The 123166-nt window shown below is 38.9% G+C and overlaps 1 protein-coding gene across 2 annotated transcripts; it reads right to left on the bottom strand.

Moving 5' to 3' along the window:
* Positions 1-6680: 6680 nt before the first annotated feature.
* Positions 6681-110338, bottom strand: MLIP (muscular LMNA interacting protein). 2 transcript variants are annotated; one of them, XM_058801920.1, is made up of 14 exons: positions 110261-110338; positions 67491-67649; positions 65152-65520; positions 57608-59236; positions 52134-52205; positions 43633-43698; positions 43472-43555; positions 43317-43376; positions 41601-41645; positions 39104-39148; positions 33196-33321; positions 16853-16906; positions 9096-9130; positions 6681-6986 (listed from the first exon to the last, which is right to left on the bottom strand). In XM_058801920.1, the coding sequence occupies exons 1-13, from the start codon at positions 110321-110323 to the stop codon at positions 9104-9106; spliced, it is 2799 nt and encodes a 932-aa protein (XP_058657903.1). In that variant the 5' UTR covers positions 110324-110338; the 3' UTR covers positions 6681-6986; positions 9096-9103. The 2 variants fall into 2 exon arrangements, with proteins under 2 accessions (XP_058657903.1, XP_058657904.1); XM_058801921.1 differs by lacking the exons at positions 52134-52205; positions 57608-59236.
* Between the last annotated feature and the right edge of the window lie 12828 nt (positions 110339-123166).

Here is a 123166-nt window from a genome sequence, read left to right as displayed (position 1 = left end):
GAGGAATGAGTACATGGTGTCAAAGGAAGCTCTCTTTCTTTTTATGTTCCCATAACCAGCATGTGCTCCACATGATTAGAAAACCTTTAACATCTCACCTAAATTTTCCTATCTGATAGGTAGGGTGACATCACTGCAGTAAACTTATCCTGCATCCCCCATTTCAATTTTATTTCCAGTGATCTATCTTAGCCTTATATGCTTCACTTTTTTCACTCGTTTTACTATGGGCAAACTCAGAAAAAAAAATCAGGTGATATTCAGTATAAAACATTACTCAAAGTTATTCTTTTAAGGTTTGCATTTCTGTAGTCAAAATTAACTTGGCAGTCATTCTAATTAATATAATACCCACTAATAAGTGCTCATTACTATTTAAGAAGTAAATGTCTGTATTTATGTATTCACCAAAAAAAAGGCAAAAAACCAAAAAGCAGATATCAAGGATAAGTCTAACAGCCTTTGCTACATGATCTGTAATCTCCAGGTTTTTGAACAGAGGGCTTAAAGAAATATATGTGGTACTCTTTCCAAGAAAAGATTCAGAAAAAAGTACTGAAGAACTTTGAAGTTTCTACCGGAGATAGCACATAAGGTTTAACTGACATAAAAAACCCCACACACAATTTCAGATCTGAACAAGACATTTTAATTCCCAAAGCTGAACAAGCATAGGTAAAAACCAGTCATCCTTCTGTCTCCATTTCTTAGTAAATGAGAGGAACATGGAGAAGTTGGTGGTGGGCTGTGTTCTAGGGAATTAAGGGGGTTTTCCCATTTGTGACTTCAGCTGGGGAGCTTGGGAAGGCACAGCATTGAAGGGCAGCTACTTTTGAAAGCACAGCCAGTGTGGATGCATTGCCATGAATGACAGAGGCATTAAGAGGCAGAATGTGTGTACGTTTATTGAAGACTGAAATCTTCAATACAATTTCTTGCCAGCAGTGCTTTTATTGGACCTGCCTCCTACACTGTCCTTGTCACAACTAAGGAGCTGCAGATGAGCAAAATTACCTCTGACCACACGATTTTATTTTTCTCTCTTGCAGGCAATCTTCTGTATGAAGGATATCAGAAAGGCCAAGGTCAGCAACAGGCTATCACTGTCCATCACATTAATGGTACATAAGTCTTAACCTTCAAATTTGCTCTGCTTTTTTTTCTTGTTTGTTTGGTTGGTTGGTTTTGTTTTGTTCATAGTAGCAAAATTTGCACAACCTTAATTCTGTCACTGACTGCAATGATGCAACAAATATAAGGGAGATGAGAAAGGATATATTCATGGAAACAGTGAAGTGCTCTCTGGAAATTACAATTAATTTATTTTCCTTACATCTGTGCAGTTCTGTCAGCTCCAAGAAAATGACCTCTGATTTGCACTGACATTAGAAAAATTCAAATCTCCTTTGTATTACAAATCTTCAGAAACACTTTTATCTAGTTATCTCCTTGCTCTGGAAGCATAAGAAAGAATATGTGGTAAATGTCTGTCAGTCAGATTAAATGAACAAGCATATCTCATTTTAACTTTAAAGACCTGCTGATGATAAACCAGAGGCAAGGAATTTGATGGAAATCATTTCAGCTCATTTACACAGGTGTTAGATTTCTAAGCCCCTTTGTTTTCCAGCAAAGTCGATATAACCCATTTTTCTCAGTTGATGGTTTCTGATCAAATCTTAAAAAACCCACAAAACTATTCCATTCTGCTTCAGCAAATAGATTTTTTTAGCATTTTCCTCTCTAAGCAAGCAGCTCTGTCTTCGCTTGCACTGACTTATCTGTAATAATTTAGAAACAGCTGGACGTGATCCTTTTTCTCTGTTGAAGATTAGCCTGTTCCAAGCATAACAGCTGTCCTAAGGTTTTTGAGTTAGGGTCCTAGTATTGGTTCTAGTTGGCACAGTTAAGTGCAAAAAATGTTTGTCTAGTTCCTCCTTCAGCAGTTCTTGATGTTTATTCTTGAGCTTCAGGAAACACCACATGTTTGGCAGAAATTCAAATATAAATAGCACTGAATGATTGATTGAGTAACAAATAAAAAAAAAAAAGACATTAAAATGTCCAATCTCTTTAAAGCTGCACCAGGGTTATTTCACAGCCTTTCTTTCAAAAGCTGTCCTAATTTTTCTGACTGAGCCTACTGGGCATCATAAAAATCTCATCAGCTTCAGAGAAGTGTAGGATAGCAGTGGCTGGCAAGACTCTTGGTGCTGAAGATGACTCCCAGGATGGATAGCTGAGCTCACCCCATCAGACAGCCATAATACCTCCACTTCTCCTGGATGCCACAAGCAGACTGGAGCCAGTCCTTGTGCAGTGGAAATTGCAGTACTACGACCTTCTGCCAGGAAAATGAAGGGCCAGTTAAGGAAGAAATCACAATGCCAGAGCCCAGGTCAGTCATTTGCCAGGAGGCACAACTCAATGCATCAGAGAATCCATGTAATTGCTTGTCTCCAGTTTAAACTCTGCAAAGATACCATCCATCCATTTTGTTGAATTCAAATGGAAATTTAATTGGTGACTCCTGGTACAGAATGCACCACGGATTTCTACTGGTCACAGCACTTTATGCTTACTCCTCTTTTTTATTAATGGTTCAATGCAGTGAAAGTTTTCAGGCAAAATTACTTCAACAAAAGTATTATCCCACAATGTGCTGTCTCTACCTTGTACTAATGGTAGAATAGGATCCATCCTCCCAAACTGTGAATGCCTAGCTCCTAGATGTGTTTACGCAGAGACAAGCTGTGTGTTAAAGTGATTTTCTCACTGTCAATTTACTCTCTGTATCTTTACAGCAGGCATAGGAATGGGGGTGCCTGGTTGGCAAGAGCCTGCAGGTCGCTGCTGTGTGTTGTTGGTGTGGTAGCAAGCAGTGATAATTTTAATCCAAAATTTCAGGGCTGCCTATCTCAAGTCTTATGACGTTAATCCAAGCTACATGTAACTCAGAAAATTGGTCACTTATGTGACAGATTTCATCGCCCTGTCACAGTGTGACTTGTTTTTCACAGTCTCTGACACCAGTTCTTCCAATTCATCAGATGTTTGAATCAACAGATTTAGGGCTGGAGGCAGAGGAAGAGCAACTGACCCAAATCATGCGTGCCAAAGGAATACCATTCCTCACACACTGAGATGCACACACATGAATGCCCAAGAGCTTAGAGACAACAATCGCAGGCAAAAGGCATGGCCTCACAGCCTTTTTGCCCTACCCACCACAGCAATTGACCATGCATATTTCCTGTGCCAGCTGCATCACTTGGTCAGCCTTGAGGAGGCAGGTGCCATCTCATTCTTCTTGCCAGCCTTGCTCTTGTGCTGTGTAAGGCCAGCCCACTCTGGGCTCAGCCCAGTGAAGCCTGTCAAGAGTGGGGGACCCTGTGCATGAACCAGCACAGTGTCCATGTAGTCCTACAATTGCAGGAGCTCTCCATAATGGTGTTTCACTAGGACTTACAGAACAGGTAGCAGCAGTCACTGTGGCTCAAACCTGAATAGGAACCTCTCAAGAAACACAGTCAGGTGCAGAAATTTTGGCATCTCAATGGACCACATGCCACCTTCCTTATGCCCTCAGTGCAGACTATTGTGAACGTATTAACCTGTGCATGGCTGCATTTAGCTTCAGAGAGGTGATGTTTACTGTGCATTTGCCAATCCCAAGTCTCGTCAACCAGTCAAAGATGGAGACAAGCATTGTACTGTATTTCACTGACAGTATGAGCTCTCAGAAAGTATTGTGCTGGTGTTGCAAGCAAGTTATTCACATGTTGGTGTTCATCTCAATTGTGTGCTCCTATCTGATCCCTCCAGTGAAACTTAGAATCATAGGATCATTCATTTTGGAAAAGATATTTAAGATCACAGAGTCTATGACATGTCCCCAAGTGCTACATCCAAACACCTATTGAACAGTACCTGGCACGGTGAATCCACCACTAACCTCAGCAGCCTATTTCAATGCTTGACCACCCTTTGAGTGAAGAAATGTTTTCCTAACACTCAGTCTAAAAACCTTCTCTGATACAAGCTGAGGCCATTCTTATCCTATCACTTGCTACTTGGAAGAAGAGACTGACCACCCACCTGGCCACAAATTCCTTTCAGGTATTCATAGAGAGTGATAAGGTCTCTCCTGAGCCTCCTTTTCTCCAGGCTAAACACCCCCACCTCAGCTGCTTCTAGAAAGACTGTATCTTAATCCCTTTAACAGACTGATTCTCAGTGTTGCCTTGTTGCCACTTTCTGATTCTCTGCTTTCAATGATTTTTTTCTCTGCTTTCAATGATTTTTTTAAACTTTAAGGTATAGATTTTTTTTCTTTTTCTATCCCTGAGTTGCTAATCTTTCCAACCTAGCAAAATCTTTCTCTCTGTGCTGTTTCTTTTTCATTTTGCATAGCTTTAGCTTGTGAACTCCCCAAGATTTAAGCAATTTTCTCATTAAAACTGAGTCCAGAGCACAGATCTGTGCCATACCAAACCAGGCTTTGGATGCCAGCCATTGAACCCTGGGACCAAAGGCTGTCCTTATTCTGATGCCGCATCCAGATTTTCTCAAGTATGTAATTGTCCAAATGCACCTCTTGTGCTGGACAAATTTCCCTTCTGACCACTTGGGCCAACTTAAATAAGTCATTTTCTTGATAGCTTGAGTTGTAGCACAGAGCAACAAAAGAAACACCTCAAGCAGGCACAGAGGGGGGTGAACATGGCATGTCAGACTGCAAGAGAAGTTGAGGCAAAAAGGGGATCATAAGCCCTCAGTAAAGATATGCAGCCAATGTGATCCTGTTGGGAATGTGTATTTTACCAGAACATCATCACTAAAATCAGGGTAAGGCATCAGAACCTGGACTAAATATATTACACTATTGAATGAGCAGCATCCATTAGTCTTTCAGTACTACAGAAAAGGCAATCACTTTTCATGTTGTTTTGCTCTTTATAATCTCTCCTTAAAGATTTTTTTTCTTAATACTTTTTCCATTGGTTTCCCAGGAAACAATTTCTAGAAACTGATTGCCAATATAATCTCATTTTTCATTCATAGATGGAAGCTTTTGAACAAAGAGGGAAACTCTTTCTTAAAGTACACACAGATGAACAAAATCACAAACCCAGAGGTAAGCAAAAGGATTTCTCCTTTGTTCTTCCTCTGATCCCAGTAGTTCCTTCTCTTGCTTGTGTTCCTTTCACCTTTCAGTCTATCTCATGGGTTAATTTAAACTTAAATGTAAGCCATGTGAACAATTGTCTCAGCTAGACATGCTAGACTGGATTTGGGCTCTATAAAACTGAAATTCAAGAGGAAAAGAAATCTGGGGTTGGAACAAATTCAGAATAAAACAAATGTCTTGGGAAAAAATGAGCAGGAAAACAGACTAAGGCTTTTGAGAATCACACAGATCACATGGCTTTAAGTATTAATTTTTCCCACTTCAGTGCTTTATTGAAACCAAGAAATACGATTAGGTCCTTAGTGGGTAGATCTATTATAGCTCCTACAGTATTTTTAACACATTTATAGTGATAGATGGTTTTATAAGTATGAATTTTTATCTATTTTTAAAATTTTTCTATACTTTTTTGTTCTATTTGTACATGTGGATTTCTGTCCCCACAAACTCTTGAACTCACTGAGATGAGTTTTTTCCACCACCTGGTTAATAGGTATGTCATTCACAAGATCTATACAGTTAAGTACTGTTATTTTTCCATTGAGAAAGAAACTAATACAAAAAACACCACCCTTAAATGTGTAGCAATCTTTCCACAATATTCTTAAAAATTTATATATTATCTATAGAGAGAAATACTCACTAATTGCTGCCCTTTTCTTCAGTTTTCATAGCTACAGAGTCCAACAGCTTAAAAGCAGGCTGGATTGAAGTTACATCAGTTCCAATAGGGCAAAAGGCTGAGTAGCCTATGGACTATTCCACTTAAGCTGGTTTTAATTTTAATAGTTTTCCTTATGGTAGTATTTCATAAAATATTTCATCACATTAATTTTAATGAAAACAGGCGGATTCTCATGAAATTATCAGACTTTATCACAATTCATCATGAGATAAAATCTCCTGCACTCTGGGACAGGGCTGTGATGCAAAGGTCCTGAGCGTGTTGTCAGAGTCGCCTGAGGGGTGACTTGGGGTTCAAAGGACCAAGACACTGGGGAGAACTCAGGTAGCTCATGCAAGCATAGGCAACCAGCTTCCTTACCCTTTCATAATTCATTTTGAAAGCAAAATCTTTAAGATCCAGGCCTGTACAACATCATGTGGAAGCAGCACAAGATCAAAAAGCCAACAGCATAAAGTGGAAAGCAGCATTTCTTCCTGCTGTTCCAGGAGTGCAGAGGGTAATTCTGCCTGCACTCTGCACCTGGCAGGGTCACAGGAGCTATGAATTATTGCATGGCAGGGGAAAATCACTGTGCATGTTCACTACTGACTGCTGTGGATGCTGATGCCAACATGAATAATCCCACTTGGACTACTTCACAAAGCGCAAGTGTCTGTGTGGTGGCAAAACGTGACCAAGGTAAAGCACACAGGAGCATTCCTTTCCCAGCAATGGTGGCATTTCTTCTCAGCCATTGAAACCCATGGAGCCAGATTTACAGGAGTAAAAACAAGAATCACAAAGATCATTTTGCATCAAAAATACAGCTTTATTTAATTTCAACATTTATATTATTTCTAAAGAAAATATGCTGTGTTATATTGGGCATCTCTTAAATCAGCAAGCACTTCAAGAAATGGCATATTCATGTGCGTATCTCTGGGGTTAATTATGCTAGTACATAAGATTATTTCTTGAAAGAATATTTCATTGTTATTACTGCCTTCCAACTAGCATACCATAAGCAATTTTTTTAATGGTGCTTTAAATAAGACCGGTGCTGTGGATTTCTTCTTAATATAGAAAGAGGCTTCAAATTCAGTTTTTGCTCTTGATCCTAATTTGGGGCTGCAAAAGAAGGATTTTCGTATGAACACAATTTGTCAAAAATACAGATTAGTAAGATGCATAACACACACTGAGGTCACTTAGTTTTCTTAATTTATACAACCTGATGATCTGGCTAACAAATAGAATTCATAGTTTCACAGAAAAAAAAAAAAAAAAAAAAACAACCTAAAAGATATATTCAGACATCTGCTTTGTCCTATAGTTGCGGGAGAAGAGAGAGCTGGCAGATCAGATTTATCTTGTGAGAAGCTTGCCTGTCTTTGCAGCAGCCTCAGGCAAACTGCTTTTGCGACTTAAATTTTCACAGAGCTGTAACTGTTCAAATTCAAAGTAAATCTCTCTCCCTGAAATTTAGACCCATCTCTTTTTCTCCTACTCATAGGAAAGATGAAAAAGTGACTAATATCCCTTTATAATAGTCCATTATGAAGAGAGAAACTGCTGTGCCTCTACTCTATCCTTATTTCTTATGTCCTTATCTTCTGTGTGAAAATGCTGAAGCCTTTACATCTTTTCTAAATCTCCCATTTGTTTCCCACATCTTATGCCACTGATTTTGCACTAATAGTGACAAAAAGAGTAATTATCTTCAGCATATTATAAGCATTCCTTTCAACATCTCCCTGAAAGCATCACCTCTTCTACTCAGACTCAGTTTTTCCTCCCCTATAATCCTCAGGTTCTAACCTGCAGTATTATTGTCATTCTTTTTCTGTCTGTACACATCACATTTCTTAGTATTTTTCTTCAGTCAATTGTATCATATTTATTTCAAGCCATTCCTTTAATATAAGTGAATTTTTCTGAATTAAAATCCTGGCTTCCATGTTGCTTGCAAATCCTCCCAATTGGGCATTATCTGTAAATTGGGTAAGCCTACTGTCCATGTCATTGAGTTAATAGCAAAGCTTTACAGTGCTAGAGCTAGAAGACAGCATTCTGGAAGTCACTGAGATGTTCTCCCTCTCAGGCAGCAAATAACCCTTCCCAGAGTCCTGCTTTCAATCAAGTACCTATCTACCTTATGTGAATTTAATTTACTTTGCTTGCTTAGGGATGTCATGTGAGACTACACTGAGGATACACTGTATAAAACACATCCTTGTATCTGCCTTGCTGTCACAGAAGGAAATGAGATCAACTTGATAGGATTTGTTTCTGACGTGTTCCTGTGCAAATAATCTTATCTTCTTACTATTCTCTTGATGCCCACAAATGTGTTGTTTAATACTGTGTTCCAGTGTATTGGAAATGCCATTAGGACTGAATTTTCTGTGATTCCTCAGATTTTCCTTTCCTCTTTTGCTTAGATAGAACATTGTGTTTACCTTTCTCCAGTTTTCTGGAAACTTACTCATCCTGCTAATCACTAGTGTTTGAGAAATTACGTAGGTTAAGTATTTTAAGGGTAAATTTCATTAGGCTGTTCCATCATGAATACTCCAATTTACCTCGGTATTCCTTCAGGTGTCATTTTCCATTTCTCTTCATGATCCTACTCACAAATTCTTAATAATAATAGAAATAAAATTTTATTCATAATTAATTTCTTTTTCTTTTCCTTTTTCTTTTTTTTTTTTTTTTTTTTTTTTTTTTTGTGAAGACTGAAACAAGGAAAGAGGGAATAAAAGGCACTGAACTTTTCAGAATCACCTATTTTCTGGCCTCTCTTGCTAAGTCAGCTCTCAAGCATAGTACACTATTTGCAATGTATTTAACTCTAGCAAACCATTCATTTAATGGCAGTATGTGGTTATGTGCTCAAATATAAAAAAATTTATCTTATTTCCCTGACGTCCTTTCACAATCTAGTTCCAGGGTATACCTCGATTTCTTACAACCATTTGATTGAATCCCACTTAAAATTAATTCTATTGTGACTTTATTCCATCATGCTAAGAATTGGAATTATTCTGCATTGGTAATAATTCATAGAAAATCATTCACCAAATATAGCCATCTTATTGTCCAAACACTGAATCATGTACCTAAAGCATCCTATCATCTTTTCAAATAAAAGTATAAAAATTTGATAAAGAGACACCAAAGTAGCTATGTATTCTAATTTTGATTGTAATCATATTTTTAAAAAATAGTAATACTCACCATCATATCTAAACAGAACCTCTTTCATTTGAAACCTATAGAAAAATGAAAATAAAAAGTGAAAACAAAGGGAAGACAAAAATAAAAACTGCAAATGCAGGAACGGTTGTAAATGTTATACAGCACTTCTCTGGTTTTGGTTTTTTTAATCACTGGTTTACTGCACTCTTAATTTACAGCTCTGCTTACTGAACCAGAAATGATTTTTCATACATTGACATTCTTGAGGAATTCTTCTGCCCACAGAAATTTCAACAGACAAGCATCATTTTGACTAATCACACACCAAATTCACATTGGTTTCCCACCTTCCACTTCTTTTTTGAACTTCCTGCTCGGAGGACGGAGCATGTGGCCACCCTTGCCTTCACATGACACAGGTGCTGCTTGCCTCCCCCTTAGCATGGATTTTGCCAGTCTTCAATAACAGCCTGGCACCCAAACCAAGGAGTGGGACAGACTACAGGGTGAACCAGTGCAGCCTGTCCCTATCTGGGACACTGGTCCACAAAGATACCATTCAACAGTTCAAAATGTCTGCTCCAGGGAGTATTTCAGAGGATGTTAGGGTGACATCCCCATCAAAGATCTGAAGAGCCTACATGTCCTGGAAGTCTGCGGATGTTCCTAATTTGGAGGATGTGAGAAACTGATATTCCAAGGGTATGACTCCCATTCTGGAGTCTGGGGGACTGCCAAACTGGAGCAACGGGGGCTAGCAGAAGATCTGTGAACAAAGGCAAATACAAAATCCTGCATGGGGCAGGAGACAAGGAAGGATGGAGGAAGTGAATGACTCATGCAATGGTACAGGACAGTGACTGACTGTCTGACCGACTGAGAGACTGACTGACTGACAGACAGACTAGGAAGCGGCTCTGCCAAGAGGGATATGAGGTCTGACACCACACAGAATGTGCATCAGTCTAGCCTTGCTGTGATGAAGGATAACCTCATATACAGTTGCATTAATTAGAGCACAGCCAGCAGGTTGAGGGAAGCTTTTCCCCTCTGCTGGGCACTAGCAAGGCTACATATGGAATGTAATTCCATTATTGAGCCCTCACAAAAAAAAAAAATTATTTTGCTTTGTCAAGCAAGCAGAGGAAACCAATGGACAACTATTAGGATAGTTACAAGTGTTTGTTGATTTATGGGAAAGATATGTGACAGATGAGGGGCGGCTACAGCTAGCACTTATTTAACCTAAAGAGTAGACCATGGGGTATTTTTTTTTGCCTTTCCAGCCATTCAAGAAAGGTTTAATGACAGCCAGATTTTCATGGTGAAAGAAAACAAGGCAGCAATGGGGGAAATTTTATTTAGCCATAAAGAAACATATTTTATATCATAGGAGTGGTCAAACACTATAGCTAATTTAAATCTGATTCTATGATTCTAATTACTTATGCCTTACCTAAGTATGGAATAATTTAAAAAAAAAAACTTCTTCAGCCTACAATAATGTTCTGTCTAGCTATTCAAGGCAAGTGCTTTTCCTCTAAAACTGTTTCTCAGAACTCCTGCCATTCCTTGAAGGGGACCAGCAACAACAGCTGTTTCTTAATGCCAGGTGGAATTAGATTCCAATTGCAGTTTGAATCACATACTGATATTTCAAACTTTCTCTATCATTCTTATATTACTACCCTTTCAGACTTTTAAATGTAAATTTATAAAGCTAATATACTAACAGTAAATATTTTTATGCAATCCTCATACAAATAAAATTCTATAAATGCATGAAATGTTTTCTCCTTGTTACAGCATGGTGATCTAATATGCCCTTTGAAGTCAGTAGGCTATAACTGAAATTTTTTACTTAAAACAAGAAGATATAGTTGAAACTGACTAAAGTATTGCCCAAACACCTGTTGCAATATGAATTTCCTGTTGAACATACAAAATTTTCAAGAAAAAAAATTAGAGCACTGTTCAAGTATAAAGTAACTAGAAAGGTTTTCTGCTGATATTTAAAGTTTTTATTTGATATTTTAGAAGTGTGCATTGTTTGGACCTGCCTTTCTATTTATAAATATCAGAAGGCAACAGTTTACTGTTTCAATGGCCCATCCAATTTAGAGGTTAAAGGATTTGTCACCACTAACACCTGAAAATCCCATTCCTTCAGTAAAAACAGTAGTTATTCATACATTTAATATTCATTTTCAGGGTCATTAAATTTTTAGCTAAATGAACTGCTATAAGTCTATGGAGACAGCTTAGTGTTGCACTCCTTAGCTCGGTCAAAATAAATCAAGGGCAGTGAGACCCCTACCTCAGAGAGGAAGGGGCAGCAATGTTCTGCCATACCAGTCTACACCAGCTCCACTGCCTGAGGAACACAGCTGCAAACGTGTGCAAGATGGAAAGCAAAAAGTGAATAGTACATCTGTGATGTGACACATGAAGAGCCCATGGTTCTGTCTCCTAGGAAGGCACAAGCAGCAACTCTTCTTTTTCTCCAACATGTCTGGAAAGATCTATCTCATCTGCCAAATGGAAAAAGTAGGTGCTTGCATAAAGTTGACCTATGAGTGGGAGTGTTTCCAGTGGAGCTCCCTCTGCTTCTGTTAGGTACTTGCTTTGACAAGCTGGAATCTTCTTTACAAGTTGAAAAGTTATTGAGTAATAAGCAAGAGCTGAATCATTACAGAATAATTCAGGGTCCACTGAGGAGGGTGTTTAACTGAAAGAATATAATTTTGCCATGATAATGTCATTTAGGTTGGAGCTTTTGTTTACAGTAGAACCCTTTACATAAATTCTGTAGTACAAGGACACTTTCATAAAATGGCTACATTTTCCTCTTATAGGTAGACTCTATCAATGATTAATACTATTGTTTACTTCAGAGCAGAAACACTCCTTCAGTAAATAATGACCAAGAGCAATGTAAAACAAAACTTTGGACCATATTGACATTTTCATAGAATTTCAAATTTCAAGAACTTTTGTTACTTTGCACAGAATACAGATGGTAAAATCCTGTCGCCACTGAAGTCAATAGAATCAACTTTCTCTCGTGGGGTCTTTTTATAAATGTTTGTCCCTAGGACAATGTTGACTTTAGAAATGCTATTGATTTCTCAAGTAACTATTGCAGATCTTTAATGAACAAAACAAACAGATAAAACTGAGTAATTATTCAACTTCAGCAAAAGATTACATGGACTTGAAGTAATTGTATTGGTAACTATAATTAGTCATTTATTAGTAATTGTAATTGTAGACTTGGGATTTTGTAAATCAGAGATGAATAAGGGTAATGAGGACATACTTTTACTTTATACAGGTACATATGCCCAACATTCACTCTAAAGGTTCTGACTCAGTAAAATTCTGAGACTGATTATAACACCATTCACACATCATAGCATGGGCAAGCACTAGCTTTACTTGAAAGGAAGACAGTAGGTATCAGAAATTATTGGCATATTACTTGGTTATGTTTCAAAGACTATCCTTCACACCTCCTCCATTTAAAATGCACTGGTAGTAGAGAAGGATTTCACAAGGAGGAGAATATCACCTATTTATTTTCTTACTTTCACAGGGAAGTCACAGGTCTTACTTGGTGCATGCCATAACAGAATGATGCTAAAATTACACAAATGCTATTCTTCTGAATAGAAAGGTACCTCCATTTTGTTTGTTTGTTTATTATTATTTCCAGTGAATACTTTGCTTTGAGGAAAACAATACAAATTACTAAGGAGAAACTAGCAGCACATTTCCCTCATTTCCTCTCTCACTCCTTCCTAGAGGTGTTTACATTTCACAGAGCATCTGTCCATCCATTTGGGTTCTTTTGGAACTGCACAAATCACACTTACTTTCTCATTCTGAGGGAGGAACATTGCAGGAAAAGTTACGTATGAGCCTATATAAATTTTAGATAAAAAGAGTAGATAATAATTTAGATAATATAGGAGAATGATCTAAGGGTCTTATGATAGCAGTAAGAGTAATATTGGATTTATGACTTGGCAGATTTTTTTTTCTAATCAGTTCATCATCCAAACAGAATTCACTGATAAAAAAAAGAAGACATATTAAATTAGGATGAGGATTTGTGGGTTATGAAACTCATAAGGTAGGAATTCAGTATAAACTGTTCTTAGAGTCAAGATAGGTTCCCAAATAAAAAGGAACAACACAGGTGCCTGAAAGATGTTGGGATTTTAAAAATCATCAACCAAGACCTCCCTTGCATTTTTTAATGCACTAGAAAGGGAAAGCATTATAACATACAATTCTGAAAACCCAACCACATAAAACAGAAAGTGGTGAAAATATGTTCATTTTCCAGACATAGCCTGACAACAACTTATCTCCAAGAAGCCACTACTCTCGGCTCAGCTAAAAGGGCTGTCCCAAATAACTTGAGCTGCAACTAATTCTGTGTTGCTGTCCTGTCTGTCTCCAAGACAGCATAAATGTTGATCTCCTTCTGGGTATCAATGCTGAATTCCTCCATTTCCAGCAATAGATCTCAAGGGAAACAGATGCCTTTGCTCAGTTCTTCTTGACTGAGAATGAAAAATGGGGGTCATCTCTAGATGCATTTATGTCTTCTCTGACACCCATTAAAGAGACAAAGAGATTGCTCAGCCTTCACATGGCCAGCCTGATGTGCCCTGGTCACCTCCTCCTTCTAAAAATGAGATTAAAAATTTGGGAAAATACTGATCATTTGCTTTTTACTAGTTGAACAGTTCTATGAAAAATGCCTTCTTTGATTTGTAAGAGAGAAAACAGTAAATATGTCATCTCTTGATGTTACTTCCCGAGCAGCTTGTGGTGAGCCTGACACAATTCTTCCTGCTATTTCTGCATGGACTGGAGTCCACTTGCATAGTCACAGTGGCAAAATACTCATTAGTGACAGGCCCAAGGGAACCAGCAGTCAGCTTACTCAGCTGTACAAAATGATATCTGACACTTTTTTTTCAACTATAAAGCTAATTATTTGCCTCTAGCTAACATTATTATAAGTCATCCAATAAGATGTTAATCAAAGGACATACTAAGTGTACTGATAACAGCACTTATAAATCTTCTTTCCCATGAATTGTCTTTGGTCCTTATAAATGCAACCACAGTTTCATCAGATATAGTTGTTCTACAGATCATGGTACAAATTGTCCCATTGTTTTACTACATTTAAGCTTTTGTTGAAAATGTAAATAGAAATTCTGTTCAAAGTGCTTGTTTAAAATATAAGGGAACTTTTAGAAGACAGTTTTAATATATTTTACCTACCTTGGAACAGACCAAGCTGGCCTCTAACCAAACAAATTTTGCACTTTTTTTGTGTCTGACTTTACTATGTAAGTACAAGATCCTTCACTTTCTGAATGGATCTTAATAATGATCTTAATAATCTTAATAGTTAATTATGTGTCTTGTCTCTTAAAGAATTCTCTTTGAAAGTATCAGTCTTTCCATTAGATTTGCAAAATTCTTCCTCAGTGTGCAAATCGTAAAGTAGAAGGATGGAACACAAGGATCTAGCTTTTGATTCCCGCTGTTTTCAAATACAGAAAAATCATCTACATCATCACAGGCTGCAAATATACACACACACACATACATTTATACATTGTTGGGAATTTAGCTGCTAGAGACTGGAAAAATACAAAACCGTGGCTAATTCCAAGTTCGGCACCTGCTAGATAGCATGTCCTTGGGCCTAGCTGTAGTATAATAACAAATAGTGAAAGAGACATGAGAAAAGAGAGCTGTAACCCCTAAGGAATGAGGAAGAGTTCATGGTATAGTTTAACCAATAGTTTGCCTGGCTTACAGAATATTCATAGGCTTATTATTTGCTGTTTAAGTGTTTGATGCTTTCTTCAATAAACTGGACCTGTGATGAACCACCTGGTGTCCGGGTCTCCTTCCTATGACAATACATGTATGTGTATATATACCCTTTTTAGAGTTCCTGGTGTACTGCAAATCTGCTTAATCTCAAAACCAAATTTATCCTCAGAACTATTTAGTCCTTCTTACTGCCTTCTAATTATACAACATTACTTCAATAATATTTCCAAAACTTTACAGCTGAGATGGAAAAAAAAAACAACCTAACTGAGAAGATCTGAAAGGTTTTCTTGGTCTAACTTCACCTTGTGAGGGCATTTTGGGTTTTTCTTTGAATAGAAGACACTCTAACACCTGCTTTTGAGAGAATCAAGAAGTGGCTCCTGGGAGGCAGAGGAAAGGAGATTGATGGTGTAAAAACAAGCAGAAATGTCAAAGGCAAGGAACAAAGGAGGAGATTTGGAGGGCTGTGATGGAGATTCAAACAAAAAGAGATATGAAACAGCTCCTAGTCCCTGACACCCTGTGCAGAGAGGCCAGGGACGCACAAGAGAATAGAGGCTGCGGTCATGCCTAGGTACTCCTGGTGCAGAACTGCAGTCTGTTGATCCACCCAAGCACTGAGATATCAACCTCTTTTCATTTTTATCTTTTTTTCCAGTGGAAACTGAGATAAACTGTGAGGATATATTGATATGTTGTCAACAAACTCAGAATTCAGGCAAATCCTCCACTTCCAAAATGCGAAGAGCTTGACCCCAAAACTCCCACAGTATTTTTCAAAAATAAAAGGACTCATTTGGTAGAAATGACTGGCAAACATCCATTTCATATATGTAAATTATCATGTGGCTGCTTTCAGACAAACTAGAACTAATTTTAAAATAATAAAATTTAAAAAAACGTGTTTCTAAATATGCAAGTACCATTCCTATCTGTATTTTTACATTCATTAAAAAACTAGTGAGATAATTGTGAGAATGCACCTGGTAAAAGAGGTCTTGGCAGTAAAAAAATCATTCTTGTGTCATAAACATTCTCATACTGCTATTATTGGTACTAAATTATGCTTTCATGGGTGAATTTCCAAGATAGTATTGAAAATGTCCCGTAATGAGTGGAGTCCTATTACATTCCAAAGCCAGAGTAAAGAGTGTGATAGTTAATTGAATTACATATGTCTATTCCAACATTGAGGCTATAATTCATCTTCATGCTCATGATCTTGTTGGAAAAAAGGACTTGCCAGTGCCAGCTGGACCTTTTTTATTTTCTATATGCTCTGTATCAAGAGAAAATTGATAATGAATAATAGATTGCATCTTCTCTCACTGAATGAGTTGTCTACAGTGGTAACCACTATGGTCCTACAGTTTAGACACATAAATGTAGTAGGAAATTGGCAACAGAATTTAGACTTCAAGAAAATTTTTTTATCCTTCTTCAAAGTAAAAAAAAAAAACTAGCTGGCACTGAATTTTGATACTTGAATTACATTTTATGTTTTCTTGACTGTCTTTTATGAAATTCTTAATAACTATCCTAAGTGCTTCTGATAGCTGTAGTACCTGGTATTTAAAACAGAAGCTATATTAGTGACTGAAAATCGTGGAATGTGTTATTTAAATATGGCTGCATAATTTAACCATTCCCACTTGCTAACATCCCAACAGCACATATCAGGAACCTGAAGTATAAATGTTACTGTTATTTCAAATTCACATGAGCACCAGTTGGCAAAACAATTCTGGGTTTTTTCCTTCATTGATCATTAAGAACAATTAATGTTTATGTAGTCTGCACTGGAAAAAAAAAGAGCAGGTTTGGAAGCTCAGCACATTTTTATTGATCAACCTTATATGGGCTATGCAAATAGAAGATAAAGCTAGCATGCAAATGCTTAAACCCATTAAATGTCAACTGATTACCTCCTTGGAGATGAGCATCTCGTTTTCTGGAATAGGCACCATGGAAAGACTGGGCTGCCGAGCCAAGATGTCACAGGTTGGAGAGAGCATGAGGTTAAACACAGGAAAAAGAAATCCATTATCAGTTCAATTTCTATATAAAATATCACTAAAATTTAAAATTAAAGCCAATACCCTCAGACATACTAAGGATAGCAAGGCATTGAGATCTGTGCTCAGCAGACTCTCACTACTCCTTGTCTGTATTAAAATCTATTTCAAGGTATGGCCTGTTTTCTGTTATATTATATTCCCACAATTTAAAGGGTGGGGAAGGGAAAATTCCTTTTGAATTTCAAAGAGGCATCTCAAGTAAAAATCACAGCAAAAGCACCTACTTTATGATACATTTAGTATGAGATAATTCACTTAAAGTTATTTCAAACTAGAACCATACCAATATCAATGAGAATTTAATTAGAATGCAGGTAAACCAGCTTGAGTTTATAAAGGCAGAGTTAAGATCATAAGCTTCTGACATTTTCTTATAGTGTGACACAGAGACATCATGTTTAAAGAAAAGGTTGCTGAAAGTTTTGATATGTGAATGCTTGAGTATTCTCTAAAAGATTGGAAGAAGCCTGCTATTTCCAGTGTATCAAAGGCATTAATTTATTTTGGCATTTAGATCAAATAGTAAACCAGAGAATTATATGTTGCTTAAAAATATTGCTCTTCTAAGAAAATTGATTTTTACACTGTGCTTTTTGAGAAGCAAAACTGATCTGCTAAACTGGCTGTGTACACAAAGAAATATACTGAAGTGGAATATACTCTAATTTTCTGCAATTACTTTATGAATGTGTTATATATTTCTCTCTTCCTTTGCAAATTTGCCCTGATTTCTTCCCAGAGAAGAAGGCATCTACTTTATCGACAACAGAAGCTTTGAACAATTTAACTTCCTTTTTTTGTGATTACTATTCCCAAAAATGAAAAGGGAAGGGAACAACTTTAGGCAACAAGTTTATTTATTCAATAGATTTTTATAAAGGAGTAAATTTAGGCAAAAGAAGGGTAAGGAAGGGGTAAGGTACCTGGGTCCTCTAAATGGCAATATCCCTCCCTCTGACACTCCTGTGGCTCCCAATGTCAATCTGGCCAAGGCTTCCCCCAGACCTTACACCACCTCCTGCTGCTGCACACACAGGAGGTGTTTGATGGTCTGCGTGGAACATCATATTATATTCTGCTTCCAAACCCCGCATCCCACGATTACCAAGCCTAGGCAATCATTGATGACACACAGGTACAAAGTTCTAGCAACACCTGTGGCATCTTGGCAAGTGTATCCCATTGGGAAGAAACCCTAGAGTTGAGATATTCATTGCCTCATCAGAATATGGCACATCTGTATCCCAGACAAAGTAAGAAGGGTCAACCACAAAGAGAAGAAGGAAAGTATTTTTCATATTCTGTTCACTTACTGATGTACAACTAAGCCCTCTGAGAAGAATTCTCCACTGCTCACAAGAAAGAAAAGCTCCCTAGTCAGGCAGTGACCTGAGAAAGGAGCACCTCAAATTGCACAGAGAGGAAATCAATGAAAAATGCACTTCTATTGTGTTGTCTCATCCTAGCCTTTCTTGCTGGTGCTCACTGCCTGCTCTCTTAACCTGAAATGCCCCTCTCAGTCATGATTCTTCCTTACCTTTTTTCTTGAATATGAGGTCTCAAGTCCATCCTTAGACCTGACAAGAGTAATTACCTGTTTTTGTCCAAGAAATAGATTTCTTCCCTTATTTTGATAGCATCCTCTTTTCAAACTCAAGAGCCAAACTGTGTGACAGTCTCCATAGGGAGGACAATTATTTCTATTTTATGGAGAGGTACTCCTAATATTAATAGGTTTGGAGATATTTAATTAAAAGAAAGCAAGGAATTCACCAAATAATAATTAAGAAAAAATTGTAAACAATTTTGAGTAAACAATATTGAGTCCTTTCTGTTTCCACAAGGCATCTCTGACCAAAACCCCTTGAAGTTATCATAGAAGAGTCTATGCATTCTACTAGCCAGGTGGGTCTAGTCTTGAGGAAGCAACTTATAACTCATTAATAAAGAACTTTAAGTAGTACTTTAGTGAATATATAACACATAAGCCAAGGGCTGCACCCTTTTTTATGCTGAAATAACACTTAGTCTTGCAGGTCCCTGAAAGGAAGGTTCAGATCTTGCCTGAAATCATTCAGTTCTGCCTCTGCAAGCTGCAAAGGAAACAAATGCCTTGGCCTGGCTGACATCAGCCCAAAGACCCAGAGGCTGATTACATGTGTTATTTCAATCAAGTGTCAGTGTAAACCAAAATGTGTCTGCCTTGTTTAGAAAATGTCCCATACCTGTCCTGAGTTTAACCAAAAGGCTACAGAATCTTGTTCTTACTGATTTTTCCTTAAAAATATTATTTTTTATTGTGTTCTTGACTGCACATGACACAGTCAACTTCAAAGTACTACTTCAGAATATGAAGTAAGCAGAATGAGGCTGGATTAGCCCTTTCTTACTAGACATTGTGTCACTGTCACCCCTCAGAGTCATGCAGGAATGTGCTTGCATCCACCAGATCTGAGATGTGAATGCAAGTAGGACTTTGTACTTTTTATGGGTGTATAGTATCAGTGAGACCTCATCAAACTCTGTCATTGGCATTCTTCCATCTTCAGGTCAAAGCAGCTGGCAAGAAGCCCTATCTCCCATGCAAATGTGAAAATATTGTGTCTGCTGATGGTGGGAGATGAATATTGCTTTTATAATTACCACTCTTTTTTCCTGTGACAGTTAAAAAATTCTGCATTACTCTTACAAGGTTAATCAACAATTTTTAACTTTTCCAGATGTTGCTCAGATTTCTCTTGTTGCGGCATTTTTTCTTTATTATTTCTAAGAACAGTGAAAGAGCAAACCAGACAAATCTGCATTTGTGGCTGCAAAATTGTACTGAGGAGAGCAGAGTATCTTTACAATGTATAAGTACTTGCAGCATGTAATTTCAAAGACAAATTTTATACCTGCCCAAAATAACCTCTTACAGACTAAGAAAAGGCTTAGAAGGAGGTGGTTATATAATATCTTCATTAGACCTTTGCTCATTTAGTTCTGTAATCAGCAAGACATATTTGCCTAGAAAAGGTCAGTTGATCTTTATTGTGCTATGAATCACAGCTGCCTCTGAACTAATATAAAGCTTTCTGAATTGTTCTCAGTGTAAGATGTTTTTCATAAATCCAAGTCACTCTCTGGAGGGTCTGCAACCTTTGCTAATTGAGGCACTAGCTTAAAACTGGAACCACTGAGAGATAACATATATAGGAAGTAAGAATATTTCAACTATAGTAACCAGAGAACATTTACATTTATACTACTCTGTCAAGTTACTCTTTGAAAATAAATTGGGCACTCTAGACCTTTATTAAACATAGATACATTCCTTCACAATAGGAAGGAAGACTAAAAACACTAAATTAAACATGTACAACAAGCAAATATTTTCATAAAACAGTTTTATGTCTCTCTGCTTTATCTGAGTGTCAATGAACATGAAATACTCAGTACAATAAATGGGAAACCACCTACAGAAGCACAGAAAAGAATACTTTCAACTAAGGGGAAAGAAAATAATATAATGTAAAGGGTTACTTTATGTTTTTAATGTCTCTAGTCTCTTTGAAAGGACACAGTATAAAATATATTTAAAAGATTCAGTCCTTAAGCACCAAATTCTTTTGCATCTTGTACCTCTATGAAAAGGAAAATAGAAATAGCAATCACAATACAGATTTACAATGTGCCTTCAGACTTATGCAGTAAACCATCCTGACAGACTTGAAAATCCTTATTATACACTATTGTAGCCATGTGCTTTTATTTTGAAGATTTCAAAACTCTTTCCAGGTACTGAAAGTACTTGCAAAAAAAGAAACAACTCTCACACAGGCACCGTTTCCTGACAGGTTGTTACCAGACACAGGCCCAGAGGTCACCAGAGTGCAGTGAGACTGAGAGATTCGAATCTAAATAGAATGAATCATAAAAGCATAGAAAGGTTTGGTTTGGAAGGGACCTTAAAAATCACCTAGTTCCAATGCCTTTGCCTTGGGCAGAAGCACCTTCTTCTAGAGTAGCTTGTTCAAATCCCCATCCAACCTGGCCTTGAACACTTCCAGGGACAGAGCATCCACAGATTCTCTGGGCAGCCTAATACCAGAGAATACCAGAGGCTGGAAGAGTTACAGGGCTTTGCAGTAAGGATTCCTTATCTATAAGTGGAGTGGGAGGGAGATGCATGCAAGCCCTGCAGTGCACTAATTTTCCTTGGGCTGCTTTTTCCCACATTGAGTTTAACTTCCCATGCAGGGCCAGTCCATGATGGATTTGCCTGAGGATTTTCTGCCAAAATTAATTTTCAATGAAAAATCCTAGCAACAACAAAAAATTAAGCTTTCTGCAAAATATTTTGATTTCTCTTGCAAATTCTTGCTAGTAATTTAGAAAATTAAAATGAAGCATTCAATTGCAAGAAAACCTATCTGCAACTACAACCTTGTGTTTTCCATGTTGGATGTTTCATTTTGGATCACTTCCATAATATACTAAGATGCATTTCACTATCCACTTTGTGGCAATCATGTTAAGAGCCTCTATTTTCTGCTGTGGGTTAATGAAGCACAGCAATTCCTTGCAGGGCTGATTTCACTATTGGTGATTGTGGGAGCTGGTGGCAGCAAGGATTCCAGACCCATGATGAAGACTGAAGGCATGAGAATCACAACCAACACATTCATAGGGCAAGGCAGCAGAGAAAACCTCTTCTAATGACATGGATTAGAGTTATCTGCTTTGAGCTAGTTCATGTAACCCAAAGGATGCATATTGGTTACTGGAGTATTCAAATCTTTTCAAAATTTAATCTGTAGTGGAAAGACAATGTCAGAATTTCCAACAACAACACAAGTGTTTGAAATTTCCCTCAGCATATTGAATGTGAACTATTTATGGACTCATCGAAATAGTTATTGCTTAGATGCTTCCTGCCCAAGGAATGGGCTCATTTCTAGTTGAATGAAAACATCCAAGCAACTCTAACCACTTTCTAGGTGACTCTGTGAAATGAATTGGATTTAATTTTCAGAGCTGAATTTCCCCCACATATTTTATTAGCAGATTAGCTGCTGAAAAATCCCTGTTTTCTGAGCAAGTTTCTGATGCAAGAGATCTTTTACCTTAGCTACTTTAAGTTCAAACCAGAAACTTTTAATGAATCTGCAAGAGTGCACATCTGTAATTGTCACCTATTATATAAAAATTTGCATTAAGATCATATTCATCCTATAGTATAACTAATTATATCTAGTTTTAACTGAGAAAAAGAAAAAGCTAGTTCACAATACCTCTGTAAATCAGTAAATACTGACTTCTTGAATTCAAGATCTGAGTACATCCTTGGAATTTTACCAGAACTAGTTATATTTTATGCTTTTATCTAACATAACTGAAATTGGAGTGAATTAAGATTGTATTTCAAAGTATACATTATAGAAATACTGGCAATTAAAATGTCTATATAGCTCTGGGTGCTTTGGATATAACTTTGACTGCTTTTCCATTAATTATGATTTTCCTTTAGGTCTTGCTTGCTCACTGTCTTCGATTGAAAGTGCACAAATACAAAATTGTTTCTCATACAGGTTTCATACATACCAAATCTGATTTGGTATTCTTCACTCAATTACATATTTCTGCTACCGTTGTTAATAAGAGCCTTTATCTCTGGATTGCTTCTATTCTCAGAAGTGAGTTGTTAGCTAGGGCCAGAATTTCTATTATATTTGGGAATGTTTATTGTATAAAAAAATGTCTGTCTGAAATCCACTATGCAGAAGACCAGATGCCATCACCCTAGAAACCAGATATAAGGATGAACTCACTCAAATTTTTATTATGTAGAGACTTCTAAGAATGAAGACAAAACATCTTAAAGCTCTATTTGGTGCTTAAGACTGGTTTAATCTGTCCTAGCAGAGACAGCCGGTATAGAGGAAAAGGCAGAAAGAAATAGAAGTGGCTGTAATTATGTTTCAAGAGGAAACTTGAACACTCCTGGGTGTGTTCACTGGGAAGCATGTTTTGGTTTCTAAGCATAGGAAGTGCCTGCTGGGGCTTGATCTCATTGCATTGTGTGCATGTTTTCTAAATGAACAGCAGCACACCAAAGAAATGCCAGGGTGCTACCCTCAGCAGCTTCTCCTCCTGGAAATAGGACAGAAAGGCTCTCAAACTTGTCAAACTGCCCAGGCCAAAAGTGGTGACAGTGTAATCAATTCCTTTTTCGTTGGAAGAGCTGTCTCCAGAGAAATGGGTAGCTGCGGTCATTCCAGGTGGTGCCAGACTTAGGACACCTCCATTTAAGGGCCTGTTCCTGGGTCTTCTGTTGAGCCTAAGATAACTTAAAGTTCTGTTGCTAATTCAATGGCTTTTGAAAGAAAGCAATTGATTATGTTTAGAAAGTTATGATCTTTCTAAAAAGTGTTTCAAGAGAAACACCTTTCTTTAAAGATAAGCAGAGCAGGGACTGTGGATACATTTTCTGAAGGCATAATCAAACCAAGTCAAAAGTGATAGAAATACCATCTAAATATGATATCATTAAAATAAATCATTAAGCACAAGAATGCTATAAAATAATATACAAAGAAAACACAGCAATATTAATCATTACTATTTTCCCAACAAGGAGGTGCAATTTGTAGCTCAGCACTAATGAACTGACTTGTTTACCTCTGATATCTTTTTTTACACCAAAGCAATTTTTCTGGGTCACAGACAGTAGATTGATCAACCACAATACACTTACACAAGTGCAACATTTAAATAACAAAGTTCAAAAGAGAGAAAGAAACTGTCTTCTAGAAAATAAAAGCTGTTGGGATGATGTCTGGGAGAAAAGTGCTTTTCCATGGCAACCTTGAAAGGCTGCTGTATTCACAGAATGTCACTTCCCACTATGCTACTATTAATCAAACTCCAATGAGTAGGAGATTGGATGGTGAAGTAAACACCACAGATTTCATTTAAAAAATAATAAAGACTCCCTTTAAATATTCTGCTTTCCTATGAGCCTGGAAATCTGCAAGTGATTATGAAAAGTTGACACTTTTGGCATGACTGCATTTAGTGGTTTCAAGAAAATTCCATTTAGACCATTAAGGAAAAAAATTAAATTGGCTTGAGCACAAATTTGGACATTAGAGAGAACTTGTCCTCTGCTACTGTTATAAGTAATGCCTGACCAGACAGAAATGGTAATTTTTTAACATTTCTCACACTGCTTGCAAAAAGGCAGTTCCCTCCAATCCATTTTCAAAGGTTGTGCTGCTAAATATTTAACAAACAGGGAGATTTTCACAGGAGTGTTCATAAATTGTGTATTCAGCCCTTGTTGCCAGAAAGAAAAGTTTGAAAGGCACTGGAGACTTAGAGACTGAGGAAGCTACATTCATCCATTTCTTGCCTCTTTGCTTGAGCAGGTCATTCCTTTCTCCTTCAAAAAATAGCTAATTTTCTAAAAGCTAGTGGTCTCTGCCCTGAGAGGTATTTACATCTATTCCTGTGCCTCCTATAAAGCACAGAATCTTAGAAGAGCACCAATTGGAAGGGCCCTGCCTTTTGAGGGAAACAGAGCCTAGGTGAGGTTACCTAGCACTCTGTCCAAACACGTCTTGAAAACCACCTCTGGTGGGGATTATGAACATCCCTAAAGAGGTTGTTCCAGTGATTGGTCCCTCTCACAAAAAAAAAAAATCTTTTGTATAACAAGATTAATTCTCTCCTACTGCTAGTGGAACCTATTGTACCTTGTCTTCTCCATGAGGCTCCATAGGAAGAGTAAGCCTCTGTCCTCTCTTTGACTGTTTTTTGAGCATTAGAATCTTGTGAAGACGTCCTCCCTGAGCCTTTCCTTCTCCAGGAAGAAAAGACCTAACTCCTTCAGTCTTTCCTCTTAGGGCAGGTTCTCCTTCTCAGTCCTTTGATCACATCTGTGGCTCTTCTTTTGACTCTTACCATCCTGTCTGCATCTTTTCTGCATTGCAGAGACCAGAATTGGACACAGTATCCCAGGTGCAGAGTTGTGTTCTTCCACATTTCTCCCTTAAAGACTGGAGGGATTCCCATCAGAACTATGCTTTGGAGCAAACCACAGAGTTCCACATTTCCTCTGACTCTCCATCACTGCAACACTTGTATGTCACTCCTTTTTCTTCAGTTGTTATGTTGCAATCAAAAGGAAAAGGAGCTTTTTAAATAATAAAACTTTTAAATAATGTAATTATTAAAGTCTGGGGAGTTTAAATAAGAGCAGAAACACCTGGTGGCTGGGCAACAGAGTGGGGGAGGAGAGGACAAGAGAGATAACAAGGCAAGTAAGAACAGAATCAGCTCAATGAAGTGGACAACATTTTTATTTCAGAAGTGGCCTGTGCACAGATATGAGGAGAGAGACACAACACCTTGGTTCCCACTGCCTCCTTCTATCAAATCTTAAAACCACATTGTGAAATGATTTGGGACACAGGTTATGTATTTCATCACTTCAAACAGTTATAATCAACAAAAACTGCCTGGTCTATCTTTCAGCTTGATCTCTGTAATTTCATCACCTATGGAGATTCAGGTACTTCAAAAAAACCAATCTGGCACTAAGTCAAGCCTGCCTGAACAACACCACAATAAGCATTTCAGATCAATAGAGCTGATATTATCTTATCCCCTGAGCCAACAAATGACATGATCCTGGCATTAGGTCCTCACCATATCCAGTCTCCCTAATATAAGACATAGGTAATCGTTTTGGTTGTTTCTATTTCCCATTTCTGAGGGAACACTGGTTTAAGGTAATTTTTTAACAATAGTGGAGGCGGAGAATAACTTAATTCAATGTGACCTCCTGCCCCTTTTCAATACTGCATTTTTAACATATTTAGAATGGTTATAAGAATTTATACCAGCTGGTTTTGCCCTCTAGTGGAAGGTGAAGCAAAACACAACACGTAATTAGAAACCTTATCGCTCATAGATTGACCCTGGGGACACTGACCAAGTGTTTACTGGGTGGCTGGAGAGACAGCCGGTGAGTCACTGCATGTTATTCCTTATCCTAAAGGATGGCAAGTGGAAAGGGGAAAATCCAGGAAACTAACAGAGAAAGTAGTCCAGGTTTAGTAGAGAACAGAAAGAAATTCCCATGCTGTCAGGATGTTGTTTACAGAATGGGTCTAACTGTTTGAAATGTCAGCACTTGAACCTGTGTCTGCTGTGCTATGTTTTCTGCTGCTGCAAGTATTTATGACAATAAATTTAATAATCTCTTTTAAAAAATATTACCTTAAGACTTTAGTTGGGTGGTACAGGAAATAATAGGCAAATATCATTAGGAATTTTATCAGCATATACTGACTCAAATGTTAAATATTGATTATGAAAACAAAATCAAAATTAATATTCCTTTGTTTATGAGTGTTAATATTATAGACCAAAACAGAAGCATAAAAAAAAAATCTAACTGATGAATATTTGCTTTTGAGGTGAAAAAAACTCTGTTTGTATTAAAATAGCCCAGTATTGACATCTGATTATTCTGTTTGCCAAAGAACAGCTGACATGATATACCAAAAAATTACACTCTCTTAGTTACCTTCAGACACCTTTTTCCTGACTTATTCACTTTTCTATTCAAATTTCTGAGTTTTTAGCATTGTTTTCATTAGCAACAGTAAACACCCATTTTCCTTATAAAGCAATGGTTTTATTGGTCATATGAACTATTTGTTTGTTCATGTGAATGCCTACAATGAACCAGGAAACTTCTCTAAAATATTTCATTGTAAAATCTTTTCTGCCTAAGCAAATATGTCTGCCCAGTTCAGTAAAAATTTAAACAGAACTTTTGTTCTGTTTAAACCAGTCTCTCATATGGGAAAAGGTGCTTTTGTTCAGGTTGTCTCAAAGACAGAGTGGAAGGTTGATTTTAGTTCTAGTTTTATTCCTGGTTCATCCTTATAAGTGGGTAAAATGGTAAATTCTGTAAATCCCACGGGATGGAGGGGCCAATATCAAACACTACTGACATTACCTATTAACCTAAACCATGCTTCTAGAATGGGGAAAGGCATTTCCAGGTTTTTCTTTAGAGCCTGACAGCTGATCAACATGTATCCTCTGCAGAGATTACACATTTTTCCAAAGCAGTCTTGACTCCCTGTCAAACATGCCTGAAACTAGTGACACATATTTCACCCTGGTACTTCCCCTGAAGAGGAAACCAGGACACAGCGTTAAATAAACAGCACCCAATGCCAACATTTTAACCTCTTGCATCCCAGACAAAGTACACTGTACAGCTCAGAGTGGGACAGTCTCTCCTGGAAACAAGGTTTGATCATTTCCAGACAGATTCTGCGTTAGAAAAAGAGGAAGTAGAAGAGATACATCTGAGAGGTTTCAAACAGCATATTTTATGAACTTCCACAACTGATGCTTTTCTAGGGCAAGGAGTCTCTTGAGGTACTGTAAATATCTTGTGTCAGCTGCTAATCAAAATACTTCAATTTAGGCACAAATTTAGGCACAAATACTTCAATTTTCACCTTACAAAGCTCATTAGCCAGCCCTATTACCCACACGCCTTGGACTACAGAGATTTTTGTCCAACTTCTCCAATGCTGTTGCAAAGAAGATAAAAATGTCAGCAAGAACATAATTCACTTTGCACTGGCAAGAGAAAACTGCTTGTCAGGATGACAGAGAGAGCCACTGGAAAAGTCTGTATTTCTCTCAGATTTGTCTCCCTTTGCTCAATCACCAAGGAAAAAATAAATACCCCATTACTTTAGTGAGGGGAAATGTTAAAACTAATCTTAGCATGAGGGATGAAATAGATTACTACTGCTTAAGAGAAGAAATAGTTTGAATGAAAAGTGGTGGGAGCCTGTCCTAGCTGGTCTAGAGAAAGCCAGACCCAACACAAGCCATGTCAAGGAAAGGAAAAGCTGTAATATCTCCAGGGGAGCTGGACACACAGGCTCATGTGAGATACATCTCCCATAGCTCTTGCCAGCACTGAATCCGAATGACACAACTGAATTCTGTCTAGAATTAAAAGGATAACAGCCTACACAGATCCTGAATCACACTATACTTGATGCTCACCTTATTGTACAAAAAGTTGTGTCTGTAAGGGCTATAAGGATTCTCATGAACATCACACACAACAGAAGTGGCTGAAAGTCCAGAGTTTGGACAGTCAGTGAGGGAGATGGAGGGAGGACACAAAGGGGACTTAGCTGGAGGGATCAGTTTAGTTGGATACAAAGGGTGTAGGAGACAATTATCTATGAAAAAGAAAAGTAAACAGAAACAAATTAATGGGTGCAGGGAAAAAAAAAGAAGTCTGGGCAGAAAGCAAAGTGCTTTTCTTGCACCATTTTATGTCTCCTAGATCTTGATGGATCCAGCAAAGGTACTCAACTTTCATGCCAATACAATTGATCTACAGTAAACATTTTGATTGGCATGAAAGTGCACACACAAAAACCTGCAGTAGATATCCCATTAAACCACTTATACTTCGATTGACTGGGGTCTAGTGCAACTCCCTTCTGCAGCTCAACTGGTGCTCAAGCAACAGAAAAGAAAATCCCTAAAGGATCCTGTGCTAGGAGAAAATCATCATGTTTGGGGAATTTAATAAAGCAGGAACAAAACCAATGTAAAATGTCTGAAAGGTACAAAAGACAGCTGTATCTGTATATGAGCAGGAGCACTCCAGGGTTTTTAGCAAGACTCCAACAAGACTTTTGAGACATTTAGGTGTTAAACCAGTGAAGGTGCATACACAATAATTTTTGCTGCTCTAAGTTGTCAGTAGTTAATAGTGTTTCTGGTTAAGAAAACCCAATATGTATGCTCTTTTTGCACCTAAGGATAAAACCCTTTTTAAATAGAGACTTTCAAAAGAATTGGGATAGAGTCAAGGAGGCATACCCAGGTTTTGGCACACATCTGGCACTTAGATTTTGTCAAGGTTGACATAATACATCCTGGATTCTCACTTAGTTGGCTGGCGGTCTAGACCAGCAACTCACTGTGCTGTGCCTTTGAGCCAAAGAACCAGAAAATTTGTGACAAGAGCTGTGATTAGTTCCAGCAGAAGCTAATGCATTGCCCACCAAAAGAGTGAGCGTGAGCAAGCAGAGGATCAGAGCTGGGCAGCAGCCCAGCCACTTCACACCAGCCTTGCCTCCTGCCGTGCCTCTTCAAAGGCACCAGGCCTGCCCCTATTAATGCTAAACCTCTGCAAACTGGTCACACAGGTTCACACCAAATGGAGCTAATAATCATCCTTATCATTCTTCTTCCATTGCCCAAAGTAATTTATTTTTTAAATGACAAAGGGGTCTGTAAACATTCTTGCTAATAAATATTTACAAGCACATGAATTGTCTAACATTCCTTATGAATCATTTCATATAATTATGTAGCAAAATGCTTAACTTTCCTGCAAAAAAAATTGTTTCCCCAATTTCAAATCAAAATCTTCATAAAGCTGTCATATCAACACTGTTACAGATTTAGTTCCAGTTCCAGTGTATTTCATGGTTCTTTTTTGAACAAAGTGGGACATACTTAGAAAAATCCTGGAACGCTACTGACACGTACTAAGACGAAAAAAATTCTTTCTCATGATGGGAAAAATACAATCTCCAGTAAAGGCATCTAAAAATGTGGGAAGCTTAATAGTGTTGGATTGGAACATCAAAAAAATTACACTCTCTCTGTAAAAAGTGTTTGAGGGGTGGATATCCACTAGGTAACAGTAATACCAGTTCTACAGGCCCTCAGGGTGGGGAAAAAAACAAAAAGAAAAGGTGGCAGTGTATGCTAACATGAAAAACAAAAAGCCAAAATAAATTGGGGCTTTTCCTTGGTTTATAAATTTTATTGGCACATGAGTCTAAATCTATACACACTGTGCTCAGAACACAGATGATGAAAGATATCTGTGAGCTGAACTACGTCCTTTCCAGATGATCTTTGCTAATTTAGATATTTTTTTCTCTGTTAATTACTTTGGATTATCTGCGTGAGATCATCTACCTGTTAAACAAAAAACTATTCCATTCTAAAGGAAATTGACTTTTCCACGTAATGACATTTCTCAATGAAATAAAAAGCAAACAAGCTACTCTCTGGTGTGCAGAACACCCAGTGTGTTCAACAGAGGGATGTGAAGCTGAAGGTCAGCAGTTACAGCTGGCTGCATCATTATGTCTCAAACTGAATGTCACCCACACAGTCACCAGTGCTCAGTGTCACACTGAGAGGTTCAGCAGGGCAGGGAGGTACTGCAGAGGTCTAAGAAAAATCAAAAGAGGTAAATTAATAAATCTGATGCCATCTGGAATCACAACTACTCTCTACCCTCCTCAAAGATGCAGCCTGAAAGGGTCTGTCCTTTCAAGATGGGCTATGTGAAGGAGAGGCAGCAACGTTACCTAGAGAGGTTGTTGTTGGCAACAGTATTAGAAAGAAAGGAAAAGAAAACTCAGGGAGAATAGAAATGTAAGAGCTGAACCTCCCATGCATGACTGGGAAAATCTGCAAAGAAAAACAGAGAAAATCTGTAACAGCATGAGCACTTTGGCCCACAGCCACAATAAATGCCTCCTAAGTTCTTATCTGAGGACAGATTAGCACCAGCTCCTCCACAGAGAACAGAATGCCTAACTTCCAGTCTCCCAGTTTTATTTCCCAGCTCTTATATCCCATGCAAGCAGTTAATTTAATTTCCCCCAATTTGGGGGAAATATTGGTAGAAAGAACTCCCCCTCTTTAGAAGTCAGCCAGCATGCAGCCAAAAATGCTTTTACTGAGAGCAGGTGAAGGGGGAGAATGAGTCATTAGTCTTTACAGGCTAAAAACCCCACAGTTAGAGACAACCAGAGCAATTTTCAAGCTGTTGTCTTGGCACCAAGCCCAGTTCCACAGTCAGTGCTGCAGCCTTCCTACAGGCACTAAAATCCCTCAGGCAAGTTTCACAGGTGCTGAAAGACTGTGAACACCCTCACTTGGGCATCCAAGTCCCCTCCACCCACAAGGGCTATCAGTACCACGAACCTGCTCTGGGAGGCAGGAGCTGAAATTAAGAGCATATGCTGTCTTGTTTGGCACTTCAGTGTTTCCCTAGATCAGCATAACATTATACTATTAATTGTTCTGTGAGACCACAACGAGAATCATATAGCCATTTCTCACACAAACAAAACCAGTTTCTGTTAAGTGAATCCATTTGAATACAAGTCATTCAGAACAAAGATGTCTTTATAAAGATCTTCTAAAATAGCATGTATTTTACAGCAACTTGTAATATTACTTAGCTTAGGACAAAGATATCAATTTGTTAGTACTATAAAGCGTACAACATAATTTATTTACATAAAGGAAGCAAAACTGAACCTATTAATTGTGAAATCAACTTTTACGTCTATTAAAGACAATGCAATATTTTTTTGTTCATTTTAATGTGCAGCTTTCACATAAATAACTTTGCCTTCTATTGTAACAACAACATTAGACTTATTATACTGTCAGTATTTCAGTAATATGTGCCACAAGTAGTTTATAAAGTATAAGTTGATTGGTTTCCACAGCTTCAAATGTCATAATGCTTCAAGCCTTGGTAATAACTCCAGGTTTATAGTTGTCTGAAAAGAGGAAGTTTGGTATACTTTCATCAGTAAAGCTATAGCCAGTATAATCAGTGTCCAGCCCTGATGAAAGGGAGGTCGGAACTGCCCGTCTTTACAGGAAGGCTCTGCTGAGGTGGCCTAGGGCAAAAGCTCTATAGTAAAATATCCAGATAACTCTCCTGCTCTTTCATCCCAGGAAAAGGGCAGCACAGCACCCTGGAATCTGAAGGCTTTCATAAGTTAAAGCATGAATAACTCACTATCAACTCACCTGTAGTCACTGAACTCAAATATTCACTATCAACCTCAAAAGTTCAAAGTCAAACTGAAAATCACTATTTTTTATTCATTTTTTTCCTATATTTTATATAAACTCTACATTCTATGGAAACCTTCTGATGCCACCCATATGTGTTGCTGGAACTCACTCATACCACAATTATTTTCCTCTGTACTGCTGCAGTACTCTTGAGGAGTTCTTGGATTTTTCTACATCAAATCAGAGCTATGGAGGAATGGAAAGAGCTAAAATTAAATTCTTAATTAAATTCTGTTTTAAAAGGAAGAAGAGAGAACTGCCATTGCAAAAATGTCTAATATGAGTAGAGAGGCGTAAGGAGACACAGGAGTAAGAGAAATTCAGTTAGTAAGGTATTTTATTCACATTGTGTCTGACAAGAGGACTATTGGCTTCATTTTACTTCCCTCCAGATGGAAGATTTGGAACATACTGGATAGGTTAATAACAAAATCTTTGAGGGACATTCAGATTGTGGATCATATTTAAGGGTTTTTTCCCAATAATGGGCACAAACACAAATGCATGAGGAAAGGCTGTCACAGCCACTTATCTGGAGATTCTCTGAGATAATGCCTCATACAGGTCAGCACAGCCCAAGATGTGTTTTTGCAAAGTGATCCTATGGCTTCACGCAGAGGCTGTGGGAGAAGACAGCCTCTTTGCTGCCCCAGCATCACATGTGGTACAACTGTACCCTCAGTCTGTGGAGGGACATGGACATGGACCTGGGGGAGAAATGGACTGGGCTATATATGGACTGGGGGAGATATGGACTGGAGGAGATATGGACTGGAAGTGAAACAGAAACACACTGGGGCTCCTCTGCAGTCTGCCTTGGAGAGGAAGTTGTGAACCTTGCCCAGTCCTCACTATCATTTTCTTCAGAGAGGATTCAGGTCTGGGCCCCAGATGAAGGAAGCACTTTCTAGTAGATATGACCTAGATATCTGTTTGACAGGGAAAGGAAGGATTTCAACCCTCTTTGTTACAATGTTTCTTACAGACATCATGAAAAGCTCCTCTCCTCAACATACAGGTGTTTACATCACCAAAAAAATGCCCTGTAGAAAGCCCAGCTGCCCATCTCAGCTTGAAGACTTTCCTTTAGGAGCCAGGTGCCCCTTGGGGAATCATCTCACTTTGTAAAAAAAAGAAAAAAAAAAAAAGAAGAGACAGGAGCAAAACAAGGATCTATGTTTATTCCTTCATCTTTAGGGAAATTAGCTGAGGCTACAAAATCCTTCAGAGTGAGAGCTACTCACCTGCTCAATATTTTGATCACTGATTTCTTCAAGGTACTTTTTAAAAGGATTGGGTTGATAGGGCTCCTCCTTTTGCTCTGCACTCTTTGCTTTCACCAGCACGGGACGAATAACACCAGGTTTTGTCTTGACCCATAGCACACCCAGGAGAAAACAGATGGAAGAAGAATTACATAAAACACCTTATAATTTACAGAATATTTGTAAGACAAGTCAATTCTGGTGGGGCTGTACTAACTATATTTTTTTAAAAATTTTTAATTATGTGTTTCACCACCAAAATTATTCAGGTGTCATGCTGCCTGGACTACTTCTAATACAGATAGTGGGAAAAAGTGCCAAGAGCTGCTTTTAGCCACAGAACTTCATCACTGGCATGTGTTTATGACTGACAAAAAATAGCTACAGAGCTGTCAGACCATGGTTTGTGGGTTTTGCTGGCTGTTTTTTTTTTCTGGATGTTCAGCTGCAGCTTGATTAGTTCAAGTCACACTTTATGCACAGCCACACATCTGCTTTTACACTGGGCTCCTCAAAACAGTAATTATGAAGGAAGCAAGGACAATTTGTGATGCTGTTAACTTACACCCAGGCAGAAGCATGTTAGGAAAAGTCTTATTGGGCAATAATACCAGTGATTTTGTACTGGATTTTAGAGTCATAGAGTCACTGAATCACAGGATGGAAAAGACCCTTACAATTGTTGAGTCCACTCATAAACCTACTACTGCCAAGTTCACAACTAAACCATGTACCTGAGCACTCCATCTACACATCTTTTAAATACCTGCAGAATATTATGTCCAATGAGTGGAAATTTTAAAACAGAGTACCGAAAGTGGAGACACAATATTGATTTCAGGTACTGTAAATGATACACACATAGAATATAATTTTTTTTATTGGAAAAGGCCTCTAAGATAATAGACTCCCACCAATGACCTACCACTGCCAAGTCCACCAGTAAACTATACCACTAAGAGCCACATCTACACATCTTTTAAATTCTTCCAGGGATGATGATTCAACGAATTCCCTGTGCAGCCTTGAAGAAACTTTCCCTAATGTTCAGTATAAACCTTCCCTGCCAGGACTCGAGGCCATTTCCTCTTGTCTTATCACTACCTTGCTACAGTCTCCTTTCAGGCACTTGTAGACAGTGATAAAGTCTCCCCTGACCTTCCTTTTTTCCAGGCTAAACACCCCCAGCTCCCTCAGCTGCTCCTCACAGCCCTCGTGCTCCAGACCCTGCCCCAGCTCCACTGCCCTTCCCTGGACTCCCTCCAGCCCCTCAGTGTCTCTCTCTCTCACAGTGAGGGGCCCAGAGCTGGACCCAGCACTGGAGGTGAGGCCCCAGCAGTGCTGAGTGCAGGGGGACAATCCCTGCCCTGCTCCTGCTGGCCACACTATTGCTGACACAGGCCAGGATGTCACTGCCCTTCCTGGCCACTGGGCACACACTGGCTCATGTTCAGCTGCTGCTGACCAGCACTCCCAGGCCCTTTCCCACTGGGCCCCATTCCAGCCCCTCTGGCCCAGCCTGTAGCTCTGCACGGGGCTGTTGTGCCCCAAGGGCAGGACCCAGCACTTGGCCTTGTTGAACCTCATACAATTGGCCTCAGCCCATCTACCCAGCCTGTCCAGATCCCTCTGCACAGAACCCTCCTACCCAGAAGATCAACACCCAACTTGCAAACTGGCAGAGGGTGCATTAAATCCTCTCACACAGATCATCAGTAAAGATACTAAGCAGAACAGGCTGCAATACTGAGCCTTGGGGAACACCCCTTGTGGCTGGCCACCAGCCAGATTTAACCCCCTTCCCCACCACTCTCTGAGCCTGGCCATCCAGCAGTTCTTCTCTCCAGCTCCCTCTGAGGTTCCCCTGGCTCAGGAAGCCCCTCTTGCACCCCACTGCAGCGCTCCACTGCCAATCATGCCAGCACTGGAGCCACTCACCTCGGTGACAGTGACAGTATCTTTAAGAGTTCAGTCAGAAAAGTACACTTTTAGAGGATCTGATCAGCATGGATGTGTGATACCTATCATTTCAGACAAATTGGATTATTTCACCAAGAAAAAATTCCTTGGTTGTCAACCAGTGAACCAAAAAACTTGACTATTACCTTCTCAATTTAGTATATCTGTGATTTTTTTTTTTAATTCTTACTGTAAAATCTGACAAGATGGATTGTGGCATAAACTCTAAACAGAGGCTAAGGGATAATTTTAAAATAGACAGGTTCAGTGAGCCAAAAAAGGAAGAAAAAGTACACTTTCTCACTGGAATTTTAAAAGCAGTCAAGTCTTCCAAGATCCATGACTGAATTTAAACTTTTAAATGAGTCAGTTGTATTCTCTTCTGTTATGACTAACCCATAGAAAATAAGTGGTCTCTGTCACAACTGATGAAGGTAGTAACAACAGGACTGCTGCTGAGCTCCTTCTGTGGTTGCAGCACAGAGAGGCAGCTTGCCCAGCTGGGACTGAGAAATAAGTATTGTCACAGCTCCCCATCCTCAGTATCCAACTGGGTATAAAAATGCAGAGAAGAAACTTGATTCACTATTAGATTTATTTATAAAATAAATATGTATACTCAATAACACCCTGCTGTCTATTTATAATAGCAATACACTTCATCAGTCAGTCCGGAAAAAGAGAAGTTTACTATGAAAGTAAGCTTAAAATGATTCAGCTGAGATTGCTGGATGTAGTGTGTAAACTGAGTCATGGATCCCCTTAAGACAGGATCTGCAGGCATCCAGCAATGTCCATTGAGGGGAAGGTGCAGAAGGTGTTTTGTGCTCTGCTTCTGCCCTGGGAAAGGACAGAGCTCAGCCCAGGGTCTGAGGTGAAGGCAGCAGATGCAGGCATGAGCACAACACTCCTGGGCAGAGCAAGGCCCAGGGAGCAAAATATCTTCTCTTAGATTTGTGTTTTCTACTCTCCCTCCTCTCCACAGATTGGGGCCCTTTCATTTGTCTCATCAAGTAAGAAAAATATTCAACTGAAAGCAAAAAATCAGCCATGCAGTGATATTAATTTTTTTTAAAGAGTAGTAACTGTCAAGCTGGATCAAAAACATTTTCATTACAAAGATCAACTTTTTCAAAGATGCAGTGCTTATTTAATGAATTTCTAGTCCATATTTCATGACTATATCTTTGTAGGATTCACCAAAAGATGCTTATTTTTCTATCAATATTTCTGAAAAGCATCTGTAAAATGTCTGGATTTCAAAATAAAGTAAATTTAATAGGAAAGGTGCAGTTGCTATCAAGTCATTATTATGCAGACAAAGGACATGTGGTCTTCTGGCACTCCTCCACACCATGTAACCATGCAATCAAAAGCCCATTGTGGTACCTGAAATCATCAAGGATAAGCTACTCTCCTTTTGTAAGAAACCTCTTCCAAATGCATGCTGTAGAAATGCTTTTAAGGAAGCATTTTCTAAACAACATCATGTACTCAAATGCTGACTGAGTCATATGTTTATGTCTGACTCTGCTAACACTGACAGATATCAGCCAGCAGCCAGAATTCTAAACACTTTATTAGCACTCTGACAAACTACATAAAATCTTTGATCCAAAACTAAGAACTTGAACTCTTTCTTTGATGACAAATGTCACAGCTGACATACTGAGAAACAATTTAAAACTAAGTTTGCCAAGGGAATCGTTGGTCTTCCTACAACAACATGAAAAAATGGCAAAGGCTGTCATGGTAGCACTGGGCTGCCATTGTATGTGCACAGAACTTTCAGCAAATTACACAGGGCCAAAGCACAAGTTCCAGAACTGACCCATAATCATTGATATTGACCCAGTGCCAGGGCATTCTCTGGCATGGGTTTGGCCCAGGTCAGCAAATGCACAAATAGAAATAATCTATAGGCTGGGCTGGGGTGCCTCTCTATGGGCAGCATGGACAGGGCCACCCTCCCTCAGGTACTGAAGGTATTTTGCATGAAAATGAGCCTTGCATAGTATCTGTCAAAAAAATGAGAAGACTGAATGTCGGCAGAGGTATAGGTACGTTCACCTCTAATTTTCTCCCCTGTTATTATGACCCTGGCTGCCCTGAGATCTTGCTGAAACTGGTGGGTCAGGTCCCAGTTGCAACCCCATTCCATCAGTGACAGAACAAGGGAGATTTGCTTGAAACAGAGAGAGGGCAGGTTTAGATTACGTATTAGGAAGAAATTATTTACTGTGAGAGTGGTGAGGCACTGGAACAGATTGCCCAGAGAAGTTGTGGACGCCCCAGCCCTCATCAGGTTGGATGGAGCTCTGAGCAATGTGGTGTAGTCAAAGGTGTCCCTGTCCCCAGCACCAGCGTTGGAACAAGTCACAGAGTTACTGAGAAATCTGCTTGGGAATCTGGGCTTTGAATTATGGATCAGACAGAAAGATTGTCTGGTAAGGTGACAAAGTTTGCTGGTAATACTAATTAGAGGACTAAAAATATTGGTGCAAAAACTTACAGAGAGATCCTAAAATACTGAGTAAATGAATAATAAAAGGCAGGTGAAACATAACTGAATTCAGCATTGACACATTTCACATCAAAAAGCTAAACTACATCCCAAATTTCCTCATGCTCATGCACCAATAAGCTAATTAGCTGAGAAACCAGCTCTCACTACTCAGGAAATATATCTTGACTTTATTGTGTACAGTTCTGTGCAAACATTGGCTTGCTGCTCAATACAAGTAGGAAGAACTAAATAAAGAACTATAAATAATTAAGAAAGGAATAGAAATAGCAGTAAAGGACCTTATCACATCCTCATGTAAACAGAAAGTTCTGTATTCAGAGCTATACAAGAGAAATTTACGGTTTTAGTCTCCCAACCTCAAAAATAAATATCTGAAAAAGATATAGAGAAGGGCAAGAAGGATCATCAGTGATTTGGGATAGTATCCATACTTTTCAAAGAGTGAAAAAGCAATTTTTAATTTTCTACACGAAACAGACATGACTGGTAGTGCTACGTCTAGATATTATTGAAATATCTAGAAAAACTTATATTATTTAGAAAGCAAAGTAAGAAAAATTATTTGCTATTTCAGTACAAGAACTGAGGTCAAGTCATAGGCTTAAAACAAAGGACTAAAGTACTATTTTGCACCATGGATAATTTAAAAGTAAAGTCTACTGCTAGAGAATGTTATAAAGATCAAAATATAACAAAATTCAAAAAGTAACTGGAAAAATAATGAAAGCAGATTTAGTCAAAGATTGCTAGGTGAAGAAATTGATTCAGGAAGTCCCTAAGATTCCATTATTTAAAATACAAGGGAAAAATTTCTCATCCACATCTCCTTTTTTCCCTAAGCATCTATTAATGATCACTGTCACTTGGGCAGGCTCTGTGATTTCTCTTCTGACTCTTCTTCAGAAATTTTGTCTCCAACAAGATGAAATTGTGATCAGAGCTTAAATGAACATCTGATGCATAATTTCCCTTTATTGCTTGTTCTTACCCTTGCTTTTCACTCATTAAAGCAGCTTTGATGTAAAATAGAGTGTAAGAAGAAAATAGATGCTAGAATCATTTCACATTTAAACAAAACTGCACAAGTGGAATATTAAAAGAGTCCAAGAAGCAGCAGCTGATTCTATTGCTGTCATGCACCTCAAGATCCAGCATGACTCTGTAGTTTGGCATTTGGCCCATGGGTTTACAAGTAGTGTCAGGATTTACAGATACTTGAAATGGGTGTGTAATTCAGCACAGAAATAAAAAAAACAACAATACAGTTCTGTAGAAGCCATGCAGCTTTGTAAAAAGATATTGACTGGAGTTTTTTTCAAAGGACTAAGAAAGCAAATAATTAATAAAATTTTGTCTTGTGCAAGTTTTGAAAACAGTGTATCACAGCTGTGCTCTACATACCAGCTGACTCTCAGTTACTATAGGCACTGATTTGTAAAGGTTGGCCTGCAAAAAAAGATTAAAATATACAGTATTACATGCAATATATTTGTGATTACAATGATGACAGAAAAAAAATTCAGGAACAGCACTAGGCTTAACTTAGCTAGAGAAGGTTTTCCCAATGACACAGTGGTATGAAAGAATATAAAACAATCTCATTTCCAGTTTATTTCTAGATATAGTCAAATGCCTGTTAAGATTTTAGGAATTCTTTTTTCCAAGTGCAACAAAATTTCTGGTTTTCATCTTGATCTAATCTTGAAATTTAAATCTTATTTTTCTGAGCCTGCCATTGTCTGTTAATTTGCAGCATCAATGTTTTAAACATTAGTACTGGGTTGAGTAACTTCTCAACCTTTTCTCACTTTATAGTAGGAGAACCAGAACAATCCTACTTAAGCATACATGTCAGTAATATGGACATTGATTTTTCCAGTTAATCATGATAAATTCCTATCTAGAGAATAATTGTATTATTCTTAAAAATCAGCAGTATCATCCCTAAAGCCAACAGAGATGCATTATTATTAAATGGTGAATAGAATCATATCAAACACCATACAGTTTTAAATGTCATTAAATTACAACTGTGGTACTTAGTTGCTAGCTGGTATAAACTGAATTTAGTTTCCATACTTTTTATACACTCGCTGTTTGTACAATTTACACCCTTAAAAGGTAAGGGTGTAAATTATATTCTCATGTAAGTTCATGAGAATATAAAAGGTAGCTGAGGCCAAGGCAAACCTATGACATTTTAATTGTTAAATGGTAGGATATTTCAACATACTTTGATACTTTTTATAACCAATTGAAGTAATTAGCAATATTACCATGTATGCATACATATACCTTTACATGTGGTGGTTGTAAATAACACTTAATCATTACTCATAAACAAATTTAAGCTCCTCTTTTAACCAAAAATGGCTTCAAAGCAAAATTTTGACAAGCATCTCAGTATTAGATATCATAAATACAAAAAGATAACTCTGGGGAAAACCATTTCTCTGTGTCCTTTCTCTAATGGCCAGAGGACAAACCACCTCCTGGATTGTTAACTGGGGCAGAAATAGCCTTTTTACACCCTACTAAGGAAGCAGAGTGAGAGAGGAGGAAAGAGCTGTGATGCACCTATGCTATTAAAGACACCTGATATATCCCTCAGGATATATCCCTCAGGATATATCAGGCACCTCAAGTTCAGGCACCACAGCCCAGCCTGGGGACCCCAGTCTGCCTCCTGACACACAAAAAATTCAACACACCTGTACAATTTATAGGAAAGATTGGCCTTCCAATAAACCTCTGTGTTATTCCCAAACACATTTATAACTATTGATTTGTTGCATTCATCTAGAAAGTTCTGGTGGAAACAGAAAAAAAGTGTTTGTAAGGGTGATTTTCCATGCCATCCCTAGGCTTCCCTAAGCTGGATGCCTGAAATTATGGTATATGTCCATATTTCAGTTTTGGGAGCTGGAGATTTGCACTGGAGTGTTATTAAATACACTCTGTTCTCAAAGACTACCTCTGAAGTACACTCTTTTATTTCATTAAAAAGCTCTCCTCTGATATTTGTCCTAATTAGTATGAGCCAGCACAATGTGTCAAGCAAAAATCACAGTATGCAATAAAATATGCATACTGCCACATTCAGGAAACAAAATTGAATTGATCAGTCAAGCATTGTGCTGGCATAAAACTGGGAGAGCTCTGTTGCTTTGCCAGTACTGCTTTGATTTGAGATTCAATGGAAATGCTGAATGATGAATAGGAAGCTGAGATTTCTCACCACATGACTAAATGAGTTGCAAGTAAAATATGGAACCTGCAGTAAGTGTGTACACTAGAGAGAATTAATATGTTAATTTGGTTTAATGTTTCAATAATTGAACAAATGACTCAATATAGATATTTTCAACATATGTCGGTATGTGACAAAACAGCTTCAATCCATCTAAACCGTGGGTTTTCAGCTAGCTCTGTATCTTGGAAAGAAAAGTTTGGATCAATCCCAGATTCTGAAGGATAAGCGAGAACTACAGGACTCCTACCAAAGCAAGTCCCCTACAGTGCAGGCTGAGTCCAGAGAAATGCACCCTTCAGCACCCATAACAAACAGTCTGTTTACCAAACAGCTGAACTCTTGCCCCAGGCTTGAAGGAAACAACAACTAAATGTGTGAGGAGGTTAATTTTAACCTCATATTTACACAGGTAAAATTATCAACAGACACAGCAGTGAAGAGAAACTCCAGCTGGGATGGATTTCCTACAGTGAGAAGACACTTCAAGTCTCAAATGCCAGCACTGTAATATATTTGCTTGTCTATTCTAGTCAACGTCTGATAGCAGAAGCAGGTGCTTGTTCAGACTCACCCAGGATTGTTTAGGAGCAGATCAAGTAAGCATTTTTGCATGCAAAATAGAGAGCAATGGTAAAAAGTACTTACATATCTGGTTTCACGCCCAGCTGCTCTCTGCAGTGTTGTTGACATCTTGTAAAAAAACAAACAGATATATAATCAATATATTGAGTTACTCTGAACAGTAACTCCAAGAGATTTTCAACATTCTGAGACTTTATTAATTGCTCAAATTCAGGAAAACTTACTTTTTCCAGAAATATTCACACCATATATGAGACTAAGGCATATTTAAGCTTTGCTTGTATGTTTATTATAGAAAATACTACTTAATTTTACTGCTCAAAAACATTGATCCTGCTCTATTGAGGTTGGCATTTAATATGAGAACTCTCATAACAAAATGCTTATTATTAGATAGCCATAAGTATCATTGCCTTATGAAATTGAAGTTACATTTGCTCACAGAATACAAAATATTACATCTGCATGCTTTCATTTGCAAGAATTTGCTTTAATTTGACTAATCCATAACAACTCTAAGGCAAATCAGCTCTTTTTTTTCTTCCATGTCTATGACCTTCTTTTACCCTCCGTTAAGCACTTTTTGACCTCATTCTGAGATCCTCAACACTTTTAGCTTGGTCCCTATGCTGCATTTATTTGATTTCATGACTGCTAAAAGATGCCTGCCATTCTCAATTGCCCAAGGAAGTGGTTTTTGGATACTCTAACTCAGCTTGGTAGCAGCATTTTAACCACTCTAGATTCTTCAGGCACTGGAAAACACACTCAATTACACTGTCTGCCCATCCTTCTCCTGCTATCACATTTCTGTCTTTCAGCCTCTTGGAGTCCAATTCACCACTGCAGGCTGATTGACAGAAGTACTTTCAAAAACAGAAATTAAATTTGAATTGTATATTCAATATAGCCACTGAGAAATGCTGGACCTGTGCCCTATTCTTGCATGGTGGACTGGACATTCAGCAGGATATTTTGAATGGATTAACTTTTTTATGTGTTCATCTGCCAGAAATTCCTTTCCGGCCATTTTTAGTTGCATTTCTGCCATTTTCACTTTCCTATTGCTGCGACAGGTAACCTTAATTTATCGGCAGCAAACTGAATACAAGACCTTCTTCCCTTGGTTAGCCATCCCTCTGAATCCAGAAGGCACATCAGTATAACTTAATGAAATCAGTTTAGAAGTAGAAAATTAACCCTCCCTCTCACTACCTATTTCTTAGTCATCCAGGAGAAAGAGATATTGCAGACATCCTGCTTCTAGGAGTGGTGAGACTTAAAATGAAATCAGAACTTCAGAACTAGTCCAACTATTAATTCAATACTCCCATTATTTGAAGATAAAAAATGAACTTGAAAAAACCCTATGTTCTGAAAGATGCTGCCAGCCACCAAAGTTAGAAAGATCGGTTGCTTTGTAGTAACAACACATGGATGGGATGAAGTCTGGCAGAGGGCCAGAGATCCTGCCCTATGGCAGGAAAGAATGAGAGATTTTAGCCTCTGAAGCCTTATAACACTCTTTCTCTTTCATAATATATCTCTTTCTGACTCCAGGAAAGCATCCTGCAGAAGACTGCACAGGCTCCAGGGCTAAAGTTCTGTCTTTCCATGTTGTTTTAGCTGCCAAACACTTTTGATTTTGCATTTCTCAGCTGCAGCTCTGAGTTGCCATTGGTTTTACTGTCACAGCCGTCCCTACTGCCTACTGAATTTGCCTGCCTTTATAATTACTTGAAAAGAGCCCTTGCTGTGGACATGGACTTATCCACCTACCTTGCCAACATCTGACTCTGTGCTCATCTGCAGAAAACTTGGAGAAGACTCACACCGGCGCTGGAAGATTATTTTCAACAGAGAATAGACATGTTAATGACAGAAGACAAAAGGGAAAGGAGATAATAAGTCCATTCCACATACTGATGGGATACCATAGTCAAGGGGTCCTGCAGGACTTGATCAATGACAGCACACAATTCTTCTGTTTGTTGTCTGAGCTGGGCAGGGGAGCACATCTGAAAAGGGAGTTAAACTTTGTTAAACTTTGCTTTTTCATTTCAAATGTAGATCTGAAAGATAAATAACACACTACCTCTGAATGAGTGTCCAAAGCAGTGCCTTCAGTCGCACTAGCAGGCTTGGTCGGCTCTTCTAATGCCTGCAATTCAAGAGATATTGGTGTGATACTGAGTTGAAAATTTTGAAAACCAAACAAACATACACTTTTTCCAATACTCTGTTTCCAAAGGTGGCACTTTCACCATTGAAAGATGGAAAAGAAAGAAATTACAGGCCTGGTGATGTTCTTTAGGTTCCCAAAACCTGATTCAGAGTGGTATGGTTATGGGTTTACAGAGAAGAGAGTATTCAAGCAGAATGAATCATCTCCACTTTTGGAAAATCAAAAACTACCAGTTCCAATTGTCTTCTCCTTCAATAATGCCACCTCCTTCACAGTAAATGTGTCACAGTGAGTGTGCACTGTATGCCACAGAGTGTTGGGGGATGCCTGCTGTGTGTCAACAGAGAGCCACCACCTGTGAGCAGATGGACAAGTCAGGGACCCAAACACACAGGAGGCCCTTTTCTTTCTTTCAGTAGATATTTTCTGTGAAAAGTGTCTCCTGTTTAAAGAGGATGGTGGTGTCACCTTGGAACAGAAATAGTGTTTGCCATTCTTGGATTTTAGCCTGAAATCAGAAATATATGCAGTAAAATATGTTCCATACTGTATTTGTGATCTCACAATAAGCACAAATGCAATCTCTTCAAACAAAACACAAGCTTCTGTGTTTGGCTATACCGCTCACTTCCCTATACCGGTACTTGGAGCAGGTCTGAGAACAGTGGAAATCAGTTTGCCAATCCCTTCACTTTATAAGGGTCACAAAACACCCTCAAAAGCCAAAATCCACTGCTCAGTTCCCTTTTCATCTTCATCCAGCATCTGTGAAGCACATTCTTCCTGCCATCACCCGTTTTTGCTTTGAAGTGATTTTCAAATAGACACCGTGCTGAGACCAAAAATTACTCAGGAAGCCTGCTGATGTGTCTGCTGAAGCTGGACTACAGGGAAGGGAACCGCAGGGTTTGCGGAGTTTTTTTGTTTAACACATTATGTTTTTGTAGGGTTTCATTTTGTTAATTTTTTTTTAAGTATAAGAGTAAAAAGAGCATTCCAGTTAAGCCCTTTTTCATGCATGTGGGATTCTGCGTGCATGGGCTGGTGCCACTGAGGTGGGTGTGAGGGCTGCCAAATACAGGAGATGTATGTGGACCTGTGATGGAAATGTCAGAATATTTAAAAAATAAAAAAGAAAAGAAGCACACTTATTTCTGAGTTTTACTTTGCTGACTACATTTTATTTCTTTCCTTGTCCAGCTACTGGCAGCACACATGTGTATACACCTAAGCGAAAAGTTAGTGACAATTTACTTTTCATATTATTATAATACCACCCACAAATGATCTCGCACAAAAGCACATTCATGGAACACCATGTCTTCTACTAAAATTAAAAGTGATTGCTTTCCAAACATTTCTTCCTTTCTCTCTATCTCTTGACAAATGACAAATGTGTTGGCCTTAGAGTAGTTTCAGTTCAAAAGGTGAAATGTAAAAGTGATTCACTTTGATATACAGAAATTAATGTAATCTTATCCCAAGACAGACCAAGAAAAGATAAATAGCCTTTCTCATCTCTGAAGTCTCATCATTGTCATCCAGTTAGAGTTTCAAAAAGAAAGACAGTCCTGTTGAAGAGGAGGACTCAGCCAAAGAGAGCTCAGCACTGCACTCAAATACAGTGCCCCTGGTTCAATAAGCAACAAAATTAAGTAGAAGAGTCATTTCAGTACCTATTAGGGTCAGGTTTGACAAAACAGCCTGATATAGAGGGATGATGAGTTTGAATGTGAGTTAGGAAAAAGAAAAACTTTTAATCAATCATGGATTTGGAATGGGGAATTATCTAAGCTTCTCAAAACCCCCAACAAACCAGTAAGATAATAAACATAATAAAGGGATTGTTAAGAAAAAAAATACAGTTGATGTTTCATATTCACTTCACCAGAATAGTGGGTGAACAAAATCAAGGGTAAGAAACAACTACCCTGAAGATTTGGGAGAATCTTTCCAGAGAAATTACAGCTACATCCAGAAGTCTCTGCTCAGAGCCAAGATGCCTAATTTAAGAAACTATTCATTTCAGAAGCTGAGTTCCCAAATATCTTTCTATTTTGGAGCCTTCAGTGACTAAGGAATGCAGGTGAGCACAGCACCAAGGTCTGTGCTCTCCACAGTCCCCCTGAGACACAGCCATCATGCAGGAGCCACACTAGAAAAAGCTGCAGTGTTCTCCCTTACTGTACTTTGGGAAAAGAAAATTTTAATCTTCAAACCAATTAATCTAATTTCATTCACTATTTCAACTCTTTAATTCTTTCTTTCTTTCTTTCTTTCTTTCTTTCTTTCTTTCTTTCTTTCTTTCTATTTCTCTCTCTCTCTCTCTTTCTCTCTTACTCTCTTTCTCTCTTTTTCCTATTTTTCATTTTTTCTTATTTGAACAGCTGATTTTTCCAAAGAAAGAGTAGAAACAGGAAATTATACTCTCTATAACTATCCCTACCACCTCTACTAAGAGAAATGGTTCTGTTTGATCTGTTGTTAGCTTTTCAAAACACATCTCATTTTTTCCCAGCATGCCTTCTTTCACATTTCCACATAGGAAAAATAAAGAGATAAAAATGTACAACTACATTTTCAAAATTACTGGTGTCATCATGCAAAAATGTTATGATTAATTTCTATCTACATGCTGCTGATTAGCACTATCAACAGTACTCAAGATTCACTTCCTATGCTGATGGCCTAACAATATTAAAAGTGGAACATTCTTGTTTAGACATTCAAATTTTTGATTATATATGAAACAACAGTGGTACCAAAATTTAAAAGAACATCATAATTTAGATAATGAAAATGTAAAGCAATTTAAATGAAATAACCAGTTGCTGAACCACTGGTTTTTTTCCTTGAAAAGGGCAATTTTGGGGGCGTGATGCATTTGTGCCATTGACATCAATGATGACTACAATCCTTTCTTCCTCTTTCTTCCTTTTTGATTGCTAAAACTGTATCAGAGCTGAAAGGATACTGGTAAATGACCCAAACACAATACCTAATATTTCATTAGAAGACTGAAAAGTCCAGGCAACATATAGGATATATAGAAAATAATGTCATCCAGCAATGGACCACATTAATAAAAAGAAATTAATTTTGTGACCTAGATCTGACATAGCTTTCCTCTTACTGTATTCTGAAAACCCTGGACTGAGCATATTTTCCCCACCTCTATCTTTTCCCAAGCCCTCAGCATGTGTGAAAAAATCCCACCATACAATGGAACTTCACATACCATTATTTCCTTTAACTTCTCTCTTGAAGATGCTGGGGGATTACACTGAAAATTTTACTGAAATTATACCTACTATTTTCTGTCCCATAAAATAATTAATATTGAAAACTGCAAGGCCCATGAAAAATGAGTGAGCTCAAAGGCTGCTCCTACATTGGCATATTTGATTATTATTACAGATAAACTAGGTCTTTTATTTAGTCCTACAACTGCACAAATTATTGCCTTTCTTTCTTACCATGAGGTATTTGTCTCTAGCCTTGAGAAACACTTTGATGTGAACACATAATCTGGATGCAAGAAATTCACCTAGTAAGTGCACACCAGAAATATTTGGGGAAAACTTATTTTTATTAGAATATTCTCAGCAAAGTCTTGTCAGAAATGCTTTCAAGGTCCAGAAAGTTCTGACATGCCTCATAATAGCCAATTGTCCAGCAGTTAGGTCAATCACCTGAGTGAGAAAAATTGTTCTCCAGGCTCCTGCTGTATGATTTCAAGGAGAAACCTGTATGATTTCAAGGAGAAACCACAGCATTTGCTATGATCAGTTCCTATAGCAATGGATTTTTAATAATACAATAACTAAGAGCTTCCTAAAGGCAAGAACTTAAAGCTGTGTCTTCAATGCAGCTGAATGCTGCGATGCTTCCTCAGTTGCATTTCTTCCTTTTCACTTTAAAAAAAAAATCCAAAAATAAAAAAAACCAACCAACATACCATCTTTTTTTTTTTTTCTTTCTGCATGCAGAGGAAAATACCTTTTTCTATTTTTTCTTCCACAAAGAGAATATGCTGCACTGCCTTTAGTCTGTTTCTGCAGGTGATGCAATTACCAGATCTTTGAAGTTTTCCAAGAAGTGTAACAAAATATGGAAAGACTATTTTACTTTTTCTACATTTACTTAGAACTGAAATTATTGCTGTCTGCTTGTCATCAGTTGATAAACAGAATCCAAATGAGACAACACTTGCACCCCTTCCATCCACAGCCAGTCCTACCTAGTGTTTTTCAGAAGACGTGAGGATTAGAAGTAGTGTGGGATAAGCCCCTGATGTTTCCTTTCCACCAAAAAGATGCTCAGACAAGAGAAATTCACACCAATCAGTATGTAGAGGGGATGTGTAGCTGGACAAATACAAAAAACCCATATTCACCCGCATAGAGCTTGCTGTAGACCAAAGAAGACTGAACTGTTAAGAGAATAATTTTTCTGGTTTGTAAATCCAAAGCCTACAACAGTTTTTGGGTTACATATAAAATTCTACATAATCCTAAAGATGAAGTTGCAGTTGTTTTAAGACACTATTTTCAAGGCCCTTGAAAGAAAGAAAGAAGGAGTGCAGAGGCTGTTCCTATATTAGCACATTTGGTTATTACTACAGACCTTTATCACTCTACAACTGCACAAATTATTGCCTTTCTTTCTTAACACAAGGTATTTAAAGTTATGAATTTTGCTGTAGCACCTGGAAATAAATTCTTCATCTATCCATTTTGGCTGAAAGACATTGTAGTTGATACTTGATAAATACAATCTCAAATTAACAGACACATTACTTTTTAAATAATACCCAATTCAGAAGGGAATTTTGAATTAGACTATGTCCACATCCATATAATTGTAGAACTTACACAAGAGTGAGTGTCTGCAGAAGTGTGACTCACTGTTTCAGTGTTAATAAGGCCAGAAGGAATGTCAATGCTCACCTAGTATGACGTCTTTAAACCACAGGACTATCTGGAATATGAGAAACCAGAAAATTGTCCTGTCTTGATTTTTCAATTTTTGTGATAAAATGCCTATTTCAGTCTCCAGGTTTTTTCTAATGGCTGATTAATTCTTTCTGTCAAATTTTTGCCTTGTGCCTATTTTAAACTTGTTCGGCTTCCTCTTCTGGCCAGTGGATCCTATGATCTGCTGGGCTGAAGAGCTCAGTATCACAGTCTGTGGTCTGACTCAAAGCTCTGGATTTGTGTGGCTGTGATGGCACTGCTGAGTGACCCTGGGCATCACCAGCTCATTATCAGAGTTTCTGCCATCCCTGCTCAGGCACTGTGGAGTTGTGCCCGTCCTGGTGAGGACATTGTCCTGACGTCCTTGCTGCCAGCTCAGTTCCCTGAGGAGCAGCCCCCTCTTGCTGCTCCCTGACAGAGCCTGACCATGCTGAGGGTGAGTCCCCTAAAAACAAGTCTTGTTTTTCTGGCTGTGAAGGAAGTTACAGCCCAGTCTTCCAAGAGATATCCTGGGTAGTGCTTTTTCTAAGCAGACAACAAAAATTATGTGAGAAACATCAGGTTCATACAAACTCAAACAGGTGGGAAACTTGCCAATAAGGAGACGTGATGAGGTTAAGCCACTTCTGGGTTTCTCAAAGTATACACATATAGAGCCAATCAGCCTTTTCTTCTCAACTAATGGGCACGTACTCGAACAACTCTCTTTGAGTAAGAGTATTGGAGGATAAGAGCATGTTCTAAAAAAAACATTAAGGTGATGACAGCCTAATGGTTTAATTAGCAGAGGTTGAAAAATGCTAGTTTAAATTAAAGTTGAAAAATGCCAGTTTAAATTAAAACATCTACACAAACAGAAAAGAAACTTGAGAAAGAAAGATATCAACAGAAAATTCAGAGGCAGTCAAATCATTGCACCTTACATGGCCCATGAGGAGCAGTTTTCTGTCATGGGACCCAATTAATACTGCAGATGAATTGTTACTAAGATCACCCACAACACAATTCTTACTAATTTTATTTCTCATGACCACTTAAATTAAATAACATAATTACTCACACAGTGGGAAAAAGCCTACTTCTGATAACATGCATTTCTAATTTAATCACATAGCAAAACACTACTTTAGCACCTTAGGCTAAAAAATATATCTAAAATTATGTTGGTTTTCCAATCATGTAATAATAATTAGATGCTAATAAAATATCACTTATGTAGTTAAAATCTTACTGTCCTAAATCTCACTCTTTTAAATGCTGCGTGTAAAATGCTTTGCATAAAATGGGAACATAACTACTCTCGTTGAGCTAGAATGTATCATGAGTTCCCTACCCAACATTTTGAGAAGAATATTTGGATATGAAGACTTGGTACAATGGGGCCTGAGTGTGCCTTGTGATTTCTTCATGCTTTCTCATAGGAGTCATACTCTAAACTCTCATCAGCTGACACAACAGGACCAGCTTAGGAGCACTACAATTAGCTGCTGCTGCAGATCAATAGGAGACTGTTACCCATAACTCCCCAGATGGGAGAAAGCATGTTCGCAGGCAATGCTGAAATATAAATATACACTTACAAAGTTACTTAGTCAGAAGTCTCTCCTGAAGGGAAATCCTATAACAGAGAATTGATTTCTTATTAGTACTACATGACTGCTCTCACTACTGAAGGATACACCAAGGCTACGATTTTCAGTAAATCCATGGATAACTAGAAGTCTATCTAAACACAGATATCTTTTGAATTGTTACTTTTTCCACAGGTGCTGGCATTAGATTGCACAAATCCGTTTCATGTATTGGGAATAAGTAGCATGCAGTTTGTGAGTCAATGCCCAAGACAGTGCCAGCAAGACTGTCAAAAGGAAATCCATTTTCTTATGAAAAAGTGCAATCAGATAGCTGACATAAACGAACCAGTTCACATCAGGAGTGTGATCTTAGAGTGGGTGTCCTGCTCAGGGTCACCTACTTGGCTTGGGTTGCAGGGTGGTGCAGTCTCAGAGTGCACTAACAGCGCCTTTCAGGTGAAGTCAACCATGAAGTGGTACTTCAGGAGTCACCAAATTCTTCCACCCACTAACAGGCTTTCTGCTCAAACAAAACCCTCCCAAAATACATTCTGTAGGGTTGTAGAATCTCCTGCATCAGCTATTTTCCTTTACAGAGCCATTTCTATTGCACCACATTGCAAGCTAAAGCAAACATAACCTTCATTAGTGCATTCAAGATTTAAGTAAGGGAAGGATCAGGTTTTATGCAAAAGATTAAGAAAATCCTTCAAGATTAAAAGAATATAGGAAAATAATATATCTTTTTTTCTGAAAAATAATCTGATTTATAGCACTTAACTGATCATTACTAGATCATAATCAGTAACATTTCAAGGAAAAAATTATCATCTTCAAATATTGTACAGTTAAGTTCACCAATAACTTCAGGCTTTGTAAACTACTAGTGAAATCAACTGAGCTGTATATGTGTATAAATATTTAAATCTGTACTCAGGAATGCTTAAACAAATTAATCAGAGGGGAAATTCCTCAACTAGGTCCTGAACAGAAAGCTTTTTCTGAAAAGTTACAAACTGAATGTCACCATGATTAAGCATGTCTTTAAACATGCAAGACACTTAGCTCATTGATCATCGGAGAAAGCTTTTCTTAAACTTAGCTATTCTTTTGAGTTAATTAATTTGGGAAAAAATATTTTAAAAATAAATGTCTGTGGGTATTTTGAACCCTTAATGCAAAGCTTAAATTTTCAATTGACTTTTCAAGTTGAATTGTCTGAATAAGACTATACAGCCCTGCCCTTGTTGACTGTGACTTTGGAGGTAAACCAATGCACTGAAGTCTGGGGTTTGAATCTATCTGCCTGTCCTACAGAAAATGATTGCTAGCATAAACTACAAACTGAGAATGGCCCACTAGCTCTCACAGTGTTCAGGAAAAATGGAAGTTAACAGAGGCCAGAACAATGGCCAGGATGGTTCTCCATTTAACAAAACAGCAGGTCAAAATATCATATTTTTGGTTGTTAAATTTATGGGTATAAGCACAGCTGTCCAATAATCATTACCTGACCAAGATCTACTGATTTTCAGGTCCCAGAACAGCAGTGCTTCAGACACTTTCCAAAAACTAAACAGATTTTGAGATGTTGCGATAAAAGTTGCAATTCCTTTAGGACAGTGGAAGTTTTTTTTCCTTTTTTATAGTAAATAGATTTTCAGAAATTCAGATTGCTGGAACTTTGATCTTCAGTGAAAGTGGATGACCCTATAAAGTGGCTGGAATTACAATCCTGAGTAGTAAGTTCCCAGAATTCACATTCTGCTGTATTCCCCAACAGACATGTCCGAATTTGTACATCAAGTTGAATGGTCTCAAATGTACAATGCAGTGCCCAAGTCTTTGAGCAAACACTAACCTTCTGTTCCATAAGCAATGTGTTTGTAGGGATTGCTGCAAATGCCTTGTAGCTTGTCTTGATCTTGTACTGCTAAAAGGGTAAACCAGAGAGCAGGAAGAGAAGTAAAACAGGGTAGAAGAGAGAGAGGGGAGAGAGGGGAAAGGTACAACAGAATGAAAGACAATTACAATCATCTTGCAGACATGTTGCAACAAAACAATGCTTATGTATTTCCTAGAAAAACTATTTCTTTTTAAAAATCCAGTGTTTCTGTCAAGGCTTTAAAGTCTGGTAATGTACACATTTTGTTCTTAGTAATGAAGTAGGACAAAACAAGTTCCCTCTATCTTATAGCTTCCAAAGTAAGTTTAACCACTTTCTGCTGACTGCCACCCTTAAATGAGTATCAGGGGAGGCTGTAAGTTTTTTTCCCAAGTTTTCTTGCGAATTGATATGAAAATGTACAGCTACTTCTGTCGGTACATTCACCTCAACAACTGCTGCTGAGTGGTGTGGTCCTGAACCATGAAATCAGAGAGATTTCTGTGATTGGCTCTCATGAGACTGATTATGATCCTTAAATGCTGAACTGCTTGTTTGAGTAGATAGACCATTTAAATCTTCATGCAGCTTTTCATCTCCTGAATAAATGACTCTACCTCCCAAACAAAATAAGCATAGGAACTTTCACACTCTAACAAAACTAACAGAACTGGCAATCTAAACATACAAAATGTACGAGTTTGGGTTTGAAAATTCGAACATAAACCTTAAAATTTATTATTTTCAAATAATTTATATTGTAGACTCTATCTGTTTGCCCAATTAATTTTAAATCTTTACAAATACTATTTTTTACATTTCCTTTATCAATATAGAGGCTGAATTCAGTAATTTTTAGAAGACTGATGAGTCTCTTCTATATTTAGAGGAGTTCAAGAGGTAGGAGTCTTAATCACATGACTACTAGAACTTTCACTATTATTATTATTATTATTATTATTATTAATTAGATATTTGCTACATTGTTCCCTTTTTGGCAACAATCTGACAAAAAAGTCATAAGTTCACACAAAAATAGACTTCTAAGTTAGTGATTGATTATTTCTGTGACAGTCAGCCAGAAATAAGGTTATTTGTTAATCAGGTCAGGTTTTTTTAATGTACCATTATCTGCAACAGTAAATACTGGTGATTATGAGATAACAGTCTGAAACAGCATGTTGCACTTTGGGTTATTCTTTTGTTTACTTTTTATTTTCTTTATATCTACTAAAGGTCTCAATGACAGCAGAGTGGGCAAAATTTTAACTCAGATAAGAAATTTATCCACACAACTGCCTTGAAATAGTGTAGGGAACAACCTTTTAATTCTTTCTATATAATATTGTTTGCTTTTGGCTTCACTCAGTTGGAAACTGGAGAATGAGTCATTCAAGAAGTCAGTAATCACAGCAATCATATTGAATGGAGAGCTTGACAAAGCAGATGAATGCAAATTCTGAAACGGAACTTTTTTCTGTTTTTTGGTGGGAGGGGCTTTAGAGCATGGGATAGTAATTCATCTGAGATTCATCGATTCTAACTTAGATGTCTATCATTCAGTTTCTTCAGTCAACACTGATGCTTTTTATAATCATAGCCATTTCTACAGAATTAATCTAATCCCAAAGTAGGCAAATGGAAAGGTAAAATAAAATCATCTTCTAAATACACCACATTCTCTCCACTAGATGTAATAGAATCACCTAAATTGTGCTTGGATATGTAACTTTCAAATGTCAAAAGTCATGTGAGGTGAATCCTGCCCTTTGAACATTTAGACAGCAACACTGCAGAGCTCCATAGATGAATTTATGCATATACAAAAACTATATGCAAAAATAACTAAACTTATGTTTAGCTATTTTAAACTAAAATAAAATACTGATCACTGAGATGGAAGACTGAATTCCAAATATTAAAATAGGCATATTCACAAAATGTATTCTTGTTTGATTATAATTGAAATCCAACTAAAATTGTGTCATTGAACATGAGAAATACAATATCTTCACTAGCTCCTAGGCTATAACAAAATGTGCATCATATATGAAAAGAGAACTATGATCACTTTGAGGTTAGTTGTACTATTATATTAGCTAAACAAAGACATAACAGACTCTTAAAATATAAAAGTTTCTGTACTGCTTTCATGTGCTTCATGACTTCTATATATTGTAGAACCTGTGAGCAATGTGCTATTTTTACAGGTCTTGATGAGTGGAAAGTCTTTAATTCGGTTTCTCACCTATATGAATATGTTTCTTTATACATTATTTCATGGTTTTTAAAATTACTTTTTCAATATCTAAATACATTAAATAATTTGCTTCATAGGAATCTAGCAGTAATTTTAAACATCTGTGGACAGTTAGGTCTGCTGGCCTGCACCACAGTACGGCCAAAAGCAAACCAATTCCAACATAAGAGCTTGGGCAAGTGTCAGATGGGGAGTTTGGGGGAAACTTTTGGTTTTGTTGTTCGAATGAACACCTAGGGCATCCATGGGGCCCTGCAAAATCTGCTAGATGTGCTATAAAGGCTTAAAATCAGTGCTACCAACCTTGGTAGCTTAGAGCTCCTCATGAGCAATCTTTCCTGCTTTATGGTAGGTTTTGCAGCTGTGCTGAACTCCATGTTGCTAAAATCAGCTTGTTCCCCAACTGTTTTGTGTAGACCTATATGCATTCTTGAGCTACATTCAAATAGGAAAAATCAAAGGCTTTAGAAGAATGATACCCCATGAAACCACAACAAAGTTTTTTCAAAACAGAAAGCTAGAAGTTGGGATTCTAACAACTGTTCCTTCACAATTTATCTGTCCCTACTGTGTTTCACTGTCCATTTGGCTATATTAGGTCCATGAGGACTTTATCAAAGTATCTACAAAGTCTAGGGAGGTGGCTTTTATTTCCTGTGGTCACCCAAAGCTGACACTTCACACTGATCTGTGGATTCATGTTTATATTCACTTTGCAAAACATTCCCATTTTTAAATCATTAACACATACAAACCAAGGGAAAGCACATGCTTATATAGACAAATACAAACAGTTAAACAAATGAATAGGTTATCTTTTGATTTGTGTTATTTGGTGCATGTCTGAATTCTGGTTTAGTAGATGTTGGTTTAAGGTGTACCTTAATGTTGCTGTAATGACTGTTGAAGCAACATTAAGGCTGAAAAAATACACATGTCAAATTATACACACCAAAGGCAAGCACTTCTAGATGCTGTATTTTTTCCCTTGATGTTCACTTAGCACTTTTGTACATGAAAAGATTTTGTCATGCATCAACCATTGTCAGATAAAGCAATCTGCTTTTTGTCTAGTTATAAAGCTGAGCTGATTACTACTACAGAGACCTAAATGCTGCTTAAGATATTAAAGTTGTCTTTCCTCAAAACTTTTCTTTTTTCCTCTGGAAATATATTGAGATTTGAGGCTGGAGTATCACTGGACAGCCTGCTACCATTAATACATCCACAAAGATAATTGAGCTAAACCGTAATCTAGGGGTGGAAAAAGGTGAGCAGAATGGGGGTTGAATGGGCAGTATTAGCAGTAGATGAAGTCTTTGACTCACATTTTAAAGCCATGAGAGACCTTTCTTGCACTGAACACCCAGCTGCATTAGATTTGGATATTTTAGCTCTTCCACATCTCCAGCTGAGTCAGCTTTGTTTACAAGATTAAAAATTAGACTGGACTAATGGTCCAAGTCTGTTATACTGGTGGACACTCTCCCAGTCTCCATGGGATGGTGGGCCAGTTTAAAAATTGCCACCATATTGCATCATAAAGCAGAGTTAGTAGGAAAAGGGACAGTAGGAAAGACAGAAGTATAACAATCTCTGCAAATATAAAACCAGGCAATAGCTCTGTGTCACAAGCAGAGAATTTCCTTACTGCCAGAAACCTCACAGTGCTTGATGCACCAGCCAGCAGAACAGCAACTGTTTTGCAATCTGCAGGCTTGGTCATGGGTTACAGTTTGGTCTCAGTGTCTTTTTTCTTGGAATTTCTACAATTTCATATCTCTTTTTGTTTCATTAACTAATACTGACAGGGTGTAACAACACTGTACAGCTTTGCTTGGCACAATGGCTCCTCTTGGCTCATTTGGATTTTAAAAGAACCATTCATGACAATTGCTACTTTGTGCTGATTTTAACCTCTCATTTCCAATTAACATTTTTTAAGTCACCCCTGCCACAGCCAAACTGTTAGGAGTACATCTGACACAACTTGATCTAGCAGACCAGGCTGTAATTTTGTTCTGTGAGGAAATAAATCAATAAACTATGATAGATTTTGTGCGATGGACAGAGCTCAGATGTGAGTGGAGGAAGGGAACACAGCACAAGGAAAGCACAGAGTGCAAAGATAAGATAAAAGATGTTGAGAAGCTTCCTGCAGCTCTGGTGCTTTCTGCAACGAACTCCTCCTTTTTGCATAGCAGCTCTTCTTGTTTTCACCTACCTGCTGCATGGTTTTGGATACCCTTCCCTTCTCTTTCCTGAGATACACCTTTAAATCCACAGTGTGACTGGTTCCCAAGCCCTCCTGCAGAAATTGCCTCCGTGGCTCATTCTCACCCTGCAATGGCTCTCCCGCCTTTGGGTGGATGACAAACAGCAGGAGCTTGGCTGATCTGCCAGGTGTGAGACTTTGGTATTTGCAGTAGTTTGGGCTGTAGGAAGCTTGGCTTTTCTTTCCCCCTCATCCTCTGTCTAGCACAACAAAATCAGAGGAGTACAAAAGGAAGGGAAGAGGCAGGAGACTGTCCTCATCTTCCATTGCTGGCCCTTGGCCACAAAGCCTTTGCTCAGGCTAAGCTCACTATTGCCCCAGGCTAGTCCCAGGGTGGCTGGGGTGAGGAAAGCCTCCAGGGAAGTGAGGAGGACAGGCAGGATTGGGTGCTTGGGAATCACTTATCAGTGGAACAGCTAGTTCACATCAACTAGATTAAACTGCTTCTTGCTCAGCCCTGCACCTCAGATCACCACACTTCTATTTCTTTCCCTGGGAGCACATAAGGATTTGTTTTAGAATGGGGTGAATAGAACATGCTTCATGGTTGATTTTTGATACACCAGGATTTTAGGCGAGCTTCACAAATATGTGTACCAAATGTACATCAGAGCTACTGCACACAAATCCATCTTTAGTAGTAAATCATCATACTCAAGAATAAAGTATCTTCTTTTTTATGCTAAAGGATTCCTACAACATCTTCTCCATAATACAGAACACAGTTCTGTATTATGGAGAAGATGTTGTAGGGTAGGATTTAATTTTCACTATCTTCACTATTAATACAAAACCTGTTCCTTTTCCACATTTTTTCCACATTCCATTTATTTTACTAGTATTCTGCAACATGGGTGTGATTTTTTTCCTATAGGGACAAAGAAATATTATAAAATAAGCATGCACCAAGAGTACCTTGGGTTTGAAGTTTTCATGGCCAGGAGGCAGGGAAAAAGACTGTGGTGAAGTCAGCTCTCTGGGTCTTGATGGCAGTGTGCCTGGTGCCTTGTCTGAGATGGGAGATCTGCACTTTAACACCGATGAGGTGGCAGAATGCTCAGGTCTCGGAGAGGAGGAGTTAGACCTAAAATTTTCTTGCACCAATGAAGAATTCAATTGTAGTGGATGGGAATTAATGCTACCAGTTTGTGGAACCAGTGGGGTAGAGTGAGGCCGTGGGAGAGGCCACTGCTTTGAGATGCCAGAAGGGATAGGAGAGCAGGCACTGATCTCATGAACAGATGTTTGGGATGAATCTGATCTAGATCTAGAAGGTGAGTGCAAAAAACTTGGGGAAGGAGATGAGCATCTTTCTGAGGGAGGAGACAATGCACCACTAGGACAGGTAGAAGCAAGCAAAGGATATGACTGGCAAGTGAAGATGGGTGAGTAAGTGTGCACTCTCTGAGACTTCTGAGGTGCCCGGGACCGGGAGGCAGAACAGCCCAGCCCTTCTGGAGAAGGAGAGGTGGGGTATGCAATGGAAGAGGGAGCTGGGGCACTAGGAGGACGAAGTGAAGACTGCAAATCTGGAGAGGCAATTGATCTTCTATAGGAGGAGAGAGGGGATGACAAAGAATTTCGGCAGTCTGGAGAAAGCGACTGAACGGGAGGGGGCTTTTTAGGAGAAAGGGACCTCGCTTGAGGGGTGGGATGAGGCTTGGAAGGTAAAGGCAGATGCTGAGCCCATCCTGAAAGCCAATAATCCTCTTTGCTGGGGGAATCTGGCCTTATAGGAGGGCTTGAAAGAGATTTCTTGGGGGTTGGGGGAGTTGTTTTGAACTTTTGATCTATTGCAAGTGTTGAGGAACTAAGGGAGCTAGGGGAAAATGTGGGACAAGAAGCAGGAGAAAGCGGCCTCCGCTGAGAGGAGCCTGATCTCAGAATAGCAGTTAAGAGAGTCAGTCTGGTTGGCAGAGGGGATTTGACTCCTGACTTGGCTGAATTTCCTCTGGATAACGTTTGTGCGCAAGGCTCATTTATACTACATATGGTCGAAGAGGACCCATAAAGAGAGGGTGGAGACAAAGGTTTAGGGCTAGGAGATAATGAATGTGTTATTATATGTACAGGAAGAGGAGACAGAGCTCTCAATTTTTTGGAAGAACTCAGGGATATAGACTGAGCTAAAGATCCTTGCACTTCAGCTGAACATGGAGGATTGGAGGAAATATTTGGACTCTTTGTCTGAACAGAGGATGTGGTGAAGCCTCCCATTTTGCAAACACAGTCAGGGTTATAGAGACTTGGTGTTTGTAGGTTATCATACAATTGAGGAGTGGAGTACCAACTCTTTGATGCAGAAGAGGATATTTTAGACATTGCGGGAGGTGAGCTATGGGAAGCAGACTGAAAGTAGAGAGATGATTCTTGCTTAGAAAACCTGGTTGCTGACTGCCAGTTGTTACAGGAATCTTCCAGCGAAGAGGCTTGATTCATGTTAACCACGGCACCACACGCTACTTTCTGATTAATTGGAGAAATTAAGTGGACAGCAGGTGGTTTAGAGGAAAGATGATCAGAGGTGGAAAGAGTAGAAATTAACTGGAGAGGAAAAAAAAAAAAAAAGAATTGTTAAAATAGATGGAACTTGTGGAACTGTTAAACACCTCACATTTCAGTCCTGTGGTCATGCGTATAGGGTGCCATTAGTACTGCTGTGTGGGTTAAAAGCATAGGGCTGTTTTAAGCTTGGCCATAGATGGATAAGGTCCTTATGGGGAGGTCACTGAAGGCAGACAAGCTATGTGGTACTTTGGGTTTATGACACTTCAGTTTTGTTGATGTAAACAGGTTCAAGGCTACAGTATTTTTCCTTTTAGGTGGAAGCCAAGACAGTGGTGCCATGAGTGTCCAGAATCATGTGATGCCATCCACATTATGCAAACACAATGGAAGGTAAGAAAATTGCAATAGTGCCCAATCTCACTTTGCCAGTTCACTGGAAAGCAGCCTTTTTGAAAACAGGATTCAAGTCAAGTGTTCTTTTTCTCATTCAGTAAACAACCAAACTGCCCTTCTGCAGCACTGTGATATCAGAATGAGAAATTTGCTTGGAACTACTTAAATCAGACATCCAGTCTGCTTTTCACTTCTCCTGTCATTCACAGAGCAGAGCATTTGACAGTTTGCAGGCATGTGAGAGTCCTTATCCCCTTCTCCACAGTCTTTCGATACACTAATAAAACAGTAATGAGCTCTTTCATGGGTGTCTTTTTTCTTGGGCCTATTCTAATTAGGATTTGTCAAAACTAATTAGAGCATCAAGTATATTATCAACCTGTTATACAGTTTCATGCTTCTAAAGAAAGAAATTCTCTCAAAATCTTCCAAGTTATTATAATGCTGAAATTAAAAACTGAGGTATGCACAATATGAATAAAGCATAGCAGTATGAAATCATGATTAAAGTCAACTGTAAAACCAAAAGGATACAAATTGTCACCTAACATTTGACTGAGCAATTTCAAAGCAGGGAAATTGACTCCAATTTCATCAAACTTGACGTAAATATCAGAACACCTATTTAACTGCTGTTAAATACCCTGAAAATATTATGCAGCTCCATGAAAGACTATTATTATATGATTCAGTTTCAACACACTACTTTCTCATGGCTTTGGCTCAGCTTATTAATTATATTTTTAATACATATGTCTTACCCATAATAGAGATGAATTATGATGATTATGATTATATAATATAGTATTGATATATTACAAAACAAAAATAAGAACAAAACTAATGTTCAAGTGAGAGCATATGCTGGAAGAAGCTGCAACAGAAGAGGAAGATTTAAAAGCTTTCAAAGGCAAAAATATGCCTAAATATGGGCTAAACACACACTTCAAAACCCTATTAGCCCTTATAACTTAAAATCAGTGAGCTCTTCTTGCTAAATGATACCATACAAATAGCAAGTCTTTTAAACCAAAGATGCTTTCTGCATAAGGTAACTTCAGAAAAGCCAGGTCAATGCTTTGATTTATAGGAATAAACACAAAACCTCCAAATGCCTTTACAACACTAACTTGTCCTGTTTTTATACATGTGTTAGGGTGTCACATTTCAAAGTGGAAAGTCAATGGATGTACACAGGGAAGATATTGGATATAAAAATTAATGTTGTTTGTATCCTTGTATATATATTCTATTCAATTGAGAAATTAGGCCTCTTGTTGAAAATGCTGCTAATGAAGAAGAAGCAAAAATACTGGAAATTGAAAATCATTTACCAGCATTTAATCATTATGAAAAACTATTATTAAAGATGTCATGAAAGATAAAATTATTTAACAAGTTGAAAAGCAGTGTGGTAATAAATCTGATAATTTGGAGCAGCTTCCTGAATTTAATAATGAATTCTGGAAGTTAATCAACTACAAAAACAGAGCTAGGGTATTTAATCTCTGTATTTCAAACTAGAATGGATAAATTTCCCTTACAAAGACAACAGATTAAAAGAAAGTGAGGAACAAATATGAAACTTCATAATAAAATCATATGATGTGCACTGACTTCCAATTAGTAAAAACTTAATAAGATTTATAATCAGCTACAAAAATGTTCATGGTAGCAGATGACAAATATGCTCCTGCAAGTAAGATAAAGACATTTTGCAGAATTTTTCCAGTTTAAATACCACTGAACATTCACATGCTGAGCTAATTGAGCCATTAATCAAGTATTCAGAAATGATTTTGCTATTGCAACACAGTATTAATAACCACATCCATAGATGATGAACCTCATTTACAGGATCAGGGAATCATAATCAAAGTGGCTTGGAAGCGACTTCCAGAGGTCATCCAGTGCAGCCCCCTAGCCAAAGCAGGGCTCTCACCAGCAGCAGTGGCTCAGTCAGCTGTGCCTGTGTCCCCTCAGTCCCCAGAGCTCTGATGGAGCTCCAGCTCCCCCAGGCAGCCTGTGCCAGTGCTGCACCACCTCCCACTGAGGAAGCTGCTCTGGGGTCCAGATGGGATCACCCACGCTGTGGTTTGCAGCCATTGCTGCCTCACCTGCCCCTGCAGAGAAAGTTTGGCTCTGTCGTGTCCATAACTGCCCTGCAAGGGGCTCTGGGCAGCTCCCAGACGCCTCCTTGGCTGTCTCTTGATGGGAGTCAACAAAGCCAGCTCCTTCAGCCTCAGCTCACTTGTGCCCCAGACATGCTTACACCTTTGTGTCGGACCCCACTCCCTTCCTCACATCTCTCTTGAATTTGAAGGTTGCTGGCCACCAAACTGAGCATGGCTTTACAGCTGCAGCCTCAGCAGTGCCAGGTGAGATAGAATAACTTCCCTAAATCAGTGGAATTTTTTCTGTTCAGGTTCTCTACTGGATTAAACCCTCCTGTAGGTGAATTGGATTAGTGCAGAAGAAGTGAGTGACCAAAGTAGATTTTTGCTTCTTTGGTCTGTGATTCAACTGCAAGTCCTTTTCTCTTCTCCTTAATACCTCCCAATATGTGTCCCAAAAATGTATGAGAAAAGCTGAAATAGGTGGCAAGGTTACACTAGCACAAAGGGATAAAGGCACTTGAAAAAGATCTTGATGCCTTGTAGTAATCATTCCAGAATTTTCAAAGTGGACATAATACTAGTATTGAGCCTTGCCTAGAAGACCTTTAGCACATTTTAAATGGCAGAACTGAGCTGGAGACAAGGCAAATGGTCATTCTGGTAAGGTCACACTGTTCTGGCAGGGCACAAAAGATGTGGTTAGTTATACCAGCAAGACCCTGAAAGATGTGCTGGTCAAACAGGAAAAAGCAAAGAGTGTGCAAACTGAGACCCCAAAAGGCAGAAGTCATGTCTGAGTGAATCATGTCTTCAATTTAGACCTGATCCTGGGCCCAGTTAACCATCCTTTGACCTCAGTAGAATCTCCTTATAGACAGGAAAAATTAAAAACAAATCACCTACAAAGACTGCAACCTGAGAACCAGAAAGTCAGAAGGAAACACCAGAAACTGTGGAAAACCTGAAAAAATCCCTAGAGACAACACAGTAATTCAGACTGTGAGCTAAGACCCAATTGATATAAATGCTATTTAGTCCAATTTCTCCCAACAAGGAAGGTGCATTGTCCAAGCAATGGCACGAGTTTGTAGGGACCCCAACTCATTTGTCTGGAAAAGCCAAACCAGATGGCACTCAATGGACTGAGAAACATAAGTGACTTCAAATAACTAAAAATCCCTCCAGTTACTGACCCCCTACAGCAAGTCAAGAAATTTCTCCAAGTTGAGCCCATGCCTGACATTCGGGAAGCAGACATCCCACTCAAGCCAAAGGGTAAATTCCCAAAGGCAGGAGTCAGTCTGACTCTCTTGTATGGCTAGACCCTCTTTAACATTAAAAAAAAAAAAAAAAAAAAAAAAGGGGGGGGGCAAAAGAACCCCCAACACAATGTATAAACATTAAACTATTACCAAGAAGTTCCAAATGTGATCAGAATAACAGGTTATTTTTTTTCAGGCCTTGAATATAGCGTGGCATTTTCCAACACATCAGTCAGGACCTCTGTGTCTCACAGAACAGAAATTTCCAATTTTTTAGTGTTTTCCTTTTTTCATTTTGTTTAAACAAAGTCAGAAATGTATTAAGCAAAATGAGCCCTCTGGGTCAGTTAGTGTGATCCCTTCTGCAATGCAATGGTCCCCAATACTGGTCCTTGCTTTTTTCACATCTGACAGGAAACTCATTGTCTAATTATGTTTTTAAGTTAACATAATGTTACATGCAATAACTCTTAAAAAGGACATGATACTGCCCTTATAATCCAAGAACTGAAAAAGTAGCCCATACATGGAATCCTTTGTAAAAAGGAAATGTACCAACAGATAAACAATGCATATCTTTAATCTTTTTGTAGTTTTTCCCTCATTTCAGAACTGATGATCCTTCATTAGATAACAAGTCAGAAAGAGTGATGCCTAAGGAAACATCTTAGAACCAGAATAACAGTGAAAGGCAGCTTAGTAAAAACAGCTTTTTTATGAACCCATAGAGATGGCTAAAGATGCTGAGATAATGAAGACTGAGGAAGTACAGTCTTGAAAATTTGGGACTAAAGAATAATGACATGATATGCAATTACCCATATTACATACTGCCTCTCTTCCTGTTCAGGTGGACAGTTAGCAAAGTTGGACTTAATTTCTTGTTCTGTGCAATCTTTATCTTCTCCGGCTAAACCTCACCAGCTAAACCCCTCTTTACTTCTCAAGTCACCAGAAACTTAAGAAAGATCCAACATAGGAACTCCTCTGTATAGTATTCTAAAATTTACCCAGTTTCTGTAGAAGCTTTTTTAAAAAATACCCAAGTAAGCCCAAACATTGCTAAAGTAAATTTGTATTTCCTCAGAAGAAGTATTCTGTTACAGGCTGCTTCCTCTATGTATGCTTACCTATGACTTTAACCTTCCTCATGGAAAAATCTCACTGGCTTTACTGGGAGTTTCTCAGAAGAAATAAACATTTCATATGCTGTGAATCCCAAACCAGAGTGGATTTCTTATCCACAATGTCTTCTATCATAAATTGACTCTGAATTTTTATGAAAAATTGAGTGGCAAAAGTATTTCAACACAAGATAGGAAATCTGGAAATCATTTTCAGAAACAAAGTAGCCATGCTTAACATTTGTTTTTAAATCATCAATGAAGAATTGCATTTTCAAGTGATGGTAACCCAGTCAAGGTCAAAGGAAGTGCCTGAATTTATTTCATGTGACACAGACATTGCTATTTTGCTAAAAGTGGAATTTTCCACTGCATATACACCCTTCAATATACATCAGTGTTCTTCCCAAGAGGGGAGACATTAACTTTTCATGCAGTACTTTGGATTGATGTATTTTGTAAATGAAACGTTTCAAAGACTTTTTTTTGGAAATGCCCCAGGGAGAATTGAAAATTTAATAAGTTGATAAATGCACCCATAAAGGTCCACATAAAATAGAAATTTCATCTTCATTAGTTCTTTACACCTGTGCAAAGTCAGGTGTACCAACCAGCAATCAGAATAATAGGACTTCACAGCTTCTTTCTCTTGCATAAAGGACTGCAAGACGTGCTGAGGAGAAAAAATAATCGAGGTCTAAGAAGTCTGATGCTAAAAATTCAAATGATCTCGAGGCTCCATTGATTTCAAGGACCTTACCCAATTTAGACTACCTAGGAACCTAATATCTCCTGATTAACTTGCTGTCATGATGAGCTGCTTTTAAAGGAAAGAATAAATGTGCCTCATCTGCTCCACACACACACCAGAATCATATGGGTAGGCTGGAGAGGCAGCAAGTCAAAAGGGATGGGACACCTCCTTAAGGTCCCAACCTTACAGAAATGGCCAATGAAAATGTTAATTAAGAACAAATTCACCCACCAGCTACACAAACTGGCTTCATATCCTGAAAGTTTTAGAAAGCAAAGGTTATCTCTAAAGATCTCATTACCTGATGTTTTTGTGGGTCAGTAGTACTGTGGGAAAGTGCGACACCTGCAAGGTGCCCATTGCCGGGAGGTGTCCCTGCCTCGGTGCCAGGGGAAAGGTGGGATGCGGTCAGCAGCTGAGCACTGACGGCACTGTAGCCATTGGAAGGCTGATGAACATTGCTTGAGGCAGCAGCTACTTCATCTTCATCACCGGAGTCCGTAATCAGGATAAACTCAGCCTTAAAAAGGTCATTCTCCTGCATTTCTCCTCTGCTTGAATGACACCCCAGGGACGGGAAAGCCGTTCGGGTGCTGTCTGCACAGACAGTGGACACACAGCCTTGTTTGGCCCCACTCTTTAAGACCAGGTCATCAGAGTCTGTGTCAAACTGCAAAAGACACAAGGAAAAAAATCCCAATTAACTGCATTTTATTTTTGTTCCCCAAAATGTAAAGCAATTTTGGCTTTAGGTAGTGGCTGCCTCTGCACTACCAAAAGTGCAGTAGCCTAATGAAGAATTTAGGCATGAGTGCACAGCGGAAGCCACTTCCCTGGGGAGTCCCAGCTTCCAGCCCGCAGCCAGTGCTGTGGGGGCTGCCTTCCCAGCAGCTCACAGAGCAACAGGGGCCTCTGAGACAGCGGTGGCCCCAGACTGGGCCAACTCAGGGGCTGGGAAGGAAGGTGCAGCCGAGCCCAGTGAGCTGTCACACCGCACTACACCAGACACGGTGGGAAGGCACCCCGACCACCGCATCCACAGAGCAGACAATGCTCCTCAGAGCAGCCTGACAGACAAATCTGGGACAAAACCTATACATATTAATGAAGGAACAAAGGCCCTTAAGACAAGGCATTCTTCAAAGACTCAGAGGTCAGAGAGCTTTGCTGTATGTTCAAGCCTCGCAGCACAGACCACAATTGTTCCTCATATTTGCTGCAATTTCCACATCCAGTATGTCACTTCTCAAGCATGCTTCGGACGAAAGCAGGAATAGTGCAGACTACACACATGACACACATATCACTAAGGCATTCAGTATCGAAACTGCTTTGTAAATCATGTTTCTGTCAGAGGAGGAATCAGGTAAATGAATGGACATATTGTGTACTGCAAGAGGAAGCCTCCAGATGGGGCTCATATTTGAGTGCTGCTTGAGGAACACAGTAATTACAAATTTCCGCTTCACTGGCAGCTCCATGAGTCCTGGAATTCAGTTCTTAGAAAAAATATTGGACCACAAAGGGGGATAGCAGCACTATGAGTTTGACAGTGTTATTTTAATTATCTGATGTTGGTTGTCAAAACATTGTTCAGGTTCTAGACATTTTAGAAGAGGGACTAATCTGTGCTATGAAAGCCTCACTATTGCATCAACGGCCAAAAAGGGTTCCTCTGTCTACAGAGAAACACATGGGGAAGAGAAACACAGGATGACCTGATGCTGCTTTACTCTGGGCATTACTTACAACAAAACCAATACTGAGCAGCTGTAAATGTAACTAATTCATTAAACCACCTGGGGATAATATTCCAGTGAATGTCTCTACAAATACATCCACCCTTTGCCCAGACCTAACCCCTTTTCAAGAGATAGGTCACTGAAATGCTGGAATATGTTCAGGTCAGAGGGCTGTGAACTCCTCCGAAAAGTTTATTACATGGAAAAGCACCCAGAACTGCAGCCCCAGCAATGTCCCAGGGAAAGAGCTGTTACACAAAAGCAGAATTGCCAAAAGCACTAATAGTAACCTGAGGATTGTGGTAGCCTTCCAAGCAGCATGGAATAAAATAACACATTAACTGTTGTGAGGCAGGAAAGAAACAAACAAAGGCTTGACTAAAAGAAGGAGAGCCAGGAATGCTGCACTGCTGGCTTCACTGTTGCAGGAAATCACAGGAAAAAGTTTCCAAAAATCAAAAGCTTGCTTCCACTTTGATGCGTTACTATGCAGCTATGAAAGGAATTGGCACCTTTCTGGAAGCCACAGCACTGGCATTTGCTGAAACCAGGATCCAATGAACAACTCCTGGTCCATTTCCATGTAATAACACTCCTTGCACACCACTCTTGCTGTCATGAAGATTAAGAAGGAATCCCCCTCTGCCACTGCATGACTGACAGAGCACAGAATTGAGATGATCAAGGGTTTCCTTCCAATATAAAGTCTGGCAAAGGCAAAGCAAGCTATTGAGCAGACACTCGCCTTGTCTTGCACAATGATTCCACATCTGGGTAATTAAACCAAGCACAAGCCAAGGAACCACTCAAGGGAAAGGGCTTCAGTTCAGCAATGCTCAGAATAAAATTTTCTTTATCTTTCGAAGAAGTGGAAAAAGTAATGCAAACAAAAATCTACCTTATTTACAATTTTTTGGTTGCTCAGATCCTTTGGTTCCTCTGGAATTGTCACAAGGAACTTAGAGATATCCACAACCTCAAAATGAGTTGGAAGCTGTCCAATGGATGGTATGAATGTGAAGGTCAATGGTTTGGTCCCAGATTCTTGAGAAGAGACCTACAAAACAAAAATTCATTCAACTTCTTTATCCAAATAAAGACAATTTTTATCAGAGTTAATATGAATAACATGAAAGAATGAATCTATATAACTTACATGTTTGTTTTTTACTTTACCTGTAGTTGTTTTGGTGTGGGTTTTTAACTGGCTAATTGTGTTTTAAAGCCTTATTTAACAGACAAAACACTGCCTTGGTTATAACCATCAACATTCTCTATATTCTAGTGGTGGCTCAGCAGACAGGAGAACTTTTGTTTGATAGCTTGCTATTCTTTCAATTTTCCATAACAAAATCAGGAACCATATTTAATCAATTTCAAGGCTGTTTTTATCTTTGTTTAACTCCACTTTAGTAGAACAAAAATTCAATTATACCAGTGTATCTGGGCAAATTACAGTCCCTAGAGTATTTGCTTAATAAAAAACAAATTGGAAAAACTTTTGCTCTGAAAAAAAAAGCAAAATATGTTCACATTTTCTAATGTAAATGCAGCTAATTCTGAGCAATATCAGAAATAAATTGCAAGTATCTTCTCCATTTTCTTTGGGCTTCCGAGCCACCTATACCAAGTAGTTGTTTGTCTGTCTGCTTTTTTCTCCTTCCCCCTGCTGCCCTCTCAGCAGGACTGTGTATATAGGGCCTGAATGCACAAAGACAAGAGAGGGTAAATGAAGGCATTTTCACCTAAATGTTTGATTTTATCACAGTGCTCTCTGTTCACTTGAATCCCCTGCACAGGAGATGGACCAGGGAAAATAATAAGTCCACATCATGGTAAAGCTCTCAATTGCTTAGCCAGATTTCAGGAATTGGAACTGCACATGCACCAGGTAAACAGAGGGAGCCACACCCCAAACCACTGAACCTGATATGCTGACTTTCCCATGACTTGTTGGTGTAAAAAATTCTTTTTTCTGATTCAAAACTATGAAGTAGATTGATATTCCTTTGTTATATCTTATGTAAATCTTATGACTGTTAATTGTCTTTTCAATGAAGTCTAACATGCAGGGGGTTGAACTGTATTGAATCATACAGGAAAACATGATTATTGCCTCCGCTGCTTTTTTTTTTTTCGCTTGTTTGCTTGTTTAAAGTGAAACTAATTGAAGAGCTATGACTCTCATTATGCTTCATTGTAATTTGCATCCATAAGCAAATAGCAATTATGGAACAGAGCAGAATTATGGTTTACATTACTTGATCATCTTGTGGCTGGAACATTAAAATGATGGACACAGATTTCTAGTTCTAAAAAACTCTAGGCAAATATTAGTTACTTCTACTAACAGCTGTCTCCTGGAGTGCTTGGGCAAAACAGAGGCAGGTTATATGTAGAAATGCAGTCAACTCCTCTTTCCTCTACAGTTTGGAACAAGTGTGGTCTCTCAGACACATCCAAGTGTGCAGGTACAAAGTGCTCTCCTACTTTTACCTCCCCCTCCATTTCACACAAGTGACCAAGCACTGGAACAAAAAATGCACGGTCTGAATCAACAGTGAAAGAATAACAGCTAAATGCTGCACCATGCCAGGAGCTCAGGATGTTATTTTATGTGAAGGAGAAACAACAGCTCTGTCCTTCTCTCAGGAGCTAAGGTGCTTGAGTCTGATCATTGCTTTTCATAACAGACCAACACAATTTTTGACTATTATTAGCCAGCACAATAAACACTTAGTCCTTGCACCTGATAAAAGCCAGCCAAGTGCCATCAGCACTCAAGGATGCACTCCCTAGGGAGCAGCTGCCACTCCCCAGGACACAGCCAGGGATGCAGCCTCCAGCCCAAGGGGCCTTCAAGGGGCAGGATTACCTGCACACAGGCAGGAGCATCACATCAGCTTTAGTGATTTCTGTACAGCTGACACCATTCACTGCACCCTGCCTGGGTCTACACTAAAATCAGCTAGAGATGGCCCTTGCCTTCCTGAAGACCTATAGCTTTGCTTTCATCTTCTCTCTCTAATTAGGAAGTGCAGCTGAGGACTTTGACTACCTTGGTTGTCTTCAAAAACATTTTCCCCCTCTACCTCACCCTTTAGTCATGCTCTTGTTTTGACACTTGACAGCAGCTGTTCTGTATCACTGGACATTATTAAGTCAGAGGGCAAAATATTCCTTTTAAAAGAAAAAGGAAGAAAGGGAATAAGTGTGCAATAACAAGCCCAAACACAGACAGATTTATGGCAAATTCCAATATAATGTGTTAGCATTGCTAAACTCCCATTATTTTATTTGCACATTTGTAACAAGGAAATACAAACAAGAAATTAGACTAGAGGCTCCAGGCTGTTGCACAGTAATGGAGATATCTTGATATCACCTTATTTTGTATGTGTCTTACCCTGCACTTCCCGTTTTATTGCTTTGGTGGAAAAATTACAGAACACCTTACCATCTTTGGCCTAAAGACATTGTGGAAATAATCACCAAAATTGCTTGCAAGGTAAAACTATGATTGGAAAATACATTAAAATAGAGAAACAAGATTTTTCTTTTTTTCAGGTGGGAGATGCCATTAAATCATGGCATTATTTATATTCCCCTAGTGTATATTATTTTCTTGACGTTTAGAAAGCATACACAAGCAATTACAATTACTGCATTTCAGACAGTTTCAAGTTGCTAGGTACTGCACTGAGCAGTGACAGGACTGTGCTCCTCTTAGTTTCACTCACAGCAATTGAGAAACAGGTACTTCCAGCTGGTAAAACTGGTCATGCAATCTAAGCTGCTTCACAGAAACCCAGACAAGCAAATATCACATGACTAGCCAGAAAACACAACCATTGCCACTGAGGGAAAACAAAAGATAAGTACAGATAAGTACTTGTGGCTTTATATTATTTTTAAGTTCTTATTTTCATTTTATATATATTTTTTAAAAATAAGTAAAAATACATTGACATTTTAAAATTTAATTTTTCATTTAGAAAAAAGATTTTTATAGCTTTTTTATATACTCATCTTATTTACCATCTCTCTCTCTCTGGCTGATGTTTCTAACCTTGAAGAACTGAAAAGACATGAAAGGCTGGACCTCCAGCACTTCGTTACATCTGTTAATAGCCACTGATATATAGAGGTAAACAATAAAGAAAAAAGCTTCAAATACAAATGTATATTTTAAAAATATATTAAACTTCTTATCATCTTTCCTTCATAATCAGTAGTAGCAGCAGAGGTAATTCAATATCATACATTCCCTGCTGCTGGAATTCACTTGAATCAATACAGTTACAGTGGCAAAAAAATACCAAATGTGACATTTGTTGAATTAAATAACTAAGGAATTCTGGTTTATATTATATAATCAATCTTATGCACGTGAAATACCAGATTTATTATAATTGCAGCCTTCACATTAACTAGTTTTTTGAAGAATAGAAATTGTAGAGTTTAATATAAATAACCTTTATATATATCCATTGGTGTCTATGGGCAGCTTCATAATATATTGCCAAAAAGCTTCAAACCAAAAAATTTATTCTAGATGACTTCCATGAGCTCCTATGTCATCAATTTACAAACAGGTTTGTTGCATAATTAATACCATCAATTTACAGCTGCCCTGGGGATAGTAACTTAAATTATATTAATTTTTGTTTTCATTAGCACAGCTTCTGTAGTCCTTAGTTGTAGAGCCCATTTTTATTGTCTTGGTTACCTTATGAACATAAATGAACACTTCTCTTTAATCTCTCATATGCTCCATATGCATTCAGCATGCTGCCTATTTTGTTATTTAAATAGAGGTTCTATTGTCAATGATTGCTTCTCAGGACTTCCTTCTGGAATACAGATTGCTAAAGTGAAATTCAATATGCTGGGTCACGTTACCACTTCTTCCACTGATTTGTTAATGTAAGTCATTCTATTAATAAAACAACACCCTGAGAAAACCTCATTCTTGAAACATCTAGTTCTTCCTTTGATGACATTTATTTGTTTAAAGGACAGAAAAAGAAATTATGAGTAAATAATAGCAAAATAACAAGTGTGTACATCATGAAATAGAAAAATGTTGACTGAAGCACTGTTTTGGTCAGAGCACAATTTCACATGCCCACAATTCCTGAGTGATAAATATAGCTCTGACACTCAGAGAGAGCACAGCTAACACCATTCAGCCAGCTAGGGAGAGGGGCCATCCAAAAACACAGCCTGAGTTCTCTAATCTCTCCTTAAACTCCTTTTCTATGTTCAGACTAAAGTCAAACCACAAAGAGACATTGCCTCCTCCTCACGACAGAGAAAAATATAGAGAAAAATCTAGTCAGATGGAACTAGCAGTGAATGAGATGTAAGAATCTTCAGCCTGTCCTCATATCCTGACTTGTTACAGCTATCACAGTAAACTAATATGGATTAGCTGTTTATTGTGTAATGAGCTCTGGCTTTTCTAAAACCTTTTACAAACAGCAGCAGATGATCATCTGAACACCAACTTTCTCTCTGTGAAACTTCAGAGGAAAAAGCTAAACCCATTCCAAAGGTCCAGAATGAAATTACAGTCAAGAAGAAGTTTGTGCCAAAGCTCCCAAGGATAACTGTGGCCCAGAAGCTTCCCCAAGCTTTATGATGTGCCCATTTTATCACCTTCAGCAAATCATTTGTGCTTCTTTCATTACATCAACACACACACAAATGCAGACAAGTATCTTTTGAAAATTAATGTGTGATGTGTGAAAAGCACTAGAAAGAGCAAATGAATAATAGTAAAAAAATTTAATCTGTTATTCAAAATGCAAGAGCTCATTCAGATTAAGTGTTTTTTTTCAAACATCATTTTAATTAGCTCTTCAGCCGAGCAGACTTTATACAACTGTAATTGCTCTTTGATACTGCTCTACACATATGCAGTTAAGTTTGATGAAAAGTAAGTAAAAATAACATTTAATTTCCTCCTTTTGCTAAGGGGAAGTAAAATACCTAGTCTGTTATGTTTACTTGACTTAATTAAATGCAGTGTGACTAAATGGTCATAAAATATTAGACCCTAAGATGATCTGGGTTTTTTAATTATATTTCTAGTGTCACTGGCACCCTTAAACTGCTTATTTGCTTTCAGTCTCTGAAACTTCCTAAGAAGCAACATTTCCCAAGTTAAAACACTGTGTTGTAACATCCCAAGCTGCCCTAGTCCATCACCCACATACAAAACCACAGCTGGGTTGTCCCACACCCAGACTGCCCCGGCTTCTCCCTCAGCAGGGAATCCCCTCTTCCTTCTGGCTGTCCTGTGTTCATTTTGCTGTGTGCAACAAGCAGAAATTAAGCTGAAATTTTGTTGCTGATTTTGCCCTAGTGTGGCCAGGCTTGCCATCTGGCCTTCCACAGAAAGCAGTCAAGGACTGACAAAAAAAAGTTCTAAGGCAAAAGAAAACTTTTTAAAATCTGAACAAAACAAAAAACTGGTGCTGTCTAACATGTACATGGTTTGTTTATCAAATATTTTTGTCTTGATCATTGTCAGAAGGCTTCCTGGGAAATGTGAGACTTCAGATCAAATCCAGTGCCTGCAGATAAAGAAAAATATCTGCCTTAAAACAGGAGTCCTTAAAGGTCACAAGACTTATGCCTTCATATGTAAAGCATTCATACTAGCACATTAACAGATACATTTAAAAACTGATATACACAATATATGCTTATGCAATGTCATTATACCTCTGCCCAGCAAAAAAGGCTGCACTCTGGTCAGTCACATTAGTATAGCACAGAGGCAAAAAGATTTCCCATTTTGCAGTCCATTTTTCAACAATTCTGACTTGATTACTCAGTAAGAAATTGAAAATTATAATTTATTCTTTTTTCCTGTAAGTTTCTTGCAATTTCAGCCCTGTAAGAGAGTCCCAAAAATGCTGCTATCACCCTCACAGCAACCTTAAAGCACGTTCTCATTAATCTATTTGACATAATTCCCCTCATTGTGGTTTCCCAAAAGCTGTGCCTATCAATAAGAGGGTGTTGCTTGAAATCAAGCACTGGGAGGATAAATAAATCCCTCCTTACATCTGTCAGAGGTGAGACATCAGTCTTGTGGGATCATGCTAGGAAGGAACTTCAATGTTATAGTATCCCACATCAGCCATTTGCCTTTTGGTGTCACAAAATGTCCGAGTGGTTGAGGGCAGAGGGTTTCAGCCAGAGCAGCTCCCTCCCTGCAGAGCTGGGGCTCACATGCCACCAATTCACATGACATTGTGCCACCACACCCTGAGCACTGCCAGTCCTGCCTGCCACACCTGATGAGAACCAAGCCCAGTGGTGCTGCCACCACAGGTGAGCATCTCTGCTGTTCTCCTTCCAAAAACACACTGCAGAGCAAGTTAGGGAACACACCAGTGGCATTGTTGCAAGCAATGGATCTTGGAAGCAGGTGGTGCCCAGCATCACAGCTGTGCCTGCACATACCCCTGCATGTGTTGAAAACTGCACCCTCAATGAGTCCAACTCATTTTTTGTGTTGTGAGTGGCCAGGGATTGAACCCACAGCCTTGGCATTCTTAGCGTTTGCTTTAACCAATTGAGCTAATCTCCTAGCAGACCATTATACCATTACTTTTGTACACTGGATTAACTGCAGAGTGACTCCAGGAAAAGGATATATATGTGCAAATACTACATGTCATGCTATCATAGCTTGAAGGCTGTTGAAGAAAAACAAGGGATTTTAAAAGATGCTTCCAAAAGTACAAGGACAAGATAATAGCAGAAGCCTTGAAAGTGCAAGTGTGGAATAGGAGCCTTAGGGTTACAAGCACAAATCGTTAGTAATAAGTTGTTACTCACTACAGGAATGTAACCTTGTGTGCTGGTATTACGGATAACAGAGCAAGAAAAGAACATGTTTTATCTGGCATATATAAAACATATCAAACACCATTACATTTAGATATAGGATGTGCTGGCTGATGAAGGAGGAACAAATAAACCGTGAAAAAAGACAGTACAATAGCTTCAGGTGGGCCCAAAGCACAGGGTAAGCCCCACCACCACCAACATCCACCTTCCTGCAAACAGCTGCAGATGTTGGCAGCTCCCATAACGATACACAGAAAATAAAAGAGGTAGAAAAGAGAAAGTTGTCTAGGTTGCTTTCAACTGTGAGACCATTGAGCTGCAATAGTAGGACCATTTGGACTTTAAGTGTATGTCTGTACCTAGACTACACCTTTATATAAGCCCCATGCACATGTGTTTGAGTGCACTTGGGTGAACAGTACAATGAGGAGGGGCTAAGAGAAAACAGATTGAAGAGAGGGTAAGTGTGAGAGGTAGTGCACAAAAGTCTTTCCCAAATGGATAAACTCAGGGGATTAGTGGTCTCCAGTTGAACACAAAATAAATTATAAATTCAGAATACCAAGTATTAGCCCAAGACCCCCAGGACACACTGGAATCAGCAATGAACAAGTTGAACCCCCCTGTATCTGCGGAACCCAGACAAAGACTGCAGGATTACACATACAGCTCACTCTCTAAGAAGCCAAAGGCACAGTAGTAAATCCTTCTACTTCTGTGCAAAGGGCTGTGCCTCCAGCTGGGCATGAGTTAGCGCAGGAGGGTTTGAGAAAGCTGCTCCAGTAACCAAACACACCCTGTGAAAAGTTATCTGCTTTAATAACAACAGCCTCATTCTCTTAGTATCTTGACTAGAAAAAGGGCTCATATAAATGTTGTTTTTGAGAAGTGCTTCCTTCAACTTGTTCCTGTCAGGGAAAAGGGAATTAATAACATTATAACTCTGTGATTAGACTGCTAATTTTCCAATTAGGGTAACTAGAAATTTTTGCATCTCTATAGATGCTTCTCTAGCTTGCATGAGTTGCACAAGGTATTTCATCTTACCTCCCTTGAGGTTTGGTAGTGATTTGGATACAGCAGATGAAATTGAGCATTGTGCAAAGTTTCTGCTCAGTTTTGAAGCACTGCTTTGCTGGTTTGCTTAGATGCAACTGAAGGACTGGTACAGCCCCACTTCAGCAGATGAGTTACACTTCAAATTCCTCCAGGTTAACAGCTGTGTGTGAACTCCCTCATGGACCCTCATGAGGACATGCTGGATGTAGGGCTCTCAAAGCTTTGGGGCAAACCTGCTGTCAGCAAGAGCACTTCAGCAATATTTTGGCAAGCACAACATCATTCGTTTCACAACAGCATTTTCTCTGTGTTTCCCCAGGTATAACCCTATCCAAAACACTCCAGCACAGTGTGAACACCCCAGTCACCCAAGTCTGACAGGAAGAAATGAACAACCATGGCCCTTTGTACCATGGTCACCTGTTAATTGTAGCATTTACTCTAAGAAAAATTGTCCTCTAACCCAAAGGACTACAGCTTCAGGTTCAAATTCATTCTCACTGACAGCATTTTCAGCAAAGAAAATTCTTTCCAGGAGAAACAGAAGGCAGTTTCCAACACTCCCCGCTCAGAGATTGCAGCTACCTCTGTAAGATTTAATGTTCCCATTCCCATGCCCAGGTTAACAGATCCTGTCATTACCTCCTGCCCTGATACAAGCAACCAGCTCCAGCTGCTCTCATCCAAACACCAAAATGCAGTGACATGCTCATACATGACCTACAGCTACTACATGCATGTCTCCACTGACAGCTGTCTCCTCATTTTGACTTTCTGATTTCCTAAAAGTTTCCTTTTCCTCTAATATTCCTCTTTCATTACTGCTGTCTGTTCTCAGCTAAATGAAACTTGTTAAAAATACGTTTAAGTTTTTGATGGCTTTTTCAGTTTAGTTTATTAAAATATTTTCATTTTTTAAAACTGTAGAAAATAAGGGATCTTGAGAGTTAAAATGTTTTGGACAAGTTTTATTTAAGTGGAAAGTAAATATTAATTTAAAAATAGTTGATCTGGCAGGAGGAAAGTAAAGGCTGATGTGATTTGCTTCTGGCAGCACAGATTCTTTCATGTGTTTGGACTCTGCTATTACTATTATTTTAAAATAAGAATCACATCTTCAATAGGTATCTCCTTTTCCACACTGCTACAGCTTGTATCTGGGCACTGGTACTGCTGAGGAACTGTATTTTTGGAGCTGGGATCCAAAGAATATTAATAAGCAGTTGTGTTAAATTTTCAAAAGGCAAATACAACTGCCACCCACATACCAATGACAGATAATAGCACATCTTCCATGTTTTGATATTATCTCACTAAATTATTGTGAAACACTCTCAAATATGTTTTCCAAGATTCAAAAAGCCATCTGGCCTCTGGATTTAACAAGCTTTTTTATCAATCAGAAAAGGGTATTTTGAAAAAAAAAAAAAAAAAAAAAGCAATGCTGTCATAGATTTGAACACAGGCAAATTAAAACCTTAGTCTTTATCTACTTCACATATGACCAGACTGAGGGCTTCCAGTTAATCTGGCATAATTTTTTTTCTACTGTCACTGAGCAGACAGCAGTGAAAGTCTTGTAATACCAGCTAGCCCCTATTCCTCAGCTTCTTTCCACAAAGAAGAGAACAGAGTTCTCATTGATGGCACATTAGGGATACACAGAGTACTTTGGAAATATCTGCTGCTACATTTTCAGTTTTTAAACAAAGCACACATAAGGGAAGGCAGTTAATATTTTAATCCCTAAGAAATTGATTATTTTATCTTGTATTATCAGCAATAGGCTTCCCATCGGAAGCTGCACAGTCACCTGTGCCAGGCATTTAAGGAATAATCAATACAAGCTCATCTACAAGCATTCTTACCTGTCCCCTAATAATAAAACTCAGAGGGTGGATAATTCAGATGCCTCCTTCTGCAGACTGCTGCCTGTAGTATGCAGAGCACAGTTGGAAGATAAATAGAAAATGAACATTAAAAAAGCAGCAACTAAATGTCTGTGATAAAACTGAAGAAGAGGTCATATTTTCCCCTTCTCAACAAGGACTTTCAGAGGTCCTTTTAATGAGCTATTTTCTGAGTAGGTCTGTGTGGGCCCAGAAGAATGCTGGCTACAAAGAGTAATTATTCTGGCACTCAGCTACTAGCAAACAATAAGGTAAAGCTGAATGGCTGTTGGCTTCTTCTGCACATTCACAGGAGGGCATGATAATAAACTTAGAATCTTGTTTTCTTCTCTGTGTTAATCATTTAAAAGCAGCTGTCTTTAAACATTTAACTTGAGCTTTCCCAGATATCAAGAATACTGCATGTTTGACAGTGCTAGGGTCATTTTCATACGACTTTATCCATTGGGAAGAATAGTTACGCTTGGTCCAATTAAATAACTTTATTTTTAGTCATTAAATAATTTTACACTATATATATACAAGCTTGACTTTGTCTCATTAAAAAAAAATGTTACTTTTCCACTTTGGCATAGTAATTCACTAAATACAGTCATGTACCATTCCTCAGATATTTCAGAGTGTAGGAGAAAGAATAGCAGAACTGTAGGAGAACAGCAGACTGTACATTTTGCACCAAGAACAAGCATAATATCTTTGGACAACAAATCTGGGAAGTGAGAAAACACTTGAAGACCAAGTATGCTACTAATGCCTGGGTTCTAAAGAAGAGTCTCTCAAATTTAAGCAAAACCCTGCCAGTGTTACGAAAAATTACCTCAGTGTTTCGGTTGAAAATGTGTAAATAACACTCATGCACAGATGCTACAAACTAATTAAAAGGATCAGAGGCTCAAAGGATTATAAAAAAGAGAAGGGACCTAATTGAAATTAACAAAAATCTACATGCTCTCTACACATCTTTTCTTCAGAAGTTTCTAATATTGGTGACAATGCAATGGAAAACACTTTGGCAGGTAGTAAGAAACAATGTAGGTTCACTCCTTAATTCCTGTATATTTGTACTGTCATGTTATATCTTCACCCTAGGAAATTGGAGGAAGGCATGAATGTAATAATCATAGCTTTAGATTGTTTAAAGAAGCAATTGAATTTATTTACTGACAGAACTACCATATCAGAGATTTTATAAATATTTTTGTCATCTTAGAACAGGTCAAAGCCTATATTTCCTAAAATACCCCAAAATAAACTCAGTACAATCAAGGTTGGTCCTGGCAGTAATTCCAGTATGTTTCATAAGATTCTTAAACCACCCTCACCACCAGGGAGAACTGACTACCCTCAAGCTGTGCATTAAGTGACATTCCTGACATACATTCCATAGGATGGATTCTGTCCCTCCTCCTGTAAAGGACATTTAGCATTTTGATGACGTTGGGAGCATCCATAAGTCAAGGTTCTCTTGCGCTGTTTTCTATAAGCTAAAGACACATTGCCCTCTTCTTCAAACTCTAGGCTTTAGAGCCAAAAATTTTGCAGCCATTCAAAGAGAGCTTTGCTCCTTTTGCCTTAATGAGAGATGAATCTGCAATCTCCCAAAAGCAGAGATGACAGATTCAGAGAAAATATTTCTTGCTTACTGCAGTGCTCTAAAATGTCTGGATTGAGGAGAATCTCACAAGATTTCAGAAGAAATGGTGATTTACTATTTTTTTAATAACTTTGGACCATTTTTTCTTAAAGTCACTTGAAGTAAGTCAAATTTCACCCAAGAATTGAGTAAAAACAAGTATGATTCTGAGTTTCTGAACTTGGTTTTTGATTTCAAAAGGGAAGAAATATATCTTGGATGAAGATTGAAACTGAAATTCAAATTAAGTTAAATAGGAGGTTAATATAAGGTTTAAAAAAGTGAAAGCATTTCAGTTATCAGTTTGTTAGTTTGAGATATCAGTCATAGTTTTAATTTTCAAGAGCGGGGATCCTTAAACCAGACATCAAAAATATATCCTTCATTTAAATTCAACAGAAAAGAAAGACCCTATAACTCATACATTACTTTTTCATCCAATGTTTTGACAAGTTATAAGATTTACAGATAATAAACAGATTTGGACCTAATAAAAGTCCTTGTTCTTGCATCAGCAAATGACTCTTGCAAGTATTCTTTATCCCAGAGATTATATGTCCTGTGAACAATATTAAGAAATGACAAGCATTTTTAATAAAGCTCTCCTACCTTCCTGCACAAGGCACAATCTATGAAAGGTTCATAATCAATGTCTTCTGAACAGTTTAATTAGTTTACATTACACAGAAGCATAGAGAGTCTCAAATTAAAAAAAAAAAAAAAATTAAAACCCCTGAAACTTTAGGTCATGTATCAAGACCATCCTAACAGCAATGTATTGGTAATTCAATAAAATTTTAATTATGCACACTTTTCACTAAATCTTTGGATTATTTTACAGTATTCTACATTCAGTTTTACAGAAAAAAAGGCACTGCTGTACCATTTATGCCAAATTCTTTTTCATAGTGTTGGACTTTATGTTCCTATTGGCTACAGCTCTTTCTTCAGGAAAAAAGTGATGAGGAGCTCAGTCCTGCCACAGCTATCCAGGTGAGGTTTTGATAAGAGCAGAGAACACAGGTCAAGGGGAGAGCTCAGGCACCCAAGAAGAACAAAAGGCAGATACACCCACAAGCCCAGCCCTCTTCCCTCAAACACCCCTTCTCTGATTCTTAAATAAAGTGTAACCACTGAGGTGTTCTCCCAAAAAGTTGTTCCCTCATGCAGTGTTTGTCTCCCAGCTCCAGTCTCTGACTTTGCATCTGCCTTGCCTATAAGGTCTTGTTTGTTAACTAGCCAGAAATCAGCATGAAGAAGAGAATTTAAAAGTTAAGGAAATCGATGTTGTTTTTTGAAGTAACTTAAAAAACCTCTTGTACCAAAAAAATTACTTTTACACTGCTTTTCAAGAAAGATTATTTTAGAAAATTACAAAATATACAAGTAGATTATGAAATTCCACTAATTGAAAAGGTTGCCTTTAATTTTGGTAGAAGTCAGATGCTGTGTTTTGTTGCACGTTGCCTCAACAGACTCTGTATTGCCACTGTACATAGGAGATCCCATCTCCTTTGCAGTTCTGCAGTGGACCAGAAATTTTTCATTTAAGTATTTTCTCCCACACTAAAAAAGTCAGTTTGCTTGAACAAAACCTTTTAACAGAACTTTTGGCTTCATTCATTTTATCTGGATGGTGCCTTGAATCCAGGAGGGAATAATTGGTGGAAGCACGAGAATGGAGAGACAGAATTACTTTTGAAAATGTCTCTCTGAATGACAAGAATAAACTCACCCCACGTTTCCTACAGTGCTGATGAATGACCCAGCTACCAGACTATTTTCAGATGTCTCTTTCTCAGATGTGTTTTTCAGAATAAGATCTGAGAGACATCTTCCACCATTAGCATTGGAAAACAGATTGCCAAAGGTTGAAACCTTCCTCCTGCTAAAGTCTTTTCCTAGTCAGAGCTGTCAGACACAGTTATTGAATGTTAAAATTGTGTTGCAACCTTCCAGAGCTGGAGAAGCATTTGACTCAAAAATCTAAGGCCTTGGAAGAAGGATTTGTGGAGCAGGAAAGGAGCTTTAGGTAACTGTGAGGTCACAGGTTTTGTTTTGCAGCACTCACTGGAACCTGCCTTTTCCCTGCCAGCAGCCAAGAGCCACTGCAGCACCTGATGGTCACAAACAAGCCAGAAAGCTTCAGGTGAAGGATCTGCACATCTGACCTGCCATCAGCCTTTATTCTTCTTCCAAAACAATGCACATGAGAAATGCACACAGTCACAGCTTTGAAGCAATTGGCAGACATTTTTGTTTGGCTCCTCACTAATGCTAAATAAACACAAGATGTAAGGTTGTTCTGACCCACAGCTGTTCTTGGCAAAATTCAACAGCCAAAAAGGTTTATAGACAGTGATTTGTGCTACAAAAACAAAATCAGGTCGGTTTAAGAACTCCTTGTCTGCTACATAGGACATAAAATATTTCTTAGTTGTTGCATTTTCACTCCAATTTACTAGAACCTCAAACACTGAATAGAGCATTCAGGATTAAGAGGATTTGGCATGGTTTCTGTAGTGAGTGTGTGTCTTTGTGTGTGTGTGTGCTCAAATGAGAGACAGGAGAATGTTATGTGGGTGGAGGTGAAGTGTCAAGAATTTGGGATTTGCTTTTGTAAACAGCAGACTATGCACTTGTCCTATAACAATAGACTAGGCCTTGCTCACATGAAACTACTTTTTAATGGATTTTTTTAATGAAAAAAATTAGACTTGAGCAAGATTTTATAGTGGTTTTGAGATTGCATCATAATAAAAATAAAATAGGCTTTCATGCATTTGCACCTGCTACTTAAAAATACACTTCATTCCATGAAGACTAATGAAAGAAGCAGTTCCATAAGAATTATGCTGTATCACTTCAGAAGACCAAATTCTAAACTATCAGCTTGTTTCAACCCTAATTACCAATGGGGCACACTTCAGAAGTTGTTTTCTCATCCAAATTTAGTTCGTCTCTCTTGGAACGTGTGCATCTGATTGCAAGACTATTTTTAAAGGTTATTATCTGTCAGTGGAGGTACAGATAGTGAATCAATCATCTAGGGACTGCTGGACATCCACAACTGCAAAATAAAAAAAATACTGTGGTGCAAATGGATTTATTTAAATAGCCTACCATTACTTCTTCCCTGGGTAGCATGAGAACGTGTCTCTGCTAACAGGGGATGACTTATTTGAATGTTAGTCAAGCATTTGCAGTCATATGGCCTTTCATAACTGGTAAAACAAGGCTGAAACATCCCGAAAAACTCTTTTGCAGTATTTCTTAGCCAGCAACATTGAATTCTACTTCGCTTCTAAGATATTTATCTTGCTTTTTTTGTTTCTTTTTTTTTTCCTTTGCTGTCACCGCTTTAAAACATCTGTTGCACAAATACACACTTAGAAAGTATATTCTGGGAAAGAATTCTTATACACTGCATCCATCACTGCAACTGATCAGCTAGATAAACCCTCTGGTAAGGCTTTACATTTCTTCCCTGTTCACACTGACTGCACACTTCGTCAGGAATTGTAAAAATTCACTCACTAAATTATCAAACACAACTTCTGAGAGCCTAATGAGAGCTAGTTCAATGCAAAAACTTTTTCATTCTTATTAATATTATAAAATGACAATAAAATTATTGAAAAATGAAATCTAAACTAAAATAAAAAAGAGGCATAACATCTTTGAAGAATATGCAAAGAATGTCATTTATTCATATAGCAGCAAAGGAAGGTGCACAAAAATTCACCAAGAATTGGTTTGCTGTTAGATTTTGACATCAAATGTAAGAGATTTTCAAACACACAAACTGTTCAGAATGCAGAGAAACATTTAAAGCTTCTTGAAATTTTCTCAGGAAAATTGAATCATTGGGTGGGGGAAGCCAAAAATCAGAATATTTAAGGGGAAAAAAGTTAAAATATTCGGTTAGTAAAAGGTAACAAAGAGGGATTCATTTAACAAATACATAGAAATTCCACCAAAAAATCCATATAAATAATTAACATTTAGGGCAATGTAGAAGCAGCAAAGGAATAGGTGTTGATCAGGACATGGGAATGGAAAGGACAATTTAGGTCCCTTAAATTGCTCTGGCCCAGTGAATATTCAATTAGTTAAACAACACTAAAGACTTTCATTAGGAGAAACTCACTGACATACTCTGTGCCTAATGATGAAGTACTGTAATTGCCCAGCAAATGGGGAGATGTGAGCTCAGCTCTAACGCTGGCCCCTCTGTGCCAGCTCTCAGACTCAGCCTGAGACAGGACTCTGCACCACTCTGGCTGATCCACAGGGGCACTTTTCACAGCCTCATTCTCGTAAGAAACTGATCCCTACGTTAGAGGCCTAAATTTGGAAGGAGTCGCAGCTGAGAATGCCGAACAGGGGAGCTGCTCCCTGGGGCTCGTGTCAGGGCCTTACCGCGTCCAAGGGCCAGGGCTCGGATTCTTTTCCACAGCAGCTTTTCCTGATGGCTCCCTGAGGCAGCTCCACCACTCCAGGGTCACAACTTTCCTGGGTGATTACTACAGATAGATCCAAATTATCCCTTCCTAAGCTCCAGAGCTCGGGAGACCTGAGCCAGTCTGGGTCACCAGCCACGCAAATAGAGGCTAATTGTGTAACACGTCACCTAATTTAATAAGCAGAGCACAGCTCTGTGCTAGCCAAATGACTCATCCTCCACACCAAAGTGGCTCCCATCCAGATGGAGCATGGTGGTGTTTCTTCTCCTTCAAACATGGCCCTCCAAGCTTTAGAGGGGATGTGCCTGTGTGCATGTACAGAAATGTGCCCCTTGTTGATGGAGTGACAAAACTATCCTTTGTCCCCTCAAAAACAAAGAAGCCCAAAAGTTTCTCTCTTTTAGATTAGGTGAAAAGCCACCTCATAGGCCTAGGGGACTTCACCTCAAACTTAAGGAGAGCCAATTGGACTGGAGAAAAAAGTCCCATCTGGGCAATTTACTAGAAAAAGTAGAGAACAGAGACTGATTGCTTTTGTGAGGTGTTTTACCAGGAGCAAGAACCTCCTGCACCTGGCTCGGTTTTTCCCTGTAAGAAGTTTGTTATTTTGCTTTTTATTAAACCTTTTTGTTTCCAACACTGCAACGGAAGCCATCCTGCTGATTTTATGCCTCCAAGGGCAGCTGAGCTATCCTGGGTGAGAAATAGACCTCCAAGAGCTTATGAGACCTGGCTCGAGGAGGCTCCTATTACTAGCACAGGCAAAACACTGCACGGCACCTGCAGATGAGTCCTGCAGAGGCAACACGGACTAAGAGCCACTGTGGTCCCACCGCTCACATCTCAGAGGTTCCAGCAAGCAACTCTCAGTTCTGACAAAAGATCTTTTTTGTCCAAATGTGTGCTGCTGAGCTGTTTGTGCCCTAGACAAAACCCCACGCTTTCTGTACACTCCCACGGTACCTACATGGTGAAAATGAAAGTCTACAGCCGAATCAACTCCAGTGATATCTAGAGCGCTGTCATCATGAACCTGTGCAAGCAAATGCCTCACAGCTCAGGTTCCCACCACCCATTCATAGTCCATATCAGTTATATCACCCCAAAATCCCTGTACTTTGGAGGGCTTTGCAATTTGCAACATAGTGTTTTCCAGAGTACCTCTGCTAGATCAGCCTAATATTTTGATACCAGTCATTCACATTCAGAAGTCAGCAACCTCTAATCATTTTTAAATTGCAATCAAATGATTGGCACATCTTAAAGATGTATCAAACATTATGTAAGTAATAGTAAAATTCCATTTTTAACAGAAAAAGTATGCTGTTCCAGACATCAAATTTTGATGGAATTATCAAAAATGGATTTGTATTCTGAAAAAAAAAAATCTTTGAATGACATTGAATCTTTCACTACTTGAATTGCTGGCAATGAAATTAATTGTATGACAACCCCTCATTTGAAAATGTTACCTATAAACATTTCATATTCAAACCAATAAGTACTATCTTTGTCACTAGGGGGGGAAAAAAGCACAAAAATAACTACTGCCTTCTAAAGGAGATATTAAGGGCAACACTAACAAGTAAACTGAAGCAATATACGATAATATTCCTGCCAAGGAATGTCATGACAAAAACACTATGATACATATGTCAATACACACCAATGTTATTTTAACATCAAAGAGAGTCCTAGGTCAATGTTTTGCATGGCTGGTGATAAAACTGACACTGGTAACAGCAGTATTACTTATCAAGATGTGTTATGTCAGCTTCCTTCTGTTCCTGTCAAAACTGAAAACGTATAGTGATAATGCACTACATATGCTACCCACCTCTCTGCCAGCATCAACCTAACTTATGCCAAATCTTTCTAGAAACACTAATCAACATGCCCTGCTACAGATAGCTGAGATACTGAGGCTGTCTAATTTAAGATGCTGATGAATAAGTAATAAACTTTCAAGCATTACAAGCAAACTAAGGTTCTGCCAATGTAGACACTATAAAAGGCTGGCAGTGATTGCAGCTGAATATTCTAATAGCTTTTATATTATGAAAATGCCTCATTTATTTAGTACCACATATTCCATCTAGTAATACAATAATGGCAGTATAACAGAAATGTCTGATTACTCATAGAAGACCTTGAAATAATTTTACTGGTTTTCTCCCAGTGAAGATTTTATTAAAGACCACTGCAAACACTTATGCAAGAGATACGGTGCATTTTCCACTGTCAATAAAGGAGAAAAAAAACTTTCTAATCATCATTTTAGCCTAACTACTGTTTTCCAGCCTTCATAAAATAAAAACACGCCTTAGAAACACTCATATGCATGACAGCAGCTTTTCTGGGCCCAAGTATCACCTTCAGGAAAGACTAATCCCTAAATCTCTAGCAATTTGGGACCGGCCCTTTGTAGCTCATTCCCACTTGCACGGGCTCTGGTGAACACTGCCTGCAGTGGTGGCAGCAGGTGCCCAGGTCACAGCCCCTGACCCTGACCAGTGTGTCCATGGCTCTCTGAGACCACAGGGGGACAAGGTAGTGCTGTATCTGCCCAAACCAGTTATGAGTGCTGAGGAGGGGAGAGGTGGGATGGAAATTCTGGGACCAGAGGGGCGTCTGAGATTTTCACTCTGAGATTTCCATTGATTTCAGTGAAGAAATGTCATCACATTTTTTCCAGAGTACTTTAATGAAAATGCATATGTGAGGTCAGATGTGCTGCTCTTACTTTCTCTAAAGAGAAAAGAAAGCACAGGGTGGACTTGGGTTATATTCTGTCATGGAAACCTCATCTAATCCTGCACTAGATCCTCCCAAAACATGAGACACAAGATCATAGCATTGACAAGGCTAGATATTATTACTGTGTTCAATTCAGAACTAAATGTAAAATATACATTATATCTTACTCCTTATATGAGTCTCCAGAATAACAATCTGTTTTTGTTATTATTCTTTTTGGCTTAAATATCCATCTCATTAAACAAGACACATGACAGGGAGTAAAATATTTGAAGAATCACTTACAAAAATGCTAACAACATCATTACTTCACAAATTTTATGCCTTAAAGGGTTTAAATGCTGTCAACTTGGAAGATATTTCCTCTTTTCTGTCCAAATTTAGGAGCAGTATATCTTGTATGACTGAAAGCACGCCATGAATATTATAGATGGTCAGAAGTCATGTATTAGTTTGTCAGATTTTACAAAGGTTTCTAAACAACTAAAAAAGCCCTTGTTGTTTATATGAACAAATTACATCTGTGATCTTTGCAGTAAGCACCATCTGAGACAGAAGGTTTTACATTTACAGTGATTAGCATGAGGTTAATCTCCATCAGTCAACTGCAACTGTGATAAAATACACTAGAGCCCTTGAGCTTATGGTGTGCAAATCTACAAAAGCAATTCTATTTCTTTGCCTGTTATGGAAGTGAAGTTTTTTTATGACAGCCAGCCAAATTCATTTCTAGTCATAGAGAAAACCAATATAAATGCAATAGTCTCAGGATCTGTCTGTTATCTCCAAAAAGAATCCATTGCATGCTTCAATGTACATAAATGTGTATAAATATCACTGCACCTTGTCAAACCCAAATTCTCTAAAGGCATTCCCAAAAACATACTTGATCCATGCAGTAAGTACTGCAATGAAAGACAATTTTAAATTAAACCAAATAGCCTTAAAATTGACAAGGACATGACACTGAGGAAAGGGAAAGCAAATGAACCCATATTCTTTAATACAGTCCCCACAACTGGTAGGCAAATGCTAAGCTATACCTTGAATGTGACAAAGTAGCAAATAGCTTTCTAACCACAAAATCACCATGATATTTGTTCCTTTGGGGTGCAGAATCTCTTAAGAAAAACAAAGCTTTGTTCATTAACACGGGTCTTGGTTAAACCAGAGATCACCTAGTGATCAGCTTCAGACTTCTTCTCATCCATACTATCTCTTGATGCATAATTCCATACAAAGCATTACATACCATATTGCACCATTCCTGTAGAACACTCTGCTGCAGAGCAGCACTTCAACATCATAGAAACCATTGCAGGTCTCTTCTTTTTCTTTAAAGCTGTCTAGATATGTTGTTAATAGTAAGCAAAACAGAAAAAAATCTGACACTGCTGTGCCTATGAGAAAGCATTACAATAATGATGGAGCAAAGTTTATATAGAGCTAAAATTGTGCAGTAGTAAAGAATGAATCCTGCAGCTTCAGGAAAGCATAAAAAATCTGAAGTATCGGAGGAGGAATTCATTAAAGAGGCAAAATTCATCTGAAGGTGCATTAAGGGACTGTGGGGTTCTTCTCCAGCTGATGGGAGCTGCCAGCACTCCTTGTATGTCCCTGTGGCTTCACTGGTCGACATCTCAGAGCCAGTGGGGAAAAAACCAGAGCAGGAAGATATATTCAGCTGGGGATCAGGAAGCATTTTCCAGTGCCATCCAGCACTCTGAAACAACCCCTCAGGACATTAATGCAAATTCTGGGCCAAACTTCAGCAATCAGGCTTTTAGTAGCACAGGAAAACAGGCAAGTCTCAAAAAGTATTTCCTATATAAAATGTTATCTAATATTATCATGAATCTATATAATTTATTTATTACAATGCTTTCCATTAGCATATAACCCATTTCTAAATACCTTCCTAAATATTGTTTAGCATCTAATTCATATCCTCCATAAGCTATTCTCCATAAGTTGTTTGATTTTATAAGTTGTTTCAATTTCAAATATTCTTTCTATTACACTAGTGAAAGGCTGGCAATACAGAGATGGAAACACTACCAAACAAGTGTGGGTGTTTTTCCTTTGCAAATCAGCTTTCTGAATAAAGTCTGCCTGAAGAAACTTAAAGCCATGTATTCCCCAACCACCAGGCAAGAGGCCATTCTTGCAACAGGTAATGCTCATTCCCTCTTCTATTACACTGCTTTATATTCAGAAAATATTCAGTCTTTATGATTGCTTATTGGCCACCAATAATAAAGGGACATTATTAATAGAGTATGAGATTTGGGGGCTGGATGCATCTTTAGGTTGGTTTAAAGAAATTATTTAAAGACTGGGTCTCCAGGATGCTGGAGGCACCCACATTCCCCTGTGCCACTCCAGCAGGATGCCTTCTGAAAGGGGACAATTATTATTATTTTCCCTTTCCCTTTGTATTTAACAGAAATTACCACCCTGTGGATCTCTATTCTGTGAGGGGGGCTCAGATCAAATTCACAGTAACAAAGGACTTATCAAAATAACTTCTGCTTTCTGCATTTGGAATAGAGATATGGTTACAGACCAGCACCAAAATACTCAGAATATACTGTAAAATGGAGCCATTGAAGCTGAAATGGATGTGCTGGGGAAATTTTCATATATGAAAACCTTGAAAGCCCATTACTTGAATTGAACTAAATATTGCTTTTCCAGAATTTCGACTGAGATGTTTGAATTATGTCTAAATCTTATTCTGGGTGGGAAAAGCTTTTCATCTCTGGTCCTGGAAAAGGAGACTTCTTCCTAGCTCTGCACTGTAAACTAGCTGGCAAATATGATCAGTAAGAGCCATTTAATTTTTTTGTCTTCTGTCATCTCTAGCTCAAGAATTGTGGTATAAATCTGGAAAATAAATAGGAAGAGACCACATTTGTTTTAGACCAAATGAGCTGAAAATAATCTACATGCCATTATATTGCACTGTCTCTTGGACTAATCTACATAATCTACAGAAATTTGGAGTGCTCTGTCTCAGGGCTGATGTTTCCTTCTCTCTTAAGGCTTACAGTACCTTTAGAACAGCGGGCTCGGTGGTGAGAAGGGAGACAAAACTTAAGATGTCCCTCCAAGACACCCCTCTGGGGCTTAAACGAAGCAAATGTGGGCATCATTTTACAAATGCAGGGGAGGGGCCCACAACAAAGAGAAGGCAGCCAGCTCCATGGTCTCATGCATGTCTGGGGTCAAGTGGAGGTACAGCATCTTCTAGAGAGCCTGCAATAACCACATCAAGTGTCAGTAAAACTGGCTAACTGACCTACTGACCTTTTTTTTTTTTTTTCTTAACCACTTTTTATTTTTTTTCTTTTTTTGGGAAGGCGTAGCCAATTCTGATTATAGCAGACTGAGGCTAACAGTTTTATATATACTTATTTCCACTTCATACTACTCAACTTCAGGAAACTGCTCAGTTAAGCCTGCTTGATTTGAAGAGGAGCAATCCAGTGAGCAATGTGACTGAGAGAAAGAGCAGCAGCTCTTTTCCAGCTCTCATCCAGCCCAACTCCTTGTCTGCAAGTAATGTTCTTTGTCTCCTTAGTTCAACAGTTCAGATTTTTGCTTTACCTTAGGCAATGTAGAATTTTTCCCTTGAGAATTAAGTTTTCTTGGACAAAAGAGCCTAAGAAAAAATAATTTCAAAAAACTACTGCCAAAGATTTCTGATTTCAGTCCAATAAGTGCAAGCACAAAGGAAATTGGGTTAATCTGACACCAGGGGCAATGAGTCAGAGTATCTGGTTTAGTCAAACAGGTACTAAGTGCGTTTACTTGCTATGGGTACCATGGTCAGTACCTTTGATAAGTATCCTGGATTTAATTTCTGTCTGTGTCACTACATGTCTATAGGTACAAATGTATCACTCCAATAACAATCCTCTCTCTTCCTACAAATGTCCTTCTTTCTTTGTAGACAGAGTGTCCTTTGTAAAGTCACTCTTGTTTAAATGAGAAAACCTGTTTTGTCTGTAAAGATTTTATATCGCAAGGCATTTTTCCCTAGAACCGAATTTTTCTGCATTATGATTTTCTAACAGAAATAGAAAGCTAGATGAGAACAATCAACTGGCTCATCTGTTGCTATAATTTCAGTTAATTCTTGCAAGAATTTTTGCAGAGTTCCTGCATAATTTTACTGCTTTAATTCATACTCAACAGAGTATTTACACTCTGAAATTAACCAAAATTCAAGCAATGGAAGTGGGATATTTCCACATGTTTCTGCCTTGTACTTTCATGACAAAGGCATAGAAAAGTTCTCTGAAGTCTAAGTGAAGTTTTCATTTATTATTTGAGGGCAGATACACTGACTGTATCTATGATGATCAGTGAATACACAGTAGTTAAATAATTTCCATCTCCTTCTAACAAATGAATACTGGGTGAAAAGCATTTATTAAGTATATGTAAATCATCCCGTTAGCAGATTTTTTTTTCTCCACATTTCTTAATTCTATTTTCCCAAAACACAATAGGGTTGCCAAGGAAAATACAGATAATTACATTTATCCTACAGCCATTTTTTTCCTGTGGGTGTGATTGCCCTCTCTCAGGACATGTGATGTCCCTTCACAATTTTTTCTTTCCTGACTAGTAACTACTAAATCAGAGACTGTCCTGAATTCACAAACACAGCAAGGAGAGTAACCTTCCAGGACTATTCTGTTTGACAATTCAATAAAGGAATCTACAAGCCTTGTGGATCAATCCCCCTGCAGTGGTGATGTCTAAATGGCAACATTCCCTAAGAGGAAGGAGTTGTGGTTATTACAACTTGGAAACTGCCGTACTTAATTTCACATAATTAACAGTATTGAATTGAATGCTCTTCTGACCATTTGATCCTTTATTGTTCGAGAGAGAAACACGAGCAGAGCCCTGCCCAATGTACCAGAAAGAACATACAGGATGTAGTAGGATATCAAAAGAGGTTGAGGGAAGAAATAGCTTCAGAAAACATAAAGAAAAGACAAGAGTGTGTAAGATAATAAATGCCTGACATACTTAACATGCTGAAAATATTTTTCCAGACTGGAATCCCCTCTGCTATCAATCAAAAACAGTGGTCCTTAATATAGCCTAACACTTTCCACAGGAGTAGGAATGCCAGTGGCTGTTTCTTGGGACTGTGCCCAGATTTCAGTCTGCATTTTCCCTGTATTTTCACTTGTGTATATCTTGAAATTCACATCTAAAGTTTTGCTGTGCCTGCTGATACCTCTGTTCCACATCAAATATAACTCTGAGCAATTAAATTGAATTAAATTAATTCAATTTAACAGAAAAAAATAGCATTGCAATAATATGAAAAGCCAAAGTTTCTGCAAACTTACTAGGGGCGTTTCCTATACAGACAATTAAGGAAACATAGGTATTTACCAAATCTACATGTGAGTTTGTTCAAGGCTCCATTATGACCAAAGGAGAGAGATTAGACACTAAGAGTGAAGACAGGCATCTAAACTACATCAGAGAATAATGCCCCAGAAGTCCTTACCTGGACAACCTCTTCAGATGTAAATGCAGTTGTCTAAATTCAGGAGAGATGAATCTCAGCCTACTGATTAGCCTTGTTAGCCAAAATAAGAATTTCTAAATTACTGATTTAGGGGAATGAAAATCACATAATTGAGGCAAGGTCAGACACTAAATTAGTAGGAGAAAAGGGACTTAACCTAAGGTCTACCTACTCTCTCCTCTTCAATTATTTCTGAAGACAACTAAAATATTGAAATTTTTTGTAGGTCTCAAACACTTAGAGCCTGCCTGCCACATGCAAAGTTCATAGCATAGGTCTTGAATAAAATTTAAACAGTACTCTGATACTTTCTTTGCAATATCTGCATTGAAATATCATGCTGGCACCTGAAATTGTACTGGGAATGAATGCTGGAATGTCAGAAATATTAAGAAATAGGTCCGAAGTTCTTTTTTGGTTTCATTTTTTTTTTTTTTTTGAGGAAAGCTTAGTGCTAGAATGCCAGAAAGCACAACTAGGAACTAAATATCATTTGCTGTTAGTTATAGAAACTGCTTAACCAGGGTAAGGCAAATGCTAGAGGTCCTTGAAGCTTACTTAGGCGGCTCGGTCTAGGGCTGTTTATGTCTTTGAATAAATTTTTTCTCTGGTATTTTCCTATTAGAAAATGGTTAAAATCAACATACAGTTTCCAGTGACCTAGTGGAATCAAACTCTATGGATTTGGCATCAAGAGCAGGAAAGACTTGACATCAGAAGGGCAACATCAATCGGCAGGCAGCGTGTTTGTGCCAGTGTTCAGTGTGGCAGCAACAGATCCCTCAGCCATCAGGGAGATCAAATGTTTGGAACTGATTTAAGATGGCAAGCTCTCAACTAAAGGCACACCAGCAAGGCACCTGCAAGCTGAGGCTCACTATCTCCCAGGTGCAGAGACCAGCTCTCCTCTTCTCTTGGCCCTGGGATCATCTCTTACTCCTCAGCACACTGCACACCATGTGCTTGTGAAGATAACATTTATCTGCCACCTTGCTTTAGTTAAAGGAGCAAAGTGGTTATTTCACCTTGCCTTGCTTTTTTTGTCTGTTTTCTTTTTCTCCCTTTTGCTAGCTGCCAAACAGACACAAGATAGCATTAATCAAAATGTTCTGGGTGACCTTTGAAGAGACGCTGTGCTGGGAGCCCTCTTCACAATCTAAATGAAGCACATCATCCAAGGAATGGGCTATCTTGAGATTACAAACAATTTCACCAAAAAAAAAAAATTGTGGGCACACCATGTTGTCAGGCATTAAGGAAAAAAACCCTGCTAAAGAGTATTCATTGTATAAAATCTCCTTTGCTATTTCCTTCTGTACTCCAAAAGCATCTTAGCTAGCGCCAAAGGGTCTGGCTACCACTTGCTCAAAGAGTGTCTGAGGTAGGACAGCAAGTAAAATGCATTTTACCAGCTTATTATATGGTGAATGATTCATAAAGCAGTTTTTTCCCCAGGATAATGTATATTTCTTCTTCCACAGTGAATGACATCCCCAAAAGCAATATTCATCTGACCAAATGCAGAGGTGTCCAGAACAGAAATCTACATCTAAGCCATGTTGTCTCTATATACAAAAGAGAGGAATTGGCACTTCTGAGATGCAGTCCATTATACTCAAAGGTAAATGTTTAATATGGGTCAGATTAATCACAGTCTCTTTTTTTTTTAAGTGATACCAAAAAAAAATCAGATTATTTTCTCACTCAGATGTACATTATAGACATCTCAAAGAGGGGATATGATTCCTGTCTAAGCAACATTAGTTGGACCATTCATGCACAAGGTTCCCTGCAAATATGAGCTAGTGGGTACTTAGAACAAGACTATGACTACTATAATATTGTATAGAAAAACAAGTCTGTATAAAGCTAAGTTTCTACTACAGTGTCATGGATTCTTGGGATAAGAACAAAATTGCCATGAAGCACCACAGGAATTTATCATACAAACAAGAGTGTCAGCTCACATAACACATAATTTTTATGAAACTTGCTGCATCAGGAAGTTCCAGATGCCAAAAAGAAAAACAGATCAAAACCCAAGAAAATACATCCACAGTGTACAGATCCACTCACTGACACTAAGCTCAGGGGAACAGGAAGACACAGGAATATCTATCCTTTTCACTAGGCCTTTTTTATGATAAACATGAACCTCAAGTAACAGCTGAGGACAGGACTCTGAGCTAGATGTACTGGATCTCCAATTCAGTCATCCATTCCTGTTTCCTGACCTCACACTGCCAACACTGTTCTTACAGCAGTGAGCCAAGCACGGACCATGATAGTCCTACCTCACTCATACCATTCTTTTCCAGGATGACCAAATGCAGGTTAAGCCTCAGTTTTACACCAGGAAGCACCCAAAGCACAAACAAAAAATGCAAGCCATCACCTTATCTGCTTTCACAATATTACTTCAAAACATTTGTGCTTGGTCCAATGCCCCATTCCTGACACATTATTTCAGTAGAGATATTTACTGGTGAGGAGAGTTGGTGTTGGAGCCAAACACCTACTTGATATTATCCATTCTGTCATCAATGTGACTCACCAGCAGTGGTCTCATCTTCCATCCTTTCGAGCAAAGCTGAAAAATTGCTAAAAATAGCAGCAGAACTTGACTGCAGAGTGTTTTTCTGGGGAACTCAAATCTTAGCCTGTGACTAATGCTGCTAATTGAATTTTTACTTCCATCTTTTTTGGGGAGAACACAAACAGTAAGAGACAAGGTTGCTTTTTGCAATGTTTCTTTTTACTACATTGTCTCTTGTCCCTTATTTTCTATGACAGTGAAACACCAAACCGGGGCTCCAAACTCTCTTCTTAAACCCTGTTTTCTGAAGAATCAGACACATGGGGATTTCCAAGTATTATTTTGGAACTCAGTAGTGATCTATCATTGCAACACAAAATAAGCTCTGACATGTTTATGATAAAAAGTATTTTACATATGACATTCTTTTTCCTTCTATCCAAACATCTCATTTTCCTTCTACTTTTAAATTAGCCATCAGTCTAACTACTGTATTTCAGCAATAACTGCTGCTATGCATTAACAAATATGAACTCTTATGCCAAGCTGAAGGAGACACAGATCCCTTATATTAAATAAATCTCCTTCATGACTGAAAGAATTATGTTAGGGAAGAAAGCCTGTCATATTATGCTAATTCAATTTCTTCTGAGCACTTTTAAATCCACTCTACAGAAAAAAAAAATGAAAAATCCAAATAAACACAGGAATAATTTTGGTTTTTTGCACTAAATAACTACCATTCCCTTCATCCCATTCTGGTTCAGAGAAAAAATAATTACTATTATTTTCCAGTACACTCAATGTACATTAGTTATTTTAGAACTGTGTAGAAATAGATACACACACACACCTAGGACTATTAAATGCTGCTAAGACCAGGAAATAGATACAAGTGTTTTCAAGAAAACCCTTTAAAAAAAAAGGTTTGTGTGTGTTTGAAGGGTTCCCCTCAAATTTTACCTATGTTTATTGCAGCCAAGCCTGTACAGAGAGCCCATAATAACAGGCAGAACAGGGACTCTATCAGGATGCAAGCCAGCTGTCTGAATAAACCTGCATTCCGTGGTGGTAAGCTTTAAAAAAAATCTGTAGTGTTTGGGGCCTTGTTGCTGTTTTTTTCAATCAAATCAAAATGGTATATAATCAAAGCTGGTGGTATTTGTAAAAAAGGAGCCACATGAAGCTGAGCACTGGCAATTAACAGTGCAAGAGTTTTTCCTAAAGGGACACACAGTCAGTGCTTACATTCATCTCAGCATTAGCAGCCAGACACACAGTGCTTACAACAATAATTTTCATCGAGTTATCAAATTTTTCAACTGCAAACTCCATTCCCTATGGATAGTAAATCACAGAAGCAATCCAAACAAAATCAGTGGAGGAGTGCTGCTAATGAAATGTGTGCACAGATCCACACAAAGTCGTAGCCCTAAGTATTTATCAGAGAGAAACAGGTGCCAACCAGATGCCAAAAAAATAAATAATTTGTCAGAAATTAATAGCACTCAGTCTGTTGCTCCTGCAAGTGACAGAAGAGAACCAAAATGAAAATAAAGGAACCCAAATAGAATCTTGTAAGAGCCCACAAACAACAAGGGCAACCGCACCATCTAATTTATGTTATCTGATATTACTTCAGGCTCCCTAATGCTGAAAAAATACAAGGTTATCTGTAGACTCAAATAAAGAACCAACCATGGGACTGCAGAGCACTGCAAAGCTGTAAAAGGACAATTCTTGTTATCATGCCCAAAGCTGCTGCCAGGCTGGAGCAGAGCCTGTGAGCTGCCTCACATGCCTGGAGTGCAGCGAGCAGGAGCGCCACAAATCCTGTAAACACTTCAGAAAATACAGGAGAGCAAGAGGTCAACCAAAGATGTGACACATTGCCTAGTGCTGTCGAGTGAGAAGGCACTGAAAGAGTAGCAGCAAAGGAGGATTGTCTGCAATGCTGGAGAGATATTAACCATAGAAATAATAATAGCAAAATAAATCAAGAAAAGAGCTGAAGCATTCTCACTTTAAGATATGATGCAAGCTATCACTCCCAGCTTCCTGAGCAGAAATATGCCTTCTAGTTATACAGCAGTTGCAGGATATAAAATCTTCTGTATACCTATCTACATCTATTTCTATAGATCAGCACAAAAACAATTGGTTAAGACTGAGTTACAAGTGCAGTCGAGTGCTTTATATGAAGTGCTGGAGGGAAAGGAGGAAAGTCTTCATTACAGCTCAGCAGGGCTGAGGTATGGAAATCAATGGCAAAACATGTTAGTACAGAAGGAAAAGAGGGTTTTTCCCTAGTATCAGCATCAACCCATGTGGAAAACTGTGCTGATGAAGCCAGCAAGAAAAATGCAACAAGGGTTTAGTATCCTTACTGAAATCCTTTATCTTGTAACATGTGAAAAAATACAACTAAACTTTTTCATGGAAGAGGCTTCTAAGTATCTAGTGGGGAATTAACAGATGTTGGGAGAATCCCTTTACAAATTCAAAGGGTTGCTATAAACACATCAGCAGAGGGAGTTTCTGCTGTTGAGCCATAACTTAGAAGATATTTACAGGTGTTGTCCCAGGTAATCTGTGCATTCTACACAGTTATTCACCAAAAGTGTGAGGAAACTTAATAGTAGGTACAAATGATGGAATTATTACATTGACAAATAAAATAAAGCTAGTCACACATCAATTATTAAAAGATAAGCTTGCTGAAAATTCAGCCCAACGCATCCCCTATTTTTTTTTCTCCATCTCTATTCCCACATTTCGTGAACCTCTTTCATTCACACATATCTATTTAATTTTCACTCTCACCATCTTGTAGGCTTTTTTAACTTCATTTTTTAAAAGTAATTACCTTTTTTCCCTTTTCTTTCGATTCTCCCATTTCAGGGAGAATTACTTTTATTACTTTTTTTCCACCTTCTTTTAATAATTTTTGGGACTCCCTGCCTCTCCTGTCTTATTATCAGCTTTCTTCTCAAGCTTTGTTGAATTGGTGTGTATTACAACCATGTCTATGGGGTGCAGTACTAAAAAGGTTTGTGGTGCATGCCACATTTTGCCACAGCACCAGTGAGTGCAGAGAGCCCCCCAGATTCACCCCACTTCTTCCTTCACCAGTACTTTTCCCTGCAGCACTGATTTTACTGGCATATGCAGCAAAGAGTAAAGTGCTTTTTTTAAGCCCCATTGCTTCAGGAAACAATGAAGTGCTGAAGCTCCCCACCAAAACAAATCTAGCAACTCAAAATAGCACTTATGCTTCTCTCAGGTTCAACTTTTCAGCCCCTACTCCTCCTCCATTCAGTGCTCATGCCTCTTCCACACCTGTAAACTCACATGTGCCTAAATATGGGGATAAAGCATCCTCAGGCACCCAGGCTACCAGTGCTGCTTATCCAGAGCTGTCACTGCCTTGGCTCAGCTCAGCGTCCACCTGGGTGCTCATCTCACACCAAATCCACACTGGGGTTCGTTACTCAGGTGCCCCAGACCACATCTCCTGACAGGCAGCAGCAATGCTCAGGAAAATCCACATTACAAAACCCAGCACCAGAGGCATTTCTGACAGGGGAATGCTGCTGCTCAGCTGGGGGAGGACAGGCAGGGATGACACACCACAATAACAGCCAAAAATGGGAAATTAGGAGGTGATAACATAATAAAACAAATTTGAAAAGTAACTGGCTGGTGCAAATAAACTTCACTGAGATATAATTCATTGATCTGCATCTATTTTAAAAGTTTAAAAATGCCTTTCAATTTCTTTGTTGGTTAATGGTCCCAAACAGCTTGAGTACTTGCCATTCCACATAATACCTAGCCAGTCACTTCAGTGGAATTCTAAATAACTGATTTCAGCACAGAGCTAATAGACATAAATGTACTTTCTGATTATTTTTCTGTCAGATATGTTCATTCCTCTGAAATGAAAGTAACAGCACAGAAAACATTTTAAACTAATTATATCATTATGGTTTTAAAACTTCATTAAAACTGCTTTATAACATGCCTCATTTTCTAGCACAAAAACATTTTAAATTATAGAAATAACTTTCTTTTCATGAAATCTACATATTTTTAATTACACATATTTAATTAGAGAACCATTTGTTGAATTCAAGAATATAACAGTTTGGGATGTTTATTCATGCATCAGATGGGAAGAAAGAAGTTGGTCATAGTCTTCTGAAGATTGCTTCAAGATCACTTGAATTTATGCCTTTTCTACATATTCAATAGCAGCTTAAAGCAAACATCTTAACTAGAAAGACATTTGCAAAGAACTCATATGAAGAATTTAGTATATAAGTGTTCTGCAGATGAGTAGTCATTGGCAACTCCTAACCTTGAGCTAAAAGGCCCTGATGTAGATGATTCATGGGTGAAATTGCAACATGCATCACAGAAAATCACAATGTTAGTAATGCAATGATTGCTATATTGATGCAAATGATGATGCAAATATTATTAATATTTATGCAATGATTTTGATTCTCCACTGGTTTCCAAAGCAATCATTTGGAATTCAAATATTATCTGATTCCTTTTATGTTCACTAAGCTGCAGTACTCAAATCCCTCTCACAATTTCCTCCTCTTCCCAGATGAAAAAAAGAATACTTGGCAGGGTACTTCCCAGAATGGCCTGATTCTCTCAGAGCAGGCACAGTCACACTCTGAACAAGTTCTGGTCTCTTCTTTTGAGAGGAAAAGCTGGTGCACTGAACTCAGAAACATCCAATAATGCTAAAAATACCTTTGCATTCTGCTTCAAAAGTGAAAGCTGGTTTTACAAAACAGCTTATCAACTCCCTTCACACTTTATGCTGCAAATTCTGTCCCACACCTGCAAATACAAAAGCACTGCTCTTCATTGTTTGGCATCTGTTCTACTGCAGGGCAGTGTTTCATGCATGCTACAGATCATCACTTTACATAACATGTAGTCTATCTGCAAGACATACACAAGTAAGTGACAACGGATTTACTTGAAAATCATCATCTGCTCACTCACACATTGATTGAAAGTGGCTATCTGCTTTTATATAAACAAATTTCTTTTATATATAATAGTTTTTATGTCCATGACTAGCCCTCTAAATCATTTACATGTGATTAAAATTTGATAAATTCTTGGACTCCACATGTAAGCTGCTGGATATCGTTTAGAATTGTACCCTCTCACAGACATCAAAAAGAGGGTAGCTACAATATAAGACAATCACAAAGGAAGACAAACAACTATGAAACCAAATCACTGCCACCCTGAGACAGCTCAGTGAGATAACTACTGTAACTATTTATGTTTTACACAAAAGCCATTCTTTCAAATAGAATTCTATTCTTGGAACAAATTGTTCTTGTTTAAGAAATCTGAAAAAAAGGCAACTATCTCCTGCATTAACGAAGGAACATCTAAACCTGTAAGATCTTGCATGAGAAATAGTAATAAAAACAGAACAAAAGAACATTAATTAGAAAATTCTAATTAATATACCATTTCACAGACAAATAATATTTTACTGGAAATCTACAATATACAGTAAATATAACAGTATATAAGTACTTCTGTTCTTAATAGAGAACAGAAACTCCAGCATAGGAACAGCAAAGAGATTCCTTTAGAATACTGGGGTCAATTATTATTTCAAATAATTTGAATTTGGAGGAATATGTAATCACATAGAAATTGCTACACCAGAAGATATTCTGAAAATCAGCATGTGTCAAAGCATATCCTATTTCTGCAAAGGCTTATCTCAATCTCACACCCCTCCCAAGACATACACTGCCCAGAGCACCATGAAAATTATTTCCATACTTTTACATGACACTCCTATCTGCAGTACTTGAGCACTTCATAGAGGCAGTACTTCTAGAAGTCATGCAGTCTGATCATTAGCACTTCTTAAAAATGACAAATGACTAATATCTACAAATTTAGCTGATTTTAAGAAACTGGTTTAAATTGTCCCCCCACACACACTTCTGCCAGGGGATAATTTCTGAGAGCACTTTTCAGTATGCAGAACCATTTTCTGGACACATCCCTTTGATTGTCATTATGTGGAAGGGTGAAAATTACAACTTTCCCTTTCTTTAGACACCTTAACCATTTGACTTAGATTTTCTACATATCTCAAGAAGCACGTTCTGAAAACATGCAAAAAATATTCAATTGGAAAGAGAAGGATCAAATACTAGGTTTTATTTTACAGCATTTTAATTACAATACCACTGTGGGTAACTACTCTCTTTCAGATCCCATTGTATCCTGATGTAGCTGGTCATGGTGATTCCTAAGCAAAATCACCACTGGAGAACAAAGAAATAGCCTGTAATCCTGTTATAGACACTTTTATCATAACACTTATGAATAAAACAAAGCAAATAAAACAAAGTGAAAATTAAATTTGCTCTGATAATCAATTTTCCCAAACTTTAAAGGGCTCTGGAGCCTCTGAAAACCCCAGGCAATCCATCACAGGATGCAGCACTGTGTCACCACAAGTCATTGGCAAGGTTGGAGGTGCATAGCCCTGACTTCTTCTTTTAAGACTTAGAAACTCGGAAGGAGCTGAAAATCATTACATGAATCATTTATCATTATAATCCTTCAGCACATACACTTTATTTCTCAGAAAAAGACATTGTAAACTAGAATATATTGTTATGAAGAATAAAATGAAATGAAAAAAAGGAAATCTTTCTTGTTAGATTTAGCTACTTCTCTCCCAAATAAAAAAAAAAAAAAAACCTGACACTTTCTTTGGATTTTTAAAAATATGTAAATATCAGTGTCAATTCACCTAAAAGATTGTTAATGAGATTTAAGCTGTAAGGAAAGCTGATGTATTTTTAACTGAGATTTGTTCTGTCACATTAGTGAAAATTATCTATTACAGAAAAGTAGAGAGAAAGACAAATCATGCCCTTTCCTCTGCTGGAATTTCAAATACAGATACTTTGCATTTTGCTTTTGTTGTTTCAGACTTAAAGAACTGAGAGGAGCTTTGCTAAGAATTACTCTTTGTTTGATTATCACTTAACAAAGTTGATGTTTCAGGTTTGATCTGGATTTGTTTCAAAGTGTATTTACTAAAAAAGTATATTAAACCATTTAATTCTTGCCTAAGGCTGAAAAATCTAATGATGTTTTTCAAACATTCTTTTTATCATCACCAACAGGTGTATTTCCAAGGAGTAAAATGGTGATAAATGTACTGTCAGTAACATTTTATGAGATGCATGGAGTTTCTATAAAAACAATTTAAAATCTATTCAACAGGGGAACAACTTTTGATGGCTCTTCCCTGAATCTTCAGTTTTAAATGTTTAAAGCAAATCCATTGGTTCATTTCACATCATTTGAAAACATAACATTTATAAAACACTATAATTTTCCTATGTTTGGTTTCCAAATGTTCTTCAAGAACAAGAAATATGAAACAGCAAAGAGAGAATGGCAATGATTCGCTTTTTGTCTCATAGAAAAAAATGTGAAATTGCTTTGGGGTTTTCTGTCAGTTCTGGGGTATGAATACATTCATTTGTGTACAATTCAAGACAGGAAAAGCTTCAACCAGTTACTTTCTACTTTTGAGAACCCTGAACAAATTAAAAGTGGTTGAGCTAAATTGATTTTTCACTGACATTCAGCAAATTTGCTTTTATCCTTTTTCCTCAAGAATGGATCTTTGTTACCAGGAAGGTACTAATATAGCAAAATTTCCATCAGAAATTATTTTGCAATATGTACTACAGGTCACCATCAGTTCTTTCAAAAAAGGTAACAGCTAACTCTCAAAAATGAAGTATTAAATGCACAGAGGTTTCCTGCAGGACCTTCATGTTCAGTCAAGAGCTGAAGCTCTGCTCCCTTGGCACAGAGAACTTAGGGGTTAGGGTAGGGCTTCCCTCTGAAGGAGCAGCAACAGGAAGGAAAGGTTTTGGGTGGCCCTAGAAACTAAGGAGCAGCAGGCATGGCTGCATTTTCCATCCTGTCAGGAAGTGGCAGGTACTCACCAGTGCCTCATCATCCGTCTGGAGCAAACTCATTCCACACAGTTTGTGTTTCTTCAGCCTGCCTTTGCTAACCTCAGTGCAGCAGACCACATGCTTAACAAGTGAAATATAGGCTACCCTCCAGCTTCTCCTCGTCCACTGGAATCTTCTTCTCAAGGAGATATGAAAATAAGCAACCATCACTTAAAGGGAGGCTTGATGCCTCACTTAATGGGACTGGAGAAGCAGCCCAGACTGAGGTAGGGCAGCACTTTTGTGGGATAAATGTCCTTGGTCTGGTTTCGGGAGATAAGCAAACACAGCACAGCACAAGTACTGGAATGAGGTCTAGAAGCAGGAATGGGCTGCCAACAAAAGGCCAACCCAGGAGAGGGGGACCAAGACCACCAAGGACTCCCAATGCCCTCCAACCTGTTTCCAGAAGGATCTACAAGAATGAACTGCATATGGCAACTAATTTGCACAGAAAGGGAGACAGCTCCAGAACAGGCAAAAAGTACCAATAAAAACATAGCCCCACAAAACCTAGGCGCACATGTGACCCAGGACCCTGGGCACCCATCAGCAGGATTGATGCTGGAGCCAGGACTGGCGATATTTCTTTCTTCTTTCTCCCTCTCTTTATTCTCTCCTTCCTCTTTCACCCTACTCCTTACTCAAAATCCACAGCACTGTGTTTATATCATAAGGGACTAACGCTCCAGTTTGCCCTGCCATGTGTATAATTTACTAATAAAACTTTGCAAATTTTTGTAGACCCTCTGACTTTTGTCGTTCCTTTTTGACCACAGGCACCTATGAATCCTGGGTGCCCCCTCCCCTTAGGGAGGAATGTGGGACACCACATGCATGTTGTCCTCCAAGCCCAGCTTCATTAACATCTGCCTTCTTTATCCCTTTCATTAACCACTCCTCTCTTTTTATTCTGTACATTATCAAGTGGTTTGTGCTGGTTTCAGCTGGGATACAGGTCTTAGTAACACACTGATGCTTCAGTGTTTCCTAACTAGGGTTTACTCTAAATCAAGGACTTCTCACTTTCCCTTGCTTGCCAGGGAGCAGGTACATGAGAGCTGACCTGAACCAGGCAAAGCTATGAGCCATGTCATGGAACACCATGCCCAGTATATGAACTGGGAGGAGCTGATCAGGTGAAACTGATTGCTGGTCAGATACAGGCTGGGCATTGGTCAGCAGCTGATGAGCAATTGTATTGTGTATAAAAGCTTTGTTAGCTTTTATTCCTCTCTATTTCTCTGTTTCATTATTGTCATTATAATTACAATTATTGTTTCATTTTGTTTCAATTACTAAACTTGTTAAGCAGATAAAACTTATTAAATAGATAAAAACTGGTTTTATCTCAGCCCACAAGTTCTACAGTTTTTTTATTCTCCTCTACAATGTGGGGTGGGAAAGGGGCAGGAGGGTGCAACTGTGTGGTACTTAATTGCTGTCTGGGGTTAAACCACAAAAATCTCTATTTTCAGGAAGTCATACAAAAGCAAAAGATTTAATGCTGCCACTCTATTATTGAGTGCTTTCAGAATTCAAAGAGTGAATTGAAAACATTAGGCTTAAAATGTTGGAATGAGGATGCCTTAATGACAAGCCCAGTCTCATTGTGTATCCATACTAAACGTGTGAGAAGATTTGCAGATGGGAAAAGCTATAAGCATGTTTCATGATAAATGCTGTAGTATAGTTCAAAATTAAATAATTGTTTGGAAGAGACCTCCAAAAATTATCCACTCCAGCATATGGATTCAACTTCAGACTACTGCCAAAGCAAGGCCATGATTTCATATGGTTAAGTCCTGAAAACTTTCCAGAGTGGATAGTCCAAAAATTCCCTGGTTGTTCCAGTGCTGCACTATACCTCAAATGAAGGAGCTTTTCCTAGAATTCATTCTGAATTTCAGTGTGAGCAGCAACAGTGAACATCTTCACAAGTATCACCCATAACTCAGATGTTCCCAAGGACAATCTTTGTAAAAAATTGTTTTTTTCTAAATAACAGTCTCCATAGCCAAACTTATTTCTGGAAATGGTCTCTCACTTATTATAACACTCAGGTTATACCTGAGTATCACTCAGGGAAGTCTCAAAAAATGCCACAGAAAAAGATTTCTATTTAACTGATTTCTAGAGAGTTTCATGTCTAGAACTGTTTCCCAGAACTGCTTTAATTACTCAACACAGGCTGTCTCTCCATATTAACACTCTGAGGCATTTGCTATGAGGCATTTTCTTGCTGCCTCATCCAAAATTCAATCACTTGAATTGTCCTGCGTGACTTTGTGGCAGCAATTGATGCAACTGTTACAGGGGTTCTTATCTTTCCTCACCCCAAAACATTAAAATAGGCAATTGCTACTTGTTCATGAAAAGCCTCTTTTACCACAACATTCAAGACCCTACAGGAATCTGTTGCACTACTCTTCTGAACCCCCGTGTGATATTGTATGGTATTGTTTCACATAACCTCCAACCAAAAATGCACTGATGACACCCTTCCCAGATATCTCTTTTCCCACTGATACAACCAAAGCCTGCCTCAAATGCTCCCAGCAGTGCCTCTGTAAGACTGGCATCAGCCTAAAGAAAAGGCAGCTCTTGCCTCATGGCATTTCTGTTCTGTGACAGGATTTGAAAGAAGGGCAGACCAAGATTCGTCGCTTCCCACTTTCTTTTGTCCTGTTTAATGTCACATCAACAGTGCTAAAAATATGCTGCTACGTGCAGGCTCCAATTAATTCCCTCCTCCTCCTCCTTCTGGGTGATCGCTTGCTGAAGTAACACAGGCAGGAATGCAGCTCTAGGTATGCAGGAGGAAATGCTGCTCTGGCTGGAGCTCTGCCTTGCTCACTTTCCTACACCTGTACAGCAAGATGCAATTGCCACCATGTTAGGATCTTACTGCTGTAGCAACTGCAAAGCCTCAGTCCTGATCTACAAAGCTCTGGGTTATTTGAAAGTTGCTGTTCTGAAGCAACCCTTTTTGCCAGAGCTGCTGTAATTCAGGACAAAGTAGCACAAAACATCTTAAGTGTGTCAACTCACCCACCTGAATTCAGCTGCATGACAAAATCTCCCAGAGGGGGTCACACACACCCTCCACAGCAAGAACTAAAACCTTCCTCTTAGAGAAACAGGAATAATTTAAATATGTTTTCATATAAAGCCTTCTCTGACCCTATACTTTTGTGTTTATTTAATTTTATGCCATGAAATGAGCATGATACTCCAACTTCAGCACCGAATTATCAAACTACCCTTTGCTCCTCAGCCATGGAGATTTCTGCTGTGCCAAAGAAGATCCCATTGCCCAGGTGGGACAAACACTCACTCTTCCCTCAGCTCCTCCTCCCTCCTTGTGGCGTCCCACGGAGCCTTAGCACGCCTCTGGCCACAGCACACCGGCCTGCTGCGCACCCAGGGAGCGCGGCAGAGACTGCCCATGGGGCCTGCTCCTGGAAAATAAGTGACTCCAGCAGCCCAGGAGCAGTGCTGCCATCCCTGACCCCAGGAGTGCTGCCATCCCTGACCCTGGGAGCAGTGCTGCCATCTCTGACCCCAGGAGTGCTGCCATCTCTGACCCCAGGAGTGCTGCCATCCCTGACCCCAGGAGTGCTGCCATCCCTGACCCCAGCAGCCCAGGAGGAGTGCTGCCATCCCTGACCCCAGGAGTGCTGCCATCCCTGACCCCAGCCCTCATGGCACTGAGGGTGACCTGGCAGAAGGGTTTCTTTCCAGGGAGGCACTGCTGTACCCAGCGCTTCCTGCCCTGCCAATCCCATCAGCCTCCACCCAGCTCCCTTATCTGCTGCTTTTCAAACAACCCTTCCCATCTCATACTCGCTTCTCACCTGGTTTACAGTCATTAAATCAACAACAAAACCTGCAAGCAGGACCTGCCATCACCTCATTAGTCACTATCCTCATTCTGCCTGGGCTCCCTGAGGCAGCACCTTTCAGGAAACAGGCTGCCTTCTTCAAGGAATCTCTACTTCCCACTCCTGCCATGGAGAAGGCCTGATATTGACACGACTCTGATGTTGCTACCAGAGTACGAAGATGAACCATTGCTTCACTTGCACGGGTTTGATCCAAAGGGCCCTGCTCCGTAAAGCTGTATGCACATACTGTTTGTGAAAAGCAAAGCTAATTCTCTGAATGAAGTCCTGCAACTCTATCATTCAAAACCTAACCTTTTAAGGAGTGCATGGCATCCTTTCTGATTCACATATCCATTTGGTTGATCTATTTTCTCCATAGAACTGTTCTTTGTTGCTACTCCATGTAAGAAGAAAGTAAAGAAAAACCCTTAAAATGCAAACTAAAGTACAAAGACTAAATGTTCCCCGTTAAATATACCAATGTAAACATTTTAAATGCAATAGTGCTGTTTTTCATGGGGAGAGAAGAGATCAAATAGGAAAGAGACAAGTGTTAAATATAATTAAAATATATTCAAATAAGGCAATATGCATTAAAGGATGAGGACTTCAGAATGAAAACAGAGTATTTTGAGGTGAGCCATTGTTTCAGTAGGGAAACTTTGGAATTATTGGGTCCTTCTGAGCTATCAAAGCTCTGAAAAGGGCACATATGTCCATCTACTTAGTCCAATCTATTTTATAGTGAGTCATTCTATTTTCCCTTCACAAAATGGGCCCTCCATTATCTTCCATTCTCACAGTCAGCTCCACACAAAGACTCTCAGACTCTCTCATCCTGGCTGCTGAGTCTTCCTCCAGGAAGAAAGGATAAGAATTCTTTAACAATAAATTTCACAAATATTATGTGAAATAGCCTGAAGGGTAGAGAATTTTATAGTATTTATCTCATGCACAGTGAGCAGTGAATGTAAAGGTACAATACCACTTCATAAAACTGTCTGTGAGGCTGTCTTCTGTGTTAGACTCTGAGCATGAACTGGTCTCTGATTGACATGCTACAATCAGAGTATTTTCAAGATGACATAGACTTTGTTCTTTTGAAAATAGCTAGAAAATATTTGTAACAAGGCATACAAACCCAAGATTGGTCTTACACACACAAATATATACAGGTCATAGAACTACCACATTACAGAAATAAGAGATGTGGTGGGATAGCTCACACGGCTATAGTGCTGCAAGGGACACAGGCTCTTCAGAAAGACAGGGAAAAGAAGACAATCTCTGTGTGAAGCAGCAGCTAAAATGTGGAGAACATTTGTACAGCTTGAACAACAGGGCTGGGTGAGTGCTTGTGGGTCAGGACCAGAGGAGAGGTCAGTGAGGGTGGCATCACAGTGGGACTGGGCTCCAGACAGCATGGAAGGGGTGAGGAAGTGGAGAGCGCTCCTCACAACAATTTCTTTAAACAACAAAGTATCTTTAAACAAGAAGGTATCTGGACTGCATAGCCGGTTTGTTTGGGTTTTTTCACATGAGACTTAAGCTTTTGTGACACCTACAGAGAACAAAATGGCACTATGGCACCTCACAAGCAATGCAGACAATTTCTACAGGGCATCAAGGACTGCTACTTGATGTGGGCACAGGATGGGCCAAGCAGTGTCACACCCAGCTGGATCTGTTATTCACAAACCAGGAAGAAATGGCTGTGGATGTGTACACTCAGTGGCAGGCTGGGCTGTAGTGACTGTGAAATAGTGAGGCCAAGACCTTGTGGGGAACTGAGGAAGACAAGTACCAAAACACACACCCTGGGCTTTAGGAAAACTGACTTCAGCCTATCCAGGAGACAGATGGTAAGCAGGATACTGTAGAAGGCAGCTTGGAAACACAGGGAATTTGGGAAAGCTATCATGTCCTTGAAAACAACCTCTCACACATGCAAGGCTGTTCATGATTCAGGAATACAAGCAGACTTATCAGGACACCAGTGTGGCAAAAGAGAGAGTTTGCAACAGAGGTGAAGTGCAAAAAGGCAGCACAGGAGTTGGAAGCAGAGCATGGAACAGTGTATGCATTTGCTCTACTGAAGTTAAATATGTGAACAGACATCCACCAAAGGATGTACAAATAGTATCTGTACCACAGATTGACACTGCTCCCATGCAGTCAGTTGACCTGACCAGCATGTAACTAAGAGTAAAGAGCAGAATCAATAAAAATCCAGGAGATGCAAAACTAGGGAAAAAATGTGGGGGCAAAAGGAAATCAATCTAGCAAACAGAAAGAAAGGCATTGAGACTGAACAGGCAGAGGCAGTTTGAGGTGGGAAGTAGAGGAGGCTGGGGCTCAGCTGGAAGGGGACAGGGAAGAAGGGGCTGGGAGGACAGAGCAGAAGCATTCCTCCAGTGTCAACAGCGTGCTGTGAAACCCCCTGAGCCAAGGCAGCTCTATCCCCTCACTGAGCACCCACAGGAGCGTGACCTGCCACTGCTCAGGGACACTCTCAGCTCAACGTGTTGGGAGGATTGAGTCTGGAAATTACTGAACAGAGTGTGACCTGACATGGGCGTGAGCACAGCTCCCATCAGCGGGGGCCCTGCTTGCTCCAGTTTGCTCTTCTTAAAATTAGTAAATGATGCACACAAAGAAGGTCAACAGCAGATCATTAGTGTTCCAAATGAAGCACTCTGCATTCTGGAAAAGCCTTACTTAAGGTTGGCCGCTCAATTCTTTGTGCATGAGAATATGGTCTGCAATTAGATAACCATACAGGCTGATTAAATTGCTATATATTTTCTCTTTGCATGAGCTAGAACAAAATGTCAAAGGTTTCCTTCAAAACCTTCCTTAAAGATCAAGTGGATTTTATACTTGTTTTTAATTCTGATGTTTTCCTTATATTTAATATATCAGCCACAAATTGAAAATTCGGCCACTGTCTAAAGAATTAATTCATGGATTAATGACAAAATGAACAATTAAAACAATAAATAATATTCCCATTAGAACTTAAGCAATGAAGCTTTAGCAATGCTCTTTCAGATGTTACTCTTTAGATAAATAGTGTTTTTTTAAAGAAAAGGTACTATAAGACCAGGTCATTACTTTCAGTTTTAGTGCTTTCCTTATTTCCTGCCTTATTTCCTTATTTCCTAATGCACTTCCCTTGGTGAAGTGGTATTGAAAACTGTTAACTAACACACAAGGTTGCCAAAACTAATTTAACTGAGGCTGGTAGAGGCCAACATTGTGATTAAACAGGAGTAAAAGTTGGCCCACTAAGAAACCAAATCAATGCAATACCACCATTTAAGTGCTAAAAAATTCAGTGCTAATTTGTTTCTTAGCAAGAGTGATGACCACTTTTCTTCAAAGCTTTGCAAAGCCAAGAATAAACTGCCCTTTTTGTGATATCAAGGAAAAAACTCATTAATGCAGGGCAAATTACAAATTGCATTGCAAGCCTCAGCTAATTAGGAATAAGCTGTGTTTTGACTGTTTTCACTTTCTCTTAATAATTTGTTTTGGTCACACCTTTTTTCAGTAAGTTTCAGATTCAGTCCAGACACAAGAAATTTCTTCTGCCATTTACTGATCTAAAGTTATGGAACATAATGTGCAAAGATATAGTCCCTTAAGAAAAATACAAGAAAACCACTGACATTAGCTATCAGTTTGGGTTATGATAACAAAGTTTAACCAGATTTCAGTTTTGGCATGCACACAAAATGAATTCACAAATTTCCATAATATCCACAGAAATGCACGGTCATAATTAATTTAATATACATGAATGAAGTTTTAATCTTCAAGGTCAGTGGTTAAAGAAAGCCAGGAAATACTCCTATATAGTACTAGGGATTATTTCTTTTCCTGCTAATAAACAGATTTTTAAAAATTTAAAATATCAACATTTCTCAACATATCTTACCATTTGCTTTTCCTCTAAAGCTTCTCTTCCTGAGGCTTTGGTTTCATGTGTTCCTAACTCCATTTCCCAGAGGAATAAAACCACCTAATAGCCTGAGCAGAAGTGATTCAACCTGACTACATGTTAGATATCCCTGCACTTTTGGAGTCAGGACAGAAAAGTATCAGGAGCACCGTGGTGATTTCTGGTCAGCGTGTGTTTCCATTTATAGCCATCAAAAATCCACAAATAGAAGTGTGGAGAGAGGGCAGACAGCTGCCTCTGATAACAATAAACATTGGGCTGGTATCACAGCAGATTGTTCAGGATGGATTTTAGTTACCAGCCCCATTCACTCTCTCCTTTTTCCTCTCTATCCCAAAAGCTCATACCAAAAAAGTCCATGAAAATTAATAGCTATATGTCTCAGTAGCACTGAGTTCACAGAGATTATTAAGCAAGCAAAATAATGAATATAATTCACATGTGCTATGCCAAGACAAAAGCATACAGAAAAGCATTGTAAAACAGCCTTTCACCATACTATTGATCTTTCCCTGTTGAGTGTTTGGGACTGAGCTATCCCCACATTCCCTCAAGCACAGAGTACTCTCCTGTCCTAATATCAGAGTGACATCTTGCACTTTTGAAATGCTAAACTTCCATCAGGCATTGTGAAGAAATGACCAGTGAGCAAGTAGCGTGGAGCCGACAGCCACACGAGGGTGGCTGCGCAGTTTGTGACTTGACTGTTGAAGAATAACCTGGCTCTGGTTCACAGTGACAAAGTCAGGAGGCCAATATTAGAAACTGCAGGGCTGGAGGAACCTCTCAGCAGCTCTGCTGAGGATGCCAAGGTTTACAACACACCCCTCTGTTGCCACATCAGCTGGGCCCGTGTTGTCTAAGGTGTGATTCACACACAAGCCTGGTTCTGCATGTACCTGCAAGGGAAGGGGAAGCATGGAGACACAGAGTAACACAGAAAATGTTTCCTGCTCTTAAAGAAGAATGTGCTCTCTGGTAATCTGTGGTTCGTTAGACATGCTCTAAAGCTGGGTGTTTAAACATCTCACTAAATCCCCAGTAAACACACATCCTTTCCACCTCTTCCTGTCAACACATTGGTAAAAGAAGACTCTCATAAAATAGATAAATAAGCAGATAGGATAAATTAATAAATAAATATTGAACCATTTTTCATCTATAATTTTTCAAGAGCCCTAACTAGGCACACTCCTTTCTGCATGTTTCTTTAGAGACGCAATACTCACGTGATCTTTAGAGCCTTGAACAGGAAGAAAAGGTAGCCAGTCATCTCCCAGCAGTCTTTATACCTTATACATGAAAAGCTGCTAAAACCTTAGACTGCTCCTGTTCTGAAACATTCTTCAGAACAAAAAGTTACTTCAGTGACAATTGTTTTCTTTAGCCTTTATTTTACCTGTGTTTTCAGAAGTATAAGACAGCCATCAGAAGAGTAAATATGGCAAGGCAAATGCAAAGAACCAGTCAAATCTGAAAGGGCTGCTGCAGCAGAGGGAAAAAATATGAGCTTGATGTCATGAAGTAAAAATACACCCCACTGTGTCTCCTGGAAATGCTGGAACAAAAGGAGCAAGAGTAAGTGACATAATACCCAGAGGAGAGCTGCAGTTCTCCACTCTTCAGTGGGAACGCAAACAGTAATAAGAAGTTCATATCTCCATAATCTTTTTGTGAGGCTGAGACTTATCCCTGTGACAAGGGACTTCATAATGGCTTTGCACCACTTAAAGACCTCAAAGGAGTTCTTTAGTGGGCTCCAAACAGCAGCTTGCACTGTGCTGCTGCTTACATTACTGACCATTCCTGCAGTGCAGGTGAAGAACCTGAAGCCCCTCCAGCCCCCTGAATCTTCATTTGCGATGAAGTCCATTTGCAATGGTTTTAATTGACAGAGAAGGGCAGGACCAGCTCAGGTGGGCACATTCAGCTGCGTGCCCTCCGAGCCCTGTCCCTCTGGTAGCTGGGACACCTTGGTTGTCAGCAGGCTTCCAAACAGCAGCTCCCAGGGGAGTCACTTCCTCCTTGGGCTGGGGAACAGATATCCATGCTGGTAAGACAGCAGGCTCTCAGTGGTGAAGAAACCAGCAATGCAGGACTCGAGAGGTATACAGGCAAGCAATGGCAGACTTTTATCTGCTGTTTATGTAGCATGTAACTTAGCACTCATCCTAACTACCCAAGAACTTAATATTCAAATATGTTTATAGGCTTTACTTGCATGGTCCAATACTGTTTTCATGTGTCAGCTCACCCTTTGATATCGAAAACAATCGCTACAGAAAGACACAAGGAATTGATTATGGCGTGAACTGTACTCAATAATTTTAACATAAGATAGTGGTGAGAGTATGTCATTTCACAAGTAGGTTTCCCATTAACATTCTTGTAACAGCATCCAAAGCATTCACTTGAGAATCTCCACTTTTCATGAATGGAAATTCATATTCTGGATGCATCATGCTGCTGCCCGTGCAACTGCAAGGCACTTGGAGCAAACTGCATTGGAGATGGGAACATGAAAAAAAGGCTATGAATGCAAGGGAATATGACACCAAACTTCATGCCCTCACACTAAAATCAAGGAGTCCAGGAAACAGTGGATGCAGAGCTCTTCTGTAGCCCAAATGCTATTATATAAGGACCCTGGAGATAGCATAGAAAAGCTGACATCACCTTATTATCTACCACATCTTGCTCAGCATGGCACTTTCTCACCAAACCTGAGGAAAGACTATGGTTTTATACAATCATGATAGTACATTTCTTATTCCTACAGAGAAATAATAGTTATTCTACTGCAAGAACTTCCTGAGACACTGTTAGTAACTGTGTATTTCTTGTTTTATTTCACAAGGGGAAACAGGGCAAACAGGTGCAAAGTAAAAAGCACGTTCTAGACATTGCCTAAATTACTGTGCTATTTCCAATTGCTTCTTTTTATTACAGTTATTCATCTCTTGACACCTGTTTCTCTTCTCAGAGCAGGAGAAGAGAAACAAGAGGCCAAGAGAAGAAGCTGATGGAGGAGAGGGCTGTGGGCTTTCTTGTAAGATGCAAGTGCTGAATATCCCAAATAACAGTATTGTGTAAATAAGGCACTTAAACAGATGTGCTTTCTGTGCTTATTTGATCTGCTGTTCCTGGAGAAGGAAGCAAGTGAATGCTTGTGATGCAATCATGAAGTTTGTGTGTCACACTGAGCTGTGTTTTCACTCTTGTGGCTCCTGCAATTCTTTAAATTTGCACATTTTCATTTTCAGCCTGGTTCAGCAGCAGCCCAGGGCTGCCAGCCAGTGGCTGCACCACATGTCACACATCTGCACTTATGCTGTCCTAAGCCTGTAGCTTTTATTTACTCAGCATCAGACACATCATAAAAATTCAACAGAAGTATTAATTCTGATTATACTAATACTGATGTGGTCAATGAGACCATACTCAGTTGAAAACCAAGTCACATTTACCAGTTAAAAACCCTGAGACTAATATAGAAATTACTCTCACAGTGATTTTTAAAGCTCTAATGTGGAGAGCATTTCTGTCCTACATTTCAGTCAAAAAGTTGAAAGGAACAACAAGCACCAAACTCAGCAGAGTGCCTCCCTAAGTGCCAGTCCAGCAGAAGCTGATCTTCCCAGGTTATTTCTGGTGCTCTCCCTTCTCTCAGCCCCATCCTGCCCTGCCAGCAAGCATTCCCTGTGCTACCCCAGGTCACATGCACATGCCTGGAATCACAGAACCCCAACAGCATTTTGAGCTGGTATTCCATGGCAGGATCCCTGCAGAAACCAAGAGCATGACAGAGCTACAGAGCACATGAAGCAGGCTTACCTTCCAGGCAGCCAGGAGCCAAGGGTGGGAAGCTGATCCTTAGGAGAGATGGGTCGACATTCCTGCCACAGCACCCGACAGCTGCTGCTGTCACTCCCTGGTCCGCCCTGCTGGCTTTGCAAACACTCACAGAGCAGGAGACAGCAGGTGTGGAAAAGGAAAACAGCACAGGCACCACAAGTCCCTGCCTTGTGTGTGAGGAAGCAGAGCCCTACATGTCATGGACATGGAGCAGAGGGCTCCTTGACAAATATTCTCCAAAGAGAGACGTTTGCTTATGTTTGAGGATGAAAACAAGGAAAATTATTTCAACGTTACAGTAAATTGATTCCAAGAGCTCAGGTCCTTTCCTGACATGGCAATCCAGGGAAGCTGTACAAGCATTCTTCTCTTTGCAGGTCTTTTAAGTCAATTGTTTTAAAGTGGACTATCCTTGTGCTGGCAGCTCCTACATCTACTGTCCTCCAGGAGTACAGACAGGAATGGGACAACAGACTTCTCTCCTGTCAGATATCCATTTCAGCTATATACATGATATCCCTGAATATTACTGCTAAATCCCAGCAAACCAAATTATCCTGGGCTGTAAAATACACATCAATAGATTAGGTGCACAAAGAAAAATCTTCCCTCCCATATTGATTGGTACTGTTTGCCATGCCTTCCTCCACAACAATGGATGCAACAATAACGAGCTAATGAAATACACTACTAAATCATTATATACCTTCATAGCTATCTTTTGAATGATGTGGCAGCTGAGAATGAGGAGAAGCCCATTCCCCACAGAAACCAAGTAGTCCATAGCCAGGCAGTAACTTTTTCTATTCACCTCCCAGGCCAGCAGGAAATGAGGACACAGGATATGAGCTGCCATTAAAGACCAACTCCCATTGAGCCTCTCCACCTTCTGTCTCTGCCCATTCTTATCAAACAGCCAAACCTCAAGAGACTTTACTTAGTGCTGATAAGGACACCAGCTTCTGACCTTTACCTCTGCCCCTCTTTGGCAGATCAAAAGCAAAACATAATTAACTGCCACTGTTTTTTTATTTTTGTTTTTTTTTTAATGAAAGCTTGAATAAGCATAGGCTTTGATTGATATATTTTGTAGAGCTGCATGTCCATAGAGAGTGTTAACACTGTAAGTTTATACTCACAGCAAAATTTTCAACACTGCAGTATGAAATTTGCCTTGAAAATCAGTGAAGAAGGACAGATAAAAATCTCAGTGTTTAAAACTTACTTGAATGGCGACAGCATTTGGTTAAAAACTTGTCTTTTTGTCTAACAACTGTTTTGATTTCCAAGATCTAATGGAAAATCTAAAACAAACACGTGCATGGGAAGTAAAAAGGAAGACAATAGCAAGTTCTCAACAGAAATCTTATTTTTACTAGCTTTCAACTACAACTTGTTCTGCAATCTAAGGCTGATTTATAACAGCTGAGGGTTTGTGGGGTTTTTTGCAGTTATGAGAGACACAATAACGTAGTAGTAAATGGTGCATTACTAGCTAGAGGGCCAAAGCATTTGTGGGTTCTGAGTTTGATATTTTTACAACGTGCATTGATAAAACATTAAGTCATATTGGAAGAACCCTGTATATTTTGGAGGAAGAAAAGAGATGGGAAACAAATATTTTAAATAAAATTTCATTTATGAATATCATTTAAGCCTATGCTTATGCACATCATACAGTCTTTAATATTACAGTCATAGGAGATTCTAAGATAATGTTCATTTTGCAAATGAATGAAGTTAGCTTTATATTCCTATTGCTATCATCAATTAAAATGCAGATGTACAAGATAATAAAAAACCTAACTGGATGCCATTGACTTGATATCATACTGCTAGCACAAATCCATCTCTTCAAAATAAAATATCCCTTTTGTTAGTAGGAGATATTGTTCTCTTTGTGACAGCCATACCCTCCTGGGAACTTTCTAATTCTGTAAAAGCCAGCTACCAGCATTCATTGACGTTATGAATGGTCACCTGAGAAATCTTTCTCAAGAATGTGAATAAAATAGGAGCGTTTACCAGGTAAGGTTGTGTTATATTACATTTACATGAAAACAAACTGTAAAAACATCATAAAAACCATAAATGCACACTTAATGTACATGAAAAGAAAGTCATGGCAATCAAGTCTAGCAGGGCCAGACCCTACCTCTGAGTTAAGGCAGCACCATGGAACCCCCAAAAAAAGAACAATCCCAAACAGTTCCTCTTAAACAGCTTAAAATGCATTAGAAACCAATGCACTGAATAGCAGCGAAGAGAATTAAAGGGTTGAAAAGTGTTGTACAGGACAATTTGCTCTTAAGTGCTTACCTCTCACACACACATATATACATGAACACAGGCATACTGCAGTAAGGCAAATTAAGTGTTCTGCTTATATGCAAGTGGGGGGGAAAAAAGAAGTTTCAGACAGTTCCTCATGCATAAGAAATTGCTTCTCACTTCACTCTCATGTACATGGTTGCATAAGGTGCCTCCTGCATTTGGATCTAATAAAATACAACTTAACAGGTCCTGTTCAAATTTGATATACATTCACATTACTGATATCACTGGAGAAACTGTTCTTTATTACAATAGAATGAGATACAGAATTCCAACACAGATAACATTTCTCAGTGGGTAAAAAAAAGGACTATTTAAAGACAGATTTTTTTTTTAAATTCTCATAGAAAATGACATTAAAAGGGACAAATCAAAGGAACCTGGGAGGAGATAGAAGGATGAGTCGTTTACACAAATCATGGACACAAGATTTTAAAAATCCCACCCAACTATACAATTGCTTTCAGTGTGTTTCCAAATGAGTAAAGTACCTTCTGAATAAAAATCACTGGCATTTTTCTCATTACATTTAGGTGCTGCAGGGTACCTTTACAAGTGGCTACTGAAACACGTGGTGACATTCACAGAACTTGACCCAGTGCACTTCATTCCAGGTTCACAACTTCTTGCTGAAGGAAGTTCAAGGCAAAGAAATACAAGCAGGGTCTCCTCACAAATCCATCCTCCATGTCATGGTTTTCACTATAAATAAGGCATAGCGGTTCAAGTACTACATTAAATGTCATCAAACAATGGGAAAGGAAACCACCCATGAGCTCCTGCCAGAAAAGTACTCTATTAGGGAGGATAGAAAGCACTGCTCAGACAGTCTGAATAGGCATGGCCTTCTGTGCTGTCAGGCTCCTCGGGCTCAAAGTCCTCCGGGTCTGGGGGCAGCTGGTCGGCATCTTCATCAGAAGTGGACGGGCGTGTGAGGATTATCCGAGGTATCTTCAGCAAGATGGGAAAGATTTCAAAGAAAAGAATCAGATCAAGAGCAGGGAAGTGTTTATTAGGAATATTTTAAAGGGACAGGGGAAACAGGTGATGAGAAAAAATATGAGAGAGGTGTAAAACCGTAGAAAATCGTAGAATTGTTTAGGTTGGAAAAGACATTTAACATCATAAAGTCCAACTACTAACCCAGCACTGCCAAGTCCAGCACTAAACCATGTCCCTAAATGCCACAGCTACATGTCTTTTAAATACCTCCAGGGATGGTGACTCAGCCACTTCCCTGGGCAATGTGTTCTGATGCTTGAACATCCGTTCTATAAAGACTTTTTTTCTAATATCCTGTATAAACCTACTCTGGCACAACTTCAGAGCATTTCCTCTTGCCCTGTCACTTGTTACATGGCAGAAGAGACCAAACACCACCTTTTTACAATCTCAGGCAGGTGTAGACAGCAATGAGGTCTCCCCTGAGCCTCCTCCTCTCCAGGCTAAACACCCCCAGCTCCCTCAGCTGCTCCTCACAGCCCTCGTGCTCCAGACCCTGCCCCAGCTCCCCTGCCCTTCCCTGGACTCACTCCAGCCCCTCAGTGTCTCTCTCACAGTGAGGGGCCCAGAGCTGGACCCAGCACTGGAGGTGAGGGGGGACAATCCCTGCCCTGCTCCTGCTGGCCACACTATTGCTGACACAGGCCAGGATGCCACTGCCCTTCCTGGGCACCTGGGCATCAACCAGCAGCCCCAGGTCCTTTTCCACTCTGCATCCAGCCTGTAGCCCTGCATGGGGCTGTTGTGACTGAAGGACAGAACTTGACACTAGGCCTCACTGAACCTCACACAACTGGCCTTGGACCATCAGTCCAGCCTGTCCAAATCCCTCTGCACAGCCTTCCTGCCCTCCAGCTGGTCAACACTGCCACCCAGCCTGGTGTCACCAGCAAACTGACTGAGGGTGCACTCAGTGCCCTCATCCAGATCATTGATAAAGAGGACTGGCCCCAGTACTGAGTCCTGCGAAACACCACCAGTGACCAGCCACCAGCTGAATGTAGCACTATTCATCACCATCCTCTGGGCCTGGCCATCCAGCCAGTTTTAACCCAGCAACAGTGTCCCTGTCCAAACCATCAGCAGCCAGGTTCTCCAGGAGAATGCTCTGGGAAATTAAGTCAAAGGCTTTACTAAATTCTAGATAGACAACATCTAAGTGGGTCACTTTGTCATAGAAGATTAGGTCAGTCGAGTTGAAGTTTCCTGGATGCTCCCTCCAGCCCCTCTTCTAGATGGGAATCGCATTTGCCAACCTCCAGTCAGCTGGGACCTGCCCAGTTAGCTAGGATTCCAAGAGATGGTGAAAGGGGCTCAGTGAGCACTTCCCCAGCTCTCTCAGTACCCCTGGCTGGACTCCCCATGGACCTGTGTGTGTCTAACTTGTGCAGCAGGTATTGGATATTCCCCTTGGACTATGGGGCTTTCATTCTGCTCCCTATCCTTGTGTTACAGGATAGGGGACTGGCACCCAGAGAACAACTGGTCTTGCTGTTAAAGACTGAGGCAAAGAAGGCATTAAGTACCTCAGACTTTTCCTTATCCTTTCTCTCTGCTTCTTACTATTTCCAATAAAGGATGATTCCCCTTGGTCCTCCTTTCATTTTTTGTTTTATGCCAAAAAGCCACTGATAAAGCAAAATTAGGATAAATTGCCTTTTCCTCTCATTAGCTAATTTTTTAAAAAACCTTCTCTAAGTGAAAAGAAGATTAAGATACTTTTGAAAAATAAAGACAAGTAAATATGAAAAATTAATTTAACTTCATCATTCACTCAATTCATCCCCCTGAAAGCAATAAAGGATTAATTAAGAACCATAAATCATATCAATTATTGATCTTTGAAAAATTGCATATTTCAGCTTCTTTACAGACAAAACATATTAAAGGGAAACATTAAGAGAAAATATAAATGTTTAAATTTGACAGCAAAATACGCGTACATGATCTTGATTTGTATTTTGTTCGGACAAGAACTTTGTGTTCTTTGAGAATCATTGCAATGTTTTAAAATTAATTTAAATTCTGTAACTGAGGAAAAAACCCCAGTGTCAGGCTTTTGATGTATAGTCATATAATGTATCAGTAATTGTTTTTCTCAATGAATGGATTATTACAAATTTCACTATGATGCACAAAATCATCCTCCTTTTTACTGCTTTCCAAAAAAAGTTTAACATGTAATGAAAACATATAAGGGTGATCCAATATATCTAACAAACAGGTAAGAGGATAATGTGCAATAAAGTGGCCATCTTACTAGCCGTATGAAAATTTTCAGGAAAGTTGAACTTCTTATTTATCAGCTACTTCTACTTCATGAGAACATTTAATGTTGACATCACACAATTCAATTCAATTGTTTAACTATTATTTCCTCGCAGAGCATTATTTGATTTAGGAAATGACACAAGCATATAGATGCTTTATGGTGTTGCACATTCAGCCAGGAGGATTCTGCATTAAAGTAAAAGGAATCATTCCCCAGGCTCCCCTAGCATTAGGTCCAACTCCCCTTGGCTCACAGCACACTACACACAGACACCAAAGTGCAGGTGTCAGTCCAGAGCTGAACCTCACCCCTGATAGATGCAAGCTAATTTTAAAACCATGTATAAATCTAGTGTATACCCTGGTGTACTGAGCATCCAATTATGTACCTTTTTCCTCTCCCTTCTTCTGTTTAAACTAAGAAGGGCACATTTCTGGAAGCTTTAAATAACCTATATAGATCCTAAGCACTGGCAAAGCTACAATCCTGGGAAGATGTGTTTTTGTCATGCACACATGACATAATTTATAAGCTTTCCTTGCACTGGATAGTTCTGATCTTCGCTGAAATATGCTTCTTGCTTAACAACAGTCAGTAGCCAGCTGCTTTGCAGTGCAGCAAATGCACATCTATACATACAGGTGCTTTGCTGGGTCACATAATGAAATTCTGACAGCTCAAGAACTACTGCAGAGGTCTGTGCTCCCAGTTACCTACACTCATATCCAGGACCAGGCTTTGCATTTCATTGAGCTGTCAGTTCAAAGCTCAGGGAAGACCTTTCTTTGTGTACTTTGCTGCTCAAAAATAGAGATGTGCACACCTCCCCATGACTGACATGTATCTCATTAGCAATGCAGAGTCACCTGTACCTACTTGTCATTTTGAAGAAAAGACCTTAGCCATTTTGAATGTCAGTTTTTTAAGTACTCTTTTTCAGCATGGTTCCTACTGCCCAGTTTCCAAAGAACTGAAACTAATTCTCTAAAAGAGATTTTCTTCAAACATTTCATGACTGCTTGCATACTGTCTTTCAAATATTATGATGGAACTAGGTCTGAAAATTATTAAATCAATTTAATTGATGAAAAGTGCTCCTTCAACATATCTGAGGTGATTGTGTTAACTGCTCCACAAAACACATGGTGTTGGGCAAGTCTTACATCTAGTGTTTCATGTTGCTGCAGGCAAAGAGGAAGCAGCACTAAAGGAACAACCAGTTTTCTACAGCAGAGGCTGAACAGTGTCTGAGCCCAGAAGTGCTGCAGAGGCTGGAAACCTGCACTCCCAAGAGAAGAGGAGCTCAGGTGTGATCCACAGCAGCCCCCCTGTGCCCTCTCCAGGCAGGTGAAAGCTCACACAGACACTGACTCACTGATTTGGAGACGTTCTGGTGAGTCTTTCTTAACAAATCAAATGTCCTGGTCCCAGTGCAGCTGCATCTCTGCCCCTCTGCTTTCTGCTCACCCCCCTGCCCACTCTCCCTCTGAAACCCCCTGTGTGAACCTGTGCCACTGCTGTCCCTAAGCCATGGCTGCTCCTTGTCCTGCAGCCAGGCATCCTCCTCTGTGCCTCTCTCCCTGATGGGATGCTGAGGAGCCCATTTCCTCAAACCTGAATCATAGGGACCAATGAAAAAACAACTCTCAGCTGAGGATGGTGCCAATTATGCAATTCCAAATGCAACTAAGTAATAGAGCATGCATTTGTACAAGGTCTAATTAAATGAAAAGAGGCTCAGGCCTCTAGTGCCTCTCTCCTTGCAGCAAAAGTTATCAATCAAGTCCTCTATAAAGCAAAACCAACTCAAAATGGATGTAAGAAACACACATCACATTTCTAACCACAGTGGCCTAAGCACTTTCACCTAACCATCCCCTAAGAGCCCAGCACTCTCTATCACTGCCTTCACATTCACCCAAGCTCCAGGAAAATCACAAAATCAGCTTTATCAGCTTCCTTTACTCTTTCAGTTTTGTTAAAACAAAATAACAACAACAACAAAACAAACAACAAAAAAATGAAAGTAACAAAGCTCAACAACTCTAAACTTGCATGATATTTTGTTACATCCTTTTCTCAAACCCAGTGCTTCTCTTCCCAGAATCCCAGAGGGATTTTACCTTCGCTTTATTTCCCTGCTTATTTTCACTGACCTCAGCATTACCCTATTAAATAGGCAAGCTTTGGTCTTGGAGCTTTTTTTTACTATTTGTATTTGAATGTACATTTCTTAGGGCAGCATCACTGAGAAAAGATAGAACAGATTTCCTATGTGAAAAAACGGCACAGCAAAGAGGAAGCATTTCCACTGCCCATTACAGACAGGGCAACACAGAGACATTTAGGATGGCAATGGAAAACCCTTCCAGTACAGGCACCTGAGCTGCTTGTCTAAGGCATGTGGGAAGGTGTGAAACTTCCACCTTCTGTAGACAATTCTGCAGAAAAATTTGATGCCAGTGTAAGAGGACAAATTATCTAGATTTCCTGTTATTCCATTGTTTTCTCTACTGGTGGTTACTCAGCAGTGTTTGAACTTGTTTAAAATTCTTCTGTTGAAATTGCGAAGTCCTCCTACTCACTTTCTGTCATCATGCTTTAAATATCATTATTTAAATAATATTGGAACTACTATTCAATCTCAAATTGTCAAAATACATAAAATACTTTTTCAGAAAAATGCATAATTAATTACTTGAAACAAGTTACTATTTTTCCATTTTCCCCCAAAATGACATTTTCAGTGCCTAAAAAGTAAACTTCAAAATGGACGTCCTGTAGCAAAACCAGTGGGCTCTCTGTGAAAACTTCTTCCATTACCTTGTTTCTGTCACTTTTCTAACATAACCACTAAGAATTTCTACACTAAAAAAAATTCAGTTTTGATTGAATCACACATAACAAAAAATCAAATTATTTCAGATGCTCTCATTTAATAGGATTAACATCCTACATTGAAACTCAGAGTCCTTCAGCTGGAGCACAGACAGGGGGCTGCCTGTGCACACCTGGTCCTCAGCAGGAAGAAGCAAAATTAAGCCATCCAAACAACTTGGGGCAATTCAGCTGCAGTGTTGGCTGCAAAAATTCAGGATAGGAACAATCCCACAACCAGCTATGATGCTTGAAAGCAGTTTTTAAAATAAAACATGATAAATGAGATGTCTTGCCAACAGGTTAATATCCAATAATTTTTAACTTCCAGATGCACACATAGGCTTTCCTTGCCTACTGCTAGCCAAAATGTCTGTCCAAAACATTGCAGAAGAGTCCATAAAAGATGGCTCATTATGTCTTTTTATAATTTCTTCTAAACTAAAACTGAACAGAACAAAGCCCAGCATCTTGTTTTTCTTTTATAAGCCTTTCCCTTCCATAGATCCATACTCCAAAATTAGCCAGAGAGGGAAGTTCTC

Source organism: Ammospiza caudacuta, chromosome 3 (assembly GCF_027887145.1).
Source record: "Ammospiza caudacuta isolate bAmmCau1 chromosome 3, bAmmCau1.pri, whole genome shotgun sequence".
NCBI lineage: Eukaryota > Metazoa > Chordata > Aves > Passeriformes > Passerellidae > Ammospiza > Ammospiza caudacuta.
Note: the sequence above shows the minus strand (reverse complement) of the source record. Positions and strands in the feature narration are given on the sequence as shown.

Coding starts and splice junctions, on each gene's coding strand:
- MLIP (XM_058801920.1), bottom strand. CDS start 110,323: ATGGAGTTAGGAACACATGAAACCAAAGCCTCAGGAAGAGAAGCTTTA. Junction 43,699..52,133: donor CATTGCTTATGGAACAGAAG/GTTAGTGTTTGC, acceptor CTTGAATTGCAG/GCATTAGAAGAGCCGACCAA. Junction 39,149..41,600: donor CTGGGCGTGAAACCAGATAT/GTAAGTACTTTT, acceptor CTTTTTTTGCAG/GCCAACCTTTACAAATCAGT.